Source organism: Canis lupus, chromosome 1 (assembly GCF_003254725.2).
Source record: "Canis lupus dingo isolate Sandy chromosome 1, ASM325472v2, whole genome shotgun sequence".
In the NCBI taxonomy this organism is placed as follows: domain Eukaryota; kingdom Metazoa; phylum Chordata; class Mammalia; order Carnivora; family Canidae; genus Canis; species Canis lupus.
In genome coordinates, this window is record NC_064243.1 from 12,279,280 (window position 1) to 12,423,458 (window position 144,179).

The following is a 144,179-nucleotide window of genomic DNA, read 5'->3' on the forward strand; positions in this document are numbered from 1 at the left end:
CAGAGAAAGTGAAAGAAAATTCTTGCCAACAGAATTGCATCACAAGAAAATTGTCTTTATAAAATGACAATATCCTCCTATGTATATTCAAGCATACATAGAGCAAATGTGCTTAAAACAGCACAAATGGAAGGAAGAGAGTAAATATGGAGTTAAATGTTCTATTGCCCTTTCTTAGTGAAATGAAAAAAGTGGCATTACTTTTCATGCATAGTTATTCAAGTATTTCAATCTACTGAATAAACACTAAGAACTAGCAAAATGTGTAAATTATAATATAAAGAAAACATAGATTATAAGATATCTAATACAAAAGGAACACAAAAAAGAAGTAAACATGAAATAAGTGATCAAAGAACATGAGTAACAGTAATATAAACCTGAATACATCAGGAATTCCATTAAATATAAATAGGCTAAAAAGAATAGCTGTAAGACTGACATTATCAAAGTGAATTAAATGAGCAAATACAAAATCTACATATGACTTTCAAGATAGACAAAAAAAAGATTTTTTAAAAAAGGAAGAAAAAAACTCTATCATGAACACACTAACCAAAAGAATGCTATTATGGCCACATTGTTATCAGTCAACTGATATATTGAAATATTACTCTATGTTTCCAATAACTTAGCTTAAAATATATATAAAGTAAAATTTGAGAACTAAATGAAAGACAATTTCCACAAACATAGTGGGATTTTAACTTTCTTCTAAAAATAATTAAGAGAAACAGCAAACTCACTTATACAAAAAGAGTAAGGACACAGATGCTATAAATGATGCAATCAACACATAGGAACTAATTGGTATATATAGAATAATGAACCCAATAAAGACAGAATATATTTTGTTTTTAACTGCATCTGTAACATTTTTTAGGATTGACTGCTTACTTATTAAGGTATAGATCAAGTCTCAATAAATTTCAAAATACTGATATAATTCATATTATTTTTTCTGTAACCATAAAGTGATAACTAGGAAATATCCAACTAGTTGGAAAGCATGCAATATACCACTACATAACCCACAGGTAAAAGAGAAATAGCTACAGAAATTAGAATGATTGTGTAGATATGACATATCTAAGCTGTGAAATTCTAAATTGGTACTTAGAAATAAAATGCATATAACATACACAAAAATCTGTATATATGAGACATTGAAAATGTCTGGGTTATTTTGAGGTTTTTTTCATGATTTATGATCAAGGCTTTTATCTCAAGAAGCTGGGTTGTTTGGAAAAGTATATACATTTCTTGGAAATTAGGAAGGAGTAACAAATTAAAATAGGAATATATCTTAGTGAAATAGAAAACATGCATATGATAAAGAACATCAACAGAGGCCAATGTTTTTTATTTGAACAGATTAATAAAACTGATAAATCCCTAGCAAGACTGATCACCAAAAGAAGAAAGAAAACACAAATTACTGACAAGAAAAATATTATTACTTAGATGTCCTACTTTGACAATAAACAAAGAAACAAAGAAATAATCAAAGGCAATAAACAAAGAAAATAATCAGACAGTAGACAACAATGGAAATAAACTGTGACTGCATCAAGAAAATAAATGAGTTTCACAGGGATGAGTTAGAATTTAAAAAAATGGACACAAACATGCATACTGTGTGATTCATTTATATCAAGTATAAAAACAGGCAAAACTAATTTATGCTGTCAGAAATGGACTGTCTTCACCCTGGTGGGTTAATTGATAGGAGGCATCTTTGGTTGAAGTAGTAGTGGTGATGGTTTCTGGGGCCTTGGTATTCTGAATTTTGATCTGCAGTCTAGATATATGAATGAGCTCAGTCTGTAAAACATATTTTAGGTGCACGCATACAATTTTGACATTTTTCTGTACATTTGCTAAGCTTTAAGAAAATATTCACATTAAATAACAAAAGCCTTGAGAATGCTATAAATGATGTAATCCTATAGGTACATGTTAGATACCCCCCAAAATATATTGAGGTAAGAAACTTCAGGGTTCTTAATACTTAACTTCTTTTTCTTGAGCCAAAGTACACAGAGATATTTATTTGAAGATTTCATACTCTGAGAGATGCAATGATTTTTTTCTTTTGAGAGATCAGCTCTTCTCATTTCCCATTTCAGGGTGTTTATTGACATAGAATATGTACGTCTGTGTGTGGGAAGCAAGAATGGCAAGACAGTAACTCAAGATGTTTGTGCCGTTGGCTTCCCAAACATATATTCATAACTGCAAGTATGCTAGGTACCTAAAGAAAGAATGAAGCATTTCTCTCAATGATTTAATAAACAGATATGTATTAAATAAATAACTAAAATATAAACCAACAGATGAACAGACCGGAAATAACTAGTCCTTCTCCAAGGATGAATGGAAGGGTAAATGAGAGTAATGTGGTGTTTCCTGATAGGGCCAGCCATGGAGCATCCACAATGGAAAGAGTGAGGCTCCTCCTTTCACATCAGTGAAACTTGTCATTTGTTTGATTCTTCTATTTCTGATGACTATGATATGATCTCAGTGATGGAATTTTCAATTGTGTTTCATATCCTATCAGTTAAATTTTGCTCATTATTACACAGATTGTCATATTTTGGACCAAGTGAAAGCCAAATGATCTGATAGCATATTATCTACAGGTATTGATAGAGAAGTGCTTTGGCAAAATACTGGCATATAGGTAGTATAGGTGCCCATATTTAGAAGAATCATTGTCTCACCTTGGTCATCACTAGCAAAATCATATTGTCAATGGCAGCTGAGTTATTACAGAAAAAAAATCTGTCAAGTTACATTAATGTTATAAACTTTCATTTGATGGTTTTGTATTTTTATTTTGCTTATCCTTCATGTACATATCGGTTTGATAATAAAGTTGAATAAACCTAAAATTATAAGCATAGAGACTTCATTACAATTTTATATTTATACATATATTAATTTAAAATAAACTTCACTTGATTAAAAACAAAACATTTAAGCCTTTCAATAAGGAAGCATATTTTAGTGAAGCTGAAACCCTAGAGTAACACTCTTCTGTTGAATGATGTGTTTGTGTTTGTTTTTAATCTGTAATATCAAAGTAAAAATTGTACTAGATATATTTAAACAGGTAAGGAAGACTTTATTCGAGGCTACTGTGATAGGAGAGAGGGCTCAGCACTCTGAGTTGTCTGAGATCAACTCTACCGAAACAAAGAAATGGAGAGTTTGTGAAGATGAGGTTGAGTAATCTTAGGTTACCTGCATTTGCTAGTTATCTCTGACCAAAAGTAAACTGTCTCATATCTTTATAACAGAAAGTAGTTGCATAACTTGAATCAAGATACCTGCAAAAGTTAGGCTCCCATTCTCCAATGAAAAAAATGGGAGGTAAGGGCATCTTCTTTGATGATTATATTTCTAAGGGATGGATCTCTAGACGTGGAGAAAAACATTCCTGAGGTGTCAAATGAGCGATTCCTTTTAAAAATAGTTGTATTTTGAAGGGGTTGAGAAAGGATTTTCAGTCGCAAATTTTCTACCATAAATGCTCTAAGGAAAAGGACCTCAGGAACCAGAAGTCAGAAAGAAGCTGGTCTAATGTCTGTCAAGTTCAGGAGAAAGTTAAAGCCATCTTGGTCAGTAACATTATATTGACCCTACATTGGCCAGTTCATGAGGACCACAATGTATGCATATGATCTCAGTTTAATCTGGCTTATTTTCATGGCAATATCTCATGTTTGAAGCTCAAAAACCCTGTTTCAGCACATTAAGAAATCTAGTGTAGAATAATCATTCTTTTAATTCTGTGAATGGTATCAAAAATACTTGGTAAATTTATCACTAGAGTATTAATCAGATGAACAAAGACTTGTTTTGTAATATTATAATTTAGGAAACACATTATTGTCATAATAAAGTCCAAGTATATTAAGAGAGAAACTTTTTTTAAGATTTTATTTTTAAGTAATCACTACTCAACTTGGGTCTCAAACTAAAACTCTGAGCTTAAGAGTCGCATGCTCCACCAACTGAGCCAGCATCTCGAGAAAAAAATCTTTAACCTAATTGCCCAATTGCAAGCAGGTGACTCAAATCTGTGTAACTATTTCTTCACATATATTTTTTGAATCCGCTTAAATAAGCAGCTAATTGAATTGCATATGATTTCTAAGATAAAAACTATGTTTGAGATCAGGCAAGATATTTAGTATTATACCAATTCAATATCCTATGATCATGTCTCTTACAAGGCCTTAGAGATTGAAATTTTGGAAACATACACTCTACACTTTGTGTATATGTGTGTATTTTAATTGTTGACCATATGCCAAAACTTCACAAAGATGAATGTGAATAATACACAGCAATTAGTAGTTAAAGGGCATCAAGTAACTGAGTTTGTGTGGGTTGAAACAAGGAGGCCCTACAGGACTATATTTCATTAAGCCAAAGTGGATTTAAATTGTAAGAAGCAAATGTTCAAGGACAACCTTAAAATTTGCCATTCTAGACTTAGCATCTAATTTGAGGAAGCTTAATAAGGTAAAGGTGCACGCTTCAGCAAGATACATCAATAAAGTTAAACAAATTAGCATTAACAATTAATTTCTAGTCCACAAGCATTTGGGGATAACATGCAGTGTGCCAGAGACATAGAGTTGACTAGGTCAAAGCCCGTTCCCTCAAGAAGTTAACTTCTAGCACAAAGACAAACACATTCAGGGGAGCCCGGGTGGCTCAGCAGTTTGGCGCTGCCTTCAGCCCAGGGCCTGATCCTGAAGACCCGGAATCGAGTCCTGCATGGAGCCTGCTTCTCCCTCTGCCTGTGTCTCTGCCTCTCTCTCTCTCTCTCTGTGTCTCTCATGAATAAATAAATAAACAATCTTAAAAAAAAAGACACACACATTTGCTAATAATTTCTTTTTAAGATTCTATCCATTTCTTTAAGAAAGAGGGAGAGCATGAGTGAGTGCACAAATGGAGGGAGGGGCAGAGGGCAAGGGAGAAGCAGACTTCCTGCTGAGTTGGGAGCCCAGACAGCCATGGGACCTGATCCCAGGACCCCAAGATCATGACCTGAGACAAAGGCAGACACTTAACCAACTGAGTCATCCAGGTGCCCCAAACTAATAATTTTGATTAAATATGATAAAACTAAAATTTCTCCCCTCAATTCTTAAATCATTCATAGAAGTATTTAGTTGGCCAATTTAAGCTTACTTGGAAAATACAATTCATGCTTTTTCAGTATCTCTATTTTGGTGTCTGACCCAACTTCACTAAGCAACAAAACAAAGGAGAATTCAGAATATATGACAAATTAATACTATTTTAAGGCTCACCTCTTACCATGTGAATGACATATAAAATGGTATTTATCAAAATAACTTTATCTTCATAATTTACCAAACAGGTAATATCTTTTATCCAATAACTGAATTCTATTCTCAGATGTCACGCTCATAGTTGTCTACAACGCATCAATCATACACATTGATGTTAAGAGTCAAGTAAATTAATCCTCAAAAGGAAGAGAGAAGGAACAATTAGTAGCCCCTGGAAAGCATAGCTGAATCTTAAGATGGCAGTGCCATCTGTAGTCTAACACACACTCAAATATTATTTTAATTTTTGGAAAATACAAAGCTATTTATTTTCATAATATACACTATACAAAAATAATTCAACCAAGTCTTCATGACCAATAGGTATGGACGATAGATTAAGTAAGCCTATATTCTTTAGGATGGTGTAAAATCCTAGTTTTCTAAAAAAAAAAAAAGCACATTGGTATAAAGAAAGAAAGAAAAGTACATGTACTATTAGGATTGTCGAACTGTCAAGCAAGTAATACCCATTCCCATCTCCAGGGAAGGAGTCTGACTTCATGGAGAATAGCAGAGAGCACAAGAACATCTGCCACAAGAGCAACTCTCTCAGGATGTCAACCCACTGCATGTTTCAAGGTGGCCAAGAAAGACATGACTTATACAAGCACTGGATGGAATGAAAGCTTTATTCACAAAGGGAAAAGACAGAGCAAGATCCCCTTTAATAGTGGGCATCTGCATCCCTCTTGTGATGCACGTGAAGGGGATGTGATGCACATCCCTCTTGTGCCCACCCCTTGGAGAAGAGATAAACTAGTCGGATGGCCTGGGTGCCATATTATGCACACACTTAAACAGAGGAGCACACATTGGGTCTGGAACAGTGCGAGGTATTCCTACATAGGCTATATGCCCAGCACAGACTGAAGGCTTTTTATCTCTTAGTAAGAAAGTGTTTCAGGCCCAAGGCCCACTTTTTTTAAAAGATTTTATTTATTTATTTATTTGAGAGTAAAGAGAGAGAGAGATGCAGACTCCCTGCTGCTAGCAAGGCCCATTCTTAAGTAGCCTCACAACCAGGCAGTAACTGCATGCAAGAGATGGCCTTTCCCACAGGATATGAAAAAGGAGTTCGGCTGCCTCCATTTTGACCTCGAATTTTCTGGTTGGGTTCTCTCCAGCTAGCCTCTAGGCTCAGGGGGAAGACCCTGAGGGCAAATCATCTACAGGTGGTAAAATACCCCTTCAAGCAATAGGGACTGCCTGGAGCCTTCAAGTTGACTCCAAGACAGTAGTCCATTTGACCTTCACTGCCCACCTGCATGCATCCCCCACACACTTTTGTCCCACTGTTTCCTTACAGAAACCTGGCAGTATTTTCAGCACTCTGGGGACAGCCCTTGAGAAGCCAGTCCTCTGTCTCTCAGGTGTTGAGGGCACTGAAATAAATTCTTCTTTTGTTTCACCTCCCTCATCTCTCTGCCTTTAGATTTGGTTGTGGTAAGTGGCCAAAATTGTCTGTCTGGGATCCCTGGAGCCAGGTCCTCCTGCACCCTCTGCTCCAGCTACAGATAGACCATTATTTTCTACAGTAATAAATAAAATTACATATTCTTAGAGCCATGTTCAATCATGCTACACGCAAATGAGCTGTTCAAGGACAAACCACATTCAATGTAGCATTGAATGCCAGAGGTTTCTTCTCTGAGACTTTGCATATGCTGTCATGTTGTATTCTGTCTTGTAAATTCATAATTTTTATTTACTCCTTGATTTATTTCCCAAATTTACTTCCTAATGCAGCTCAGAATATGTGCCTTGAAATATGCCTAAAATTGATTTTACTCTTTAAAAAAATCCTCTTAGCTCCACTAAACATTATCTAAAAAATGAAGACATTAAGATGATGAGAAACATCTTCCTTTCTTTTAATGTGAAAGAGAATGCAAACAATGTTACCACATGTGGGCGTTTTACAACGGAGACACACGGAATATTATCAACACTCTCTTCTCTTGCAAAGGAGAAAAATCTCCACAGTGAGCCCAGATCTTGATCTGAGTACATTGTGGTGATATTTACATTCAAATGGAGATAGAATCATAAAGGGTTTAGTTGGAGCTATTTGCTCATCAGGACTATAGGCCCATCAGGACTCATCCTTTTTAAGTATTCCATTTCTTTAGAACAGAATCTAATTGTTTCTTGAATGATCCTTGTGTTTTGCTTCAGCAATTGTGCCTGATAGGCTATTCCATATGTTTATTATGTTCTAAGTAGGGGGAAAAAATCTTGCAAACATCTGTTATGGGTTGTTTTTTAAAAAAATCCTCGTTTACATTCCTTTCAATTGTTACATTTCTGGAAATGGGCATGCAACTGACATCATGTATTAATAAAGTAGTATGTGGTATAACCGCTGCAATGTCTGTACCTTTATTTTTGTTATTTTCATATTAAACCCCATGCTATTAAAAATTAGAATGATCTTGATTTTTTCCTCTACTAGAAAAGTGAAATAATAAAATAAGACGTAGGTAGCAACTGCCTTCCACCGATATAAAGGGATTTTTTCTTTAAATGAAGCTGACTCTTGATCCATAAACCAACCTTTGTGTGTTACAGATTGCATAACTCTAGGGGTGTATAAAATAGAGCTGTGGGATGCCTGGGTGGCTCAGCGGTTTAGCGCCTGCCTTCGGCCCAGGGCATGATCCTGGAGACCTGGCATCAAGTCCTGCATCGGGCTCCCTGCATGGAGCCTGCTTCTCCCTCTGCCTGTGTCTCTCCCTCTCTCTCTTTATTTCTGTGTCTCTCATGGATGAATAAATAAAATCTTTTAAAAAATAAAATAATAAAATGTAAAATAAAATAATAAAATAAAATAGTGCTGTTGCAAAGTAAGGCAAATAAAATGCTTTTGAAATTGAAGAATTCAAATTTCCCCCTTTTTGTTTCTTTTTATGCTTCTGTTAATAGTAGTAATGCAACAATCTTGGCCTTATCCTTCTGACTTTTGTTATTTTTTATTTTGAATGTCTAAATATTGTTTACATTTCTATGCTTTATTACTATATTTTCATAAGTCATTTCAAACTTTTATAGGGAAAGGCAAGATGTAAATAAATAAACATGATATTGACAATAAGGAAACTATCTTAAATGTGTCTATCATTAGCACATTTGCTTATATAGTTTTTTTTTTTTTTGCTTATATAGTTTCATATGACTTGTGCAACACCTTGCAAAAAATAGCATTATTTTTTTTTCAAACTTTTTTAAATTTTTTTTATTTATTTATGATAGTCACAGAGAGAGAGAGAGAGGCAGAGACACAGGCAGAGGGAGAAGCAGGCTCCATGCACCAGGAGCCCGACGTGGGATTCGATCCCGGGTCTCCAGGATCGCGCCCTGGGCCAAAGGCAGGCGCCAAACCGCTGCGCCACCCAGGGATCCCAAAAAAATAGCATTATTATTTTGCTTTTCATATCACATGGAAAAAGAGACTGACACTCAGAGAAATAAAACTGCTTACCCCAAATGGCCAAATTGGGTAAGACCTACCTAAGACTTCTGAGGTACAGTATTATCTCAGTGCATTGATTTTCCATATAACTTTTTTAAAAAAAAATATTTAATTATTCATGAGAGACAGAGAGAGAGTCAGAGACATAGGCAGAGGAAGAAGCAGGCTCCCTATGGGGACCCCACTACAGGACTCAATCCCAGGACCCTAGGATCATGACGTGAGCCAGAGGCAGATCCTCAACCACTGAGCCACCCAGGTGCCCCACCACAGAACTTTTGTCTAGTTTCACATATTTTATTCTGTCAATAATTGACTTATAAGTACCTTCAAATCTGTGGATAGTAGTTATTAAATTTTTAAATGACTTTTAGGGCAGTCCGGGTGGTTTAGCGGTTTAGCACCGCCTTCAGCCCAGAGCCTGATCCTGGAGACCGGGGATTAAGTCCTACATCAGGCTCCCTGCATGGAGCCTGCTTCTCCCTCTGCCTGTGTCTCTGCCTCTCTCTCTCTCTCTGTCTTATGAATAAATAAATAAAATCTTTAAAAAATAACTTTTAGACTGTGTGTGTGTGTGTGTGTGCACTTTCATCCACACCAAGATACCAAGATTATAAAATTTACAAGAACTTGAGGTTTGGTGACTTGGCCTAAGTGACATCCTTTTGGGGCTGCGATTTTAAGAACCCTGCCCTCTTAGGAGTGCCTGAGTGGCTAAGTAGGTTAAGCATCTGACTCTTGGTTTTTACTCAGGTTTTGACATCAGGATCCTGAGATCCAGTCTGGAACTGGGCTCCATATTCAACAGGAAGTGAGATTGAGATTCTTGATCCCTCTCTCTCTGCCCCTCCAGCTCATGCTCTCTCTCTCAAATAAATAATCTAAAAAAAAAAAAAAAAAAGAATTCTCTTTTAATCAACTCTTAGCTTTAACTGAGAGATGTGATCAAAATTAAGGGCGCTGGCACCACTTTCAGTTACCTCTATCTAGTTTTCCCAGAAGGCATTAAGCCTTAAGTGCACATCTTACAGCTAAAAAAGGCTCCAGCTGACAGCTGGTCCTTTACAGATGCTGAAGACCTCTAAATCAAATTGACATGGAAGGGAAGTAGCTGACATGCAGGTAGACTGCTTCTGCCCAAAACACCAGATAAAGACATCACCTTTAACTAGTAAAACTCTTTCTCCTCTCCATGCTGGTATTGGCCTAGAATGAGAACACTGCCATCTGTGTTGCCCAGGCCACCCCTAAGAGTGGTGTTATCCTCTAGAATTTAGATCAACCTTTTTTATTTCAGACTAGGAGAACATCTAACTGCCCTTCATTTTTCACAAGCAAAATAACTCATTGGTCGACCTACCCTTAATTTACGTTATCTAGTTAGAAAGGGCCTACAGGGAGGCTTTCAAGGATTCAGTATTCACTCTTTTTTGGCAAGTCCCTACTTCTCTGGTTAGGGAAATATAAGAGACCATGGTCAGGAACTTCTTAATTCCCAAAATTTCAGAATCTGTTGTTAAGACAATAGCTTCCTAGAAAATCCTTAGACTCTCTGGCCAAAGTTCTTGATAAGAGGATAACCCTTGAGTATCTTTTAGCTGAGCAACGTTTCTGTGCTGTGGCAACACCACCTCCCATACTTGGATTAACACTTGGGGAAGTTAAAGCTCAGTTACATGAAATCAATGAGCAAGGCAATTGACTTTTTTTAAAATTTTGATTCTTTTGTGTCTGGGGATCATGACTTCAAGGTATGCTCCAAATATTGAAAACTATGTTGTTTACAGTCATCATAATAATTTCCCTGGTATGTTGTAGTATCTTGAAAGCTTTAAACATGTGTCTGCAACTGCTAACTACCAAGAAAACAGTCTCTCTCAGGCTAGAACCTTAAGGGAAAAAAAAAATGAAGAAATGACCCACTTAAAGAATCTAAACCTGAAGCCATTACTTGTGAATAGCACAGAGGATAAGCAAAAATGTCATGACCTATGGACGTGCACAAAGGATTGACAAAACTGTAGGAACTTCATGTTTTCTACACAATTTTTTCCTATAACATTCTGCTTATTAAAAATAGCTTCCTAAGGTCACAGCAACCAGTAACTAGGTTTGATGAATACTGGCAGGATTTATATACATGTTCTCATATATGATTTGCAGATAAAAATAAAAGCTCTATTGTTCATTATGTTTTCTAAGGTGAACAGTACTATTTTGGGGGAGGAAGAGTTTTGTTATTGAGTCAAGTTGAAGTACCTGACAAAATATTCTTTTGTGAAGGATCTGCCATAAAATAATGATGTTAAATTTCCTTAAATGTTTTGGAGTTAGACATAATAATTATTAATGGTATCATCTGGCATAGATACAGTTATATGCTATATGCACCAGAATGGTCTAACCCCTGGACTCATCTCTTATTAAAACTCAAAATTTTAAGGCAAGATTTATTATTGCCTCATCGAAATGTACTCCTCTTCTTACATCTCCTACTTTGGTTAGAGTTGCCACAATCCCACTCAAACAATTTTGGAATTTCTTAGTCACTTACCATTTTCTTTTTCCAGTATTATGTGGCATAGCCATTTGGGGTCATAGAAAGATCTCAAGTTACAGCTTTCTATTTGTATGTACTTTTATTCATCCTCTGTTTATCATGTCCACTGCCACTAATCATGTAAATACCTGTTGCTTCAACTAGTGCAGTGGAAAATCAGTGGATTATCCTGTCACCTCCCTTCCCCAAACATGTGTTTGTAGAACTTTCTTAAACTTTCTATTGCATCTTTTCAAAATACATTAAATATTTCTCTTGGTTGCATTTAAAATAAAGATATTAAATTTGGCATTTAAGAGCCTCCATTATCTAGCACAACAGTATTTTCTACTTTGATTTAACTTACTACCTTTAACGTCTCTTATGCATGCTATATTTGCTGTTCAGATCAATTGATTTGCTGTTTTCCTCAAACACCTCCTTCTGTCCGGGCAGGGGTTATTTTCAATGTAACTATAATAATATAAAACTTATTTATTTTTGTTAGAAAATACACACCATGATCTTATATGCATTGTCTCATTTAATCTTTACAAAAAACATCATATAATGCTAAAGAGAATGGGCACTAGAGCCCTACTGTCTCAGTTGGAAACAGAGCTTTGCTACTTCCTAGTCATGTGACCTTGAACAAATTACTTAATCTCCATTTTACAGAAATTCAGAGGGTTTTTAATCTCAGAGATATGTTCAAATACCATAAAATCTTCCAGAATCCAAATCCAATTATATCAAGTGAGGCAGTATTTTCTTTCATTCATTCATCATGAATATTTACGTATTTAATTGTCAACACCAGCAGCAAAATTAAATAAATATCTTAATAAATATTAATATTTTTGCCTTCTCAGTTTAAGGAGTACATACACGCACATAAAGTGATATATATGCACACACAGAAAAATCCGTTTGGCTCTGTTGAATTTCTGGAGTATAAGAGTGATTCATCAAAGGCAGTGACAAAATATTTGACCTTGATATTCTTTAATAACAGGACAAAGGACAGGGAGCTCAAAGAAGAGAATGAAAAGTAATGTTAAAAACACCCCTAGGAATTTACAGATGCAGAAGAGGTTTCATTATGTATGACCTTGTGTTGTTGATGAGTAACTTTTTAAATCTTTCCTCAATAAATCTTATACCCATCATTAAACGGCCTACAGAGTGAAAACAATCTTAAAATATATACTTTTTGATGTTTTTGTAATTATGCTTAGATTCTTCTTGTAAGGATCAAGATCTCTAACTGAGGACATTTCTCCTTATAGTGAAGTGTTTTCCTTCTCACTGCTCTTTTCATCTCCCTTTCTTTTCATGTTTCTGTTAGAAAACGAAAGGTCCCTTTCCGGCTTCATGCCATACCTCTCCTGTGGAATGCTAACGAGGAGATTTAGGGTGTAAACTAAGCTAACCCAGGTACTAAACATCACAGCTTTGGTGGGCTTGGATCTTTGGGGGATAAATGTGTATACTCCCTTCAGTGATATTTAACCTGATTTCTCACTTCTCTAAGTGCAGGGACTCTTTAAAATAAAGTTTATGATCTCTATATATAAAAATACAAACTTGGTGGTAAACGTGAAAAACAGAAAAATAATGCAAAATATATCTGCTTATAGTCACACAATCCAGAAATTAATTCATTAATTGGTTAGCTACACATTCATTCCTTCAGGAAATATGCATAAATAGCCTCTCTCATGTAAAGATCTACACTGGAGGATTAGCAGTTTGGTCTACTGGGCCAACAGAGTGTAGGTTTCATGGCAATATAATATATAAATATATATAAATACAATAATAAAATCATCTCTTCAATACCTAAATGCATTCTACACATTTTAGAATGTGACATAGTACTAAATACATGATAGTGGATGTGTTTGTTTTCAGCTTCTTGTCTAGATTGTTCCTTTCGGAAAGCTTCATGAGCATTAACCCATGTGTCACAACTTAAATGATTTCTGCTACTCTGTATTTTCAGCCTTTTTAAATTTTTTTTGAAAAAAATTAACTAGTTCTTAGAGGTTAGTTTGAAACCCAGCCCATACTCCACATCAAACATTAAATTTAAAAATTAGGATATTAAAGACGGATAGTAAATTCAGTGAAGCAGAATTTTTAGTGAACTTCTGTGATTCGGAATATGGAAGTAAATAAAGGTATCGATTTGTAATGAAAGCATCTGATCAACTACAACTGCAGCAAAAAGCAAGATCTGTAGGAACAAAGTTGGTGTGTACATGTGTATGGAATCAAAAGATAGCATTTGATAAAGCAACATATTTTCATGAGATTTCAAACTCCTTAGAAAGTTAGGTATAGGGGGGATCCCTGGGTGGCTCAGCAGTTTGGCGCCTGCCTTTGGCCCAGGGCACGATCCTGGAGTCCCGGGATCGAATCCCACATCAGGCTACCGGTGCATGGAGCCTGCTTCTCCCTCCTCCTTTGTCTCCGCCTCTCTCTCTTTCTCACTCTCTCTCTCTCTCTCTCTCTCTCTTTCTCTTTGTCTATCATAAATAATAAATAAATCTTTTTTAAAAAAAGAAAGAAAGGTAGCTATAGGGGCAGCCCCGATGGCTCAGTGATTCAGCGTCGCCTTCAGCCCAGGGCCTGATCCTGGAGACCCAGGATGGAGTCCCATGTCGGGCTCCCTTCATGGAGCCTGCTTCTCCCTCTGCTTGTGTCTCTGCCTCCCAATCTCTCTGTGTCTCTCATGAATAAATAAATAAATAAAATAAATAAAAAAAAATTAAGAAGAAAGAAAGAAAGAAAGAGAAAAAGAAGAAAGAAAGAAAGAAAGAAAGAAAGAAAGAAAGAAAGAAAGTTAGCTATACAGGCCTCTGTGGTTTTCTGTTCAAGCACAAGGAAGGCAACTCAGAAATGATTAACAGACGGAGGACCAGCAGTAGTTAACATGGATCTGAAGTTAAGCTTCAAGTTCTGGCTATGTGACCTTGAACAAGTTTCTTAACCTTTAGTTTCTTCTGTATAAAATGCAGTTACTAACATTTCTCATATGGTTGTAGTAAGCAAATATCTATAAACCATGTAGCCCAGTGCCTGGAATTCAGCGAGCATGTCACGTCAGCCTTCCTTAATCAAGTCCTGGCCCTGTTTTTCTATTCCTCTTACAATACTAATGCCATAGGGTTCCTTGAAAGCACCATCTTATCACATTTTCCAATCATTTACAGAATGTGAAAAAGCCAAAATCATGCTCTAGGCTCTCAATAAGAACATCAACAGCCACCACAATAACACAATTTGGCCTATATTGAAAAGTGTGTTTTTACTATTCATTTTTTTTTCATGCACAAAACAGGCTTTTGTAATGGAAAAAGTGTATCATGATTTTTAAAATCCATATGGAATTTGAGTGTGTTGGCCCAGAAATAAAAGTAGAATTATTCTTAGAGAAAATCTTTTGTTCCTTTTTTTTGTTTTGTTTTGTTTTGTTTGTTTGTTTGTTTTTTGTGATAATGCTATACTCAAGGTGTTTGGTAATAGAAATTAAGGTTATCAAGAAAATGTTGAAATGAAAACCAGTAGACACATAAGGAAAGGGAGAAAACAAGGAGAATGATACCATAACCACTTTCTGTGGCTTTCAAAAGAAAGACTGACCCCAGCCGGAGGGAGTATGGGGAGCCCTCGGAGTTATACACATTTAACATGGAGTGTGAAGTATTTACTCCTTGAATCTAGTTAATTGGCAACTTGGAAAACAAATTGCTTGTTTTCAAATTATTTTTCTGTTTGAGAGCAAGGTGTTAAATTTAGTGTATTCACTTATTCAAGGCTTTTTGTTTGTTTTTTACTTTTACATAAGCTTAATATTAATAAAAATGACTAGTATTTACGGAGCTTTTATAACAACTAGACAACCCATAAGCACTCTACATCCATTATCTCATTCAACACTCACAAGCCTGTGTTAGTTTGACATGATTTGTATTTCCACTTTATAGATGTAGATATGGAGGTGTGCCTTGTTAAGGAACTTGTCCAGGAAACCCCAGCTAGTAAATGAGAAAGATGAATTTTAAATCTAGGGTTCCCGAGAGAAGAATGCTCCTACATGCTTAAGAAGATCATGATAAGCCTTTCCCAGCTCTCAGCCAGAAGTCAGGAGGAGGTGCAGAACCCCTAACTACACAACAGGCTTTTAGTGAGCTCCAAAGCCAGCCTCCCACTTTTAATGCATCTCGTCTTTTATTTTTCGTGGGATCATTTTGGGTAGCTATCAAGCGGGAGTGAAAAGGCAAGCTCAGTGATGCATGCTTAAATTAGATTTGCTCTTATTGCTTTATTTACCCTGTCACAATAAATCATAGCATTTCCATCCTCTGGTTAACTGCATATTAAAATGACATGAGATGGCAACACTTTAGTGGGCAGAAAATTAAAGGAATTTTTTTTTTCAGTGAGAAACATTTAACTTTCAACTCTATCTCCTTCTAACAGTATATGCGAGTGGCATAAAAAAAATCCCATTCTCAGGCCTTAATATCAATAGCCATTGTCAGGTAAAGAAGTCAGTGATTGTTATGACAGTCCAGTTAAACAAAATATGAATCAACTCAGAGAAAATGGTATTTTAAACTCTGTTTACTGATGAAATTTCCTTCACTGTGACAGGCCTTCAAATGCATAAAGAATTATTTTAATTCTCAGAAGCCGGGATCTTTCTATCCTTCCAAAGATGTCATGCTTATCCTTATAGACATTCCTCTGTTAGTAATACCCAAGTGTATACACCTCCCCGGCCATTCATCATTTCCAACTCACTTGGTCATAAGATATTTCAGAACACTTACACACTACCTTTTGCTAAAATGTTCAAGTTGTTTTATTTCCCCAAGTTTTCAAGCATGTTTATATGTGCATCTTGTGCAATAAATGTTTCACTGAAAATTTTACCCACCATTCTTTTCTTTCAAAATACAGGGTTTGTTTCCGTTTTTTCCCTAAATGGTAAACTAGATATTAAGTCTAACTCCTCCCTGGATAATAGATGAACACCAGGAGTTTCAAAAATATAGCTAAACTTCTGGAAATTAAAAAAAAAAAAAATAGAGACCAGAAATAACAGAAACATCTGTGACGGCGAACAACAATGTAGTCAGCATCTGCCTGTGTTTATTTATCTGTATCTAGGATTCTAAAAATTGGGTCTTCGTAAACCAGGAAGAAAGTATTGGATGTATGAAATGATGGTAAAAAATGTAAATGTTAAACATAGCATGAATCCAAATGACAAAGAAAACATCTAGGTTTTGTGATCAAAGGAACCAAGGCAGAAAGAACTAAAGTCCAGGATTATGAACTGCTGCATGTTATCAGGAGGTGGAGTGGAGAGCAGAGGGTTCGAGTGAAATATTTTTCAGATCTTTGTATTGTCCAGAAGAAATGGTACAAATATCATTCATGATCGAACATTTTAAGTGAATATGAAAATTGCAAAAGCAACCACAAAGTAATGAAGACATAGCAAGTATAACTTCCATATTAGTTAAGAAAAACTAATGAAATATTGAAGGGAAACAATGCAAATAAATAGCCAAAACAAAGAGACAGAGAGAGAGAGACAGAGAGAAGGAAACAAGAAAACAGACATTACGGTAGAAACAAATCATGTATAACAGTTCTTATAATGCAATTTAAATGAACTGGAATTTTTCGTACACATCAAACAACTAAAATGATTTTGTTGCCAGGTGGACTGGGGGGACCTCAGGCCCCGAGGCTTCAATCCAGCTTGTCCAAAAGATGTCACAGGAGGCTCCTGGTCTGTCGTGTCAGGAGAAAGAGTTCAAGGACAGACACCACTGAGTAAAAGAGCAGTCCAAGCAAGAAAGTTTATTAAAGCAGAAGTACACTCTTAAGATGAGACAGCGAGTGAGCTGAGCTCAAGGGAGAGTTTTGCCCACTGGGTTTTGGGTTTCTATCTTTTATTGACAGTTGTTAATCAAGGGGTGTTAATCTATCAATTATTGACAGTTGTTAATCAAGTTGTTATTCACAACTTAAAGTGAGATTTCTAGGAAGGGGGCAGGTCTCTTCCAGGAATGTGGGTTCTGTGTTTTATCTTCCTTATTTGGTCAGAGATATCCTGTCATGACACCCTTGGGGCAGAGATTTTAGTAGATACTCTAGCATGATGGAGGAATACTATGAACTTTCACCGACTTTGTTGGCCATTTTGGGCCTGTTTGTGACACGGAGGAGCTTGGTTCTTGTCTCATGGAATTGAAGGATGAATCTCACGGACAAAGGAGAGTGAGTAAAGGTATAGAAGTTTATTAAGCAAAGATATAGAGAAAGCTCTCAGAAGTGAGAGTTGTCACTGAGGGCTTGTGGGGTTAGTCTTACTGAAAGCCAACCAGGGAACCTAAATCCTCTCAACATTATCTACTGATATCACCATTGAGTAAGGACTAGTGATAACATCGTTGATGGCTTCCTTCTTCTTTGGGGTCTGGTTATTCTTTGTGGGCCTCAGATGACTATCATAAAAAAGACACTCTCCCCACCCACACCTAGGGCAGGGTGGTCTGGCTTGTTCCCTTATCTCTAGTTTCCTTACACTTTAGCATTTTTAGGAATTTTGTGAGCCTGATTCTGTGGCCCCCTATCCTTGCCCTGCCTAGCCCCATTTGTCCGTAATGCATCTGGTTTGCTCTGGTTCCTTGTGGTTCAGTTTAGGAGTGCTGCCAGGATGGGCCTCTAACCCTCTCATAGGTCTCCATGTCTTCTCTTCCTCTTGGCTGGCCTCCAGGCATCCTGTCAGAACTTAACTGCCTACTCCAACAATTTGAGGAATTTATATATAAATTAATATAAATATATATAAAAGATAGAATGGATACTTCTAGAGTAAAATGGAGGATACTTTTATAACTAGGCTTAAAAGGATGTTTTAATGAAGTTAAAGTGAAAAGGGAGCTAACTAATAAATGTAACAACCTTACATTTAAATACTGTACTTATTAATAATTACCAAAATGACAAAAAACAAAATCCTTTAAAAAAGTAAAATGATTTGCAATCCATTTTGTCTGCAATTTTTTCATATTCAGAATATATAAAAACTTTCTGTGAATTAGGAAAAAAAAAGACAAAGAAACCAGATGAAAAATGAATAAAGTTGTAAATATAATTTCATAGAATGAGAAATACAAGTGACCATTAGTCTCAACTATCTTGGTAAACAAAGAAAAAAAGAAAATGAAAATTTATGCTTATCATATGGCAAAAACTTTAAAATCTGATAATAACAAGTCTTTTCAAGGATGGGTACCCATGGGATCACTAATCTACATTTGATAGGCATATAAAATGATACAGCCACATTAGAAATCAGTGAGGCATTGCCTAGTAAATATGCACATATACTACAATCCAATAATTAAAGGCATATACATATATACTCATCTCCACACTACACATACATGCATTTATATACACATGTATACACATAGGTGTGTATACACACATACCACAGGGTACACACATGTTCAATAGATGACATGTTAAATTCCCAGTTGAAGCATTGCTAGTAATAAAAAAAATGCAGATATACCCAGACACAGCACAAAACACTGAATGTCTATTTTCCGTAGAATTGATCAATATATTTTGGGTTATTCGTACAATAAAATATTATTTACTGGTGAAATTTATGAAACAAGACTGTGTCACTTATAAAATCTTTCAGTGATAACAGCTGTTTTAAGTCTCACACTGCGTGAGTTTTAGAGGGACAGGAAATCTCTTATTTTTCCACTGAATTCATAAATTACAGACATAAAAAGTCATTTTATGGGCAGCCCGGGTGGCTCAGCGGTTTAGCACCACCTTCAGCCCAGGGCGTGATCCTGGGGACCCGGGATTGAGTCCCACGTCAGGCTTCCTGCATGGAGCCCGCTTCTCCTTCTGCCTGTGTCTCTGCCTCTCTCTCTTTGTGTGTCTCTCATGAATAAATAAATAATTTTTTTTAAAAAAGTTATTTTATATGTGTGTGTGTGTGTATGTGAGTGTGCATGTGTGTGTGTGTGTCTACACACATAGAGCAAGCATAATATTTTGGAATCACTCTTAATCAATAGTAAGAAGTTTGGTTGCTCACAAAACCTGCCAGTTAAAGGTGAATGATTCTTGACATTTCAAGTAGAATTTTGAAGAAAAAGGAAATAGTTTTCACTGTCTATTGAATCACAAGGTAAATATCCTCACATTACAGGGACCAAAAGGAGCAGTGGAAGGTAGTGGGTGATTTTTATTCAGAGTCAGATAGAGTTTTCCATTTTATACCTGAACAACATTTTAATTGTTAAATAAAGTAGTATGAAAGAAAGCCAATACACCGGGTATTAAGAGTCATGAACATCATTATTTCCACACACAAAAAACATAATAGAAAACTATTAGCTTATTTTTTACAAGCAAATTTTGGTGCTGGGTGAATTTTCTTCTATTATTACAATAAATGGATTTGAGGACTTCGAAGTGATAATTTAAGCAAGTTTTAAGTAATACTCAGCAGAATCATTTGCTTTGTTATCAGTGGGGTGGAGGTACAATTTTCATTTGCATTCAAAACTTAGGCTCTTTCACTAGTCATGTCGTATCTTTCCCCTCTAATGCTGTCCGGGGATTTTACCAGCATCTTATCTTCCTTAACTTGTCTGTGGCTGACGTCATCTGAAATATTTGAAATATCATAACTTAAACTTTTGCTTTTCCATTCAGTTAAGAGCAAATGTTACTTATGATATTGTGTAGTATACGATCAAGAACAAAACAAAGCTCAGTGTCACACAGGACGATTTTAGGTTCTATTGCATTCTATTCTTACCTTTCGGTTTTTATTTTAATTACCACTGTACATCTTGCAGTAGGATGATACATGCTAAAGCCATTCTGAGCCTTTTGATATCCATGACTGACTAAAAAGTAGAAGTGCTGGATTCTTAAATGACTTTCTTTTGTAACATTATTAGAGTGAAATCTATGTTGCTTGTTGGGGGAAGTAAAAAAGACTCCCCCGTGTTGATGCATAAAATGCCTTCAAAGGCTGGCAGAGGACAGAGAGCGGCCCTAAGTGCCTCATTGGCTCCTGGCCATGTGGTGGGTGGCAGCAGGTTACTCAGCTTCTTGCAGCCGGGCTCTGAGAGACACAACAGAGCGAGCGTCACAGTGGAACTATTGATCAGAGATGATTTTCTCTCCTTACAGAGATGGGCTTTCACTACATTTTGGCCTTGTTAGTGAAACTAGTCAGTAAGAAAAATGAACATTGAGTTTCAGGGTTATAGCAAAGAAGGAAAATATGCCTCATATGGCAACACTGGGTTCTGATATAATGTGCTCAGAACGACTGTTTCAATTTAATTAATGGACCAGTTTGTGGACTCTAATCATTGGTTTAGCTTTCCCCTCCCCCAAATATAGAGGTTCTATAATCAGTCTCAAATTGAAGCACTCACTGAGTTGGTGGTATAATTTTCTCTGCTTGAGACTAAACCTTACAGTGGAAACTTGTGTTCAGGCTGAGCTTTGGGTTGTGATATAAATGTGGACACTGAGCATGATGGTCTTAATCTCTAGGAATCACAGTCAAATCTTGCCCTTTTTGAAATAACCTCGTGATGGTGGGAAAGCCCTGGTCCAGAAAGTGAACACAGCAATGCAACATGCAGGATCTTCCCCAGGGCCCTGCAAAGAGCTCCCTGTACTCCCACCTTCCACGCCCTTTCCAAACAGGGCAGATTTCTAAAGCAAGACCTGGTTGTCTGACTTGCTGATTTCAAAATCCATGAATGGAACCTTGGAATGGAATCTTGGGGCACCACAGACCCAAAGTATTGTTTAAAAAGCTCTTCCCTTGTATCATTCAATCTATTCTGTGAGACTCTGGCTGTCTAAAATGCTCTGTCTTTCCTTGGAGACAGGGAGGAAGGAAGAGCATGAAGCAGGATCTGTGGACAAACACACCCTCATTTCTGTGGGAAATAACATCTAAATGTACAAAACAAAACACAACAAAAAAACTGACTTCTTTCTGTGTTTAGCATTTCTCCTTGCACCAAGTGCATACCACATTACACACACACACACACACACACACACACAGGGAAAGTTAATTAGATTAATTTTAAAATTAACATTCATATTAGTTCTAGGAAAACAACTGGAGGGTATGTTGGAGATTACCTGTCTGATATTACTAATAAGAAAAATAACTTACTGGGATTCTTTTTTAAATATTTTTTATTTATTCATTTGAGAGAGATACACACACATACACAAAGAGAGCATGAGCCCAGTGGAGGGGCAGAAAGCGAGAGAAGGAGACTCCCCACTGAGCTGGGAGCCTGATGTGGGGCTCCCCCAATCCCAGGACCCTGGAGATCACAACCTGAGCTGAAGGCAGATGCTCAACCATCTGAGCCAGCCAGGGGCCCCTGGAATTCTTACTTTTGATATAGTCCCCATATTACACGTTCCACAGTGCCTCACCCTCAGGAAATGTCTTCCCCATTATGATGCAATTGAAACAAGTTAAGATGGTTAGAAGTTACCAGTGACCTTTCTCTACTTATAGTTATTGTCTTGTTTGAATCTTCAGAGTGTACTCAAATTATTTTTCTTTACCATTTTCAGAAATGTTGTTAAGACTGCTATATTTGGAACAGTGGAAGAAGTTATTTCTATTCTATCTATGCTGCTGACCTAATCATTTCAGAAAACACAATTTTCCTTATTAACCTCTCCATATAAGGTCTTACGAAGAAATGACAACAGGGAGATACCGAAGAATTAATTTTAAGTTTTGTGGAAGTAAAATAAATTGAAGTCACATACACGTTCAAGCAAACCCGAGTCACTGCAGTGCTTTTACTCCTACCCATCAATATTCCACCCTACTCTGGAGATATTTCTACTGATCTATAAGGCTAAGAAAAGTACATTAATCTTGAGTTTAGTCTCCAAACAGAATGCTTGACCAAGTGCAAATACTGCCAAACTCCCTCCAAACTAAGGTGAATGCTTCACCTTTCTCATAAAATGTCACACACGTATGGATTGTTAGCAATGATGATCTTATCATTTGTCCACAAAGAAAAACATAATATTAAGAGTTTAAGGGAAGTTATAGTACTTTAAAAAATGTATATTTGCCAATTACAAACAGTGAGTGAAAATGGTGAATATATAAATATTGAATACAGAAAATAAATATAAATATATAAATATTCCACCTACTACTTTATACATATCTGAGACTAATTATTGCACGTATAAATTTTCATTTAAATAATTATATACATATCTACATACGAATACATAAATATTTTATCTACTACTTTACTCCTGAGACCAATTATTGGATCTTTATTTTTATTTATTTATTTTTCAATTATTGGATCTTTAAATTTTCATTGTTAAAGTTGACACAAGTAAAAAAAAACATAAAGTAATACAAAGCAAAAATGTCTGGCTCAAGAAGAAAACAAGAGTAACATGAATTAAGTTTGGTAGCAATTATCATCAAAGACATTTTATTGACTTCTCTGAACATTTTTCCTTGTTTCCTTTTGCCTATTTATTTTTTCTCTATTTCTTTCTGATTTTGTTGCCTCTTCCTCCCTATCCCTTTTCCTCTATGTGTCTGTTCCTCTCTAGAAATTCAATTTTGATCATGGATGTCCTAATAGGGATGCAGTGAGTAAGTAAGACTTCTTTTGAACAGTTTTGAGCAGTTGTATGCAAGACCTAGGGAACTGTTGGTGCTCCAGGAAATATCAAGAAGTAAACATTCTGCCTTTCAGGAGATTTCCATAGCAAATCTAGTGCATAAAATCAAAGTACCTTTCAAAGGGTTTGGATTAGTAATCTATTCAAAGTGACAAATTACCCTAAACATAGCAGTTTAAAACCATAGGGGCTCATTATTTCGCAGGATCAGGGGTCAGAAATTTAAGAGGAGCTAAACTGGATACTACTTCCTCAATGTCTCACAAGATTCACTCAAGCTGTGAGCTTGTCATCTAGGACCTTTATTACGTTGAGGGTGCATTCTCTCTTTACCTATTTCATTGAGAGATTTTATCATAAATGAATGTTGCATTAGGTCAGATGCTTTTTCCTGTATCTATCGAGATAATCTTATGATTTTTATCATTCATTTTTTATTGTGGTGTATCACATTGACTGATTTGTCGATGTTGAACCATCCTCACAGTCCTGGAATAAATCCCATTTGATCATGGTGAATGACACTTTTAAGGCATTGTTTAGTTTGTTTGCTAATATTTTCTGGAGGATTTTTGCATCTATGTTCATCAGGGATAAATGGGCCTGCAATTTTCTTTCTCTTTCTTTCTTTCTTTCTTTCTTTCTTTCTTTCTTTCTTTGTGGCATCCTTGTCTAGTTTTGGTATCAGGGTAATGCTGACATCATAGAATGACTTTAGAAGAGTCCCTTCCTCTTCTACTTTTTGAAAAATAAATGAGAAGGATAAAGATTACTTTTTCTTTGAATATTTGGTAGAATTCATCAGTAGAGTTGTCTGGTCCTCCTGGACTTTTGTTTGTTGGGAGGTTTTGAATTACGGATTCAATCTCCCTACTATTAATTGCTCTGCTCAGATTTCCTATTTCCTTATGATTTTAGGAAATTATACATTTTTTTTCTAGGCTGTTCAATTTGTTGGCCTAACAGTGTTCTCAGCAATCTCTTATTATCTTTTGCATTTCTGTGGTATCAGTTATAATATCTTCTTTTTCATTTCTAATTTTGTTTATTGAGCTATCTCTTTCTTTCTTGGTGAGCCTAGATAAAGACTTGTCAATTCTGTTTATCTCTCCAAAGAACCAGCTCTTAGTTTCATTGATCTTTTCTACTGTTTGTTTTTTAGTATCTATTTCATTTATTTCTGCTTTAATCTTTGCTATTTCCTTCCTTCTACTAACTTTGGGCTTCATTCATTATTTTAGTTCTTTCAGGTGTAAAGCGAAGTTGATTATTTGAGACTCTTTTATCTTGGGGTAGGCATTTATCAGTATGAACTTCCTTCTTAGCGTTTCTTTTACTACGTTCTATAAATTTTGATATATTTCCACTTTAGTCATTTTATATCAATAGAGTTACACCATTATACTCAAAACATTTAATCTTAGGGGATTCCAGGCAATTTGTCTAATGAGGTGTCTCTTATTCTATATATATTTAGTGTTTCTGCATTGTATTTATTGTTTCCACAGTGTCTATATGCTCTGTATTTCTGTAAATTGGAAGTTAAATCTAGAGCTTTGGTTAGCTTTTAATTAAACATTCTTGCAAGAATACTTCATATATTGTGTGTGTTTGTGTGGATAGATAGATAGATAGATAGATAGATAGATAGATAGATAGATCGATCTATATATAAAATAACATCAGAAACACACAATGATTGGTTTCCCTATTATCTTTTTAAGACTATTTGAATATGGAGCCGCAGTAAGTCTCAGCAACTGTTCTAGGTATGAGCAATAGACAGAATAAGGCAGGCAAGGACCCTGCTTTCACAAAACACTCAGTCAAGTGGCAGGAGATAGAAAACACACAAACAAGATAATTTTAAATATTGTTAAATGAATAAAATAGTACACTAAGATGATAACCATGATAGCTTTGTGGCAAGTATGCTGCTATAATGATTATAATTTTAATCATGTATAAGAGCAATATATAAGCTTATCATAAAAGTTCGTTATGCAAACTTTTAATATAAACATTAAATAAGCAATATAATGGCATTTCTAGTCTCACTGTGATAAAAAAAAAACCCTCAGACATTCAAAATAAAATATCTTAAATTTTCACGTATCCTATTAGGAAAGCATGTAAAAAGAACGAGTGGTTATTGTTATGTACTTTATAGTAAATTTTGCAGTAAAGCAGTTTCATAAATATATGATTTATATATAAATTATATTTGCTCTGAAATGTAGGTGCTAAAAGTTTATGATAAAGTCATCTGTATGACATAGTTATTTCCTCCTCCTGTTCTGTTTTAATTTTATTTCCCCTTTGATTTAAGTGCAGTTAATAGTTGATCTTAACTTGGAGAATAATTACTACAGCTCATGAATTACTTGAATTTCTCCATATTTGAAAGATGAGCTTTTAGACTTCTTCTATGTAGAGAAAGTTGGCCTTAGAATTTTTATACTATGAGTAACTGAACGCCTCTGATGATGAGTCACAAGGCAGGAGGGATGGGGATTAAATGAGAAGTCCAGGGTGTCTCACTTTCTTCCACATGTCCAGATGGGCCTCAGAAAAGTAAAAACAAAACTATATGTGAGGCATCATAAAGTAAAGGAATTTCTTTCTTTCTTGAATCTTATGGTCCCTCTTTGCTGCGTACCCTTTTTATTACATCCTCTCACTTTAGATATATTTTTTTCTGTGGGTCAGGTAAAACAAATTTAATGTATTATGAAAATTTTCTCTATTGGCTACCCTAATGCCCAGCTCCTCATATTCTGCTCCAATCCACAAAGACAAATACCTTTGTCCAAACTTGGAACTTACAGAGCTTTCCTTGTGTTTATTGAAATAGGAAAAAAAAAAAGGATTTGATAAAGTTTTGAGAATTAGAGCATTTTACCTATGACTGATGCTGCAGAGGGAAGAATTAATAATGGAGCGACAGCCATGTGGCACAGAATCATCTTGGAAAGTGATGGAGGGAGAGGAAGGATTGATTTGTAGCTATAGACATGATCTGTGTCACTTTGGGGAAAGAGTGTGGAAATGAGGTGATTAGAAAGTCTCTAAATTTTTTATGTAGTAAAATCCTTTCCCCCATCAGGCACCACAAGGACCTACATTAAAGTATTACATTGGTTTTCTTTGCTTTAGGGATTGAATTTGTAATATTTTTATTTTAGAGTGACACTATGCTGAATTTAGTTCCGATTTGGCCTTGTTTTATACAGGAAATATTTGCTTCTCTCTGCAAATGACAAAACAAAACAAAACACCCAGCTATGTCTTCTCCCAGTTTAATTATCCAAAACTTAATAACAAAAGTCATTTTTTTTGTAGTTCCCATTCCTAAGAAACAATACTGTTTGGCCTATTTTTGTTAGTTGACTCTTCTTAGCATATTTACTTGTTATTGGTGTTGGGGAGCTGTGAGTAAGATGCAGAAGAAAGAGGGAGAAAGGTTTATTAGTATGATATTACTAAACTGGCATACTTATTTGGGTGGGTGGGAGGCCCAGTTCTTGAAGAAGACCTTACAACTTACGATTTTTCAACTGTCATATTGTTTGATTAGGTAGTATTTATCATCATTTACTCAGAATGCTTTATTATCTGCAACACAAATGTATAAATCATGAGATTGCAACCTGATAGGTGCTTTACACATAATATTTGATAGCCTTTTTCTACTTTTTCTACTTCTAGTTGTTTCTTATTCAATTACACCACACTGCCCAGATATTAAACTATCATTTTCCTTTTCCTTTGGTCAGTACTCATCTCAAAACCCTTAACGATTCCCTATTATCATAAAATCACCAAGATTCATCAGTGAAGTTGTGGCCTAATTAGACCAGACTAAACCCTCACTCTGGGCTAGATTCATCCTATGCCCCAGACACATTATATTTCATGTTTTATAGTTTCCAGCTCAACCTCACAGTTTTCAAAGATTTCTATATACAAAAAATGAAACTAAAGTTTCTTATTTTGTTTTGTTTTGTTTTGTTTTTGTTTTTGTTTTTGTTTTGTTTTGTTTGTTTTTTTTGTTTTTTTTTTTTTTTTTTTTTTTGCTTTAACTAAAAGAGACCTCTGAGTAATTTAAGCCAACCTCTTTTATTTTTCCTACAAAGAAACATTAGACCACAGTGTTTAATTGGCTATCCTGGGATCCCATGGGATGAAAATATAAGTTTTCTGATTCTCAAGTAACCATATCACAAGCATGCAGCACCAATAACCTCTGCCTCCTCTTTTTGTTCTCAGCTCATGTTAGGCAGCTCATCTATTTATTTCTTTTGGTGGAAAAAAAGAAAACAAGGTAAAATTAACTCAGAACAACTGCACAGATTCTTGATTTCGTATTATGCTTAGGTGACGGATATCAAGAAAAGCAGGTTATGTCTCAAATCACATCTGCCTTCATGGCAGAGAAGAAGATCTCACTGAAAAGTGAGAATTTTAATATCATAGAAGACCAGAATTGAAAAGAATAAGGTAGGGGATCCCTGGATGGCTCAGCGGTTTCGCGCCTGCCTTTGGCTCAGGGCACAATCCTGGAGTCCCGGGATGGAGTCCCACGTCGGGCTCCCAGCGTGGAGCCTGCTTCTTCCTCTGCCTGTGTCTCTGCCTCTCTCTCTCTCTATGTCTATCATAAATAAATAAATTTTTTTAAAAAATAAAAAAAGAAAAGAATGAGGTAAAAGAGTTCATAGGATAAGAACCAAAATGTCCACACCAGCAAAGAAGCAACAAAGTGTTACAAAACATAAAAATATAAGAATATAACATTAATTAATAATTTAAATCATTTTAATGAAAATCACTTAAAAGTTCCAGAAAATGGCAATAAACTTGGATAAAATAGAAGCAAAAATTATGACTTCCACCAATGACATAAACATCCTGCTTATTTAAAGCAGTGTAAAAAGTTTTAAGGAATAAATGATGTAGCCTATATCAACTACATGGGCAAATTAAGCCCAATATTCTGATTATGCCACAGAAAAGGATTTTGGCTGTGTTGTTAAAATTATAGGGCATGCATCACAAGGGAAAACATAACCTACTAGATTCAGTGTCCATTAGAGGCTTTGTAGAAACAGGTACTCATAAGAGGTCTCCCATTCAGAGAACTGTTTTTATTTGTTTCACCAAGATTGGATAACACATATGAGAGGGTGAGAAGAAATGAGACCAAAGAGGAAGTTTGGGTAAAGATTATGAATTACTTGTTGATCAGGTTATTGTATTTTAATTATTAAGTAGACTCTGGCAAGGTACTTAGTTCCTCCAAGCCTGTCCATTCATATACAAATACAAAAATTAAACATAGTTTTCAGATTTTTAAGGATAAGTTTAGGTATAATAAGAAAAGGCTCATATTATATGGCATAAATAATAAGTATTATTTGTGAAAGAATATAGAACCATAAAAACTCTTTTATTGATTTTAGTAGTAAAATTAGTTTTTTTTTTTTTAATTTTTATTTATTTATGATAGTCACAGAGAGAGAGAGGCAGAGACACAGGCAGAGGGAGAAGCAGGCTCCATGCACCGGGAGCCCGATGTGGGATTCGATCCTGGGTCTCAGGATCACGCCCTGGGCCAAAGGCAGGCGCCAAACCGCTGCGCCACCCAGAGATTCCAGTAAAATTAGTTTTAAGAATTCCATTCTTGTTGAATATGGTAGAGAAAAAGTATTCTCTCTCCTATGCCACACAAAATGACCCCCCCAAAATTCAAGGTATCAAGAAGAAAAATATTAGATCATCACCACGCTCGACCAGAAGTCTATGGAGAATAACAGTCAAATATAATATAACTTTGGCCAAACAAAGAAATCCCTGAAAGGCAAGACAATCTTCTTCAAATCTGTAAGAAGATACAAATTAGTCAGCAGAGCTCTAACTGATCAAATTAATAGTTCTTTACTTAAAACAGAGGAGTTCAGAGTCCAAGTTTGGTCATGAGATTTCAACTGAAATTTATTATATACCAAAGAGTGGCAGGCAAGATAGCATTGTAAAAGGTGAGTGGTCATACACTCTTTATAATAAGCCACTAGAGAAATTCCTAGAGAAAAAGAGAAAGATAAAGAAAAAGCCTCAGACAGGCAAAAACTGTCCAAGGTTAGGTTATATAATTAATAATAATAATAACAATTTACTACAACAAAAGACACTAGATAAAAGATTTCACTGTGTGCCTTCTGTGCTCTGTAGATAGAAGTGACACATGGGCTACAGGGGTGACATGCCCCTAAGGAAGAGATCAAAGATTTCCTGGATATGACACCAAAGCACAGGCAACAGAAGTAAAAAATAAACAAGTAGGATTTCATCAAACTAAAAAGCTTCTGCATAGCAAAAGAAGCGATCAACAAAATGAAAAGATAACCTACACAATGAGAAAAAAATATTTGCAAACCACATATCCAATAAAGGGATGACATTCAAAATATATAAGGAACTCCTATAACTCAATGGCAAAAAGCCAAATGACTCATTTTTTAAAAATGGGCAAAAAGACCTGAATAGATATTTTTCCAATATACAAGTGGCCAATTGATGCTCAAACATCACTAATCATCAGGGAAATGCAAGTCAAAACCACAATGAGATATCATCTCAAATCTGGTAGTATGGCTATTAAGAGATAAATGTGGTGAGGGTTTGAAAAAAGGGAACCCTTGTGCACGTTAGTAGAAATGTAAGTTGGTGCAGCCATTACGGAAAACAGTATGGAGTTAACTAAAAAAAAAAAAAAAATAATAAGTAAATAAAAATAGAACTACCACATGACTCAGCAATTCCACCTTTAGATACGTTTTTGGAGAAAATGAAATCAGAATCTCAAAGAGATATCTGCACCCTCATGTTCATTAAAGCATCATTTACAGTAGTCAAGATTCAGAAATCACTTAAATGTCCATAGACAAATGAATGAAGAAAATGCAGTATATACATGTAATTATTCAGCTGTGAGAAAGAAGGAAATTCTGCCATTTATGACAACATGGATGAACCTGGAGGACAATATGCTAAGTGAAATAAAACAGAGAAAGACAAATACTTTGTAATCATCCTTATATATGGAATCTAAAATGTCTAATTCACAGAAACAGAGAATAGAATGATGTTTGCCAGGCACTGGGGGTTGGAGGAAGTGGTGAGATATATGTCAAAAAGTAAAAACTTTCAGTTATGAGATGAATAAGCTCTCAGGATCTAATATACATCGTGGCAATTATAGTTAATGATGCCATATCTCACATTTGAAATTTGTTAAGATAGTAGATCTTAAATGTTCTCACCACACACATACACACACATATTGGCAAGTCTGTGAAGCGATATCTGTCCTAATTTTGCTTGAGATAAACATTTTGTGATGTATATCAAATGATCACCTTGTACATCTTAAATATATACAAATTTTATTTGCCAAAGATATCTCAGGAAGCTGATAAAAACATCCTATCAAGAAATGTAGTGGCCTGACAATGCTTGACAAAGGAGCATCTTGCTTCCTGCACATGCAAGCCCAAGAATAGTGAATTCTAGTATTTGGGTATTATCAGTGTGCTTCTGAGCATGTCACATAATATTTTAACACTTCTGTATTTACCTTTTGATTATAAATTACTATTGGGATGCCTGGGTGGCTCAGCGGGTGAGCACCTGCCCCTGGCTCAGGGCGTGATCCTCCGTCTCAGGATCAAGTCCCACATCAGGCTCCCTGCCTGGAGCCTGCTTCTCCCTCTGCCTACGTCTCTGCCTTTCTCTCTCTGTATCTTTTGTGAATAAATAAATAAAATCTTAAAAAAAATAAAGCAATAAATTACTATCAGCGTATTTCGTGAAACATACATGTGTTAGTTGTGGGTGGTTTAGTTAAAAATTTATGGCAATGTACATTTATATCAACTATACTTATGGACCCAAATGATTTAAACTTTGACATACAAGTTCAATGTAACTCGAATGTGAGTAATCTATCTCTCATTAAAAGATAGACGTGACATATTCATCACGAATGTTTTTTAAATGAAATGTGAAAATGGGGGATCCCTGGGTGGCGCAGCGGTTTAGCGCCTGCCTTTGGCCCAGGGCGCGATCCTGGAGACCCGGGATCGAATCCCACGTCGGGCTCCCGGTGCATGGAGCCTGCTTCTCCCTCTGCCTATGTCTCTGCCTCTCTCTCTCTCTCTGTGTGTGTGACTATCATAAATAAATAAATTAAGAAAATTAAAAAAAAAAAAAAGAAAATGGGTAGAAAGGTGGATGCTTTAATTGCTTGCTTAAGAGAGCCCACAGATCAAAAGAAAAAAGGAAAAGAGATATTTATAAGTATAGACTATGTATCCTATACCTAAAGAGCAACTGATGAAATTGGTCTAGAGTATATAATCAATTCTTCTTGTTCCATTCAGTTTCTGATTCAGTTTACCATTAAAAAAATATAACATGTTAGTATAAAACTCATGGTAAACAGGCACCTTTTTTAAACATTTTTTTACAATACATTTAGAAAGAGGCAGCATCAACTAGATGCAGCACTAAAATCATAGGGCAGAAACAATGTCTACGTATTCTTTTTTTTTTTTTAAGTTCTTATTTAAGTCCAGTCAACATACAGTGTAGTATTAGTCTCAGGAGTACAATGTAGTGATTCAACACTTCCATACAACAGCTGGTGCTCCTCACAACAAGTGCATTCCATAATCCCCATCCCCTATTTCACCCACTTCCCTCTGGTAACCATCATTTTGTTCTCATAGGTAAGAGTCTGTTTCTTGGTTTGCCTCCCTTTCCTTCCCTTTTTTTCCTTTGCTCATTTGTTTTATTTCTTAAATTCTACACATGAGTGAAATCATATGGTATTTGTCTTTCTCTGACTGATTTATTCCACTTAGCATTATACTTTCTAGCTCTATCCATGTCACTGCAAATGGTAAGATTTCATTCCTTTTTATGGCTGAATAATATCCTATTGGGTGTAAATCTTTATCCATTCATCAGTCAATGGACACTTGGGTTCTTTGCATAATTTGGCTATTGTTGATAATGCTGCCATTAAAATTGAGGTGCATGTACTCCTTTGAATTAATTTTTTTCATCTTTGGGCAAATACCTAGGGGTGCAATTGCTGGATCATAGGGTAGTTCTGTTTCTTAACTTTTTCAGGACCCTTGATACTGTTTTCCAGAGTGGCTGTACCAGTTTGCATTCCCACCAGCAGTGCATGAGTGTTCCCCTTTCTCTCCATCCTCACTTGCACTTTTAAAGTCCAACCACAAAAAGGCTCAAACTTGAAGACCATTTCCTCACATACACAGACTCCCTTAATGGAAGCCTGAAAAACATAGGGTGGTGGTGATTTGTCTTCTATTTTTTCATGGTGGTACATAACACAGGCCCCTGCCGACTTCATATTCTGTTAAACCCCTCTTTCGACGTATTTTTGCTTGTGTGTTGCATATATCTTTACTCCTGCTCTCCCCACTTCCATTTTATTTTTTTCCACAACAGAATGGACTTGAATAAAACTGCGCTTTTTCAGAGTGTAGCAAGCTGTTAGAAAATACTACAAAGCAGATTTAAGGCAGAATTTCCTATGAATTACATTATCACTGAAGCAAGAGAAAGAGCTAAATGGAGCACTGCCCAGTCTCATTCATGTTTAAAGAATAGGAAACTCTCACCCACCTGCCAGTGAAGTGGAGGGCAGGGATAATGCATATTAAAATAATATATTTCATGAAGATAGTTATTTAGAAGTACCCATATCCCCAGCCTATTTATTGTAATGTGGAAATAATTTCTGATAGAGGTATAAATGTCCACATATGCCCTATAATGTGCAGTCTATGAATTCAAATCAGGTATTGCCAGAAAGATAGAGCTTTTTTAAACTCAGAGTGAATTGTAAGATTGTTTTCTTCCTGGTTTTTCATAGCAAAATTGCTTGAGGTAATACAAAACAGCATTTTATTTTCTAATTACATTTCTAGGAGAGCAGTCTCCAGCTCGTGACTGTGATCACCCCTCCCAGAGAGGGCTGTGCTGGAGAACCGTGTCCAGGATGGGGCCCTCCTCTCACCAAGGTGTCCACATCCGGCAGCTATATATGGATCTCCCGCAAGCTGCTTTCTTTGAGACCTATTACTTCCATAATGGGATTCATTGCTTTCCTAAGCAGCCCTTGTAATTTTCAGCAAGGTCCTTTAACTCACTTAATGTGAAACATTTGTTCATGCCTAATTTGCCCAAGCCCGGCCATGTTTTTGTTTTCCTTGGGTTGCACAAGGTTGATGGTGGGGGGAGAACTGCCCGCCTCAAGTGACTACATTTCTCACTGAATTACAGTAATTACTGGGGGTTGCATTGGGTTGCTGCTCTCTGTAGTGGCCTTCCACGACAAGGTTAACAAGCAGAAGGTAACTGAACATCAAAAGAGAAGTGCCTCATCACACACAGGCAATTGTTGACAGTGTGATTTTTTTTTTCCTCCTGTAATTATGACAAGGTTCCATAATGGATCCAGCTGTAAAATGCCCTTGGAATTAAAATCCAGAATCCATAATTAAGAGATCATTTTAATACAGTGGTAGTATTTTTCTGTGAGTCCTGATATTAAGATTATCCTCTGTGTCTTTAAAGTCTTAGATAACCCCGTTTTTATGGAACCCTGATGAATCTCAACTTATTGTGATCCCAGTTCAGACTCACATCTTAGTCTCCTTGAATTGGTGGTTTTATTTAAAGTGAAAGGGGAATTGTAGTCTTTGGCTACAATTCAAAATGACAGCTTAATTCTTTTTAAAGTTTTTCTTTTTTTCTCCTAACGTGAGACATCAAAACTGATCTTATTGCTTGTGTATGGTCAATGAGACCATCTATTTTATTTTACTTTGTATTTATGTACGATTCAAATTAGTTCTTCCTGTCTCTCCTCTTGTATCTGTCAAGGCTAGAAGACTTTTTTCAACTCTAGCATTACGATGACCTTAAACTCTTAGCTGTGCAATTAGATTAGAAAACTAACCTTTAAATAATTTTTAGATTGGTGACAAGTGCATAATAAGCATGCAGACATTTGAGTTTTAGCATAATCTTCCTTTGAAGTTTCATTTTAAAACTGTACATATATTTTATCATTACACATATTTTAATGAAGTATCATGTGGAATATATAAAATGTTCTTCCAGGGGAGAAAATTAACATATTTTTAATATGTATGCATCTGGTGCATACATATGGAAGATAGATCACACACTTTATTTATATTACTAACTGTATACAGTCACATTGCATGATATTATTTCTATTTTAGAAACAAAATCTTGAGCTGAGAGGTTTGAGTAAATGCCAACAGTAAATATGTTCCATAACTATTTCCCAAGCTTTAAAAATCAACCTGATAAGTACTTTATTAAGGGACTGTGGTCTTGAAATATAATTTGATTATGAGAGGTCATTCATCCTACAGAAATGACATTTTATAGAAAAACGACATGAGAACTGACAACATGCAACCAGGCTAGGAGGGAAATTATGTTTCACTTTCTAGTTTAGAAATCAGAGAATGCAATTTTATTTTGCTTTTTTTTTTTTTTTTTTGGTGAATGTGTGTGTGATATTCCTTAAGGGAGGATCATCTTAAAATTTGATAAAACAGTATAAAGAAAGGTATTTCATTTCTCATGGGCTTCAAAGGAATTTCAGATGAAATATTTCAATAAAATTATCATGTAAAATGACATAGAACAGATTAATTTCCACAAATGTATCAAATGAGTCATGAACCAACAAGCAATGAGCTAACACAGAGTTATAAGAAAAGAGAAGCAATACAAATAAAAATTAACCAGGAAAATGTCTAATAAGAAAAATAAATTGACATATACCTGAACACAGTAGGGAGAGTCACTTATTTAAAATCTCCAAAAAATAGTCCCTGACTTTTTTTTTTTTATAGTTTAACTAGTGACAAGCTCCCTGTGATGACAACAGATAACCAAGTTGTTTGTTCCTTATAATTGCAATCTATATTTAGAGTCTTTTTGCTCTGATATACTGTGCAGGCATAAACAGCATTAGAGCTGAGGCTTGACCATTTTCAAATTCAGGACCAAATATCAGATTTCCATTTTACAAAAATAAAACCCTGCTACCGTCTATGTCATAATCAACCTATAAAATAGATTTTTTTTCTTTAGCTTAGATAAAAGCAGTTTAACTGTGTGTGTAATTTGAAATAACAATCTCAGTGTAAAGCAGAAACAGCTTTGTGACCTAATATCTCTTTGCTTTTGTTGAAATTTCTATTCTAAGGAATATATCGTCTTCTGTGGAAGAATTGTATCATTAACACAGAAATCTTATAAAATGGGTCAGGATGAAAAAAAATATAAAATATTAAAAATCAGGCAAAATGAGCAGCAAACCAAACATAGCAATGTTGTGTTTTTTTTTTTTTTTTTAAGGGTAACTTCCATTAAACTACCCTTTTACTAAAATTTATTAAGGAACATTAGAGAGGCACTTGAGTGGCTCAGTCCTTTAAACTTCAGACTCTTGGTTTCAGCTCAGGTCATGATCTCAGGGTTGTGGGATCAAGTCCCACAGATGCTCCATACTCAATGCAGAGTCTGCTTGAGATTCTCTCTTTCTCTCTCTCCCACTGTCCCTTCCCTCTCCCTCCACTGGCATGTTTTCTCTCTCTCATAAATAAATAAATAAATAAATAAATAAATAAATAAATAAATAAATAAATAATTTTTAAAATAAAGTATCTTTATAGAAATAGAGCCAAAATAATGATAAAGTTTACATATGCAAAATGGGGGATATTTATTATTAACTTACCTACATGGCAATAGATATTTGAGTGAATATCAGTTAAATCATTGAATTGTGAAGGTACTGGAGTAATTTAATCTCTGCTAAGCCAAATGGAATAAATATCAAGGGCATAGTACATTCTGGAACTTTTTAAATGTATGTCATTTATGCCTAAAAATTATCCTGTTAAGTAGATATTTCTTTCTTAATTATATGCAAGAGCACGTGGCCCAAAAAATTTAAATAACATGCACTGTATCCCAAGTATTATAGTTGGAAACTCGAAGATTTCGCTCAGGGTCTATCTGGACTAACAGCATGTGTTATGTCCACTCTCAAACATTTTGAGGATAAGCATAATTTAGTAACAAATAGGTATTTTCTTGGGAGCAAAGATAAGCCTCGAAAACATTATACTCAGTGAGAGAAACCACACAAAAAATAGTCACATGCTATATGACAGCATTTATGTGAAATATCTAGAATAGATGAATCCATAGAGACAGAAACTCAAGTTGGTGGTTGCTATGGTTGGGGGCATAGGGGAATGAGGAGAAAATACTTAATGGGTATAGAGTCTTACTGGGGAGTGACAGAAATGTTTTGGAACTAGAGAGAGATTGTAGTTGCACAACATTGCAAGTGTACTAAATGCTGTTTAACTGTCACTTTAAAAACGGTTCACATCATGTTGTGTAAATTTTATCCTAATAGATTATTTTTAAAAGGAAAATGTAACATGACAAAGCACATTAGGTTCCAGTTCTACCATTTTAACAGTTAATTCACTCAAGTAAATACAACCCTGGCCTCCTTCTCCATACGCACATTCCCAAAGTTAATATCAACGTTAAGTTTTTTCATAATAGAGTAAATACTAATGGAGGATAAACACAGGCTCCTAGGCTGTCCTGAGGATAGGGACGCACATGAGCCTCATTGTGAGTTCTTTCTGTGGCTTCCTAAGTAGGTAGCACAATACAGGCAAAACACTCCAGCAAAGTCTGGGGAATTCACTTTTGGAACTCAAAAACAACATAAATTATTAACTTTCACAAAGACAACATATACGTTTCACAGTTTTGCTAAATGCTTCAGCTATGATGGTTCAATGGCATATTCCTAAGCTTAACTAAAGATAGAGTCTCCATACTTCAAAGGTAGAAGAAGAGAAGGTAAATTGGATTAAAATTTGAAATATAGCTCTTTGATGAAACTTGAATTCTTTGGCTCCATCCATCACATAATAGGCCATTTTATTACTACACATGGGTTATTTACACTATAGTTTATCTCAGTCAATGATGCCTTTTTATTTTAAATAGGCCTATAAACATCAAACTATTTTGTTACATATAATCAGCTACACTTTGCTGCTTGATTAAAAACGAGATTTCATCTTTCATTGGATGACACTTTAATGAAGAAAAAGAGAACGTTGTTGTCCATTAGAAAATGCAGGTAACAAATAGTTTCTTGCCGATGCCAAGCCTTGGTAAAAAATGAGCAGTCAGGAAAAATTCCAAATGAAGAAGAGTATTGCGCCACTATCTTATGGGATTCAGCAGAACACAATTAGTCGTGTTTATGGCTTTTATTGGCCACAAGCAATAAAAGAATTATAATCCTTCTGACCTCATGTCAGACAGCTCTTATTCTTTGAGCTATTTTGTAATCTCTGGCATCAGAACTCCAAGTATGAACCAAGCATAAAACATAAACCAATCGGTGACTGCATCCTTAAAACCTAAAGATCCCACTGATTTTAACCAAATTCGACATGTTTTATGAAATTAACTAAATGAAAATAGGATGATCATTCAAGGTACAATAAGCAAAGTGGAAAAATAAAATGCCCCTTCTCCAAATATATTCAGAAGTCACTTTCCATCAAACACAACTTATTTACACACAGTGTGCTTCTTGCCTTCCTAAGCCAGTAATGATTTACAGAACAAGTGGTGATGGGGAATAAGCCAAGGTCCCCCTCTCTCAATGCTCCTTGCTCCTTTCTGCCTTCTCTCTTTCTTCATCCTGGTCTCCTTTGCTTTCAGCCTTCCACCAGCCAATCTGTTTTGAACTTTTGGGATTGTCTGATGTTTCAGCAGGGTGGTTTTTACACAGAACTTTCAAATCTTAGCTACATATCAACTTTAAAGGTCAATGTAAAAATAATTTAAAGTATGAAGTTTTAAAAAGGGGTAAAAAAAAATCCCCCAATTCTGCTCAGTCATCTCTGCAATAGTGCAAAAACACCTAATAAATAGCAAAACCTGGGAAAGGTCAAAATGGAAATTATTAATAAATGCTAAATAACCCAGAGCCAGTGCCAGCAATACATAAAATGATGAAATACCAATTTAAAACCACCATGTGAAGCAAAAAATCTTTATATTTAATTGAAAATGTCCATACAAGGAAGAAATAAAACAAATTTTCCAAGCTACAGCTTTGCAAGGCTTGATTACTAGATTGCTGTCAAGAATACCATTTATGCTTAGGATCTTACAAAACTTAAAGGGTTTTTATCTTTCATAGATTGCTGTATGTCCCTCATTAAGATAGATGAACTAATTCATCAGGTGACCCAGAATTTTTGAAAAATTTAGCTAATAAATGAGAAATGAAAGAGTAATTAAAAAAACTTGGAAATCTTTGTCTTTAACTCCAAATTAACAGACACTGGTTGTTTCTGAATCAAGATTATTAACACCATAACACTACATATTCTGGCTGTATTTTATAGGTTTCTTCACAGTCATGCAAAAACTTAAAATTTAATATCTAATCCAATGCTAAGCTTCAGACGGTTTCCAGAGCTTTTTTTATCCATCATGTCTTTAAATTTAATAACCTTAGGAAGTACTTACTTTTCTCCTGAAAATATCTGCTTGTGTACCTACTTATCCTGAGTATTTAGGCATACTAGTACTATCTACTCTCTTTATCATTTCTGTTTGTGTTTGTACTTCAAAATAGCATGTTAAATAAAATCAGAATGTGACTATGGTTTATTATTGTTATTTTAAAAGGTAACTCGAATGTAGATGGCTTATGACAGTATATATACACATACATATAGACAATATATGACTATATATATATATAATATATATATAATTGTTAGAGTTGCTTTACTCAAAGCCCTGTATCCCTATTTTCTGATTTTTCAGACTTGCTTTATTTCTATATTTCATCCTTTGTTCTTCCTGAATATTTAATTTGTTGGGCGAATCATAAAAATCTCACCAAGATAGATAAAGCTCAGATGCCTGGAGAATAAATGAACTTCCCTATATTATAAACAGTAAATTAGATAACTGTAAAATCATAAAAAATGTCCTTGGCTTGCACACACAACGGTAAGTGGCAGACAATGAAAGTGTCTTCATAACTTTTAACTAAAAAATTTTTTTGACCCATTTTATTGTTGTTCTCTTCAAGCATGACTTTTCTGAAATGAGATCTGGAAGGAAAAGTATTTCAGGAAAACCCAGAGTTTTAATGATGAATGCTTTAAATAACAAGGATAAGAAGATTTATTGTGATTACATTTAAACATTTTCCACAGTGGGTGCCCTTGGGGGAAATCTGCATTCTGTGCAGTAATTAAAATGCTGCACTTGTTATAATGAATAAAACAATGTAGAAATATGTCTTGGCTGTATAGTTGTAGCATCTATTTAGTGATACAAAGATCTTCTATGAAAAAATAGGGTTAAATCATTTAAGTGCTGAGTCACAATTAAAAAAGTGGTATATAGGATGAGGAATAAAGTAAAAATAAGATGAATCAGTCATAATAATATAATCAGTAATATTATAATGATGACATCCTACTTTTTCCATCCCTAGAGACTGTGAGAATACTCTAAGAGTGTTTTAAATTATAAAAGGAGTATAGCAGTATTACAAATTTAGAAAATAGTTTTAAAGGAATCTTTTTTAAAAAATCAATACCTAGAACAGTGCCTGGTAGGCACTCAATACATATATTAGTTGTTGACCCAGATGAATGATTTGAACAAAACAATATTTCAAATCAAAAATTTTCAGTATTGAAACCAGGCCATATAAAAGCTCCAACGTAGCATATACTACTTATGGGATGGAAAAGGTGATGTAGTTAAGTTGAAAACAATTCTCAGAGACCAAATGCTATTTGGGTATACATACATAGAGTTTTTAGAACTACTAGTAAATTGTAATACCTTTATGGGAAAACATATAAAGAGTGATTGAGCTCATTTATGTTGAGAATTATTTATGCATGTGTAAATATGATTTTGTTTTTGTGGATCTCTTCAAATAGTGAAGATTATAATCCTTTACCATTTTTATATTTTATGCTTTCACATTTGTTACAATAAATATACATTGTTTTCATTAAAAACCAAACGTGGGAGCATCTGACTGGTTCAGTCACTAGAGCATGTGACTCTTGATCTCCAGATAGTGAGTTCACATTGGGTGTGGAGCCTACTTAAGAAAATAATTAAATAAAAATTAAATCAATTGTGAAAGTTACTATGCTTAGAAATATATTAGAAAAGAGTCATAAATTTATTCATCATGTTTTATAGCATGATATGGTATAGACACACTTGTCTAAAACAAGCATGTAAACACAGAGTTATGGAAGTTATTTGGAATTATCTTTCAAATTACATGTAATGTCTAAGGCAAATAAAAATAAATGAAACCATGAGTGTGTTTATGCCAATTCATAGTTGATGAGAATATATTTGAAGGCTCTAGTAGGAGATGGTAGTTGTCAAGTCCAATGACTGAAGAATAGAGCTTGTTTATTGAGAATGCTTTCCTGTCTCTTGACCTCATGTGTACACATGAAGCAATGAAGGGAAAAGGAGACAGCCACCTTTACACTTGATCAGCCAGCCAAATCAATTTGGAAATCAGTGGAGTGTTAGCCATATTGCCGTTAGTCCAAAGTTAGGGAGATGTTGCAGAAATGCTGTGTTTTGGTCAGGCGGTATTTTATTTAGTTTGTGAGACCAAAAAAGTTGAGTGTGGAAGGTGAGAATTCAGCTTCCTTCAGGTCCCTTTCTTACTGGAAGGGGCACTATATGTAGACGGGTACTGTACACATGGAGGAAACTAGGAATCCAGTAAATGTGATAAAGCTACTTGAAGTAGAAGTGTACTCTTTGTGATTTCTCTACTGGTGGTATTAGTGACAAAGGATAAGAAGTTCTTTTGTAGATACTGGGAAATTTAGAAGCTTGCCATGCCTTTCCTTGGGGTATTTAACAGAGAATTAAAAAGACAATACAGGTAAAGGCAGAATGCAACAAAATCTAGAGGTAAATGAAGGAATGAAAGCATAGTTAAGGAAAAAATGTGAACATACTGCATTTCAAAAATGGCTAATTTTTAAATTGTTGACTGCCCCAATAATACAACTCCATAATGTAATTTCAACTCTATTTGCTTTAATTTAAACAAAATTGCCTAATGAAATCTTCATTTTAATCTCTATATTCTGCACTACAATTCTTGATACTGGCTATGATGGGATGTGATTTGGTGTGTTTGTACACATCTATATCAAAATAATACTTTTGAATTTCATGATAAAGACTATCATTAAAAAACAAAAATATAAAAATTGACTTACATACAGCAAACACTTAAGAAGAAAAATGTAAAGTTTCTCTTAATGGCCAAGAAAACCATGGCGGAAGCCCTTCAGCGTCCCTCTGGGTACTCAGTAGCAGTGAGGTTGGCTGTGACTCTCAGATCTCAGAATTGAAACTGAAGGCATTCATTCTCCATCCTCGGACCTGAGAAGCAGGTGTTCTCCAGGGGCCACTCCTTGTTGTGATGTCCTCCGTGGCAGCCTCCAGGACTCCGATGGCGTTCCTAGTGCGTCAGTTCTGTACCTCCAGAGAAGAACCTGCCTCTGCCTCTCTGCAACCCTTCCCTGATGACTTTTATAAATACAACTCTCTGCATTTGTTCACACCTTGCTTAAAATAGCTAAAATAATTCCATTTAGAATAAATGATTGAGATAAAAGACTTCCATGAAATAACTGGATCCTGAAGCATAGAAAGTGGGAGAAAATTCTACTAAAATGTTTGGAAGCCCAAAGATTGTAGGGAATCATTTCGTATTTAATTTTTAAAATATTTTTCTTAACAAAATAATGTATATTTATTGTAACAAATGTGAAAGCATAAAATATAAAAATGGTAAAGAACAGACTCTTCAGAAAAAAAGTAGAGAGTTAACATTTTGGATGTTTCTCGTGTGTGTGTGTGTGTGTGTGTGTTTTAATTTATATTTTTAAGTACTTTGGATCATACTGAATTCACAGTTTTATAGTTTAATTACTTATATTCACCATTATAACATAATTAAAGTCTAATACTTTTGAAAGTGTATAATAAATGTTATTTTAATTACTGGGTTTTTTTAACTCTATAAATGTATTATAACTTAAACTATTTTATTAGATATAAGTTAAGACTATTCTCTCTTTTAAAATATCTTCTATACTTGGGTAGATAAAAGGAGGAAGTATTTGTTATTTTAATATAAGCATTTATTTGAATTTTAGTAAAGTTGAATCTTTTTTCATATATAATTTATTTTTTATTATTTTTCTAATTTTTTGAGTCACATAAATGAAATCATGGCTTTGGATATGCATATGCATATTTTAATAATCAGGAAGCAATAATATACAGGATAAACTGAAGCTGTGCTTATAATTACAGGAGCTAGCAAATTTTCAGCAATTATTGGATGCCAGGCGCCTTTCAGTGTGGTTCACACATATGAATCATCTCATGTAATGCTCACTGTAGCCCTATGAAACAAGTACAGTTTTGCCAATTTTAGAATGAACAGTGTGGAGTCAGAGAGTTCAGTGCTTTTCCCCAAGCAGTTCCTAGACCACCCAGATAGGAAATACTCAAGTCAGGCCTAGCCAGGGTAATCTGACTCCAGATTAATACTCATAACCACTAAATTATTTAAACTCTCACATATTAATTATAAAGAGGAATCTTTGGGTTTTTGGAATCTGAGTCTGGGGCTTAGAAAAAAAGCTTGAAGCTGGAGATGTGGAATTTAAACTGCCTTTATTAAGCCCAGATCCTTCACGAGTCTTTGGATCCTAACAAGGTTTTCCTGCAATCAAACAGAAGTTCACAGCCATAATCCAAAAACTGAATCCTGGTAAACTGTTTGGGACAGAAAAGGAACTTGTCCCTGCCATGTACTGTATCTCTGAATCTTATTGTTTCTTTCCTTAGAACTTGTTCATACATGATATTCTATGTATCTCCTCTTTTCAGAAAATAAGCATCATGAAGGCAGAGTATCTGTGAGCTGTGTCTTTAGGGTCTTAGAGAGTAGTTGGCATATATAAATGAATGTTTGTTGAATGAATATTTGTTTCTTCTACTGTTTCTCTTGTTTTTCTCTGCCCAGTATTCCCTTGTACTTCAGTTTTTTGTGGTGTTTTTTTTTTTTTTTTTTTTTTTTTTGGCTTATATGCTAAACATGTGGTTCTGAAGGGTGTTGTCAACCAGTAATCTTTCCTGATGCCACACTTGACTAGTTGTAGTATACCACAGTGACTCAGATAGGGCCAACGTACTGATAAATCTTCCATAAAAGCCAAGGGAAGGGATAATTTCACTGGTGCTGAAACTGAACAGTGCTACCGAGATCGTAATTGTGTTGCTCATTATGTGGAAGGAAAGTGGTCTGAGACAGTGAAGCCAACACAGAGAGGTAGAGGGCAGTGATGGATTGATTCAAAATGTGCCCTGGAAGTGTTAGGTGCCCGCTGCATCTCAGATGAAGAGCATCCCAATCCTTTCCATAGTGACCTGGGGGGCTCTGATAAGTTTCTTCTCCCTGAGCTACTGCAATGTGGACTTACTTTGCTTATGCCCAAAAGGGGTTAGGTAGAAGCAAACCTGCATTGTTTCTCTATTGCTACATAACAAATTACTATAAAATTAGTGGCTTAAAGTGATATGCATCTGGGAAAATTGGACAGCCACGTACAGAAGAATGAAACTAGACCATTCTCTTACACTGACACAAAGAAAAACCCAAAATGGATGAAAGATCTAAATGTGAGACAAGAATCCATCAAAATACTAGAAGATTACACAGGCAACACCCTTTTTGAACTTAGCCACGGCAACTTCTTGCAAGGTACATCTATGAAGGCAAGGGAACAAAAGCAAAAATGAACTATTGGGACTTCGTCAAGATAAGAAGCTTCTGCACAGCAAAGGATACCAACAAAACTAAAAGACAACCTACAGAATGGGAGAAGATATTTGCAAATGACCTATCAGATAAAGGGCTAGTTTCCAAGATCTATAAATAACTTATTAAATTCAACAGCAAAGAAACAAACAATCCAATCATGAAATGGGCAAAAGACATGAACAGAAATTTCACCAAAGAGGACATAGACATGGCCAACAAGCACATGAGAAAATGCTCCGCATCACCTGCCATCAGGGAAATACAAATCAAAACCACAATGAGATACCACCTCACACCAGTGAGAGTGGGGAAAATTAACAAGATAGGAAACAACAATGTTGGAGAGGATGTGGAGAAAGGGGAACCCTCTTGCTCTGTTGGTGGGAATGTGAACTGGAAAACTGTGTGGAGGTTCTTCAAAGAGTTAAAAATAGAACTGCCCTACAACCCAGCAATTGCACTGCTGGGATTTACCCCAAAGATACAGATGCAGTGAAACAGCAGGACACCTGCCTCCCTGATGTTTATAGCAGCAATGTCCACAATAGCCAAACCGGGGAAGGAGCCTTGGTGTTCATTGAAAGATGAATAGATAAGGATGATGTGGTTTATGTATACAATGGAATATTCCTCAGCCATTAGAAATGACAAATACCCACCATTTGCTTCAACGTGGATAGAACTGGAGGGTATTATGCTGAATGAAGTAAGTCGATCAGAGAAGGGCAAACATTATATAGTCTCTTTTATTTGGGGAATATAAAAAATACTGAAAAGGATTATAGGGGAAAGGAGAGAAAACGAGTGGGAAAAATCAGAGAGGGAGACAGAACATGAGAGACTCATAACTCTGGGAAACGAACAAGGGGTAGTGGAAAGGGAGGTGGGCGGGGGATGGGGTAACTGGGTGACAGTCACTGAGGGGGGCAATTGACAGGATGAGAACTGGGTGTTACAATATATGTTGGCAAATCGAACTCAAATAAAAATATTAAAAAAATAATATCTATCTATTGTCTCACAGCTCTATCAGAGATCCAGGCATGGCATAACTAGGTTCTCTGCTCAGAACTGTTTCTCAGAAATGCATTCAAGTTGTCAGCTGGGGGTGTAATCTCATCAGTTGTTTCAAGCACAAATAATGGACAGTGTCAGGGGCTACTAGGAGCTTCAGTAGATGCTAGACTGATGGTACAAGGTGAACAGTTATGGGGTCCAATTCAGTTTATAAAAACTACAATATAAAGAAGCCATGATAGATAAAATGGGAATGTGTGGAACATTGACTGGTTTTCTTCAACTCATAAATAAGTACTATTACAAAATAAAGGGATAGTTCAGCATTACAAAGAATATGTTCCTTCTATCTCTCTGTATATAGGTATAGATAGATGATGACAGATGGATAGATGATAGATAGATAGATAGATAGATAGATAGATAGATAGATAGATAGAGATATAATATATGTATGTCTGTGTGTGTTTATACAGATTGCATTTAGAGGTTCAGTGTTTTACACTTGGCAAGATGTAGCCAATCATATTCCACAAATTTCAATCATCTCATCTGCCTCTACACTTGGTATCCATTTATATTACTCTTTGGAGGGAGAACAAGATGGTTAACTAGTTTATTTCTCTTGAGAAAATGTAGGAAATTACATATGTATTCCTCTTTGATCCTAATGCTTTTTTTTTTACTAACTCAATATTTCTATCATTTAAAGCATTTACTTGATACTTGCTAAATTTTAATAAAACAAACCCAAAATTAATCTTGAGAGTACAGAAAAAGGATATGCATTTTCCATAATCTCTTCCCAGAGTTGAACTAGCATGATTACATAAATGAATGAGAAGGTCATATTCACTTTCTCATGCTTCAGCTACAACACCTGGTAAGTGCATTAGATACTGCCTCTCCACATGATGAATAACCTAACATACTATTCAACTTGGTCAATATGCATTAAAAAATATCAGCACACCGCTACTAAATAGTTTTTTTTTTTGAAAGTTTTAGCATTTAGGAAAGCATTTTATGTATTTGTGTGGCTTTTTTCAGAAAAACACACAAAGAGGTTGTGAGAATGATCATCATGCAGAGCAATGCTGTTGGGTTTGGACTGCTAATATCACTGACTAAAGGAACTGGCCTAGAAACCATCTGTCACTTTCATGAGAGTGGATTAATATTCAAACGTATATGTTTTGATATATTGGCCCTTCAAACTACAGGCTTCAGTTCTAGCCCTGTAACTTTTTAGAATATATGATATACATAATCCATTCAGATAATTACATAGAAATACGAAGCTGGCTCCTTACCATGTCCATAGTATGTGACATAGCGCTAATCATGGGATTGAAAATCCTAACCACTGTCTGCCGTATCAAAATTTAAATGTAATTAAATAGAATTTAAAATTCCATCCTTTTATTTAGCCTCATACTCTGAACTAATGGTATTTTATTTTATTTTATTTTATTTTATTTTATTTTTTTTACTAATGGTATTTTAAATATTTAATATATGGTACCATACACAGTTAAAATGACTATCCTGCTGCCAATTTAAGCAACATTAACCTTGATTTTTTTTTCCTCTTAAATACTCTATTATTTTTCTCTAAAACAAAACATTGATTGAATTTATGGTCCTTGTGTAAATGAAAACTCAAGTTGCACTTTTACGTTATTTGCAACAATTCCTTTAGTGCTATGATGCCTCATCTGAGTAACCTGAGTTAGTGTTAGTCTCAGCCTCTGTTGTCTAGAATCTCATATGAAAATAAAATAAAGTAAAATTATACACACACACACAACAGTTCTATTTTTTTTCTTGACTCCTCTACATCTTTCTTTTTTTTTCTCATTAGATCCTAATCAAGTATACAATTAAATTTTAAGGTTAGACTTAATCTCTATAACTTTTCACATGAATATTTGTTGGATTTAATAGTTTTTACAAAGTGTGGTATGTTGCTTAGAGATGGAAAATGGTGATTTGGTATTTTATGAGTTCTCAAATTTCAAAGTTAGATGTCATTGTGTTGGGGATATCCTATCACAAAAAATGAGATATGTTTTATTTTCCTTGGAATTACCCAAATCTGAAATATAGACATATTTTAAAAGAGTCTTGTATTTACCTAAGAGTTTGTCTAATTCTTTAATGTGAATTAGGTAATGATAGCTGAGCTATAGTTGTATGTATAGATAATAATAGGATAAATAGGAATCAAATAACTTTTCAAGATGTCTTAATACATGTTAGTGTATTGGGCCACTTCAGTGGCCTCAGTTTGTTAAGCGTCAACAACTTTTGGTTTTGGCTCAGGTCATGATCTCATGGATCATAGTATTCATTCCTGGGTAGGGCTCTGTGCTCAGCAAGGAGTTGGCTTGAAGATTCTCTCCCTCTGCCTCTCCCCACTCTCATGTGAACTCTCACTTGCTCTCTCTCATATAAATCTTTTTTTAAAAAAAGTGTTAGTGTATTATTCTTGCGATGATTTATTTCAACCAAAAAGTCCTAATTAATCATGATGTTGTATGAAATGTTGGATAAGACCTCTAGGAGATACACATTAAATAGGAAAAGGCTCTTTTTAAAGCCCCACCCCTCATTCACCTATCACCACATCCTCTTCCCATCTGGAACCATCAGATTGTTTTCTGTATCTATGGGTCTAGCTCTGTTTGTTTGTTTGTTTGTTTTATAGATTCCACATACAAGTGAAACCATATAGTATGGGGATTCAGGCTCTAGCACAGGAACATAGTTAATAATATGTAACAACTTTGTATGGCAACAGATGGAAGCTAGATTTATCATGGTGATAATTTTATAATGTATATGAATGTTGAATCACTGTGTTGTACACATCAAACTAATATAATAATGTCAGCCGACTACATTTCAACAAAAAGAAAGAAAGAAGTAGCCCCCTACAGGGGCTAAATAAAGAGTTTGTAAATTTTACAAACATGATTAATATCCTCAAGGGAAACACCAAACACAATGTTTTAAGAGTCCAAAAGAGGAAGAAGTCACTTCTGGATGTGGCTGGCTCTTCAGTGGGTTGGGGAAAAAAGCCAAGTGGAAGTAAATTTTGACCTTGTTCTTAACACATGGGTGAGCTTTTGAAGGAAAATTGGGGGAGTTAGGGGTAGTGTCTCCTGGAGGGTACAGGAGAGAAGTGCAGGAGTTGGAAACATTGACAAGAGCAAGTGACCTTAAAAGCACTTAATCGAAGCAGGAGAAATTTAAAGTAATTCTTTGAATGCATCATAAAAAATACACCCATATTTGATCCTGAAAAACTAATATCTGGGGGAAGGGTCAAAACTCCTTGTGGATCACCCAAATCTCCCCCATGAAATTAAACACATTTTTAATCACAGCCTGAGAGGTTGTTCGACAATATTTCTTTTGCATGAAAGGAAACTGGTGTACAATCAGGGATTTTAAATAATAGTTTCAAATCAATGACACGGAACATGCAGAAAAACTTGAATTACAAAACTGACCTCTGTTTTATTTTTATTTTATTTTTTAAGATTTTACTTATTCATGAGAGACACACAGAGAGAGAGAGGCAGAGACACAGGCAGAGGGAGAAGCAGGCTCCATGCAGGGAGCCCGATGTGGGACTCGATCCTCGGTCTTGAGGATCACACCCTGGGCTGAAGGCAGCGCCAAACCGCTGGGCCACCCAGGCTGCCCTGACCTCTGTTTTATACCAAGAGAATATCTGTTATCACTTTAGAAAATTTTGTTTATCATTCTTTATATTCTTTCACTAAAAATCAGGACATTTTGCAATAATTTTTTAATATCCCTTATTAAAAAAAATCATTCTTGCTTATTTGGAGCTTAAAACTACTAAAATAATAAATAATAAACTACTAAAAAATTAGATGTATAACTTAAATTATATGGCATAGCTAAATATATTATTAAATACAGATAAAGAGTTTTGACTTTTTTGCTGTTGTTTTAGCAGAGGAAACACTGGCAATCATACTGAGAAGCAATATGGAAGCTAAATCTGGGAATAAAAGGGCTAATATATTGTCTCCTAGAACACAGAAATGTTAACTAGGCAATTAAATTATAAAGGTATACTCCAACATAAAAAGAATATATGTTACATTATATACACATATAATATCCTTTACATACATATGTCCATATATATCCTTTAAATATTCTTCTTTGTTCTTGTTAAATTGGACTATAGCTTTAAATATATATATATATATATTTATTTATTTGTTCTCTAGAAGAGATATCTATCTATCTATCTATCTATCTATCTATCTATCTATCTATTCACTAGAAGAGAAAAAGAGATTGACATTTTCCAGGAGTCTTGCATTATCACCTTATAAGAGTTTCTATAAGTTCATGCACCGTTTATTTTTCCATCTTTTTTCCAGATGAGGAAATCAAAGATAAAGGACTTAGTGATTTTCTAAACTCATACTGAGGTGGCATTTGAACCAAGATACGTCTTGTTTTTGAAATTTATTTTATTATTTTGCCATGTTCTTTGTGGATCTTCTGCTGATAGTATGTTAATAGGTGCGCTGATTAAAAATGATAGGCAAGATTATTCAATTGTGCTCACTGTTGAGTACACCAGACAGGATCAATTTAGAATGAATCCATAATGGAATTTTATTTGTTTTTTTTTTTTTTAAGATTTTATTTATTTATTTAATCATGATAGAGAGAGAGAGAAAGAGAGAGAGAGAGGCAGAGACACAGGCAGAGGGAGAAGCAGGTTCCATGACAGAAGCCGGACGCGCAGGACTCCATCCTGGGACTCCAGGATCACGCCCTGGGCCAAAGACAGGTGGTGAACCACTGAGCCACCCAGGGATCCCCATGTTTTTCTTTTTAATTAATAGTTTAGTCTGCTTGTACCTGTCTTAAGACCAAGAGTGTATCCTGCTCTATAAAAACAGTACTAAGATATGATTTTTTTGTATGCTTATAATAGGAGAAAACAAAATAGCATTTTAGGGTAGAACTGATGCATTTATAGGCCTTATTTTTTCCATCACTTTTGAAAATGGAGGAAGGGATCAAGAATCTTAGAGGAAGTGATGGCTATGATTTCTGGTTCTCAGGATGTAGAAGACTTCTGGAAGCAAAATCATTGCTACCTTTGTCCAAGCCATGTGGCCCAGGCATAAAGCTAAGAAAAAAATTAGACAAAAGGAAAATTTTTTCTTAAGTATTAAATTTTGTGATATTTCATCAGACTACTACACCAAAAATGATGAGAGTGTTTAGTTCAACTGTCTTAATCTACTTTTGCAGTGGAGGCAAAATATTATCAGTAAAATAAAGAACTGTTTAAAATTATTAAAATTTAGCACAGATATCAGTTCTAAAAATATTGTTTAATGCCATATCTGACAAATTGGTTAAAATAAAAAACACAGGAAATAACAGGTATTGGCGTGGATGTGGAGAAAAAAGAATGCTCATGCACTGTTGGGAATGCATACTGGTACCGGCTCTATGGAAAAGAGCATGGAGTTTCCTCAAAAAATTAAAAATAGAACTACCATATGATGTAGTAATTGCACTACTGGTTTTTACCCTAAGAATACAAAGACACTGATTTGAAAGGATATATACACCCTTATATTTATTGCAGCATTATTCATAATGGCCAAATTACAGAAGCATCCAAAGTATCCATCAGTAGATGGATAAAGAGGATGTAGTGAATACACACACACACACCACTCAGCCATAGAAAAGAATAAAGTCTTGTCATTTGCAGCAATGTGGGTAGATCTAGAGAGTATTACGCTAAACAAAATAAGTCGATCAGAAAAGACAAATACCAGATGATTTCACTCATATGTGGAATTTAGGAAGCAAAACAAATTAACAAAGGGGGGAAAAAAAGAGACAAACTGAAAAACAGACTTATATAGAGAACAAACAGATAAGGTTACCTGAGGGGAGGCAAATGGGGAATGGGTAAAATAAGTGGTGAGGATTAAGGGCAAACTTCTCTTAATGAACACTGAGTGATATATATAATTGTTTGGTCACTATATTGTAGAAATGAAACTAATGTTCAATTAGTTCAAACTAATGTTCAGTATGTTAACTATACTGGAATTAAAAGGAAAAAAGAGAAATAAATACATAATTACATACATAAAATAAAAATGTCCGTCAATATTAAAATATACATTAGTCTTATAATCAAAATTTCCACTCCCGAAAATCTGCTACTTTTGTTTCAAATGTATTAATTAGCTCATGAAGCTTTATAATCTGCTTCACAATATATTTTGCAAAGATTCTTGGGAATTTCAACTAGTAAATTAAATTTACACAATTTTCTGACTACAACTCTGCTTTAAAGGAGAATATAGAATGTTCCTCAGAGTTGAACAAACTCATTTTTAGTTTTCTCTATTATTTAAAAATTTTTTACACTCTATCTGAGCAGGTGCTTATAAACTGAATCTGTTGTTATACTATGGCTTAGAATCAACTGAGTATTAAAACCATGAAAACACAGAAATCTAATCTTTGAAGTAACATTGGAGTTGTCATTTATATATTTTGAAATTATTTCAACATTCAGTAAATATTTCTACTAATTACATGTTTGAATGGTATTTCAATGATTTCAAAATATTTGGAATTTATCTTCAAATTTACAATTATTTTTAGTGTTGAGTTAGAATCTGATGCTCTTAGAATTAAAAACAAATGCCAACAATGTTTGCCTGGCTATAATCATAGAACATGTCTCCAAAGTAAATCTATATTAGCACAACTCAATGTGGTAATTAAGATAGAAAAAAGCAGTACTAAGCTGCATGTCCTATCAGGTTCCTTGGGGACCAAAATTAACTGACGTGACTTGAAATGTGTCCAAGGGGTTTAGTTAGCCTCCAATTAGTTACGAACTTCTGCTATTAAAATGCATAACAAATACCAGCCTCCATGTCCCTGAACCCTTCATTATTTAAGTCCTAATTTCAGATGGCTCCTTCATTAGAGTCTATATCCCAAAAGCTAGCTTTGACTTTTAATTACACTATACAATCGGTGCTGTCAGGTGATAAGTTGGAAGGACAACAGACTCTAGGGCATATCTCGGTGAATCTCAAGGGTCCAGCTCTTAACCAAAAAGCAAACAACAGAACAAAGGCAAACATTCAAGGAACAATCTACCATGAAATGCAGGACGAATTGTCGCCCCTATTTAACCTTGCTGTTTACATCTGTCATGAAATCCATGTAGTAAATTCAAGAGGCCAGGCAGAGATATGAACAGAGGGGATGTTTTAAGAATGGAAAATTGGGATCTCTCTTTGCTCTGGTTCAGAAAGAACATGCCATGTTCTTAAATCTCTTTTTATCTTTTATGCTACTACCTCCCTTCATAAGCATTTATATTTATAAGAAATGCCTATTTGCACTTTAAATAACACCTTGATAATTAATATTCCAGGATGAATAGCAAAAATGTAGACGTGCTAAATCTTTAATGAATACTTTTGAGATCACAACTAGTTTATTCTTTGGACATACTTATTTCTCTATAAAAAAGTCTACTTGTAAGTCAGTTTTTTTGGAAATCATATTTTCTTTTATAGAAGACGTTTTAAAATGTTCAATTCTTAGGACAGGTGAGAAGTATCCTACTTAACCCACGGTATAATTTGAACTGCCTTTGTAATTTAATTTTACTCATTTGTCACAAATGCAATATATAAACATTTTTCTCTTGACTCCTACCTCATGTCGAAATAATAATCTCGCCTTAGAGTAAGGCTATTTCAGAAAAGAGCTGATGCTTTGGCCATAACAGCACCACTGACAACGTCAGCAGAATCACTAGAGTGAGTGATGGGAGGGATTTCCGACATGGAAGCAACTTTCGAAAGCAATATGATTTCATAAGTAAAGGGATCTTTAAAAATTGTGTTAAGAGAAAAGCTACTGAGAGTCAATAATCTTTCAGTTGCTCTGGACTAGGGAAACATAAAAAAATAAACGATGGAAGCACAGTGTGTGTGCGGGTAGGGAGTGGTAATGTATGAATGGGTGTTAGAGTATGTGAGTGAGTGAGTATATACTCAGGGTTTGTGCCTGAGTGCGCAAGAACATATGTGTGTGTGTTTATGAGCATGTGTGAATAAATGTGTGTGTAATGTGTGGAAGAGGAATGCAATGCTCGTAGACTGAGTTTGACAAGTGAATCACATGGATGCAAGTGGAATAGTTATAACCTAAGAGCAATTCACAGCAATTCAACAACATATGGGAGAATTGCTAGAAAAAGCTGGTGAAGGAAAATGTTGAACTTGATTGTTCAGATAATATTCATTCAAGGCATATAATTTCCATATGATATTCTTATATTAAAGGTAAATCAAAAGCTTCTCAATAACCATATGGAAAGAAAGTGATGAATAGGTTTGCATCGAAATGGTGCCATTAAGAGAGTAAAAAGGAAAGTCACAGGGTGGGAGAAGGTATTTGTAATAACCAACAAAGAGACTATATCCAGACTCAAATCACATATAATTAAATTAGAAAAAAAAGGCATTCTTTTAGAAAAAAAAATGCAAAACTTGAATAGCCACTTCTCAGAATATTCTAAAGGCCAATAAACCTGACATTTTTTTCAGCCTCATCAGCAGCATGCCATACAAAAACCCTTGTATGACACCACAACACACAGGCAAAATGGCTAAACTAACTCTAACAACAGTGGCACCTGCCCTGGGCACCATACAAGACCCGGTTCTGGTATCTTTCACAGGGCAAGAAGCCTGAGGGACAAAGGTATGTACCCACCCAGGGTCTGCAAGCCTCCTACTTCCAGACTATGCATTAGCTACCTGAGCCCCAAATTATCTGCTCAAAGTGCCTGGAACCTGCTTTCAGAATAAGCTTGGGGCTTTCCAGCGGGCTTTTCATCCAAAGTAGAGATGATATCACCTTTGGGTGCAGTGCTAGAACCAAGGGATGGCCAATGTTCCAGAAGTTGTGGACAGAGCTTCAAGGTGGAACTTAGAGTTCCCAAAATGGGGCTTAAAACCCAATCAAATTGCAGTTTCAACCTCTCCCAGAAATGTAGCCTTAAGCTGGTTAGTCAGGAGTTTTTCCATCAGCATGTCCATGGATCTACCATTCCCCAAAGACACATGAGGCCATCTGCATGAAGGTCCCCTGATTTTCCCCCTGTAGGAAAGTTCCTTGCCTGGAACAATCCTTTTGCTAATAACCTTCTTGCCCCATCATCCTTCAATAAAAGCCTTGTACAACTCCTTGGAGCGTACCTCTATTGGCTAGGTGTGATGCTGCCAGATGTAGGAATTGTTTAATAAAGCAAATTGGATGTTTAAAATTCACTTGATTAAATTGTTGTTATTTAACAGTATGTACCTCATTTTTCCTCATGCATTGAGTCCTATCAATTTTATATTTGAATATTTCTGGAATGTTTCTACTTTAGCTACACCTAAAATATCTGGCTGTCTCCATTCTTAAAAGTTCGTCCCCCCCCCCCCAACCTAAAACAGTTCAATGCCTCCATATTGCTCTTGAGATAAAGAAAAAATAAATCTTAAACATTACAAGAGCCTACACATCCTCTGCCCTGAAAATCACCAGCCCCTTCTCAAACAACTCTAAACTTTATTCTCTGTTTCACAATTACTTTAGCCTTCTTGAAATTCCTCAATCTTGCTATTCTCATTTTTGACACAAGACATTGGTCCATCTTGTACCTTTGCGTAGAACTGCCTCCTCTCAACAGGCGCACATTTCACCTGGTTGATGCCTACAAATTATTGGTAGCTCAGTTAAGATATATTTTCCTCAGAGAACTCTTATCGCCACCCTCCCCAAATTATGTCACATCCTCCACTGTAAGCTTCTCATGCCATCTTGCATTGCTTTCCTAGCATTTACTACAATTTTAATGAAATAATTTCATTCTTTGTTGTTAAATAGCTGCCTCCCAAGCAAAAAAGGAAGTTATATGGAATTTCCTGCACAGAAGTTTTCAAGTATAAGTACTCAATAGATAGTTGTTTAATAAATGAATATAAACATTTACCTATGGTAGCTTAGTAAAACCTTCACTTCATGAAGGAGGGTTAAATAAGAAATGTTTTAAATAGACTTTAACATCTTCAGTCATCTGGGGTGCCTGGGTGGCTTAGTCTGTTAAGCATTTGACTCTTGATTTCAGCTCAGGTCATGATCTCAAGGTTATGGGATGGAGCTAGTGTTGGGGTCCCTATTCAGCAGGGAGCCTGTTGAGGATTCTTTCTCCACTCTCCCTCTGCCCCTCCGCAACCCAGCCCACTCTCTTTCTCTGTCTCTCTCTCAAATAAAAAAACAATGTTTAAAATCTTCACTCTTCTGTTTATAGTTATTTTAAAACGGTGCTGTTGTATATAATATATTAACAGAAAGAACCCTGAGATTCTAGCTCCAGGAAGGATTAGAGTATAAGCAAAATAAATGAAGATAAAAATCCATAAACCTAAGTAATCATTATCATTTAGAATACTTATAGGTATATAGGTATCAGTTTACAAATCATCAGTTTTTACATTCAAATCCAATTGTAATGTTTAAGTACACATTGCAGCATAATATGATTGTGATACCTATTAATTAATAGCTATTATTTATTGAGAATTTACCAAGTTCTAGGCATTTTAACTATATTATCTCTACTTCTCATAAAAAAAAAAACCTCAGTAAAGCAGATATTACTTATTCCTACTCACTGTTGAGGAAATGAAGATTAGGGTTGTTACAAAACTTGCCAAGGCTATGTATGTTCTTAGCCTCTGGAGGGCTGCAGCTTGAAATTTTGTCTGACTTACTTAAAAGCCTGCCTTCTTTCCATTTAAGTCACTTCATTTTTGCTAGAATTATATTTTGCACTTTCTAGATTGAACATTTTGATCAGAGCTTAATGTTTCTAAGGAAAACACACTTTATCAAATCTATTAAATAGGTTAGCATCTAACACATATTGGAATGCTGTGCAAAACAGAAGGAAAAAAAAAGGCGGCAGTAAACCAACCAAGCACAAACCAACCAAGTAGCAAACAAATTAACTTGTTAAACAACCATTTAGGAGGCAATTCAAATAAATCCTTTCTTTTTAAAGTGGGAACCTCTAATAGATCAATCTACATTGATTAGGAGAATAGATACAAAATCAAAGTTATAAGCCAGTAAGATGTTAACAATGCAATGCTAATGTACAAGAAAATAACCAATAACACACAAAATGACTGCAATTTACCAATTATTAGGGTGCGTTATGTTAATCTGCACGTACAAATTTTCTTTCCATGATAAGTTAACTAGAAACTCCTGAGGATTAGGTCCAAGATAAAAATCAGTCAATGAACACTGCACTTCATTTATGCTAGAATCTCAGTGTGAAATCTATTTCAGGCCTGGTCCTTCATCTACGGAGGAATGATACACATGTGCATCATAATTTGCCAGATTGTTTCTTACATTTTCTTGGGAACTGCCATATTGAAGAGACAATTAACCACATGATGTTAATTACTGAAGAAATTATCATTTCTAAAATGAGAGTTATCATCTATAGGTATATAGAATTTTGAAATTGCACATAATGTGAGATTATATATATGTGTGTATATATGTGTGTGTGACTGTCACCTTCAAAGGAATTCTACATATATTTCAAACCAGTGAGCTGAGCATTAGCTGTACGTCAGAATCTTCTGGAAAGTTCTTAACAAATCCTAACTTCCAGGCTGCACAGATTATTTAAAGCAGATTCTCTGCACTGGGAGGAGTAAGTTCAAGTACCATTTTCATCCACATTTGCTCATCACAATTATTGACCTATTAATACATATTATCTTATTAGATACTATATTTTGTTCTTCCTCATTACATGAAAATGAAGACATCATATGCTTTTTGAAATGATGTGGAAAAGTACATTACAGAATGTTTGTTGTAAAATGTCAGTGCAGGCTCTGATCGTGCTGAAAACCTTTGACCTATGTTCCTCCCTCCTCCAGTGTGGGAACAATCAAATGCAGCTGAATATCCAAGGTGACCTGAGCATCTATGGCAAAGACTTTCCAGCAGGAACTGAGTTCCTCGGCATTTTTCATTTACCTCTCCCACATTTTTAAGGTATCAGAAGCTATTCTCAATTGAAGAGGAGTCTGTGTCAAGAACTCCCATTCTTTCTTTGTAAATGCCCCAGCCCTCCATTTTGAAGCTAATAAGGTATTTTTGTTTTAGAAACTTAAAAAAAATGTCAGTAAAATTATGTAGTAGTATGAATACTTATTTCCTGGAATATCCTGGATTTTTTTCCTGTAAGAATATTATATTTTTCATAAGGCATAATTAAGAATATGATTAAAAATAAAGGTGCAAAATTAAATTTAGGGAACCTACTTTTAGAGAAAGTCACATTTTTCCCTTCGTTAAATTTAATTTAGCCAATTCTACACAGCTTCTCAACTCAAACATTCAGAAAACTATACTTTGGGAGGAGGGACAGATGCAATCTTTAAATTAATGGGAGAGAGAGAGAAGGCAGGAGGGAGAAGGGCGAGAGGGAGGAGTAAGAGAGGACCTAAGTGTAGTTTAATGCAATGTTTTCTAAAGAGCAGGTGCCATTCTGAATAGAGAGGACTCTAGATACACCTCTGGCACTGAAATTCTTTCTGAATCAGGAGTTGAAGCACTGTACCTCCTCTGGGAAGGAGGGCTATTTGTCTTTGCTGTGCAGATAGCAATTCAAGAGGAGAACACGCATTTACCTCTTTGGAGGAGAGTCAAACAATATCTAGACTGACACAAACTATGATAGTAAATGTGGAATAAATGCACAAAATCTATGTTTTCTTAAAAAATCCATTTTATTTACATTATTGCTATAAATGTGTCCCTTTTATAGATGAATGATTTGCACAGATGTACATCATCTCTCCACTACTTGAAGTTATTATTTTGACAACAGTTACCTAGAAACATCAATAGGCCTAAAAATCTGCTGAGTATGGACACATGTTTCAATGTTTTTAGCCATCTGGGAATGTGGAGCACTTCATGGGAACTCTATTTCCCAAACTCTGCAAGCATCTTAGCTGCTCTTTTCATTTAGCATAAGTGCACCAAGCTCCAGTAATTTATTAACTATTTCATGTCCTGCAGGGGACAATTGACCTCAATCATTTTTAACTAGTATATTAAAGGAGGAAGAAGAGTCCAGATCATATAAGATAAAAAAAAATGCTTTCATGAAGACTGATGGAAACAACAGACACTTTAATAAAATGTTCTATATATCTTTCTCAGCTTTTTGGCACCAAATAGAAACCTAGGTTACAAAAGTAGCATTTATCATCAAAGGATCCCCTTATTCTCTTATTACCATTGTATGAAAGAAAATTATTGTCATTTTTATCATGACTCAAGATTCATAACATCTACCCAGAGGTATGAAAGCATGAATTTGTTTTTCATGCATTTAAATGACAAACTAAAATACATTTAGCTGAAATCATCTGATAAATTCTATAATATGAAAACAAATATCATGTCCCAAATTATACAAATCTATGTTGATTTTTAAGGGGACTGTTGGGGCTATGACTTTCCTGAAAATGAGTAAAACTTAGTATGATTTTTTTTTTGTCTTTAATGGTATGCCAAAAAATACATGTTAAGAATGAGCCCCATGTAGTCTCTTTTTTAGTGTACTTATCTTTGATGGGGCTGCCCCAGGTTGCCTGTTGAGTTGCTAATTGCCCCATACCATTTTAGGGTCTAACCTAGTATACATATCTTAAACACATGTATACACATACCCATATACATATCTAAAACATACACATATACATTCCATATGTACATATGTAAATACACACAACAGACCTTATCCTGGATGGTGTTATGTGGTACCATAGAAGCTTTTATATTTTTAAAAATCTCATAATTATTTATACAAAGTTAAAAGTTTTTTTACAGTATTTGGCTATGTTTTTAAAATATTTTATTTATTATTTGCGAGAGAGAGAATGTGTGGTGGGGAGGGGCAGAGGGAAAAAAAGAGAGAGAGAGAAGCAGACTGCCCACTGAGCTGGGAGCCCAACACTGGGCTCAATCCCAGGACCCTGGGATCATGACGTGAGCTGAAGGCAGACACTTAACTGACTGAGCTATGTAGGCACCCCAGTATTTGACTAATTTTAACTAATTTCAAAGTATAAAATTATTTGAGTTATAGTCCAAAGGAAAGGTGTGGAAGATAAATTATTTACTCTTTGTTCTGAGGTCAAAAATATCACAATAAAGCAGAACAAATTATTTATGAGTGTGTATGCACTGAGAAGAAAGGGAGAAGAAAAATGTATGCTTAATTGGAGGTAAATAAAGTAACGAGAGTGGTGGGATGGACAGAGCTGCCCTGTGTTATGTCTCTGTCTGAGCTTGAGAGCTGTTTCCTTCTTTTCCACTTGTCTTCAAAACCATGCTCAAAGCTTTCTATTCCATAAAAATGTCCTTAAAAATCCAGGTAACTGAAATCACTTGTTATTTTTTATGTATGCTAAAAATTTGCTTACTTAGTACCGGTAAGTGATGGGACTTAGAACACACTACCTTAAAATATGGCACTTTAGCATATTGAATATTTTAAGCTGAAGAAGTTTAATAAAATATCAGAAGTAAGAAGGTCACTCTGACCCTCCTCTCACCTTTTTCTCTTCAATTGGGTCAGAAATACTTCGTGTGGGGTGTGCCTCCCTATACCCTGAGGAAAGGAGTACCATTTTCCCTGAAGACAAAGGGACACTGGGATGAATCTGAACAAACACGCTTTACTGTTTCTCCAAATTTGCTACACTGCCCTCATACCCTCTGACCTACCACATCTCTCCCCAGGTGTCTACTCTTCATTACACCTAGCATAAAAGTACTAAGGCTCAACCATTTCTTCTAGTCTTCATTTCCTTATGATGGCTTCTGTGCCATATAAAACTTAAATAAAATAAATATATATGCTTTTCTCCTGTTCATCTTTGTCAGTTTAATTTTCAGATCCATCCAAAGATGGTTGAGGAAGATTTTTTCCTCCCCTACATATACACCAATATGTATCAATGCTTCATGGATTTTGATCTCTTCTGTTGGACTTTCTCAGATGTTCCTCAGTGATATTAACTCTATGATAGGCAATAGGATGAAAAAACAGAAAATCTAAGTGATGTATCAAAATATGAAAAATGATAGATACTAATGAAAATTGTGAGATAGACAACCCAGAATTTGCACATTACCATAGTGTGGTTATAAATAAACTTGTCAGGACTACATCTGAAAACAAGGCTGTAGAACAATTGAGAGAAAATATTTTTGATGAGGATGTTGTTTTTTTCTTGAGTTTCACGCTGTTGCAAGTTTCCAAATACTCCCCTCTACCCATTTATTTAAATTGTAGACTTAGAAGAATTGTGTGGGTTTTTCTGTGGGGGAGAGTGAGGGTCAAAGTGCACTTATTGGATTTTAACATCCATCCAGGAAATAAAAAAGATGGGTTTATAATTTCATACTAATTACTCAGAATAACTCTTGCATGGACATGTATATAAAGCTACAAATGTTTGGAAATAAGTAAAATGTGTCAGGAAATCAGCATGCCTGGTTAGATGCAAAGTGAAAGTACCTCTAAAGATTAAAAAATCACAGGAATTATCATTTAATAATCTCTAACCCCTCCCAGGCAGTTTCCATATTCTATAGCAGTCCTAATGCTAGATATTTATAAACAGTAATATTTTTAATGAAATGAATAAATTGAAAGGCAGAAAAGATACTATTAAAGGCTTGAAATGATTGTGTGTTCTCATCCCCCAGACTTTCAACCCCTCGCTTATGTCAGCTATGTTCACAGAACATGAAAATTCTATGACTATATACATGTGTTCCCCTCTGCCCTTTGCCAAATAACTGGTATCCTTCCTCAGGGAAAGTAAGCTTCAGGAATTGTTTATTTACAGTATTTTAGACTCCAGTAAATACTTTCCTCTGACATATTCCTTTAACGGCTGAACTTTCTATTGTCCTTTGAAATAGTGACATCATCTGGTGCACTTATATTGATTTTTTTTTAATTATGGCATTTAGTTTGCTGTCTTTAGAGCAGGTATAGTTTATAAATTATGGAGGAAAAGGAAACACAGACATTGTTCATGATTTCTCAGGGTTAAAAAATCATGTATGTCTCATTTTATATTCTAAACATTTTATTTATAAAACAATAACACTGCTAATAAAATAAGCTACAACTTAACATATGCTTAATATATACTGGTACTTCCTTAAATGGGTGTCACTATAAAGCTGAGGTCTCCTTGGGAGGAGAAGATAGAAGTGGAGTATACTCACAGAGAAATAAGAAAACTTCAGCTGTGCTGTTGCCAAGGAATAAGTTGGCATTCATTAAATATCTATTCATTGGTAATGAATGCCAAATAGCATTAAGCAGTTAGTAGAATATTAATCACATGCTTAAGGACTAGTGGTACCATGTTAACCATTAATGACACTATTAAAAAAACAGATATACTATAATACATAACTGGCGTTAATTGAAAGCTCTTCTAGAAGTGTGATTTTCCATTTCCTAATGGGACAGTAGCACAATATGCTCATAATCATGAGTTTTTCTTCCATGAATGTCATGGTTTGTATTTGGGTCCAATTGATATACCCACATATACCTCTATTATCATTAAAAAGCGATTGTTACAAATCCTGTTCTTTCCATTCTTGCCTCCCTCTGGCAAAAGGAAACCTCATTTCAGGACTAAAATTACTTTCTACTTGAAATGGCATGACTATTTAGCTCATAGGAAAACCTTAAAGAAGTAAAGCAGACTGACAGGACATCTTTCCGTCTCTTTGCACCTGTGTACCTCTCAGTGTTCTCTTCCAACAGAGCTGAAGTATGTGGTAAATTACAAGAACGGGATCCAGATTTGGTGAAAAATAGGATGCTTCTCCCTCTTTGGGACCTGGCCCAAACACTTCCCAATTCCATACATACATGTACTGGATGCCTCTAAACTTGCTGCCTTCATACTCTAAAAGGACACTGAAAGAGGGTTTAATATGAAGATAGAAGAAAAGTTAGGCTATGTTTTGCCACAAGGAGCTCTTCTGGGAAACTGAGTGATTGACCAAAAGTATGCATCCTCCTTGCCCTGTACATGTAACTTTGCAGTTCTTCCTACTGACAGAGGAGTGCATTTCCCTGACTCTGGACTTGATCAAGGGGATGTTAGCAGACGTGATACAATGTGATTAAGACAAAATGTGCTCAACAGTTAGGCTTTCCTTCTTGTGTTTGTATCAACTGACATCCGTGACAAAATAAAAATGGCCACGAGTTCTTGGATATTCCTCCTGTCAAGAGAAAGGCCCATCTTCTCTCTTCTGAATCTTGGCTGGTACATCGAAGCTGAGAAGGCTTTGGGAGACTCTATTTGAAAGCTGGACATGCCTTGAGAAGACTCTGGAGACTGAACAAGCCTCAAGATTATTTTAAGAAATATGAGAATAGTGAGGAAAATGTTATTTGAAGCTGGAAAGAAGTTCAACAAGACATAATGAGGAAAATGGAAATAGTAACTCATGATCTCTGAGAACTGGCCAAAGATATTTGCAGACAGAATGATGCAAATTCCAAATATCATCTTCTTGCTATCTATGATGAATTACAAGAAAGTGATGATCTAAGGAAGGAATTTTTCAGTTTTGTGCATAGTTTAGAAAAAACTATAAAGGACACAGAACTTTCTAGGGGCTGCAGACTGAATGTCTGTGCCCCCTGCCTCCAAATTCATATGTTGGCAGCTTTAATGTGATGGTATTTCGAGATGGGTAATTTGGGAAGTAATTAGGCAATGAGGATGAAGCCCTGTAATGGAATTCGTATCTTAATAAGAGGCAGAGAGCTAGCCTTCTTCCTTAGACATTTAAGAATAGAACAAGAAGGCTGCCGTCTATAAACCAGGAAGAGGGCCCTCACCAGCCACCATACCATGTTGGCATCCTGACCTGGCCTTTCAGTCTCCAGAACCATGAGAAATAGGTATTTCTTGTTTAAGCCACCTAGTCTATAGTGGCTTAAATAAGACAGTAGTCTTGCTTATAGTAGTCCAGACTAAGTAGTCCAGACTAAGACAATTGACTATGTTAGATATAAAGAGAATGGGATATAGATGCACTATGTCCTCATTCCTTGATTTTACTTAAAAAAAAAAAAATAGTTGTAGCATTATGCAGACCTGCAAAACACATCTTGCATGCTTTCTATCCATTTAAATTAAGAAATGATATCTGAATAATCTTTGGATTCCCGGCTTTTAACAAAGTGAATGTTGCTTAAGGGATATTTTTTTTCCCTTGAATCATTGCAAAAGACTCTAAGGCAAAGCACTTATAAGCTAAAGCCAGGATGCTTTTGGATGCTTTTGGATGTTGGTGGATCTTTGGGTCACTTCCATATTTTATGTATTGTGCATCATGCCATTATAAACATGAGTATACTAATATCTCTTCAAGATTCTGATTTCAATTATTTTGGGTACTTACTGTTTTTTTTTTTTTTAATAACATCAATATTGTTTTTCACAGTGGTCACACCATTTTATATTTCCCTTAGCAATACACAGGTGTTCCACTTTCTTCACATTGTTGCAAATACCTATTATTTTCTGTTTTATTTATTTTTTAATAGTATCCATATTAACTGGTGTGAAATACTACCTAACTGATTTTTTATTTGTACATTCCTAATGATTACTGATGTTGAGCATCTTTTCATGTGCTTATTGATCATTTATGTACCTTCTTTAGAGAAATGTCAAGTTCTTTGCTCATATCTTTGAATTCAGTTGAGTTTTTTGTCATTGTCATTGAATTTAGAAGTTCTCTATGTATTCTGAATATTAATCTCTGTTGCCTCTGACTTTGCTGTCATATCCAAGAAATCATTGCCAAATCTAATTTCATGTAGCTTTTCCCTTATGTTTTCTTATATTAGTTTTATAGTTTAGCTCTTATCTTTAGGTCTTTGAAGAAGTTTTAGTTAATTTTTCTATGTGGTGTTAGTTAAGGGTCCAGCTTCATTCTTTTGCCTGTGGAGAGCAAGTTTTTCCAGGACCATTTATTGAAAATACTGTTGTTTCCCCATTGCATGGCTTTGGTTCCCTTGCAAAAAATCATTTGAACATATACTCATGGGTTACTTTCTTGGCTTTCCTTCTTTTCTATTGGTCTATATGTATATCTTTCTACTAGTACTACATTATTTTTTTAAATTTTATTTATTTATTCATGAAAGATGAGAGAGAGAGTGAGAGAGAGAGAGAGAGAGTAGGCAGAGGGAGAAGCAGGCTTTATGCAAGAAGCCCAATGTGGGACTTGATCCCAGGACCCTGGGATCATGCCCTGAGCCAAAGGCAGATGCTCAACTGCTGAACCATCCAGGTATCCCAGTACCATATCATTTTGATTACTGAATATTAATTGTAATAAGTTTTGAAATTAGGAAATGTGAGCCTTACAACTTTGTTCTTTTTAGAGCTAGCTTTGGCTATTCAGGGTCACTTCAGATTCTATATGGATTTTAGGATGGATTTTTATTTCTGCATAAAATATTGTTAGGATTTTTGTAAGGATTCCACTGAATCTGTAGTTATATTTGGGTAGTACTAACATTTCATCGATATTAAGTCTACCAATCCTTGAACATGGATTTCTTGCAAGATAGTCTAGTGGTTATGAACTTCCTTAGTTTTTGTTATTCTGAGAATGTCTTGATTTTTCCCTCACTTTTGAAAAATAGTTATCAGTTACATGATTCTTGTTTGATGGTTTTTGTTTGCTTGTTTGTTTTTGCTTTTAGCACTATGAATACATGAGCCCATAACCTTTTGACATCCAAAGTTTATGATGAGAAATCTGCTGTCAAAATTATGCTGCTCCTGTGCTGAAGATATATTCCTCTAGTAAGACGGTGTTTATTTATGTCAGAAAGACAGTGGCACTACTCACCACAGACAATTTTAATTTGTCTGTTAGGAGTTTCTAGCTGCTTAAATTATGCCAGATTATACCCCACCGTAACTAAGATTCTTGGTAGAGACTCATTTTTCAACCTGACCCAAAGTCCGAGATACAAAATAGTTCTTGGAAACTTTCTTTGCCAGAGAATGGGTATTTTGCTTACCTATACTACACTAAGTTTCTGGCCTTGTAATGGTCCTCATTCTACATGGACGATATATCTGTTCAGATTCTCCAACATTACCAGACTTCTCTCTCATCACTCAAATAACAATTAAAATTCTGTGTGTGGGGATCCCTGGATGGCGCAGCGGTTTGGCACCGGCCTTTGGCCCAGGGCACCATCCTGGAGACCCTGGATCGAATCCCACGTCGGGCTCCTGGTGCATAGAGCCTGCTTCTCCCTCTGCTTATGTCTCTGCCTCTCTCTCTCTCTCTGTGACTATCATAAATAAATAAAATAAATAAATAAATAAAATAAAAAATAAAAAAATAAAATTCTGTGTGTGTTATGACATGCTTCCATGGTCACCTGTGGTTTTTGCAATAACTTTCTGGTTTTAGCTTTGTTAATTTTTTCCCTCTAGGGTTCCTTTTGTTTTCATGACCTCATCTTTTACCTGTAAAACAATGATCCCAGCTATTTGTTTCTTAGGATATCTGAGTAGCCAAACTGTTAAAAGCAAAATGCTGATGTTTTCCTTTGTTTTAGCATACAACATATGTCTGTGTGTCTTAAGTTACTCATCCTTAGGTTACTTAAGTTACCTAAGTAACTACCTTTATCCCATTAGTTTAGTCTACACTTCTCAATATGGTTTATGAGATCACATAATCCCTTTCTTATTTTATAGATTCTTCTCTTACAACTTTCATCTTTAACACATATCTTCCAGAAATCTAAAGGTCTTTAATTTTCCTTGACTCCATTTCCACATTCTCCAGGGACCTTTATATATGACTTTCATTGTAATAGTAATATTTTTTCCATGTTACACAATGGCTACATCCTAACCTTTGCTTCAGGCCTCAGTGTAAATGTCCTAGGGGGATCACCTGAAACACAGACTAGGTTAAGCCTAGTCATATTTGTGAAGAAGAATTGGGAATGGAGAGAAAGATTTTGGGTTTTTTTGTATGCTTTTCTATTATGATAAAAATTTTAAATGAGCAAATATTACTTTATACTAAATATCTATAATAAATAAGAAAGGGAAATAAAGAACAAAACATTGAAAATGAAGCAAGAGTTGATGCTCTCAGATGGTCATTAAAATATCCAAAGCCCTAGGGGCACCTGGTGGCTCATCAGTTTAGAGTCTCTTTGTTTCCTCTCAAGTCATGATCTCAGGGTTGTGGAATCAAAACCCACATCGAGCTCCACGTTCAGGGCAGTCTGCTTAAGACTCTCTCTCTCCCTCTGCCTCTGCCGTTCCCCTCCTCTCTCAGATAAATAAATAAATCTTAAAATTAAAAAAAAAATAGGCTCATTACCCACCATCCAGAGTTAAGTTACCTACCATAGTTAAGAAGTATGATATTTAAGATAAAAAAGTATTTACTGAATTTTTTAGAGATAATATTTGTAATGTCTTCCTAGATGCTTAATTCAAAGTTAAACTGGAGTAATTCACTGAGAATGGGCCACTCATCAAACAGGAGGCCCTGTTTTCCAAATCTACTAATGCACATTGAATTACATACAATGCTGCATTATATGTAATACAGCTTTTTAGGAGTTCTAGAAAGAATCTGGGATCCTCTATCACAAATTTTAATATGTAGCACAATTACTTTCTTCTCAGACCTGATCAGTGATTTTGATAACAGTTTGCTGGGCACTTACTTTCTTGTGATAATGCCATAGTCAGAAGTCTTTGAAGTGCGCTGATGATCTTAACTCAAATTTTTACCATGTTTGACATTTTCTTTGATCACCTGGATGGATTTTCTCACTTGAATGAAAGAAATGGAAGAAATGGGAAGGATAATGAGTGTGAGAGCAGCATAAGCAACTGCCAAAGAAGAAAAAATATATATTATTATAATTATGAAAAATTAAAATGATTTCTTTTAAAAATGACCATCACAGAACAAGAATTTAACTACATTATTGAGATTGTAGAAAATTAGAACACAGGAGAGACTTATCTATCTATTGTCATTCTTATCTTTAAAAACAAGCAGTAAGTGGAAGAGTAAATAATAAGTAACATTTCATAGGGGTTTACAATTAAGAGAATATCCATGAGGACATCAGCAATAATTATGAGGGATACTTTCAGTTGAAGTTAGGACAATTGAGGTCTCAGGAGAAGTGAATTCAAGGTCAAATAAAACATAATAATATAACTTAGAAGTAAGCCGAGGTCTTTGACTTCAAAATCCACACAAGTGACGTGTTTGCAAAGTGGTGTCCAAGTCCAAGTTAAGATCTAGAGAGTCCAGTTTGTTCTACTAACCTTTATCCCAAATAATTAACTTATAATTATCTATTGGGATTAAGGTGATTCTCTTAAAATAATTTACATGAAATGACTTCTACTGAAAGAATGTGATGTCAGCGTCAAAGACTAAAAACATCAAAATATAAAACAGTGGAATTCTTACACTCTGACAACAGTGACAAAATGTCCTCTAAATCTTTAGATTGATTAGACTGTTTATTTTGGTTTGGGAATTACGTGTTTTAGCAAAGTGCTCAAAGCTTAAGAATAGTCTAGTATCTTCATATAAGAAAAAAAATTATTTACAGGACTTGCATAATTTTAATTTCTTATTTTTCAAAATCATAAATATTGATAACCAATATTCACTGAGTTTTGCTATGCCCAAGTTATTCTACATGCACTGTTTGACAAATTCTAAGAAGCTGATTTACAGATATTATAGATGTATTAATTTTCAATTGTTGCTTAATAAATTACTACAAACCTAGCAGCTTGATACAAAATACATTTATTATCTCAAAGCTCTGTGGGTCAAACATTAAGACATAGTTTGTTGAGTCCTCTAGGATCTCAAATGGCTGCCATCAAGATGTCAGGTGGAAAAAAAAAAAGATGTCAGGTGGCTGTATTCCTTCCTAGGGCCCAGTTTTCTTCCTAGCTCACATGATTGTTTGCAGAATCATTTCCTTATAGCTCCTGACTGAGATTCTGATTTCTTACTGGCTGGCATGCACAGATCACTCTCAGCTTTTTTTTTTTTTTTTAAGATTTTATTTATTTATTCATGAGAGACAGAGAGAGGGAGAGAGAGAGAGAGAAAGAGGCAGAGACACAGGTAGAGGGAGAAGCTGGCTCCATGCAGGGAGCCCAATGTGGGACTCGATCCCGGGTCTCCAGGATCACGCCCTGGGCAGTCGAAGGCAGGCACTAAACCACTGAGCCACCCAGGGATCCCTCAGGTTTTTGAATTACTCCTCTCTCTCAGGTCTTTGCCATATAAGCCTCCCATAGGCCTTCTTATAATATGGTACCCAATATCTTCAAGCAAGAGAACCCATCTGGTCTGCTGAGATGGGAGTCTTATACAATGTAATGCAATCATGGGTCCCATCTCATCACCTTTGCCATGTTCTACTAATCAGAAGCAAATCACAGATTCCACTCATCCTTCTGTGGTGAGGGGTGGAGTGGGTGGGTATTTTACGAATGTGACTCACTGGGATTCACGTTAGTGCATACCTGTCACAGTACATGAGGAAAGTAGAAAATGGTGACACTCAGATTCACTTACAAATTTTTCAGCTTCAAAATTCTATGTTCTACCTATTAAAACTTACTTTTGATTTAATCTTCTGTTCTCTTTCCCAAGGCTATTTTTGAACGGGTCCATAAAATAAAATGAGCAGACACCTTCACATTTACATTCTTGTAAATAGCTTGACCTTTATTCCAATTCAAGTTACTGTTCCCTGGAGAGTTCTCGGTATTGGTTAGAATTTGGCTTCTACCACTAGGTAATATCCTGTAAATAGAAGAAGATGGGTGTTGGGGGAGCAGATGTGAGAGCAAGAGCTTGTGATATCTCACCTGCTTTCATTTATGTTCTCCCCTGGGCCTGGTAAGGATGGTTCATGATATTGTGGCCTGCAAGATTCCCACTTCCTGGAAATGTCCAGGGACAGACCAGTACAGTACATAACCTTAAATAATAGCTTTCCTTTAAATGAGTATGGCAAGTTATAAAGAGAATATCAGAGGAAAAAATACTTAGCTATGAAAGCTGTACATTGGGATGAACTTCCATTGGGAGCAGCTCCTACTGAGTAATTTATTTATCCTGGACAAGCCATCTTCGAGAAAATGAGGATTTGCCAAAGTTCCATCAATGCCTAATCCAGAGCATGAGTTAGATGATGTATCATTTATTTCCCTTTTCTGATGAATTTAGCAACAGGAAAACAAGTTGATCATATGAAGATACTGAACTTTTCAGAGAGATTTTTTCCTCCAAAGGTCCAGGATAAGGATATTGTTTAATTGTAATATTTTTTTTCTGATTAGACGACACCATTCTTTCTCTTAATACATTTATTTATTGCTAATATATAGGTTTTTGTTGTAAAAAATCATCACAAACTCAATGGCTTAAAACAATAGACATTCATTCTCTTGCAATCTTAGTGGCCAGAATGCTGAAATGAATCTTTGAGGGCTAAAATCAAGGAGGTGGCAGGGCTGGTTCAGTCTGGAGGCTCTAGGGGAATATCCATTCTTTGCTTGTCCCAGTTTTTCGTGGCTGCCATATTGGTTGGCTCTTGGCCATGTCACTGCAATATCTGCTGCTGTGGTTTTATATATTCTGCTGTTCTATGGTCAAATTTCCCTCTGCCTGCCTTGTACAAGGAGTCTTATGATTATATACTGAACCACATGCATAATCCAGAAAGATCTCTCCATCTCAACATCCTTAATTTAATCCCATCTCCACAATTCCTTTTTCCAAATAAGATAGCATTCACAGATTCTGGGGCTTGGGATGTAGATATCCATTTCTTTCTTTCTTTTTTTGTAGGAGGTAGAGGATTGGGGGGCAGACATATTTCAGCCTACTGTATCTATATATCCAGGCAGCTTAGGGATGCAAGATAGACTTAAACCAAAATAAAACTTAAGTAAACCCCATATTTCCCTTCTCTACTTTTCCATCAGGAGATTAGACAGCTTAATGAATGCCAAATATTTGTAATTATATAGACACTTGTTTTTTATCCACTTTTTTATTTCTGTTTAGTCTTTTGAGAATGTTCACCCCTCAAAAAATATGAACCCAAACAAACAACCTCCTTAATTATAACAATACACACAGATAATTGTAATTGTGCTGGGTTCTTTGTGTCTGTCTGTGAAAAAGATTTATGTATACGTTGAACTTCTTTAAAATTAATTTTAATGATGGGCATATATGCAGTAGTTGTTCATCTTACGATCTATGTTTTTGTCCTAATACTATATTGCACATTCAAGCATTACTTGTTTTTCATAACTTCATCTTACATTTATTTTCCTTTTCAAAAGTTTGTATCAGCTTATTTATAAAGTGATATCATTACTGAATATATAGAAAAATGGCACAGAGTACAGTCACTGTTGCTGGCATGTTAGTTAGTTCACAGAGTTTCAGTCCTGTCTCTGCAACTCAGAAGAGGATGCTTATTTACAGCAGGTATTTTTGAAAGGCATCAAATGAGTTTTTTACTCCCTGTTCTGGACCTATCAATATAGGCAAAATACAAAAACGTATTACCACAATAGTTTTATTCTTGCCACCTAAAGAACATGACATGTTTACAGAGCACTGAGTTCTTGTTTGCAAGCATTAGCACAGAACTACATCTGGGGAAAAGAGGGAGAGAGACAAAACAGACAGGGAACTTCACTGATGCAGGACTCAGAAAATGTGGGTGCTCAACCTGTTTCAGCATTAATCAGTTTTGTGACCTTGTGAGCCATTTAATTTTTCTCGATCTCATATCTGTGATCTGCAAATTAAAAGGACATAAATAAATTATCTCCAACATCTTTGTGATATTGAAATATGTGACTTTAGACACTGTGTTCTGTGGCAATTGCCTTTTCTTGTGACTTTGCTAGATACAGCAAAACTCTGAAATGTTTAGTGACACAGGGTAAGGGCTTAAAGATGTGGTAAATCATTGAGAATTGGGGAAGTGTAAAACCATCCAAAATCAAACAATTCCTTTTTTTCCCTTGCTTTTGTTTAGAATCAACTAAAAGTGAACAAAAGAAATAAAACCAGGCTGGCTTTAATTTGTCATGTGTGAGGCAGGTCAAGAGGTTCTTATTTTTCCCAAATTAAACCCCCGTTCCCAACTATTCTCTGAAAGAAGAAACACTGGAGCAACTGGACTCATTTCAGAGTTTAATTCAATAGGGAACCACTACTGTTTAAATTTAGGTTTCACTGATGATATTATAGAAATATTTTCAAAATGCCAATCAAGAATCAAAACACTTTGCATCTGTAATTAGGGACTTAGACGCTAAGATTACTTTCTCTTCTTTTATTTTATAAGCATTCTCTGGCCGTACTGTCACTATCCACTGCGATGGACACACAGATGCACACTCTCCTTGGAATCTGGATGTGTAGCTGTGAAAAAGATTCCATATATATAAAGCTTTGCCATCCTCAGGGTCTCTTACAGAGAGAATGCAGTGGAATTAATTGCCACAAAAAGCAGAGGTAGATTTTTGACCTGTCCCCTTCAGAGAATGCGAGGACAGACAGCCCTCCTTGTGCCTCTTCCTTAACTAAGCAGTGATTAAACTCCTCTCAAGAAGCCAGGCTCAGACATTATTATATCAAGACTTCCATTCTGGGCCGCAGTGTCTTTTTGCCTTTTCTTCTTGTTCCTTTTTCTTTTCTTTTTTCTTTTTTCTCCCCAGAGAAAGTGATCAAGAGACAGCTTTATCTTGAACTGTACTCTGTAGTTCCCTGATCTATAGTCGGGTTTCAGACCTGTATGTGCAGTTTCTTGTGCTCTGCTTTGACTTTACAGACTCCAGGGATGAGCTCTTCAGTTACCACTGAATACAAAGGTGAGACTCACCTTAGAATCTCTCTTAAAAGACAAAAGACACAGTTTCAGTAAAGAAGTCCCACTGTACATGGTAGAGTGCTTTATGATAATGATTATAACAAAAACGATGATTTAAAGGGAGCTATAAATTTCATAAAGCTATTTCATGGATATTATCCAGCCTGATCTTCCCAAAGCCTCAGAGAAGTAGGCAAGGTAGTTTTTATCTTTATTTTACACATGTGAAAACCAAACTCAAGAAAATTAAGTGAATTCCCCAGGGCCTCTCTGCTAGGAAGTATTAGAATTGAGAAGGAAACCAGAAGATCTTGTTCCTGATCCAATTATTTATCCATTCCACTCATTGCTTTATCCTCTCTATGCTGCCTCAACTAGCATGCTTTTTCAGACCACTTACCAATTTTCATTCCTAAGCAGAGGACGAGAGTGTTTCCAGCAATGTCATCTCCTTCACTCTACTTCAGACAAACACTTACCTATTCTTCTTTTCTGCCAGTCTACATGACTTGACCTAAGTGTTAATTGGATATTTTGGTCACTAAGTAAGTCACCATGTATTGGAGAGATGCTACAGGTAAAGGCAAGACCGTCGCTCATGGGATTCTACAAATGTGGTTCAATTAGGGAAGAACACGAAGAGAGAGTACCTGAGTTAGAAGATGTCCCGGGTCTTTCTCTACCACCAATCAATTAATAGGGTTCAGTTATATTCCACGTTTATTTCCCATGAATCTGGCATCATTTGTTTGGCTTTTTTTTTCTTAGCATCCGCTCCACAATGCTTCAATTAGATCATCACCTTCTCTTTATCCTTCTACATAATGATCTTTCATCTTAAATGCCTACTGTTGACTGATGTTTTTTTTCTGCAAATTTTGGCAAAGATTCTCAAAAGAGAATCTGACAGAACATATTCCAGTACCACTCATTCACTGGAGACCCTTAACAGGGAAAAGTTGCCATGTTAGGCAGGGTTTCAGGGGTTAGAGCTAGAGCAGGAGACAGACAAACACGTTCTGTGCACTCCCAGTCTTGGGTTTATATATTTCCCTAATATAAGTTGTTTTCCAACTCAAGCCTGATGAGAAGGTTTAGACAAACAAATAAATAAATGCTAGACTATCATGATATAGAAGCTAAGGGAATGAGTCTATTTCTTTTTTTAGCTCCCAACACTTTTCAAGCTGTTAGGTTTGGAATTGGCAAGAACATATGGAAGAAAATATGTGGAGATCATAGGTGGTATTCCTTCTATTAGAATAAGGTATATATAAAGGACAAGCTCTGGAAATTAATGATCCACTATGGGTCATGCATACTCTGGTAGTTATGAAATATTATTTTATTTTTTCTTTGATCATTTTAAGTTTGGCATAACTTCAGTCCTTTATTTAATGTATGTATTCATGGTGTCCTTTGAGAAGTGGGTGCAAATCTATCTATCCTAATGAAATTTATCCAGTAGATGGAAAAAAATATTTACACAAACTTGAAGAAACATGCTAGATTTATTAGGGGAGTGACAAGATCAGAATTCATGATTACATTTAAAAAATGTTTATTTGGCTGTTTTTTTTTTTCTTTTTTTTTCTTTTTTTGTGGGTTAGATTGATGGGTGGGCAATGCTTAAATCAGGAATGTACTAAGAATGCTGGCACAGAAATGCAAGCAATTAATTTTTGCCTGGACAGTTTTCTGGCAAGAAAATTGGAGGGACACAGGCAAATTAGAGCTTATTTAGGAAGTAGATTCCACAGGGTTTGGCATTTTATAGGATGGGAATACATGGACTGGACAAATTTAGCATAATTCCCCAGTCCACAGCTTGGGCAAAGGGGTATAAATAGTTATTCACTGAAAGAGGGAAAGCTAGAAGGAGATGTTCTGGTAGGACAATATTTAGATTAGGGCATATTGAATTCGAGATGGCGTGAGGCACTCCTGAAGAGATATTAATTATGGAGTTGTGCATGTGGGCCTGGAGCTTCAGAAAGTAGTCTTAACTTGAAATATATATATATATGGCTTGTGGATAATAACCAGAGGCTTGTAAAAGCAATGGGTTACCCAAGGGGAATTCTGAAAACAGGCATAAGTGAAAGTCTTGATTAATATCAAAACTTGAGGAACAGTACACCCTACAGAGGGATGCAGAGACAATGCAGTCAGAAAAATAAGACAAATGCAAGGGCATAATGTCAGAAAAGCTAAGGGGAAAGGGTGGATTTATTTAGCATTCTTGACTTAAAGCTTCGAATTTTTTTAAAGTGTGAGATATAACATACATAGACAAATGATAAAACACAAATGTTCCACTTGATAAAGTATTTTAAAGTGAACTAATGTAACAAAAACCTAGGTCAAAAAATAAAACATTTCTGGTACCCCTGAAAAAGACCCACAGGCCCGTTTACCAACTTCAAGCCTTCTCACACTCACAAAATAATGATTCTCTTGAGTTCCTAAGCATCTTATAATTTGGTCTGCACTTTGAGTTTTAAATGACTGGAAATATATTTTGTTTATGGCTTTTTTCAATTAACATTAATGCTTGTGAGACTTGTCATGTCAGTGCCTATAGATAGCTACAGTTCATTCCTTTTCATTACTGTATATAATCCGTTGACTAAAACTACCACAAAAAAATAAAAGTAAACAAAAAAACACCACAATTTATCCTTTATATTTTTTAAAAAGATTTGTTGATCCATTTATAGAGAAAGAGAGAGAGCATGAATGCATATGGGGGGCGGAGGGGCAGAGGGGAAGGAAGAGACAGAGGGAATCCTATAGCAGACTTGCACTGAGCATGGAGTCCAATATGGGGCTCAATCCCACAACCCTGAGATCATGACCTGAGTGAGCTAAAGCCAAGAGTCAGACACTTAACTGACTGTGCCATCCAGGCACTCTTATCCTTTATAATTTTGATAAATACTTGAATTGATTCCAATTTGAGGCTATTTTGAAAATATTGTCCATAAACATTCTTGTGCAGATGTGAAAGCATATGAAAAGATTCTTTGGAGAAGGCAGTCAATGGTCAACATAATCAAAGGTCACTGAAAATATAGTAAGTACTGTAGACTATTGATTTATTCAAGGGGATCACTGATTACTTTGGCTAGAGCAAGCTCGGTGGGGTGCACTGAATTCACAGAAAATTACAGTGTGGTGAGGAGTAAAACTCATGAATGGAAAACAATTCAGGGAATAGAGATAACTCCAAGGAAAGGAGAAAAATAAGGAAAACCTTTCCAGTAGTTATAAGGGAACAGAAGGTAAGTGCCAATGCCATCTCTACAAGAGATAGTCTCTTGTCAATGACCTTTTCTTTATTCTTCAACTTTTCTCTGTCAGTATTTAAACATGCTTAATCTCTGTCATTTCAAAAGATTTCTTTCTCAAACCTTGACTCCTTGCCCAGGCTGATAAATACCTTTCTGATAGAAGCTGACCTGGCATCCACCATTACTTACATGGTCAAGGATTGAATGCTTCTCAGTGTCTCAAATATGCTGTGTTTTCTATCTCACCTCTATGTCTATGCACATGGACTAATTCCAATTATTGTTATTGAAGCTCTATTTTCTTAAGACATTTCTATCTTTTTTCCTAGAAAATGTCTATTCATTCTTTAGGTTCCTGTCTAGATATTACTTCCTTTTAAAAGTCTTCCAAAAAAAAACAAAACAAAACAAAACAAAACAACAACAAAAATAATAAAATAAATAAATAAAATAAAATAATAAAATAAAATAATAAAATAAAATAAAGTCTTCCAAAGTCTAATTATATTCTCCATAAACACTTCTCTGGATCTCTACATTTTTGGCCTGGTCCCAATGCTTCAGACCGACACTACAATCTGAGATGCTGGCTACTTATGCCTCATTCTTTCTTTCTCTCCCCATACAGATATCAGAGCTACTTTTTAAACATATATTACAGAGATTCTTAGGCAAGTGGCTCATGCACCCTATTTGGAAAATATGAACATAGTATGATAAAGGGCTAAGGCATGGCCTGAAAGTTTCCAATATTTCTTTACTTTCTTCTTCCTTTTTTTGGCTTGACATTTGGCATGTCCCTCATAGATTTACCTAAGTGAAATCCATCTGTTACCATGTATATCTACAAGATAATAGGACCCAACAGGTGACACTCTTTTATTCTCAACCCAAAACTAAGTATGTAATTCTGGACTTGGTTTATTTTCTAGATACAGACTTGTAAATTTAGGGTGAATCCTAATAGCATAAATACGTTCAACCTCAAATGTAAGTTTAAAAAATATTGTAAAAATATTGGAGAAATGTTATACTTGACAACTAAGACATATGTTTCTCATATATAGTTGCTGGAAAGATGCATATGTTGGCATGAAAATAAATGTGAATATATACAGATAGCTATATAGCTTCATACACACACATTCTCACACTACAGTCGCTACTGAATAAACTACCTCACAGAGACAACTTTAAAAATAACTAGTTTATCCCGGCAACTAAAATTTTATTAATTTTAAATCTTTATTTATAACTTTAGGTAGTGGATGAAACTCATATTGCTTCAGTTTTTCATCTGTAAAATGAGAAATTATAATCTCAGATAATCTCTCACATTCTCTTCTGGTTTAATTTCCCACAGTTTTATGACATCCTTTAAAAATGGATTATAAATTTTATGCAATCAGAGGAGATCCAGGATAGTTACATTTTTTTTCTTGTTGTTGGAGATCCAGGGTCAACAATTGTAAAACTCATCATACTGCTTTGATTTTTTTTATGACTTTTCTATCTTATTCTTTGATACCTGACAGTCAATTTGACATTTCTGCTTTCCCTGAGCTGAGCTTTCCATGTGTCATCATTCTCAAACCCTTCGTGCTCAACTATTTCTTACTTGCTGTGGATTGTGAGAAAAATAGCCCAGACTGCAAACAATAATATGTTAAATTATCTATAGTCAATAAGATTGTGAGTGAAGACGAAAACAATAGCAGAGTTCTTTAAGTGGCCTTGACAATAGCTATCGGAGGTGTTTGGCCTCTTTTCTCATGTTTGACTCTGTTCTGGAGAAAGTTTCTGGAAAACAAGCCACTGAATAAGTGGCATAGCATTGGACATTGACCTTTTCAGAGAATGTATACAATATAAATTAGTGCCTTGACATTTTATTCATGTTGTAGCATCCAGTAGAAAAGATGGACAGAACTTAAATCAGCTTAGTTTCATACTTCATGCCAGTATGCACTAGACTCTTATCTTTCCGTTAATTGTGCTTACCACATTTATGTTTTTTACTAATAGCACTATTTCTTCCCTTTAGGCAGTACTTCTGCCTTTGAAGGGCCTCCATGAATATCTAGAACCTATGTGAAATAGAAAAATATCTTACTTTTTTACAAATTATAGAGGCAAAATGAAAGCAGTGCATTTCCCAAGGTCAAAGAGATCATGGACAAGAACTTACAACCCAGGGGCCTTTGATTCTCAGCTTCTGCTTCCTATGTTGACCACCATTAGTTTCCTGTTGTCAGTCTGAGTTTATGAACCTTAGGATATATGCATTGCCACTATTTGTCTCATTTATCTAGATTCCAAGAAGTGTTTGAAAAATGTACTCTCAAAAAAGTCCAGTTGCATGATTTGAGAACATTAAATAGAGTTTTCCCATCATGGTATGTTAGACTTCAACAAGTTATATAAAACCATACTCAGAATGAATTTAAGTCTGGCCTGTTTGCTATACATTTTTTGTGTCTGTCTATTTAAGGGGAAAAAAAAAAGGAGTACTTTATTAAATGCTTATTTATTAAGGTAGTACCACATTTGAGGCTTACAAGAACTATGTGGAAATAATGGAAGAAGTTTTATGAAACATAATGTTAGTTTTTAAAATGTGTCTTTTTTTGCATAAATGGAAACAATATCACTTTTTCTCTCTTCCTGTTCAAAAAACTACAAAAACTCAGAATATCTTTACAAAAAACAGATAATAATCATATTGTGCACAGGTAGTTCATAAGACAAGGTGTGAAACTTAACTTTTATGTAGTATTTCAGTCCTAATCTCTATCAATCACTAATCAATACCTACGTGTGTTAATTCTACTCTGCACTCATTATGCACAGAAATTAAACAACTTTTCAAGTCTAAATGGGAATCTATTTTCATAGAATCACAGTATCTACTCATTTAAACCATGTGTAAGTCAAAAGTGGTCATTAACACATTTACATTTTTATATCATTGCTTCAACTGTCAATGTAACAAAATGTATACAGCTACTCTCAATATCTGCTGATGCTCTGGAAAATCAACATCTGGAAATCACTGTCACTTTCCAAAGCCAGTGGTTTTTACCTTGATTTGACAATGGCAGGTTGTACATAAAGGTGGGATAGATGAGGAGGGCATTTCAGTAAGTAAAGGCATACACATGTTAGCATGCACAAAATTCTTTGTCCCTGTAAGCCATAGATGATGCATCTAAGGCACGTTAAATGAGTATTTTCCTGTTAGCCTACTGTTACAGAATTTTTTTAAACTCATTTTTAAACTCTCATGGGAGATTCATCATCAGTGAACAGTTACAACCTTTCGTTTCTCTTGGGTTCTTTCATATATCACCAAGTACGCAAAGTGCTGCATATGAGAAAATCAATAAATGCAATGCTTAGATGATGAATGTTTACAATTTACTCTTTCATTGCTACTGTGTGCTAATAAAAACAACACCTAAAAAAGAAAAGTGAGGTTACAAATACAGAAGAGATACCTGCCCCCAACTAAATATTTTCCTTGTAGTTAAATCAAAACACTTCTGTTGCTAACATTTTACCTCATTGCACATAAATTGCGGATTTTATATAACCCATCCACCCCATTCCAAAGGAGGAGGAGAGTTTAGGGAAAACTTGGAATAAACTTCATTACACAGTTGGGCAGATCATTTATGCATTCAACAAAAGCAAACAGTAAATATGAATGAATGCAGTTGGGTTATCTGTAACTTTGTCTCAAAAAACTTTTTTTTATGGATGAAATATTTCAAAACTTAAATTACCCAATGTCACAATACTTTATGTGAAACAGCTGCAGAAAGTTTCACATCTTTTTGAAAGGTAGGACAATATCATACGCTTTTGCAATGTGACAAGGAGTTTTCATTACATATGAGTGCTTTTTTAAGCCTCCAAAGTCAATTCTTTTCTGCATTGGGAAAACTGTCATACAATTAAAATAATGAAAGCAATCTTATTTCTCTCCTGCTGAAAATATAGTTTCCTATAGTAACAAGACAGTCAGAAATCATTTCCCTTGTTTATACTTAAAAGAGAGAGAGAGACAAGAACATTTTCTTTTTGAACAAGCCTAAGGGATGTCCCAATAGAAACAATTTTTCCATTTTGAAAACAATGCTATATATAATGATTCTCTTCTCTATGCATTTTTAGTGCAAAAAAAAGTCAAATGTGTACTTCACAATGTAAAGCTGGATTTCTTTCCTTTGATGTTGTGTTTACTATTTGTTTAATCAGACATGAATGGAAGTGTCTTAAAGAGTAGCCAAGCAGAGTCTAAGAGCTCATAAATTCTTACTGTTTTAAGGTCACAAAATGCTTGTGAGAGCTTTACATAAAGACCATTGCCCCAGGCTCAGGTCACTTATTTTGATTTAATGCTGTTACTCCCCTATCCCCACTTATGTTATAATATTTAAAAATGTCATTTACCCACTCTAAAGACCAAACAAAATGTTTGGAGGACCAGACCCTTAAAAAAACAGAGCTTAGAACTGATATAAGTCATTGTGTACCATGCAATCCAGAATTAAGTCAGATAAATTCACATAAGGAAATGATCCATATTTATTTTTATGAATTGCACTTGGCCATGCTCTCTAGTATTCAGGTCATATCTTCAATGAAGGAATAAATGATACAGAATCCTTCACTGAATAATAGGTCACATATTAGAGAAGATTAAGTATGTTACCAATCTCAATATATGTGTTTTATTTTCAGAAAAATACATTAAGTTCATAGATATTCTAGAAAATCCTATGTCATTCTTAATGTTTAATGTTAGTACCTAAATTCGTAATTATGCCTATTTATATGCAAAATTACTATTGCTATCAAACAATCTTCATGAATTTCTTATACTTTTATTGCCATTTCCTTTTCATTCTTAGGTTTTCAATGAAGAGTAAATGTTTTATCTATCTGCCTGTCTATCTATCTATGCTTAAATCTGTGAACTTGAAACTCTTTATGTCTTCATTTATGTCTGACTTGATTATTTTTTCTAATTCTTTCAATAAATAAACATATTGGTTCAATTGAAAAATTTACATATGTATCGCATTGAGCTCCATCAGATAATGATACTGAATGTTCACTGTTTGACAAAGCAGTTGGCTTTTGGAGCCAGGTGTACATCTGTTTTTAGATGTTGGAGCAGCACCTGAGCTCAGCTGTCTACATAGATGGGGGCAGTACTACTCCACAGCTGCCAAGTCCTCTTCAGATAATCCGTGAATATCTGGCACCCCCAATCCTGCCTTTACTAATCATAGGATGTCAGCAGTTCCAGCAGGGGTCTGACATTGTGTGAGAGGACTTTCCACAATTTATGTAATCCCTGTGGCAGCTGAGAGCTGAATCTGATACCTCTCCCTACAACTCCTTTCTTGAAAGCTAGTCTCAGTGGTACCTGAAACCACCCATCACAAGAGAGCTGAAACTTCTCATCCCCCTTATGCTGGCCTTGTAAGATTCCTTTTACTCAACAGAGCCTCTTTTTTATACCTTGCATGTAATATTGTGGGATTTGTCTGCAATCATGGCATATGGTCAGGATCCAACAGAAAGAATCCCACCTGACTTGACATCCTGATTGGATAGTTTTTCTAATTTGGCTAGTCTAGTTTTCAAAATGGTTAAGTTACATATGATACAAAGTGTCTCTGAGCTCATAAGGAAACATAGGAACCTATGATAATTGTCTTGACTTTAGCATGGAAAGATTTTAAAGGAACATCCTTTGTAACGTGAAAATTAATGTTTGTGAGCACTAATAGTTTTTCCTTGATTATAAAGCCTACAACTATTATACTAAAAATAGCCAGGTTATGCTTTGGTCTGTACATAGCAATTATCATGAAAGCATTTGATTATATTCATTCATATTAATGGTGCAGTCTTCATTTATAGGTTTGTAAACATTTCAGACTCTATTACCTAGTAGCATTATTTCATTCTGTTGACAGAATACATTATCTTTTATTTTATGACTGAAGTAGAGTGCAGCAAGTAAAGAAGCAAAAAAATGTACATAGTCAAAATACTTGGACTGCTGGCTGTAAAATTATATTAAACATTGGCTGCCTGATAGCAAGACTTGCTTTCTTCTTTGTGTGTTATTTGTATCATTTTGTGAAGACAGGTCAATATGAGAGTCTCTAAATAAACTAATAATCCCTTTTGCTTAGAATGTCAGCAAATAGGATAATAACAGTGTAGAGGATTGTCTATGAAGCTAAAGTTAATTATCTGCTTAGATAATTTAAGCATCAATGATGCTTTCAAAGTGTTTTTAACATGTATTAACATATAAATAGTTTTACTTTGAGTTATTTGTATATTTATAACTACTTTGCTTGTTCTCATACATCAATTCTTATTTTTTCTCACTTAAAATATTTTTAAAGATTTTAAAATTGTCTTCCATCAACAAAACTCTGTGCCTTGCAGAATAGGAGGGAAATATTAACAAAGTAAAAGCTATTAAAATTTTGGATATTGCAAACTTTTTTTCTCATTATTATTTTTTTAGCAGAGTTCGATTTGCTAACATATAGTTATTGCAAACTTTTAAATGATACTTCTGCAATCATTTAATGTAAAATAGTGTTAAACTATGAATCGTTTTTCTTGGAACATGGCTGACTGCAATTTAGAATATTACCATTAGATAGCAAGTCTTTAAATTCTGCAAGCAAATTTTACATTCTTGCATCTACAGCATACAGATTTGTGATCTATCCATAAGCATGTTTAAATTTAAACACAATACTGGAGCTAACTTTTTTCTGTTCAGCTTGTTGCCCTCTAGCCCCAGTTATTTGACCCATCAAATTTTCAAGTTTTAACTCTTTAAAATTTCCATGCAGAAACAGTTACCTGAGAAGAAAACATACCAACCATTATGTCTCATGCAGCAGTTACAGTCTGGCCAAAGTTCACAGGGAATCAAAAATGCATTTTAATTCTTAATCATAGTAGAAAAGGCTATTAAAGCTAAAACAGAGACTTCCAAGTATCTAGACTAAGATCTAAGATTGATCTACAAGAGATATTAATCTGCCCTCTTCTAAAACTCCCTTGAAAATAATCTGCCCTTGCTCTCAACCCTGAAGACCCTATTTATACCATGTGAATCTCCCTCTTGTACATGTAACTGAACAAGGCATAGACGACTGAACTAAGGTGGATGGATCCATTTCTCAGACTAAGTCGATATAGTTTATTTTGTTTTGTTTTTCCCTTGAAAATAAGAGTGAGTAAATAAGTGGGACTGCCTTCAACTAAAGAGCTTCTGCACAGCTAAGGAAACACTCAAGAAGTTGAAAAGGTAACCTACAAAATGGTAGAAAATATTTACAAACTATATATGATTAGGGCTTAATATCCAAAATACATAAAGAACTCATGCAACTTCATAACAAAAAACAAATAACTAAAAAATGGGCAAAGAATCAAAATAGACATTTTCCCAAAGAAGATAAACAAACGGCCAATAGGTAGATACTGGGTAAAGAAGCCAAATCCTCCCTCCAGAATCAAGACTCATATTATCCGAGCTGTAGGGCAAGAGGATTGCTCATGAGTCATAGCTAAGTCCTTTCCTACGAATTTTCCCTGAATAAAGAGCTACTTCCTCCAATTGTACATGCTCTATCTAGAACTAGAAGCAATCCAAAGTCTAGATGGCATGGAGGCATAAAGGCCTGACCTACTTGTCTCAAACAAGGACAATTATGAAAAGCTACTTCATGTTCAGAGCTCACTAAGCAGACCTGTGTTGTCAATGTACTCAGTTCACCTCCTTCTGTACCATACTGCGTCCCTTACCCCTTCACTAGTGTTTTTTCTATATTCACTCAAAAACAAACTTCTTATAAAAAAATCTTAGTCTAGAATCTGCTTCCTGGGGAACACAGCTATGGAGACTATGTTAAGATCTGTACTATGATTTAATATTTGAGATCATGTCCCCTTGAATAAATTTCGAATTCAAGGCCTTCATCAACCATTCTTTTAGCTGTATAACTTCAGAGATATATTTAATTAACTCCTTTACATTCACCTGGGTAAAAGTTATCATTATAATACCTTACCCAAGTGTTGTTTATAAGATTAAATGAGTAAATGCATATAAAGCACTTAGCATTAAAGCCCTAAGATAAGGAACAAATAAAGGGTAGCCATTATTTAATTGATTAATTATATAATCATAATCCTAATAATGTAACTGATAAGATTAGGAGTACCTCTGCTTACCAGCATGTCCAGTGATTCCTTTAGGTACATACACACATACACATATGCACTTACACATATAAAATCAAATGTTGCCAATTAGTCAAACATACGTCAATCATACCAATCATTATTTTTTATGACACAAGAAAGACTGTATTATGGATTATGGACTTGTGCAAGTCCCAAGTCGATTGCACTCTCAGTCTTATCTTCCTGAAAGCCAAGGTAGAAGGGATAAAAGGATGATGTTGGACTTTCTTGGAACTGATAAACACCCAGTAAATACTGTGTAACTAAAAATAGTAATGAATTTCATGCAACTGCAGTGTTATGATAGTAATGGTCAATGTCAGTCTTTGTTTCTGTCCATAGCATTTACTTAGCACAATGGTGAGGATTGAGGACCATACTGTTTCTGATTAAACCAAAACCACCACTGCTAATGATGAGGTCAACAGTTGACACAATCTCAGTATGGGCTGTTACTTAGACAAAAATTTTACCATTGAGTATGGTTTGGGTAATACACTTTTCTTATGTAGTGTATTTCTAATATTAATGTTTATGATTTGCCTGAGTAGCTTATTAAACTGAAGGTTCTAGTTCCTGAAATTATCCCTTTCTACTGAGCCTTGTAGAGATGCTAATGTTGCTGCTGACCCATAGACTATAATGTGACTAGAAAGGCTTCAGGCAGAATCTTGATTTGTATTTAAAAAAATAGGTAAACTCAAAATGTTTTGTTGAGCTTCCTAACATTATATTTTAAAGCCAAATACTCCTATTTATATCATCCTCTTCACATGTATACACTCCATTCTTAGTATGTTAGGATGGAATTTGAGAGCCCTTGACATTTACATTTACATTGACTTGTCCTAATACCAAATAATAAGATATGATTAATATACTAATGTAATTCATGTCAATAAACCCATCTCTCCTCTCTCTCTCTCTCTCTCTCTCTCACACACACACACACACAGACACACACACACACACACACACACACACACAATCATTCAAGGTAATGTCAATTGTGCCCCAAATGTCAGAGTTGCTGTTTTCCAGAGCAAGATGTCATTCTACATTCAGAATAAAGGAAATGGGATGATTAAAAACTCATTAAAAGGGGAGACCAAGCCTTTCCAGGTCATAGCATTAGTGAGATCATGCCATATCAGGTCTTGGGTCTTTGGCCAGGGTAAAATTAAAAACCATTTCCATTAGCTTAACATTCCTGTTAAGGAGAACAAGAGAAAATATCCAGTGTTCAAAACTTTGTAAATTAAACCCCCCTCCTAACAGATTGGTGCCTCATTGGAGTGATATTGTAAACCTCCTTCAGTTCTTTTCCACTGAGAGGATCCACACCTGGGAGCCTCATGTGGTACCAGCTCAGGACTTCTGTACCCTTGTTTCTTCATTGTCAAAGGGGAAAAGGAATTTGTTCAGGACCATTGTAACAATATTCCACTAGGAATCATAGGCATAAAATAGTTCTTGCTCCAGTAACTCAAGAGTTAGTTTTAAGCCACATTTGGGATTATAGATTGTCACTTTGGGTGATGAGTGTATCCTTGTGTATTTTTTTTTAATTTCATAGAAAAGTTATTTATATTTAATTTATTAGTGCTTAAAATTCAGTCAGAAGGTAACTAGAGTGTAGCTCTCAATGATAATTTTAGAGAACATAGGCAGGTGTCTGGCTTAGTTTGAAAGGTGAGTTTACAATCCTGAGGAATAAGAGAACACATCCATTCACATATCCCTGCTGGCAATTTCTTGACAGATTGTGCACAGATATGGCCTGCTTTATATGATTTTCACATGTACCTCAAAGGAAGCTACATAGTAGTCTCTGAGACATTGCAATTGTCAGGCATTGCTCTTTTTAATGTTTTCCTCTCCAAAAGGAGCATTTTTATTCCTTTATATTTAACTATTAGGTTGTTGATGGTCTTAGGAGAAATTATGATTAGAAACTTTATTAGTTAATTTGTACAATTTTTTTAAAAAGCTAGGTATGTGACCTGTATTATTTAAATTAATTTTATGTCTGTCTGAACTTAATGATAATTTAAAAAATATTTCCCTTGGAAACAAAAGATCCATCCTTTGTCTCCAACTGAATTATAAGTTATTAGTTGCTGTCTTTCATAAATAGTTTAGCTTATGGTCTAATTTATCTCAATTAATCTGTTGGTTACTTTAATAGATGAATGCATTAATTCTAATTGGGCAATGAGTAATTGAATAGATATCAACCTACAAATTGTTTTATTTATTATAAAAAACTCATAAGTAATTCTAGACCTAAATGACACCAGAATAACCTAATCCACTTAAAAATATAAATCTGATTATATTTTCTTTCCAAAAAATGCCAAAATCCAAATACTAAAAAGTCATAGTTAAACAAAACAATTTTCAGAGGAGGAAATTTGTATCAAAACTTTATTGTTAAAAAAAACTTTATTGTTTCAGTAATAATGAGTGGCTATGTGTTCAGACTCTAGACTCACTTGGGCCTGAGTTGGAATCCTGATTCTGTTTAGTGCTTACTCTGAGACAATCAACAAATCAATGAAATACTTTACAAATGAGATTTTATCTGTAAAACGAGAAACTGAACTGTACCTATATTTTGAAGTTTTTTTCAAGGGTTAACTGAGATGGCATGAATATAGAACTTAGCACTTGCCTGACAGAGAGGTTATTAGCAAGAAGGAACTGTGTCATCAGAAAACTAGATGTTTTATACTATTTTTCTTTGGAAATATTTTTGAGAGTCTATGATGTTTATGTTCTGCCTTCTTGAGAACCAGGGACACAGAGACCTGAAATAGTAGGAGAAAATACTAATACTATTTCATGTTCATCCAGAAGGCATCATATATGTCTCCAGTTCATTTTTTAAATTTAGTAATTAAAATGAGATGTGAATTTATGAAAAATTAACATAACTTAATGATCCAAAGAATTTTTCCTGTAATGCAATCAGAATTTGACTCAAATTAGTAATAAATGTAAAACAAGCTGTAAAAAACAAATGCGCAACATAATTTTCATAATATAAATTTAAACGTACAGTGATGTCAAATTTGAAGTTATTTCATATCTTTTTGTATGTGTGTCTGTGTTTATGATTTTACCTTAATTTTAAATTATGCTAACTATAACTAGGCATTTATATATTTTTTACTTCCTGAAATTAATTTCTTACCAGTCTCATATATCTCAAAAACTTATGATGCATTACACTCGCATATCTCATTTTTAAATTATTTGCCTCCAATTGCCCCGTTAGAATAATGCCTATTACCTAAATTTGAGGGACTCCACAATATTTCAATGAATCCCAAGGGCTTTATTAATTTAAAACATGATACAATCCAAATGCTGGGGAAAATGAGAGGCAAGAATATAATCACTCCTGCTTCTCTCTGTCAACACAGCCTTGCCAATAAAGAGCTCTAAGTACATATAAACACTTTTCCACTATTTGTTGATGGTCTTGCCAGTTCCATATGATTATCAATACCGTTCTTCCCAAACCTACCTTTACACGTAGCAGTGGACTGGGGAAATTCTCGGGCATGAATTTCTTTCTTTCTTTTCTTTCTTTCTTTCTTTCTTTCTTTCTTTCTTTCTTTCTTTCTTTCTTCTTTCTTTATTTCTTTCTTTCTTTTCTTTCTTTCTTTCTTTCTTTCTTTCTTTCTTTCTTTCTTTCTTTCTTTTTTTTTTTTTTTTTTTTTTCGGGCATGTATTTTCTGACTGAGTTTCCCCCATATAGGCCCATGCATCAAATCTGAGTCACCAGTCCAGCCTACCACATTCTGGAAGACAGACCAACACAGCAGACCATTTATGCTTGAATCTTAAAAACTAGTCTTGGTTTTGCTGCTTAACTTACAAAAGACCTCTGTCAACCCAGTTTTCTCTAGTAACCAGTCATGCATAAAGAGTTCAAAACAGGATTCATGGACTTTTTGTTTGATCTGCAACATCAAAAGCACTTGAAAGTCATCACCCCTATTCTCACAATAAGAAAAAGTTAAAGAATCTGAAAAATAATGTCTTTTCTTAGACATATAAGAGAACTGAGGTCACAGGGCAAACCACTATTGTTAAAAAGACAGACAAATCTGGAGTCACAGCCAAGATCTGTTTATCAGTAAATGACAAATGACTGGAGGCTGTGTGAAGAGTAGCCTAAAACTGAGAACGCTGGGCCTTTGGACCTACAGACTCCCACACTTTCATGGAGTTTTCCCACCTGTAGCCATACCAGGTTCACAGTGAAGAAACAAAAAGATCCACTCATGACTCTGAAAGTATAATGGAAGAGCAATCATGGAGAAATGTGTCCATAGAATTCTCCACAGTGAAAAATCTATTCTGCAAGGAAAAAAGACTCTACCACATTTTTTACCTCCTGGAGTATGGGCATTACTCCTGCTTTCCCCCTGTTTGTAGCCTTCCTGTAACACCAAGGGATAGAAAGAAGAAGGAGGAGGAGGAGGAGGAGAAGAAAGTGGAAAGAGGGGAAAGAGGCAGAGGAGGAGGAAGGAAGAAGATAAATAATGCTGATGGAGAAATACATGTGAAGTTCACAGCCCAGGAAATAGACTCACTAAAAGTCTAATATAACCATAAAACTATAGAATGGTTCTCTTCACCCATACTTTGCTATCATACCAACAAGACCCCAGTTTAGTGACAGCATACAGCTGAAAGACTTGCATGACACAGAATCTATCTGAGAAGGAGTCCTGAGGGAAACTCAAAGTCAGGAATAGAGACAGAAAAAGGCAAAGAGAGAGAGAGAGAGAGAGAGAGGATACTGAAGGAGTTTAAAGCCTCTAGCACCTACACTACAAAGAAAAAAAACAAAACAAAACAAAACACAACTTCCTAGCCAGGTTACTATAAATTCTCACAGAAAAAACAAAAACAAAACAAAAAAACAACAACAACAACATAGTTATCACAGCTCCTATTTTATAATTCCAAAAGAAAACAAAAACAAAACTCAGTCCAGCATGAAGAGACAAAATAAGAATAAAAGCCAGAATCATTTCTAATATAGATGTTGGAATTATCAAGTAGAAAAATGGTCTGAAGGGACACCTCACCAAAGAAAATATACAGATGGAAAATTAACATATAGAAATGTGTTCATCATTTTAAATTATGTATTAGCAAAATAAAACTAAAAGGTACCACTACACAGCTAAAATTAAAACAAACAACTGACTATATACCAGTTTAGAAGCTGGAAAACACCAGAAAAGAGTGCGGTCTTTGACAAGAGAATCTAACCATATTAAAATGTATTCAACTCAGTTAAGGAGGCATGGGCAGGGAAATGCTAACCAAGAAACTTTGAAAACTGAAGACTGTAAGATTAAAAGGAAAAAGAATGAATGCTGTGTAAGTGCTGAATTCTAGGTGATAAACTTGTTTCTCATGGGGTACCAGTTAACAATTTTGATAACACTATACATCATATATGTTAAAATTAATTGATTTATTCTAAGGGTGGTGGATAATGAAAGCCAGGTTTTTCTCTCTTGAAATGGGAGTATACAGATAAGCCAGGGAAGGTCTGAGAATAATCCATGTAGTTATGGATTACATTTGGACACATTAGTATGAACTCATGTTTTGCTTAATATGGGCATAGATAATTATAAAAAATATTTATAGATAGGAAAATATGTAGGGATTAGTACACACACACATATGTATGTATGTATGTATTCACATTCTGATCACTAGGAAGGCTAGAAGGATTGACACTCCAGTAGCACAACTAGTACCCAGAACTTGGTTTCTAATATCAGTCCACAATAGCATAAATGAAATGCTCCATGAAGAAATGACTGAATCTAGGACTGAGGCAAGGGATGTACAAGCTGAGCCTGGAGCATCTTACCATAAAATAGAAAAGGTTTAACATTCTCCCCAGTCCGTAATACGGCCCACATTGATGGGGGTGTGTTGAAGGGACACAGGATCTAATTGTGCTAATGCTCCCAGTGGTAAAACTAGAAGATATGAGCACCAAAATTAATGAAATGTCATTGGATTAAACCTCAAAGTACCAAAGGAATAAGAGAAATGAGACAAATCTCTCATTCGAAAAAAAATTCCAAAGAATTTATATAGATACTCTGCCTTCAAAGAAGTGGAACATCCCTACTCTTCAAGTGTGGCCTGTGCATAGCAACTTCTTTCCAAAGAGTGCAGTTTGGGAAAGGGGGATACAAGAATAGTTTTAAAGGGGAGAGACCTGATAAAAGTACCTCAGTCAAGTGATCACAATCAAAAGCAAGAGTTATAAGTCTGGGTGATATTATGTACCTATAATATGATGAAAATGGCACTTTGCCTCTGTGGTCTTCCTCAGAAGAACCCATAATGCCAGTCTAATCATGTGGGAAAATATCAAACAAATTCCAGTTAAGAGACAATCTATAAATTACCTGATCAAAAGTACAGAAACTGATAAAAAACAAGGACAGTCTGAGAAATTGTTACAGCCAAAAGGGGTCTAATGAGACATGATGACTGGATGTAATATGGTATCCTGGATGGGATTCTAGTTGGAAAACATATAGTAGGTAAAAACTAAGTATATGTGAAGACAGTATGAATTTAAAGGAATCATAACATATCAATATTGATTCATAGTTGGAGCAAAAATACTATGCTAATTTAAAATGTTAGTAATAATATTATATATTGGATATGGAGTATTGTATGGAGTAATTTAAAATGTTAGTAATAATATTATATATTGGATATGGAGTATTCTTTGTGCTATATTCACATTTTCTTCAGTAAATCTGCAGATGTTCTAAATTTTTGAATAGCTACATTGTATACCCAAAATTAATACAACATTGTGTGTCAACAATACTAAACTTAAAAAATAATAATTAAAAAATTAAAACAATACAATTTTAAAGGATTATGTAAAAAATAAATTTATATAAAGACAAAAAATTTTTTAAAAACAGGCAGGTGATTTTTTTTGCAGCCCAAAACTTTTCTTTTCTACAACTAGTGGAGTCCTTCATAAAGCTGGCAGTCAGCTTCTTTCAAACAATAAACAAACAAGTATCTGTCATCCTGCTACATTTGCACATGGGAAATCATGTAAAATAGCTACACTTGACAGGAACAACCTGGAGACAACAGGGGCTGACCTCCCACATAGTGTAAAATTCACATATGATTTTTGATTCCTCCAAAACTTGACTACTAATAAGTAGCCTTACCATTGACAGTAAGCCTTATCAATAAACAGTGGATTAACACATACTTTGTATATGTATTATATATTATATTATTAGAATAAAGCAAGCTAGAGAAAAAATATAAGAAAATCATATGAGAAAATACATTTATAATAACGTATTTATTGCAAAATATCTGTGTATAACTGGATCCATGCATTGTTCAAGGGTCATCTGTAGAAGCAAAGCAAGAAATCAGTTTGGGTTTATGTTTGCATGTACACATTACATGGAAATTAGAAATGTTCTGTAGAAACAAAAAACAAAAAAAAATTTGTTTGTTGGACACAATTAACTGAGTGTCCAGAATATTTGGAAGGTCTGGAAGCATTTATTCAATACTGAGGACTTACCTGTTTTTACTTTAAATAAATCTGGCATTAAATATACACCTGTTGTGTTTCTTGTCATTTTGTTGTGTATATTCTCATCAGCAAAATTTCATTAGTTCTAAGATAAAAGCTTCATAAATTAAAGATTTTGTTTTCCTAACTACATACATTGCTTAGAAATTAGTACTCACAATTAGAGACTTCATAGATGTGTTCTTAAAATGGTGTAAATAAATGCCAGAATACTTATATTGTGATGTTTTAATTCAGAAGTCTAAGTATGTGCAATTCATTAATACCTATTCTGCATAGTGAAAGCATATTGCTTAGGTGTGCATATCTTTTTTCATTACTGATAATATAGTTAGTTCAGTATAATTAAAAGTCATACCAACTATAATATTGGAAAAGAAATATTCCTTCATTACCAATATTTGGCCTCAATTAATTGATTACTGGGATATTAAATTGAATATATGCCTCAATTTCCTTGTACGTAGAGTAGGGTTTTGATAACTACATAGTAGTCCTGCTAGATTAGTTGTTCATATTAAATGAGATAAAGTTCATCAAAGTAGATAGCTTGGTGATAGCACTCAACAGTAGGATAGTTGGTGAATTGACTGACTACTGTGAGCTCTCAAGCCAATGTGCATACTAAGTGAACTCTACACCAAAAGAGGTCTCCTAAGTATCACCTTTAAAAATGTATTCTCAGCATCACTGTCTCTTTTGGATTTCTACCTCATTTGAATAAAGTATAAAGTATAAAATAATAAATGCTATATTTTTCTGCCAATATGAATCTATGCCAGTCCTAAAGGAAACACATTCAAAATGACACATGGTGACAGATTACAATAAAATCTGAAGGAGGCACAAAGTTATGCAAAGTCCAAACTTTGGCAGGTCTTCTGGTTTTACTGCCAGTTCCTTGACAAAATCCTGTTTGATAGATGAGAACAATTTGTCTTTTTGGACATTCATGAATTAGACACTGCAGACATTCAATTATACATACAGAGGTGAAATTCACTTTTCATATTTGAATTTGGTAGATGAATATGCAAGTAGAATTAAATGTCCCAGATGTCTTGCCAATTTAAACTACAATAAATCTAAATGTTCAGACTAGTTCAACTAAATCACAGCATCTTGTTCACAGAAGCATTCCATATATGTTTCTCATTGATACTGATGATACTAATAGCTTCTTTAAAAATACATATATAGAACATTTTATTAATTATTGAATACTTTTACTCCGAGAGATAGAGCTTATATTCCCCAACCTAAGCAAGCTTATCTGATCTGCAAATTCTGAGGTGTCTTTGGGATATTAAGCATTGGCAAATACAGGTTGAAATCTCAGGGGAGATTATAAGTGACATAATTATTTCCAATTCTGTATAAATGATAATGGAAGCAATAACAATTCTAAGATATTGTTAATGAGGTAAGACCATGAAGGATTAGGAAGACCATTGTATCGATGGGAGAAAAAAACATTTAAATAAATATTCACAGTACAAGACGTAAGCGTTTAACAGAAGTTATGTGTACAAATCGATGAAATCCTTCTAAGAGAAAATTATATTTGCGGTGCTTTTAAAAAGGAAGCTTCCAGGTGGATAAGTAAGTGACTGATCATTCTAAGTGAAGGAGACACATAGTGACGTCGACTAAAGCTATTGTGACTTGTATATGAAAAGTGTCTGTGAAGTGAAATATAGAACATTATTTTGTAAAAACAGAACAAAATGCCTTAAGTATACGACTTTGGGTTTGAATTTTGTTATGTCTGCCATAAAGATTATTCAAAGGATTTTAATTAGAATAATGACAAGATTGGATTTGTGTTTCAGGGAAATATAACTCTAGTCACAATATTGTGAACCAACTAAGAGTAAAGAAGAGAGACTTGAAATTCTTGAAGTGGAAATTATAACATATTGAACTAACCTAATAACAATGAAATGACTCAAGGAAATAATTTGAGATATATTTGAAAAGTAAAAGTGACAGGATTTTGTGAATTATTAAATGTGGGGGATACATGAAAAATGTGGAGAGATATTTGTTATAGGCACTTTCAATAAACATTTATAGAACTGTTTTTAATATTTTGAGCTTAGGCACCTACATAGCAGCATTCAAGATAGAGAGCATATAGGATAATTGTAGATTTAACAGAACAAGGAAAAGTTGAATTTCTTACATGTGATTACTTATGTACTAACACGACCTCTAGATGTTTTCCACTACATGTTGCAAATTAAGACTTAAAACTTGGAAATCACAAAATAGATATATATACTTTAAGTTTAATAAAAGTGAAGTTGAAGATATGGGCATTTATAAAATGTTGTGCATGGAGCACAGCCATGCAGAAATAAGGTGAGAGGAATTTTAGGGGGAGTTTTCAAGTTCTTACAGAAAAATGCTATACAGGATTATCTGAGTGTATCAGTTTCTAGATGGAGTTACAAAATGAAATAGCGAAAAAATGAAAGATGAGCTAGAGAAGTTATCTTTAATAAAGTTAGGCTTCATAGTCTCCTAGGGCTTTTTTTCTTCTTCTTAGATTGGAGTCTGATAGAGAGGCTTACAATATTTGGAGGGTTTAAACAATGATTAGCTCAGATAAAAAATGGCCTTTCTCCCTCTACTTTCCCTCAAAATCTGAATTTAGCAAAATGTAGCTTAAATGTCATTCTATAGCTTTTCCTTTTGTAAAAGCTTTTATACAGTGATAATCTCAGTATTTCTAGATGAGTGAATTTAAACAACTGAAAAGTATTTTGTAATTTTCTAACTAGTGAAAAATATGTGTTCTTCAAATAACACTTTAAAATAAAATTTGCAATCATTTAAAGTGATTTATTGAGGGACTGTATGAATACAAAAACTGGTACAATAAACATTTTTTAGTCTCTAGGGTAGCAAATAACATAGTGAAACACAAGCATGGCATTTCAACAACTTTATGATATCTAAAGTGTGATTCTTCTAATAATCCAAGAAAATAAAAATTTTCTGTCAATATTTTAATACCACAAACATACACACATTAGATGGTATGGAAGCCTTGCATATATACAAAATATGCAAAATTTCCATAGGAATAATCATGCATATATGTAAAAAATATATACACACATTGAGCTATAGTTATCTACAAGACGTGAAAAATACAAAAATACAAATAAATATGTAGGGATAATATCTTATATTTTTAAAGATAAAACCAAATTTTGACAAAGTTTTCAGAAATAGCATAATGCAATATACATGTATACCAATTGTCTTGCAAAATATTGACTTAAGAGACAAAACTTATTCTCATTTTGCTCCAATGGTTCAAAATCTCATGGGAGTTCCTCTTTGGGAAACACTTTCAGAGACATTTTACTGGTGAATTAAGAAAATCAATCTCAATTACTTTAAATTTATACCTAATTTTGAACTCCAAATGGATTTTCTCAATGTGATTACTCACTTTATTTACCAGATTTAGATCCAAAATGCTATTAAAATCAATTAAATTTACCCCCAAAATATAAAATATTGCCTTAAAGGCAGATATTTATGAGCATGCCTTTAAAATATCTGAAGGTAGTTCTAGAAGAGTTCTAGTGTTTCCAAGATTAGTATGTATGTATTAGCCTTATGCATTCAGATAACAACAAATTCTGGACTTTCTAATGTATTTATTAAAATGCTAGCTTATTGCTATTAAACTCCAGTCTGTAGTATTCCACCATAATATAAATAGCAATGCCTAACTATAACAGGTCATTGCTTAGATGCCAAGCTGTCAATTTAATGTTAAAAACATTCTCGCCATATCACTGAATAACACATTATGCTGCCTTAATACTAAAGTAGATTAACAAAACAATAAAAATATAAGCATAATAAAAGGTAGCATGGTGTGTGTGTGTGTGTGTGTGTGTGTGTGTTGCCTTTGAGGTAGTCTTTAAATTTTGGATATTAACTCCTTATCAGATATAGGACTTGAAAATATTTTCTCCAGTTCCATGCAGTACTTTTTAACTATCTGATTCTTTTTTTCTGTGTAGAAGCTTTCTGGTTTAATGTGCTCTCATTTGCCCATGTTTGGTACTGTAGCCTGTGATTTTGAAGTCATCGCCAAGAAATAATTGCCAAGACCAATGTCCAGAAGATTTTTCTTCTATCATTTCTTCCAGGAATTTTAGAGTTTCAGGTCTTACATTTCATTATATTTCAGTCTTTACCTTTTTTTTTTAAAGTTAATGCCTGTATATAGTGTAAGAAAGTGGTCCAGTTTCCCTTTTCTGCCTGTTGCTGTCCAGTTTTCCCAACACCATTGTTGAATCACTATTTTTGCTCCATTGGATATTCCCAACACATTTGTTGAAGATCAGTTGATTACATATATGTATGAATTTATTTTGAGCTCTCTATTCTGCTGCATTGGTGACTATGTCTGTCTTTATGTCAGTACCATATTGTCTCTTTGCAATATACTTTGAAATCAGAAATGTGATGCTCCCAGCTTCTCAAGATTGTTAATGCTATTTGGGGTCCTTTTTGGTTCAAAATGAATTAAAAGATTATTTTTTATATTTCTGTAAAAAATTCCATTGAGATTTTGATGAGAATATAATTAAATTTACAGATTGCTTTGGACAGTATGGACATTTTAATAATAGCAACCCTTTCTAATCCAAGAACATTGGATATCTTTCCACATATTTATATCTTCTTTAATTTCTCTCACCAGTGTTTTATAGTTCTCAGTGTACAAGTGTTTCACCTTTTTGGTTAAGTTTATTTATAAATATTTTGTTATTTTTGATACTATTATAAATGGGATGACTTTCTTAATCTTTTTTGGATAATTCACTGGTAGTGTACACAGACACAACTCATTTTTAATGCTTATTTTGTATACTGCAACTTTTCTGAATTTGCTTAAAAGTGGACAAAAGACTTAAATAGATATTGCTCCAAAGAAGACATCAAAATGGCCAACAGGTATATGAAAAAGTACTCAATACCTCTACTCATCAGGCAAATGCAGATCAAAACCACAATGAAATATCATCTTACACTTGTTAGGGTAGCCATTAAAAAAACAACAAAACAAAATGGAAAGAAATCAGGAAGGAAGGAAAGAAAGGAAAAAAAGAAGGAAGAAAGGAAAGAGGGAGGAAAGAAGGAAGGAACAAATATAGGCAGCAAGTGTTGAAGACTGTATGGAGAATTGGAACCCTATACATTGTTGGTGGTAATGTAAACCAGGCAGCCATTAGGGAAAACAATATTGAGATTCCTCAAAAATTTAAAAATGTAACTACTCTATGGACCAACAATCCCCTTTCTGGAACTTGAAGAGGTATCTATGCTCCCATGTTCACTGCACCATTGTTCACAAATGCCAAGACAGAAACAACCTAAATGTCCATTGGTGGATGAATTGATAAAGAAAATACTATTTCTACATACAATACAATATTATGTGGCCTTAAAAATGAAATATATGCTGCCATACACAGCAACACAGATGAACCTGAAAGATATTATACTAAGTGAAATAAGCCAGTTCACAGAAGGACAAATACTGCATAAATCCACTTACATAAAGTATCTAAAATAATCAAACTTATAGAAGCAGAGATACTATGAGAGTAGTTGCCAAGGATTCTGTGAAGGGAAATAATAAGTTGTTTAATAAGTGTAATGTTTCAGTTATACAAGATGAATAAGTTCTAGAGATCTGCTGTACAACATGATGACTATTATTAACAATACACCATTGCACACTTAAGGATGTGTTGAGAGTAAATGTCATACTGAAAGTCTTACCAAAATTTTGTAAATGTTGAATTAACAATAAGTAAATATGAGTATGGTATAGAAAAGCAAACTGAAAAATATTTTCCATAAGTTAGGTTTAAATCCATTTATTTGAATCATAGGTTTTATGCCAATATCTCTCAAATATCATATACAAGTGTACAAATAAATGGCAAAAAATATACATGTAGGAGCATTGGAAAACAGAAAAAAAGTGTTATCATTAAAGGAAAACAATTTTTGCCAGATACACATAGGGCTAGGCAGAGAATAATGCCAACTGTTGTATCAAAGTGATGAGTCTAAACCCCCAGGGAAGCAAGGGGATGGGGAACACAAGAAGGCAGTAGATAACTTCAACTGCATCAGCAGGTTGTAGGTGTGAAAATTGGGCATCAAAGTGTTTGCAAAAATAAATCAAGTGACCTAGAATAGCATCTGTGCTCCATACATGCCCATAGTGGCTTGGTATAGCATTCACTGTCAACTTTAGTTCAATGTTTTGAACAATTTAAGAAATCAGTCTTTTTAAAAGAAAACATCAATTACTATAACTGGTTCAAAAATACCTCAGAAGTCTAAATAGGATGAGAGGAAAGCATTGAGATAAAAGGTCAAAGAGTTATGCCTACAAAGGCACTGGATCAGACAATTCCATTACTGGTCATCATGGACTAACAGAGACTGAGTTTATCCTCCCACTTTAAATAAATCAAAAACTGCACAAAATATTTAAAACAAGTTGTGCCAGACATTGAACAGCAGGCACTGGAGGACAATGATCCTTAAGCAAAGGGAAAATAATCAGATGATCTCTACAATTGCACAGTTTACTCCTAAAAGAGATTTTCCTGGCTACAGTGCAGGGGTCAGAACCCAAACAGAGACACTGGTTTTCTTGAATTGAGACATAAAATTCAGGAATTTGAGGTAACTAGAATTTGTACAGCAGTGTCAGAGTCAACAGACAGAGCTCCAGGGATCCACAGAAGGTTCATTTGAAGCCTTCAGTTGAGTAATAACATCTGTTTGAGAAGACTACCGAGAAAAGTGAAGGTACTCTTGGAAAGAAGCCAGTAGAATAGCCCCTCAGTATCACACAGCACCAGAATAGTTTTCACACTAACCAGAGTTGAAAAAAACATTTAAAATGTGCATAAATCATTACGCACATAGGTCCTCTGTGAATCCTGGATTAAAGGCTGCTTTTGTCCTACTTTAGTCAAAAGTAAACCTTCATGAGCGCAGAACTATTTCAAGTAAAATAACTGCATCTCAGAACATAGCTTACCCACAATTCAATTTTAAAATATATCCAACACTCAACAAACGGTTCACAGGATCTAGCTTCCAATTAAAAAATTATCAGCCATGCAAATAAACAGAAAGATATGACCCATAATGATGAGAAAAATAATGCAATAAAATCTATATTTGATGGAAGCTATAAAATGGAGGTGAAAGAAAACCAACTGTCTTAAGTGGAAGGACATATCATGCTAATGGATTGGAAAGCATAACATACTAAAAATGTCAATTCTCCTCGAATTACTCAATAATTTAATACAGCTACAAACTTGTTTAAGCAGGAATCTAGCAAATTTCAAAGAGATCTACCCCAGGTGCCAGAGCAAGAAGGATGAGAGAAACAGAGTTGCCATCTATCAGAGCCCTACTAAAGAGCAGAGGAGTCATTCAGCTACCAAATTTTAAAATCATGCAGAAGGGGAATTGATACAAAAGAAAAACCTCATTAGTGATTACCAGTGGCAAGAGAAAGACTACATTCTTTGGATACCAGAAAACATGAATGCATGCATGCACACATGTGGGCGCGCGCACCCACACGCACACACACACACACAACAGCAAAATACATATACTTTATAACTGAACTGATAAAATCTAATAGCAGAGGTAGGCGAAATGGATGCCAAACAGATGAGCTGATGCTAAAATAGAGATTAAATTTTAGAAAAAGTACAGAATTGAATGATAAAGGAAGCCATGGAGGACTGGGAGCAGATGTCCTATTAGTCTCAAATTGGCATTCAAAACATTCCTACACTTGCTAGGTACTGGTGGTTGGATGTTATTTTGTTTCTTTGTAACTGGACTGTAGTAGCTGTTTATTTCTCAGAGTATACAGTTGATACATATGTTCTGGATACAAAAATATATTGGCAGGCTGATTTATAAGTTCATTGCCATTACTGGTCTCAGCTTCTAACAGAATCAGCTAAGTAAAGTGCATCTTTACTATAAAACTTGCCAAAAGGGGGCCATGGGGAAGAAAGGTTATGTGCTACTCTAGTAGCTATTGCTATATAACAAATTATCACAAAAGGAGTGGCGGCTCAAAGCAACACATATTTCTTATATTTTCTGTGGGTCAGAAGTCGGTATGGCTTCGATTCGTAGCTAATTTAGAATCTCCATAGGCTGCAATCCAGGTGTTAGTTAGGACTATAGTCTCATGCCAAGGTTCTAGTAGAGAATGATCTATTTCCAAGCTCACATGGCTTTTGGTAGAGTTAGTTTTTCATGATGTTGGACTTAGTTGCCTTGCTTTTTCTCAACCATCAGCTGCCCTCAGTTACTCATGATGTGGTTCTGTCCAGAGGAACAGTTCCCAGTTACAGAAGCTTATTTCATCAAAGTCAGCAAGGGAGAATTTACAAGATAGAGGTGATCTTCTTATGTATTCTACTGTAGAAACAAGTCACAGGTCCCGCCTACTGTGACCTTGAGCAATCCCCTTACTTAAAGGTTTTTCCGAGATAGACAGTGGTAAATCACATTATGTGATCGTTCTATATTGTATAGTGAAATGTGTCAGCATCTGAGAGATCTTCATAACTCAGCGAACGAATATTTTCCAAATGACCAATGCAGACACAGCAGACTTCTGCTTATGTATCATCCATCACCCTAGCAGCTAGAGATTCGGAGACTTCACATTTTTTAGCTGGTACCAGCTCAGTACCTCACAGAACAAAATTGGAATTCAGTCATTAATGAAGGCTAGTAAGTAGGAATATCTAGCAAGACACTTTATTGTGCTTCTTAGAGTCTTACTTAGGAGAGTATCATGCAGTTGTGATAAATTGTCATAATGATCTCAAATCTGTGAGTCAAGGGCTGGATGACATGGTCAACCACTTATATGATACAGCAACATTAATTTAGGCACAAGAAATCAATGGATTCAAAACCTTACCTCTATCTCAACTTTCAAAAGGAGAGATATTTTTAATGCTATAATAGCTATAATTGTCTGAATGCCCATTAATCAGACACTATGCACAAGCACATTGATTTAATTCTCACACTAACCAGTGAGATGAATGTTAATTCTTTTAAACATATGATTACGCTGATAATTCAGGAAAATATATATGTCTGTGCCATTGGGATGCAAGATGAATATTTGTTCTTTTTAACAGATGATGATTAACCTAATAATTCAGGAAAATATATCTGTCCATACCATTGTAACTACATATTAATGAATTAACCTCTGAATTTCTGATGTAACATGGTTAAGTAAGCTAAGTTTTTTTCCTAGCCTTTATTTAAACTTGTAGAAATTTGTAAATGTTGCCAATGTCAAACAACATTTTTTGAATGACTCTGAATATAAAATCCATAACAAATTTTAAGAGGCCTATCTTCAGTGAATATGAATTTAAGTTTTTATGTAAGCCCTGTGTTAGATATATACCATGTTCATGTGTGTGTTATGTGTGCATATTTCTGGGTTGTCTAAAAACGAAAGAGTGAAACAATTCTATGATTGTTCTCTGTGAGCTATAGGACCTGATGTGTGCTAATTCATCTCTCAATCTTTTACTAGTTGAAATATTTTTTTTTCAAAATGGGTAATTAGTAGCATATACAATATTGACTATAATATCTTCATAAATAAAAATATTAATAAATTTTAACCTTGATAACTCTTAATAAATGAAATTTTTTAGAGTTCCTGGTATTGTATTGAAACTAAAATTCACTTTAAAAGATCATGAAATGAGCACTTTTAATACCTATGATATCTTCTTTAATTTTTATTAACTTCCATTGAAAAGTTAATACTAAGAGTTTCCATGGATGTTGACCAAAGTGAGACCCAAAACCTTCTGGAGGCAAAAAATCCTTTTATTTCTTTCTATAGAAAATACACTGTGGAGACTGTTCTGGAAGTAATTTCCAGGTACCATATACAGAAATCATTTTTTTTTTGGGAGGGGGGAAGTTGTAGTCTATAATGAAATACCTTTAAATGTAAAAACCCTGGCGGGGAAGGAGTTATGTAGCCTTTTAAATAGAATATGATTCTAAAGATTGGGAGATACTTTTTAATATCAAACTATGAGCAATTTCACTGGATTGCTTTGTGAAGGGTTTAGTACTGAATTTAGCAAATAAAAAGCCGGGGGAAAATTCAGAATTAAATATCTCAAATCTCCATGCAAATGTAGGAATTAACTCACCATTTATGAAGCCACAGTAGTAACTGGCTGAAAAGATGTTCCTTTGTTCTGAAATACAATAAAAGACAGTTTTTTTTTCTTTTTTTAATCAATTTGAGTAAATGACTAACAATATTATTATTCCAAAAGCATAGTTCGTTTGAGAGAAACACCAGATTGTCTCTAAATTATATCCTCCACCAATGCTTAAATTGTCACTACTGTATTCATTTGATATTTCCATGCCATGTTGGGAGAATATGGGAGTAGTATAAGATGGTTGCAAGAATCACCCTAGAAAACATAAAAGATATCTTGATCACAGCAGTGGTCTCTACTGCAAGTGTTAGACTTGGCAGGCATTCAAGGTCTTTGTGGAAGCTAGAATTACTTCTCACATGTGTTCCTACTTTATACATAAAAAAGAAAAATTGTGCTTATATTTGTCTACATTTATGCAATTTTTAGGAACTTTTCTGTGACCCATCTGGTGACTAAGAATAGTACTATAGATTCATTTCATTAATACTTAGGGGTCGGTTCAAATTTTGCTTAAAGTATTAATACTATTTTGAGATGCAGCACAAGGTAAAAACCTTAGGCTCCAGTAGGGCAGAAAAGAAATGTTTATTTTTTTAATCTCATATTTGCTATAAATTCTTACATTAGTTAAGCATTCTGAATTTAAGTTTCCTTATCTTCACAATGGGCACTACTGACCAGTTTCATAAGGTTATTGTTGACCAGTTGTCATGAGGTTATGAGAATCATTTGGCAAAAATAGATCATCAATGATGCTAATGGTTTGTGACATTTTCAAAATATTAGTAAAGAAAAATCTTTTAAGTTTGCATGTGTGCTGTTTTATCAATTAGTCCATAGAGATTATTTTGTATAGCCACTCAACAATTCAGTAGTACTTAGGAAGCATTTTTAAAAATGCACTTTAATATTTGGAATGAAGAACATAAGGTAACATATTAATATTATTAGCACCATGATTTATTTTAGAATTCACTACACAATTTTTCTTTGTGGAATTCTACAAACTGGGTTAAAAAGTTTGTAGAAACTTTTTAAGAAAACCACCTATTTGGAGAAAGCAAAGCAAGCAAGAAAGAATTATCACCTTGGAATCAGACAACCAATGTCTTCATTCTGGTTATAGTAGAAATAAATTTTTGTGTACTTGGGAAGATTGCTTCATTTTTTAAACTTTAAGTTAGTTTGGCCATCTATAAAAAGAAACCATTGGCAACTTAGCATTCTTGTTAGGACTATCATAAAATTTAAGAAAACACCCAACACAATAAACTTAGTTCCTAACAGATACTAAACAAATATTATTTTCCACTCTTCAATCTAATGGAAACAAGATAAATTTATATATTCTCCTGTCTTTATATAATTTTCATGCCTGAAGCTTTTTGTCCTTATTTTGATTAATATTGTTGGAAGGATTCTTGAAGAATAATATAAATCACATACCCATAACATTTATCAGACCAATGAAGCCCAAAATTCTTGTTTAATGAAGGTACACAATGATTATATTAGGTAGTAGTTTTCCAATTTTATTTCTAAGTATCTTTCAAGTACTAGATTATTATATAACAGATTTCTAAATACTAAAAAATTTCAAAAGAATGATATACAAATAAACACAATTACAATATGATCATAACTAAAATCTTGCTTTGTCTGTAAAAACCATTCATGATTATTATTAATTACTCACTTTTTGTATTTGAGTAGATCTATTTACTCCCTTGGTTACACTCTCATAGGTTGACAAAGCACAATTCATCTATATTCTGGTGATGATGTTCTTAGAGTTATCTTAATACTATTTATTCACAAAAGGCAGTATATTATTATAGGTTACAACTGTGCTGTTTTCTTTGTAAGATCCTGCCTTAATACTTATACACTATTGTTACAGAGCTAGATTTTACATTGGTGAAAGTTCGGCAAAAACATTTGGGGACAGTGCATGGCACTCTGTGTGCAGAAATTGAAAACTGCAAATTAAAAAAAAGATTTTGTTTTTTTATCATATGTTATTTATAATTATGACAATATGGTAACACATTTTAAGTTTTATTCAATAAATATCTAAGGAGTAATTACTATGTAGAGTTCTTTATGTTTTTTATTTTAGATTTTATTTACTCATTCATGAGAGACACAGAGAGAGAGAGGTAGAGACAAAGGGAGAGGGAGAAGCAGGCTCCCTGCAAGGATCAAGGATCAAGACCTGAGCCAAAGGCAGCCGCTCAACCACTGGAGCCACCCAGGCATCCCCACCATGTATGTTTCTTGTTTGCTTGTTTATAGTAAAAAAACAAACAAACAAAAAAAAACAATGGGTATGATCCTTTTCATAATGATGAAAAAAGTTAATGGAGGACCAGATATTATAAATATATAAATCATCAGTGCAAGTTATAGCAAGTTCTATAAAGAATAGACTATTTCGAGAGAAGAGAAGAAAATAATTGAATTAGTGGGCTTTAGGAGAATCTCTCTGAGACAGTGACACTGAGCTTTGAACATACCTGAACACACAAGAAGACCAAAGTAGCCAGAGCAGAATGACCAGTGAGTGTGCAGTGTGATGATGATGGTGGGAAAGGATTGTAGGTGAGATTAGACCATGTGAGCACTGTTCAGGAATTAAACTTTTATTCTAAGAGTAAAGGGAAAATTAAAGTTTCTAAGCAGGTGAGGGACATTTATCAATTTAAAATGTATTCATGGGATGTCTGGGTGGCTCAGCGGTTAAGCGTCTGCCTTCCGGCTCAGGTGTGATGCTGGAGTCCTGGGGATTGAGTCCCACATGGGGTTCCCCGTGTGGAGTCTGCTTCTCCTTCTGCCTATGTCTCTGTTTCTCTCTCTGTGTGTGTCTGTCATGAATAAATAAATAAAATATTTTAAAAAATAAAATAAAGTAAAATTTATTCATAACAAATGTATCTCTCACATAATAAGATATATTTTATACAATTTGAAATAAAGAGGCTTTCTGAAAGTCAATATTCATTTTTCAGTGATAATTCTTTGTAAAACCAGACATTTTCCTAAGAAGAGTTAATATAGTGACTAGGTCTACTTGGCACCAGGCATTTTAATACAGGCTTGATTCCATTGCAAATCATTTTTCTTCTCCATTATATTCAAAATTTTGAAATAAGGGCAGCCCCGGTGGCGCAGCGGTTTAGTGCCGCCTGCAGTCCCGGGCGTGATCCTGGAGACCCTGGATTGATTCTCACGTCGGGCTCTCTGCATGGAGCCTGCTTCTCCCTCTGCCTGTGTCTCTGCCTCTCATTCTCTCTCTGTGTCTCTATGAATAAATGAATAAAATCTTTTAAAAATAAATTTTTTTGAAATAATTTGATGCTTCACTTTTGGTCTTTCTACAATTAAATATTGTATCGATACTCCATAACTCAAAATTTGCAAGATATAAAGTATATTTTGTTTTTCATCTCACAATACATAACATGTATCTACTTGCAAATACTCCAGAAAGTGACCTCCTCCAACAAAAATTCCTCCCATCTCAAATTAAAGGCAGCGATGTCTCATTTGAAATTATACTGAAAATTATACTGAAAAACTATATAACTAAAATTATATGTATTAAATTTACTCAAAAGGAAGAATAAATATTTGAATACACTTCATAAGTATCTGATTATATCAAAAAGTACAAATGGGGCAGATATTTTTTGCACTATAAATGATATATATTTTGCTTAATTCAGAATTGCATTAGCCAATTTAATTCACAGAGTACATAAAAATGTCTATATATTTTTACTCTGTTGATACCCCCAAATAAGTGAATATATAGATTGCCATGTATGAATAAAATGTGATCACCTCTTGAGGAATAATCAAGAAGTAGTGGTGAATTTCTAAATAATGCAAACATTTCTGGAATCTGGTGTATCTATGTTCAAGTCAATTGCCTTCCTGAGAAGAGACCAGCCCTTACTGTTACAATTTCCCTACACAAAGATGAGTCACTACCCAAACCAAAAATTAATTTGCACTTCAAGGAATGTACGTGAAGAAAGTTACCTACCTGCCAGGTAAGAAATTGCTTTAAAATAGAATAAAAGTGTTAGCTTTCCTTAAAATTGAATTTACACCTTGCTTCAGTGGGATGGAGGATAGGTAATGAGTTCACTCTATTATGTGATTTATGGTGTCTGCACAATTTTTCTATATTTTCCCAGAAGATTCCATCTCCTAGTTTTATGGAAATATAGACAGACACCTATAGGTAGAGTCAAATCTAGTACAAAAATAGCTATTCAGGAGGCCAAAAGGCAATTCAGTCACTTTATCTGGTCTGTGCTGGATGTTTCTCAACCGATTGCCAATAAATGAAACAATTAGAAAGCAATCTCTAAATACTACCTTACAGGTGCTACCGAAAGGTCACAATTTATTGCTCTTATAATCTGCTGCTGAGTTTGAACTGGCATGTTAGATCAAAAACAGTCTACTGTTACTTTTCTGTAATTATTATTTTTTCTTACGATTCTGAAATGGGGCTTAATTATGCGCTGGATTAAAGTAAAAAATGTTCATCTAATTCAGTAGTTTGCATGCAGATCACCAGCTATATAGCACAGAATATACTGGATTGTTCTAAAAACAGTGAGTATGAATTTTGGAGGCATTTGGTTCATCAGGGTGCTGAGCAGAGTAAGTAATGGAATTACTGGAAAAGGCATTGGGGGGTAATTAGAATACTTAGACACACAGACTACTTAGTCTACAAACCAGGAATATTCTCTGCATTGAGAGCTAACACTGTCTGTATCTATTTCATTCCCTCATCCAGAAATTTCTAAGGTTATACATGCCTCTATGTATCTGAGAGTGTACCCACTCATTTAATCAAGATATATTTGCACGTCCTTTTTTTTTTACACTGATCAAAGTGACAGAGAAATAGTGAAAATTTTATTTTTTTAATTTATTTTGTCTTTTTGACAATTTTATTTTTAATTTCAAGTTAGAGTTTAAAGCAACAGAAGAGATAAAAGTAAGTATCTAAATATTATCACATTTTGGACAGCCCGGGTGGCTCAGTGGTTTAGCGCCACCTTCAGCCCAGGGCGTGATCTTGGAGACTGGGTATCGAGCCCCACATCAGGCTCGCTGCATGGAGCCTGCTTCTCCCCCTCTCTCTCTCTGTGTCTCTCATGAATAAATAAATGAAATATTTAAAAATAAATAAATAAATAAATAAATAAATAAATAAATAAATAAATAAAAATATTGTTACTTTTTTAAAAAGCGAATAAATATTGTTACTTCTTTATTATGTCATACTGGGGCTTTGGAAGGAAGGAAGGAAGGAAGGTAGGAAGGAAGGAAGGAAAAAAACTGCACTCATCATCATCATCATCACCACCATTTTATAAAGTAAAGAACATTTTAAAACAACAACAAAAATATTTAGGAGGACTCAGGATAAGAATGAAGGATATAAAGTACATCTTCAATGTGGCTTTACAGAAACCACAAGTTGCCTTTATTTTTGCATTTATCTTTAGAAGAATAATAGCTTCAACATAGTGTCTTACCAGCACATAGACCACTGGTTGCAAAACACTGGTCAAGAGCAGATTCAGAAAGTGGTGACAAACAATATATGTGAGAGGGTGTTTTGGGACCACACTGGACAAATGATAATATGGTCCAGAAAGTGAAAGATTTTCAGCAGAAAGTGATAGAAGCTTTAACTTGCAGTCTGAGTATGAATCAAAATAAGATGATAGCTTGTGTCTTTAAACAGAATATAAGAAATAATGTGCACACAAAGAGGCACACACAGCCAGGATGTATTGGGGGAACTGTAAATAGTTCTATATAAGTAAGCTACAAGTTGCTGGTCTGGGACAGTTGAAAGAAATGAGTAATTTGGTGATAAATAATGATGGCAACTCATTGTGCTGAAGGCCTAGGATGAAATGGAGATTTTATACTAAAAGTTCCAGGGAGTCAGTGAAGGATCTTAAATAAGGGAAAATTATATCAGGGGGTATGTGATCAAGAAGACAAGAATATAAAAATGTAAGGGAGACTTTATCATTCTGTTGTGCTAAGAGATTAGGACATTTAACAGACCAGAAACACAGGAGATTGTGTAAGCACACTATAGGATAATTCCTAAAGCATGGAAAATGATGTAGAAATACAAGAGTTGCAATGACAGATTATGAGCCATAAAGTTAAAGCCTGAGAGAAGTGGGCATGTTAAAGCAAATATAGAATATAAGGCCAAAGAACACCAAATATTCACCAAAGACATAAGGCATGTGCTGCAGAAAGGATAAGTCTGCTCTGTTAGCTAGGACTGATGATAGGGAATGTTGTTTACAGCTGATAGCAATGAGGATGCCAGGCTCCCCCACACAGAAGAGGTCAGGTGTGACACTTGAACATAAGACGGCCCTAGGATACAATTAGGTAATGTAGGGCAACATAAGGAGTTGCCAGGGGTTTCTGACCCATAGACTATTGTGGAGATGACATAGGACATAGTGTCTTTTGGAGCAATACAGATGGGCAGCCAAAAGCGTACTATTCAACCCTTACGCTCAGAAGAAATTGAGGATGGATTGTCAGAGAGATGAGAGCAGCTGGCCCATAGAGCAATTGCAGTCCCCTCTTCTGTTTCCAGACCTGATCCAGTTTTCAAAATAAGAAGTGCTGACTGAAGAATAAACTAGGTTCGGGAAGAGAGAACCTGTAACACTATATCAATTGTATATGGTAATGATTTCCCCGGATCTTCTTCAAACAGATCTTTGGACATTTTCTTAATTAACTGTACACTGGAGAAATAAAGATAGTCAACGGGTCTGAGGACTCTTGAAAATGATCAAAGTTAAAAAAAAAAAAAAAAAAGAAAATGATCAAAGTTGACCTTGGAACTGGGAAGCAAGGATAGAAGCCGGAGAAGCCTAGTTTGCCATCACTTCCAGTGAGGTGTGTAGAGAATGTGGGCTTCCTCTCACCCCAACTCTGTGCTCTGTGAGAAAATGTGGTCATTTCTAAAAAGGAAATGCTTCTATTATGAAACACATCAGGACTCCCACTGAAATGTAAGCTGAAACTGCTCCCTAAGCACTTCAGGATCTTGGTGGCTAGGGATTTGCAGGTAAGAAGAGAGGCCACTATACTGGCAGAAGTAATTGACCCCAGTTTTCATTCAGAGGAAGTAGAGGTACCATTAAAATTATGGAGAAAAGAATAATATATTTTGCAAAAAAGGAATTCACCTGATACCCACTGGCTACCAGTTCTTTGCCCAATTTTGATAATAACTGGAAAGCTTCTCTGACCTGAGAGAGACATGGTGGCTAAGGACCCAGAACTCTCAAAAATGAGAATATGGGTCACATCCCCAGGTGAGCAAATGAAATCAGCAGAAGTGGCACTTATGGATGGAAAGTATCTAGAATTGATAGAAAAAGGAGCAAGATGACAAATATCAATTATGTGCCCCAGACTAGGGTAGCTGTAAGAGCATTAGTTAGTCCCACTAACTTTTCAAAGTCTCCTCCAGAAAGAAAGGCTCACCAGATCCCAAGAAGTTGCTCTCAGAAATTATACAAAATGTGGCCTGGGCAGCACGAGGGATGAGCTGTGAGGGATACTGAAATGTGCTGTCCAATGTCTTCTAGGGAATGAAAACAAACTTGCTGGCCATGATGTAGGCAAAAAGCTCTCAGCTTTCAACCCTTTATGGGATTTATTGAGCTGAGAAGATTCTTCCAAACTATGTCACACACACTGATGCAGGTATAAAAGCCTGGACCTCTCACCTGAAATGAGGTGATCTTTGAAGTGTTAACTCATCTTCAAATCTCCCCACTGAATGGGCTGAGGCTTCTTTTAAGATTTCATCACAGCTTAGCATATACTCTCTGCCCAGTCCTTCTTTACCTCTTCCCTTCCCATTCACCCAAATCTTCACTTAAGCCTTTGCTTTCTGGGGAATTTAACCAGCAACAGTACAAGGAAGTAAAAAAACTGTATGGGGAGAGGGCCACACTGTACAGGGTGTTCAAGGAAAGACACAACCTGGTTGTGGTGAATGCAAAATTTAAACATGTTTAATTCAAACATAAAATAACTGAACTACAAAAGTACTAGAGGAGATCTGGGGACCTTTTAAAATAGATTTTATTGCCTTTGGATAGAAAAGGCTAAGTATTATAGAAAATCCAAAAGCCATAAAAGATTGATAAAATCAATTGCATAAAAAATGTACAAGAAATAGTCATAGGAAAAGAACTCTGTGAATTGAATAAAATTCAGATAAAAAGAAATATTAAAATTCAAATAAAAATAAAGCTCAAATAAAAACATTCCTCTATATCAAAGAGAAATGCTTTCAGTGTATCTGGATATATTTCTGACAATCTAATAAAGATGACTGATTTGAGAAGTTCTTAGGAGTTTATCTTAGTATTCTTGTTAGAAGAGAGAAAAATGGAAAGGCTAACAATGAGTCTATGACTCTTTTGCACTAATTAACAACTAAGGAAGGACAAAATTTAGTTGGCATTTTTTGGTAGGGAGAAGCGGTAATATGTATTGACATGTCCTTTGGATAGACACTGGAAAGTAGATTTTCTAATAAACAATTAAACACACAGATTTGGAGCTCAGGAAAGAAGTATGGCTTTGAGGGGAAGTTCAGTTCTATGACAAAGATTATGAATTTAGTTCCTGAGGCTATATCCTGGCACCAACAATCCATCATGCAATTTAGGTAACCTCTGTGGTTCAGAATCATCACACTTCGTATGGAGATAATAATAATGATCACCTCATAGTGTTAGGACAATTAAATGATTTAAGAGATGTAAAGTACTTAAAACAGAGCCCAGCACATAATAAGTTAGGTATATACATTAACTGTTACTAGTATTAGTGATACAGAGATACTTGAATTATCAGAACACAGAGAGTCATTTGATCATTGAAGATACTAGTAAGAATAAGGTACAATGGAAAGAGAATAACCCTAGGTATGGAGACTTTAAGGAATTTATGAAATGCTTGGCACTTTCAAGAAAAACTGAGGAAGAATATGGCAAAGAACATGTTTAAAGAAGGGACAAATATTCAAGTATCAAAAGTCTCAGATCCTGATGAAAGGTAAGTACTGAAATGCATTTATTGGATTGAGCAGCTATATTAATTCTCAGTTGTAGAACTATACATAATCTTTTATAGGAATGTGGATCACTTTTAATAACACCACAGAGCAGGGTATCCTTCAGATAGTTGAGTCTCTGAATTGTGCTTCATATCCAATTCATACTCATATTCACATTCCTCAAAACAGTGTATGAAGATTAGTAGAAAATGGCAAATCTAAGTATAAAGTATATCTCCTAGAGATATTGAGGAATTATGTTAACCACTTTTCAATTTTGAAAGAAAAGACTTCACCTCCGAAGATAAGTGAACTATTTTTCCCTAATCCAATTGCAAGATATTAAAAATCATTTACTAGCTGTCTTTGTGAAAGGTCAGTACTTAAGACTCCAGAAACAGTACCTACACTCATTTCAGATAATAAAGTATAGTGATTATATTGCATTAGTGAAATGCACATACATATCTACTGCTTTATTCTCTCCAAAAGTCTACTTTAAAGTAAGAACGCTGCTATGAAAATTATAAATATAATTACATGAAAATTTCCAGTAAAAGGACTGATTATCTTCTGTGAATAAACTGTGTAAAATCTCTTTAAAGATATCCTCATTAACTGGGCATTTCTAATTTAAGATAAAAAGAACATTTTTTGAAATTTTGTTAAAGTTTTTGTTTAAATTCCAGTTAGTTAACACACAGTGTATTATTAGTTTCAGATGTACAATACGGTGATTCGACACTTCCCTATAATACTTGGTGCTCATCACAAATGCTTCATTAATCCTCATCACCTATTTAATCCATTCTCCCACCCACCTCCCCTCTGGTGACCATCAGTTCTCTGTATTTAATAGTCTGTTTCTTGGTTTGCCTATCTGGAGTTGTTTTTTCCCCTTTGCTCATCTGTTTTCCATCTTAAATTCCACATATGAGTGAAATTTTATAGCATTTGTCTTTCTTTGACTTTTCTCATTTAGCATAATACTTTCTAGTTCCATCCATGTCATTGCAATGTTTCCAAAATTTGGCTATTGTAGATAATGCAGCTATAAATATCAGGGTGCATGTGTCCCTTTGCAGTAGTATTTTTGTATTCTTTAGGTGAATATCTAGTAGTGAAATTGCTGGATCATAGGGTAGTTCTATTTGTAATTTTTTGAGGGAATTCCATACTGTCTTCCAGAGTGGCTGCACCAGTTTGCATCCCAACTAGCAATATAAAAGTGTTCCTCTTTCTCCACACTCTTGACAATACCTGTTGTTTCTTGTGTTCTTGAGTTTAGCCATTCTGATAGGTGTGAGGTGATATCTCATTATAGTTTTGACTTGTATGTCCTTGATGAACAGTGATGTTAAGCATCTTTTTATATGTGAAAACTCCACCGTTAATACCATCCTCAGTGGGGAAAAACAGAGCTTTTCCTCCGTGGTAAGACAAAATCGGGATGTTCACTCTCACCACTGTTATTTAACACAGTACTGGAAGCCCTAGCCACCATGATCAGACAAAAAAAAAAAAAAAAAAAAAGAATGAAAAAGAAAAGAAATAAAAGGCATCCAAATCAGCAAGGAAGAAGAAAAATGTTCATTATTTACAGATGTCAAATATTCTGTATAGAAGACCTTAAGGATGCCACTAAAAAATTGCTAGAACTGATACACAAATTCAGTAGAGTCCCAGGATACAAAATCAGTATACAGAAATTGATTGCATTTCTATATACCAATAATGAAGCAGCAGAAAAAGAAATTAAGGGCACCTGAGTGGCTCAGTGGTTGACCATCTACCTATAGCTGAGGTCAGTGATCCTGGGATCCTGGGATCGAGTTCCACAACGGGCTTCCCACAGGAAGCCTGCTTCTCCCTCTGCCTATGTCTCTGCCTCTCTCTCTCTCTCTCTGTGTCTCTCTTGAATAAATAAATAAAATCTTTTTAAAAGAGAAGAAAGTAAGAAAACAATCCCATTAACAATTGCACCCAAACCAGTAAGATATCTAGGAATGAACCTGTTCCAAAGAACTAGAACAAACAATCTTAAAACTTGTTTGGAACCACAAAATATCCCAAATAGCCTAAGCAACCTTGAAAAAGAAAAACAGAGCTGAAGGCATCACAATTTTGTACTTCAAGTTATATTACAAAGCTGTAATGATCAAAACAGTATGGTACTGGCACAAAAATAGACACATTTATCGACAGAACAAAATTGAAAACCCAAAAATAATCCCACAATTACATGGCCAATTAATCTTCAACACAGAAGGTTAGCATATCCAATGGGAAGAAGACAGTCTCTTCAACAAATGATGTTGGGAAGACTGGACTGGATTTTTATCAGAGATTTCCTCTTCTCCCCAGGATGCTGCTAGATTACATGTCCCTATCTCTCGTGCAGTTAAAAGTCACTGGAGTTTAGCCAACAGAATGTGAAGAATGGTGATGTGTGCCTCTTGTAGATGTAGTCCATAAAAAATCAGTGTATAGTTTCCTAGGATGGACATAACAAAGTAGCGTAAACGGGCTGGCTTAAACAAAGAGACTATATTCTTTCCCACTTTTGGAGGCTAGAAATGCAAAATCCAGACATCGGTAGGTTGGTTCCTCTCTTCTAGTTTCTGGTGATTGCTGGAAATCCTTGGCTTGTAGAAGCATTACTCCAGTCTCTGACTCCACCACCACATGGCATTGCCCTTCCTGCACATCTGTGCCTCTTCTCCTCTACTTATTACCATCATACTGGATCAGGCTGGTCTCTAATACAATATGACTTCATCTTAAATAGATTATATCTGTAAAGATACCATTTCCAAATAATGTCACAATCGCATGAACTGGGGTTTAGGGTTTGAGCATATCTTCTGAGAGAGGGACACAATTTACCTGCAACACTCAGTTTGCCATATTCTGACCATTCCATGATTTGATGCTGGAGGATATAACAAATGTGAATGTGCAAGGCGCATGTTGAAAGAGATGGAGCAAGAAAGTTATGTTATGGTATGCTATGTTATATCATGTTATATCAAGCTACATTATACGTAGTACTATATTAGAATATGTTACATCACACTATATTTAAATTTTCCCCACTATTTCCCGTGAAGCAGCTGGCTTGACAGGACAATAGAATGGACTTTTGAAGACTCAATTACAGTGCTAATTAGGTGACAATACCTTGCAGGGCTGAAGCATTATTCTCCATCAGGCTATGTATGCTTTGAACGGCAGCCAATATATAATGCTATATCTCCAACAGCCAAAATGCACAGGTCCAAGAATCAAGACGTTGAAATAGAAGCAGTAACATTCAATTTTATTACTAGCAAAATTTTTGTTCCCAATACTTACTGCTCTGCTGGTCTAGATGTCTTTGTTCCAGGGGGAATAATTTTTCTATCAGGAGGCACAACAATGATTCCACTGAACTAAAATATTAGATTGCCACCTAGCCACTTTGGGCTCCTTATGCCTCTGGATCAACAGGGTAACAAGGGAGTTCTTTGGGCTGGGTGATGGATTCTGACTACTGAGGAGCAATGGACTCTGGTTCCACAATGGAGGTAAGGAAAAATCTATCTGGAATATAGGAGAGTCCTTAGGGTGCCTCTGAGTATTACTGTGACCTGGGATTACCATGATACCCAATCCAAGCTGGGGTTCTTGCTGAAAGCTAAGGGTATTGTAATGAGAAGTGGAAAAGGTCATTATAAATACCAGCTCTGACCATGTGACCAGTTACAGAAACTAAAATTGTCATTGTCATGAGTATTTCCTCCTTATTTTGCAATGAATACATCTGTGTGTATGTTTATCTATCTATAGATTTGTTTCCTTTCTTCTCTTACTTCCTCATCATGTAACATAAGATGTATTACTTTTATATTCTAGTATTACAGTGTTATTTTTACATCAGAGCATTTAAGTAATGTGGTATTGAGGAGAATAATAAACATCACTCCAAAACTTTATCCTCTCTCTCTTTTTTAAAAGGATTTTATTTATTTATTCATGAGAGACACACAGAGAGAGAGGCAGAGACATATGCAGAGAGAGAAGCAGGCTCTATGCAGGGAGCCTGATGTGGGACTCAATCCTGAGACTCCAGAATCACGCCCTGGCCAAAGCCAGACACTCCTGCTGAGCCACCCAGGCATCCCAGGAACTTTATCTCTTCTTCTGGGGAAAGGACTAGTGCACTTTTGGTTGTACACAGGATAGCTATATCACATTTGGTGGAATTATGGCTTTGTTTTAATTGAAGACTCAGTGTGGTTTACAGAGAGGCATATGGATTCCATGTTGACAAAGAGTGGACTTGTAATAATTAATTTTATGTGTCAACTTGACTGGCCATGGGGTGTCCAGGTGAAGCATTATTTCTTGTTGTGTAAGTGAAAGTGTTTCTGCATGAGATTAGCTTTCGAATTGGTGAATTCAGTAAAATAGACTGTCCTCCCCTATGTGGGTGGGCATCATCTAATCTGTTGACAGCATGAATAAAAAAAAAATAGGTGGAGAGCTAGAACATCTCATTTCATCTTATTTCATCTCATCATCTCCTTTCCTTGGACTGGGATTTACACTATTGGCTCCTCTGGTCCTCAGGACTTTGGATTCAGACTGAACACTACTGACTTTCTTGGGTTTCCAACTTTCAGATGGCAGACTGTGGGGCTTCTCAGCATTCATAATTGTGTGGGTCAATTCCTTGTCTCGGGATGTGTTTCCAGGGAATACAAATTAAAATAGAATACAATAAAGGAGATGGTCAACTCTATCTTTGGAGAATTAGGATAGGCTTAAAGTTCAGGAATCACATATCTTAAAGCAAAGATAAGTCACAGCTCCTGCTGGGCATTCTAGTGAGTATCTCACTGTTCATATTTCAAAGGTCACTCAGAAAGAGATCACTGTAGAGGGTTTGGATCACTAGTGAATAAACTTTGAAAGACATATTGGTGTCCTTGGATGGCATAATAGGATGGAAAAGACAAGGCATAGCAGCTAGTTGAATAGTCATAACTCTAAAATATAAATATAAAATAGAGAAATATAAGAAAATGTGAATAACAAAGTCAACTAACAAGTAGAAAATCCAATCTAATTTTCCAACTAGCACTATGAAAGTAAGATATTTAAATTAAAGGATGAATAATACACAATAACACCCTAATATGAGTCAAATTGACTGGTTATTTTTCTTATTCTTGTTTTGGCATATTTAAGCGCTGCCTAAATTTCCCTAGCCAGTCATTATGAAGGGGGTTAAAAAATACATAAGTAATCAATACCATTCTTAATAAAGTTCAAATCCCTGATAGTTTTTTTAAGAACTATATTTTAGAGGCATTCTGATTTGAACAAAACTACCTACACCATATTTTGAAACATTCATAAGACATTTGTATTAAATTCCATCATGGTATCCATACTTTATGCTGATCTAGATACTGTATACTGAAATTGTATAGAGATGTAATGACACAGGAGAGGGAAAATGAACATTTTAGTAAAATAAGTGAAATCAAAGAAGTTTGAGGTGGAAAAGACTATAGACCAAGGTCACAGAACCAACTATGAAATTTCAAAAGTTTATGTCATGTAAATAATTATGAAAAACAACTTTCTGGTAGAGCTTAAGAGAAAAGAAAACTCAGAACATGATTTAAGTAAAGTGTAATATTTGCATTTAGAGCTTCTATTGGCATGACATTCCCAGACACCAATTTAGAGTCTAATGAGGTTGTCTAAGGCAAGTTGTGTGCAATTTATTAGCATACATTGCAAATTCTTCTACATAGATAATTTCAATAAAATGTTTTATTCTCCAAATGCTATTTTTCACATGGAGAACATTTTTATCTCCAAGAAGCTTAAAAACTTCATTGTTGTTAGAAAGATGTAGGAGTAAGAATATTATAATAGGATTAACATGCTTTCCATCTTGTATTTCACTGTTTAAATCATATTAAAATATTATTTATCAACTAATAGGGGATTAAGGGGGCATCAGTGTAAGTATAATAATATTTTAGAAACAGGATGTAGAAAAAAAAGAGTTACATAAACGTCTCAGTGGACATAATAAATGTAAGAATTCATTCCTTAGTTTTGAAAGGTTAAATAAGATATAAACAGTAATCAACTATAATAACATTAGGGTTGTCTTTTGTTTTTGGTTTGGGCTTTGTTTTGTTTGTGAATGGAAGTTATCAAACATTTTGTTCGAGGAGTATAATATGTAATGTTCTCAGAAACAGCAGTAGAAAATAAACACTGTGTGCTCACTTTCTGTGCCCTAATCTAAACATCAGGGAAACAACCTTTCCTTGAAACAAAGGCTGTTTCTGATAGAGTCACAAAGACATTGTCTCTGTGTTAAAGAAAAGAAACATATGCCCAGGTACATGAAAAGAATACAGAGCTGGAGACTTAGCATCAAAGAGTAATGATAAACAGCATTACATCAAGTTGAAGGGACATGCAGAGCAGAGCAGCAGGTTTGGATTTGAGTCAACAGACAACAGATTATAGGAACACATTAGAGGCAGCCTTAGACTTCAAAACGAGGTTACCCACAGACAACAACAAAGTATTTTGGAGACAAAGGTCTTCAAAAATACAAAATGTGTACAAAGCTTAAATTGCTTAAAAGTATGATTGTAAACCAAAGATTCTGAACATTCCAATAGCTTCCCAAGTACTATACTGAATAAATCAGAAATACGTGGGGGGTTTTGAGATGATTATAGTTATTCAAACACAGGAGGAAAAAAATAACAGGGAGTGTTAATACTTCTACCTCTGCTTCTATGATTTAGTGAGCTCTCTTTCACTAGGATTCTATGACTCAAAAAAAAAATCATAAACATTATGACCTTGAAGTTAAGTTAACTTATTTGATTTTTTACCAAGTTATAGAACTTGGGAAGATCAAAGTTTTAATTAAATATTCCGTTTTTGTGAGCAAGGAGTCAGGAAAATCTTCTTCAGATGGTCTTATAGTTTGACCTTTGCTCTGGGCAAAGGGAGATGAATTACACATAGAGATGAATAGGATCTACAGCTAGGATATTTCAAAAGTGATGTAAGTGATGCTATGAGGGTCTCTTTGCAGATAGAGGACTCTCTAAATGGATATAGCTGCTTATGGTCCCGAACAAGCTATTATTGAGAGGAAAAACTCTGGACATACCGTGAAGTACTAATGGGAATTCAGTCTCTTTTATTTAGCACCTTATTGTACTATAGAATTGCCTGGAACCTTCAACAAGGACTTATTATTGCTTTTGCTGTTCAATGAAAGACATCACATGTGCATGAAAAAGTTCATCCATTCAATGGAAAAACATTTAGCGTGTTTTTATTTTGAATTAGATTCCTTGGTAGCTCCAAAAATATACTAAATCTCTACATGAAACAATATAATTGTGTGGTATTCAAGTTTTGATAAATTCTAATTACCACTGCTGCTTTTCAGCTAAATGCATTTTGAAATACTTTAGTTAAAAGTGTCTTGAATATGCCAAAGAGTACATTTTGATAAGACAAAATGTTAAGTAACAATATCTCCACTTGATTTAGATAACACATAGCAACTCTGTAAGATACAGAGGCACAATTTAAATCAGGCATGGCATCATCAGAAAAGTGAGAGTTGTTTTGAGTCCTCCTCTCCCCTCACAAGCATGGAGTTCCTTGACATTGTGCTCTCATGCACATTAGAATAAAAATTGAAATGACATGTAGAAAAGAGTGGCCAAATCACAGATGTAGTTCTAGCTAACCAGTAATTACATTTATGGGAAATGGACAAATATTCCAATAAGAAGATACTGAAGAAATTGATAAAATAATATGATACAACTTTGTGCAAACAATAAGAAATACATATTGGATTCAAACACACCAACAAGTTGAAAGTGCAAGAGTGGAAAATAAAATATGCAAATGTAAACAGAAGAGAATTGTATTGACTATCCTAATATCAGAAGAAAAGATATTTAAGACAAAAATCTGTTACAAAAGACCAAGAAGGACACTTTATTATAAAGAGTCAAAATTAAAAATAATAAATAAATAAACAAATAAAAAAATAGTCAAAATATCAAGAAGACATAGCAAAAATAAATAATTCATAAACAAAAGGTAGAGACTTCAATACCTCACTTCTGATAAGGGATAGAACAACTAGACAGAAAATCAACAAGAGAATAGAAGGTTTGAACAACAGTATTGACCAACAGGACATAGCAGATACACATGTAACACTACAATGAACAGCAGAATACACATTTCCTCAGGCATCCAAAATAACCACTCTCCATGATAGACTATATATTAACCCATAAGACAAGCCTCAATATATATAAAAATATTGAAATCAAATATGTTCTTTGGTCATAATAAAATGAAATTACAAAACAATTACAGAATGAAATTTGAGAAATTCATAAATATGAAGTAGAAACTAAACAACACACTGCTGAATAATTAATGAGCCAAAGAAGAAATCATAAAAAAGTTAGAAGACATGAACACAGACAAAACAAAAACACAATATACCAAAAACTTTGAAACGTAGATGAAGCAGTACTTATAGGAAAATTTACACACACACACACACACACACACACACACACATATATATATAAAACTTTATATCTTAGGAGTCTAGAAATTCAAGAGCAAATTAAGCCCAAAGTAAAGAGTTGGTTCAAAAATTAGAATTAGTTGAAACAAAAATTGGAGGAGGGAGTACTTGGGTGGCTCAGTCAGGTAAGCATCCAATTCTTGATTTCAGCTCAGGTCATTATCTCAGGGTTGTGAGATGGAGCCCTGCATCAGGATCAGTGCTGCACATGGAGCCTGCTTAAAATTCTCTCTGTCTCCCCTTGCCCCTCCCCTGCTCATGCACACAGGTACCCTCTTAAAAAAAATTAAAGCCAAAAAATATAACAGAAAATAAAGAAAATTAATGAAAACAATAATTGGTTTTTTGATAAGCTAAAAAAATTTACAGAAATTAAGCTAGACTAATGAGATAAAGAAAATGACTCAAGTTTCCAAAATAACTTGAGAAATAGAATAAGGGTTTTTGCTTCAAACCTTACAGAAAAAGATTATAAGGTAAAACTGTATGTTGATAATTTATATAACCCAATGAAACGGATAAATTTCTAGGAAGACACAAATTACTGAAACCAATATCAAATAAATAGAAAATCTGAATATATAACAAGAGATTGAATTAGTAATCAAAATACTCCTGACTTGCAGACCTAAAACTACTCTATAAAGTCTACTAACTTAAAATGAAGTTTTTAAATACTGTATTATGGATATAAAAGTTGTTAAGAGAGTAAGTGTTAAAAGTTGTCATCATAAGGAGCAAAATTTGAAATTATGTGAGGTGATGGATATTAATTAAACTTAGTGTGGTGATCATTTCATAATATCTACATATACCAAATCATAATGTTGTACATCTTAAACTTATACCATGTTATATGTCAACCTGTATCTCAATAAAACTGAAGGGAAGGCCTACTAATTTGAAAGTAATTAATGAATTAAAGTAGGGGGAGGGAAACTGCACAAAGAAAAGTCCAGAACCAGATAGCTTCACTGGTAAATACTACCAAACATTTAAGTAAAATATAATATAAATCTTTCATAAACTCTTTCAAACAGTAGAAGAGGTAATATTTTCTAACTCATTATATGAGGCTACTATTACCCTAATACCAAGATGAGATGAACATATCAGAAGAAAAGAATGCTACAGACCAAAATCCTCTATAAATATATACACAAGGATCATCAATACCAAAAGACAGAATCCTGCAACATATAAAAAAGGTTATATATCATGACCAAGCAGTATTTATTCCAGGAATGCAAGGCTGATTCCATGGACAAAAATCAAGTAATATAATACGTTCTACCCACATAATAAAAAACAAACTATATGAACACTATATACTCAAGAAACACTTGCCAAAATCTAAATTTTTCATGATAAAACCACTCAACAAGTCAAGAATAGAATAGAATAGGGCATGGTGCAGAACCCTCCTACCCTTCTGTATTTCACTGTGATAGACAAGAGAAATATCCTGCAATGTCCTAAGTAACTGAGGTATTGAGATTTGGGGGTTTTACCAAAGTCAATCCAGTGGAGTGGTCTGGCTCCATCCCTTCTGTTTCCTTCCTCCATCACATGATTCTTCTCAGCCTCTTCTTGATTATTGATCTGTTTGACTTGTCCTTCCTCTACACCATTCACTGGTGCTTAGGGGAAAATGTGAAATTCTTGGAGAGATATTTTCACACAAGGAGGCTGAGAATGAATGGCTGTGTTGTTACTGGCTCTAGATCTTTGTGTTAGAATCGACTTCCATCAAGACTAAATACCTGTAGGAATTACAAATGTAAAAACTAAGGAAGAAAGTGTGCTTATAGTTTTTTGGGCAAGATGATAGTAGTAGGAAAGGGAACACACAGGCATCTGGAAGAAAATGTCATACTTCGGATCACTTTGCTTTCAAGTTGACAGGAACGGAGAGAGGCTTTGAGCCAGGCAAGGGCACACAAATGTACCTTTCAGTCCACACTGCCAGGGGAGGAGATTAGGAATGACTGTGTTAACTTGTTGTGCCACCTGGGGAAATCCTGGCTGTTCCATGTCCTCTCAGGATTCTGAGAACACTTCTGTTTTTCCCTTGGAAATGATAGGTGATTTGTGGACAGAAGGGGTCCACCCCTCACAGTATCTCTGTCGGGTTCCCTGGCCGAGTGGTCGAGCCCACCATGGAATCCCCACCACTATGGGAGGGGGAGTCCATTTCTGAGAAACTCCCATCCTTTTCATGGGATCCTTAACTCTGCTTCACCCCATGGCATTTTTATGGATTATTATAAGCCTCTGATCCACAAAATCTTTAGAAGAAAAGATTACTGAGAACCATCTGTGTATCAGGAACTTTCCTACATGCTGGGGATGCAATAGTAAACAAAAGAAAAAAAATCATGCCCTCCTAGTACTTAAATGTAGTGGGCAAGATCTGCTATTACTTGCCCAAGGAATTGGACCCTGGACCTTTAGATTAAATGTATTAACATTCATTTCAACATAGCATTCTGCATATAATTGAACACACACTTTAGTTATCTCCTGAAGGAAAAAAAAAAAGGCTTAATTGGAGAAAAAATGTACTGACTTATTGTTGACATAGGAGAATATATATAAATATATATATATTTAATGAGGCCCATAAATCATTCAAAACAGGGAGAAAATAATTATGCCTAGAACTCGGATTTACAAGTGAAAAGTGACAATGGACAATTTGGACCTATGCTAGAGCAATATAAAGGAAAATGATTATATTGGTGAAAGAATAAATTGAGGAGAAATAATGCATAATTTTCTAAGAGAAAGCAGATTTCAAAAATAGTCATATCTGCTCAACTTGACATTTTTATATAATCCATCTATGGAAGCTGCTGTGTGTTGTCATATCCAAGGGCGATTTCTCAGCAAGGGGAGCTGGTTAGTGCTCAGGAATACAGACAGATGAGTCAATGGAGCCCCTCAACTTCTTATCCACTTCTTTGGATATATCCAGCTTGATACAAGCCCTTTCTCAATGACGGGAGACTCCCCCCCCACCCCCCACCCCCACCTTCACTACCCTAGACTTTGCCTCTACTTCCTCTCACAGCAGGCTTCCTCCCTGACTACTTGATTACCATTTCACTGTTGCTTGAATGACCTTACTCACTCCTCTGAGCGCATGTTCAGTTACTCTTCACGTTGAGCTTAACTTATGCCTGAAGTGCAAAAGCAATGGGAGGGATTCAAAACACTTTTCAGATACTTGCATATGTTATTTTCAAGTGGTATTTTGCATCATATTATTAACTATAAAAGCCATTGATTGAAATCACCCAGAATGAAATGACAATTTTTATTTGTTTAAGAATTTTAATAGGTATTTTAATTTAGAGAATAGGAGAATACAAATGAGGCAAAATCCATACAGAAAAAAATGTATACGTGAAAGTAGGTGGAACGTATTGGTTGTTTCCAATTTGGCACTGTTATGAATAAAGCTAAAAGCTGTTGTGAATACTATTGCCTTTTTTTTTTTTTAATGTGTACAGGCACCCATTTCAGCTGGAATAGAAAGGATGATGGGATGTTTGCATGTTAAATTAAGTTTAGTAATGGGATGTGTCATGGGATGTTTCTATGTTAAATTAAACTTAGAAATTCTACTAAAAGTTTTTCCAAAGTGGACATACACCATTACCATTACTGATAGTCTCTTATCAGTTGAAATCTGGTTCCCTTCAGACAAGATGGAGCATGGGCAGGGTAATATGGAAGTAGACTGGTTCCCCTCAGATGACAGCACTCCCCCGTGTGGGCCTCTTGACTACAATTTGAAATCACAACTTTCTGCTCCTTAAAGATGAGAAAAAGAGAAGGCCATATAATTTTTCCTTTCTATGGAAGAATGCTTCAAGATCAGGAAATATGCTTTCTTCTCATCTCTCTCTTGTCTAGCACTATGGCCATCACACTGGGGAGTCATCAAGAAATGTTTGAATGGCTGAGTTTTTGAGTTTCTAATTTTACCTCTAGATTCAATAACTCCTCTTCCTTCCAGCAGACAGTCTTGAGGCTTTAACACCACACCTAAGATTGAAGTACTAAGCTCATGGATTGACTACTTACACCCAATGTGATTGGCACATATAACTTGATCACTGCTCCATGATAAAATATGCCACTAACAGATACAAATGGCTTTCATGCGTAGTCCATATATGTCATCTATGTCTCGGACCTTGCCATCATTAAAAACGTTGTCATATATAAGATTTAAAATTAAGATAGTCTTCTCTTGTTACATGTCCTCCTGATCTTCCACTCCTTTAAGCTGCCTTAATCTATTCTTTGCAGCGGCAGCCCGGGGGGCTCAGCAGTTTAGCGCTGCCATCGGCCCAGGGCCATGGTCTTGGAGACCCTGGACCGAGTCCCACATCAGGCTCCCTGCAGGGAGCCTGTTACTCCCTCTGCCTGTATCTCTGCCTCTCTCTCATCCTCTCTCTCTCTGTCTCTCTCTCTCTGTGTGTGTGTGTCTCTCATGAATAAATAAATAAAATCTTAAAAAAAAATCTATTCTTTGCAAACATCTTGACCTCTGGCTGGTCTATTTCAAGCTCTTAGTCCTTCAGCCTCTCTTGATCTTTTGCTCCTGCCCCCTCTTTTAAATCCCCAATCATTAATCCATGAAGCCTTAACTTTGCATCTCAGTGATCTGATTTTTACTCTCCACACTCTCTGCTTCCACTCCTGGATGGTGGAACACTTTGGAAAAAGACACAAAACCATATGCTCTGTGTTAAAAAATTCATATCAACCTAAACTTGACCATCATTCAGAATCTGTAATTGTCATGTTCCTTTCTTACTGTGTCCCTGTGACATTCAGCACAGGTGACCCTATCTGCATTCCTAATGCTCCATATCCAAAATACTGGCTCCTTGAGTCTCTGAGCATTGTTTTTTTGACAAGATTCCTCACAAAGTGACCTGTGTGTATCAGTACACAGAAACTGTCAGCACACTGATCTTTGGGTTCCCAAACCCAAAACTTTTTCATTTTTCCTTCTGCCATTTATGAAATATTTATTGACCACCTATGACACGTTAGGAATCATGAGGGTTACTGAAGAAGATGTATAAATGGACCAGATCAAAATTCTCCCTCAATGAATTTAGGATCTAACCTCCTTTGGAGCTTCTAATTACCCTTTACTATCATTTTTCTCAAAAGTCACTCCTGCTTCAAATTCAGTTAGACTTTGCTATCCAGATATTCTCCATGTCTTTATGATTTTTTTCTCATTCGTTTGTTCCTTTCATTAACATGTTATTTTTGTTTGTTTGATAAGCATATATCAGATGCTTATTATGCTAGTCTATGTGTTTTTTTTTCCTCCATGTCCCTAAACAAAAATAATAGCAATGAAAATACTTTACAGTTAAAGTGTTACTTTACTATATACGTCAGGCACTCTTTTAAGCTTTTTGATTATATTAACCCATTTCTTCTTTTATCTTCTCAAGTGTTTTGTAAGGTAGAAAAATGTCCACTTTACAGAAATAAAAACTGAGATTTAAAGTAAATGAATAGTCCAACATTTGAGAGCTAAGTGATAGAGGGCAATTTGAAACCAGCCAGTTTGGCTTTGAAATCCCACGTTTTCCTCAAACTCCCATGCTTGTCTTTATATCCTTTGGGGTTCTTATCCACTGGAATATTTAAGTAATAACTGCATATTAGTTTTCTCTCGTTGGTAAACAGATTACTACAAAGTTAGCAGCTTCACACAATACAATACAGTATCTGTAGGTCAGGAGCACATATGGCTTGGCTGAGTCTCTCAGAAGCAGGAATGGAGGTAGCAGGCAGCCTGGGCTATTAGCAGAAAGCACCAGGGAAAGACTTTGCTCCCAAGCTGATTCGTCTGTTGGCAGAATTGTGGTTGTAGGGCTGACACCACCTTCCTTCTCCAGCTGCCATTTGGAAGCTTCTCCTCAGCTAAAGTCTACCTGGGGTTCTTAGGATCCTGCATCTCTACCTTCTACCCAGTAACCAAACCATCAAGCCCTTCCCATGCTTCAAATCTAACTTTTCCTGCTCCTGCATCTCTTCTGTTTCCAGCTGGAGAGAGTTCTCTGCTTTTGGGGGCCCCGTTGATTAGATTGAGCCTAGATGACACTATAGTGCATACTCTTTGTTCTAAGGTCTGAAATCTTAAAGACTTCTACAAAACCCCTTCAGAGTCCCCTTTCCAGGTAACATACCACAGTCACAGGTCATAGGAAGTCAGATGTGACCCTACCAATCGTACTGATCATTCCTGAAGCACCTTTTGTTCTCTCATCCGTTCTACAAACCTTTATTGTCCACTTACTCAACACTGGCATTGCTGTTTGCTCAGGATTCAAAAGTGAAAAGGCTTCATCCTCAGTGGCCCCAGTACAATGAAAAAAAGGAAGATAGTCACGGTTTGATAAGTAAGTTCCAGGACATAAAAATGGACCAGGTGCCATTTAGAACACAAAGAAGATGTTCCCACAAAAGGGCGATTGATTCAACTGTTACATCTCACTGGAGTAAAAAACATTAAGATTTCTAAAAGTGAACTTAGAGCATAGGCCATATCTTGAAGTAGCCTAGTTCCCTCGGCTAACCTTATTGCTTCCATTGAAGTTTGCTACTATTTACCCTTTACCTCAGTTTTTAAATTTTGGAGGCTTCCCCAGCGGCTACCATAACAAAATACCAGAAACCAGATGACTAAAAACAGCAGAAATGTATTGTCTCATGGTTTGGGAGGCCAGGAGTCCAAAATCAAAGTGTTGGCATGTTTGGCTCTTTATTGAGTAGTCAGGGGGGAAAATGTGTTTCATGCCTCTTCCCTGGCCTCTGGTGGGTTACCGGCAATGTTCCCTATTTGTTGGCTGACAGCTGTCTAACTCCAGATGCCGCTCCCAAGTCGCACACTGCACCGTTCCTCTGAGTGTGTTTGTTTCTGTGTCTCTTCTCCTTTTCCTACAAGGATGTCAATCCTATTGGATTAAAGGGCCACCTAACTCAAGCATGACCTCATTTTAACTTGGTTGTATCTGTAAAGACCCTATTTCAGAATAAGGTCACAGGTTCTAGGGGTTAAGACTTGAACTTGTCTTTTTAGGGGATGCAGTTCAACCTGTAACAGTTCCCATGTTCCACTTCTTTATAAACATCAAATTTTTTGAAAAATCCTAATTTATTTCTTTCCCACCATTCCCACTACCAGTACTTGAGTTCAGCTTTGGGGATCCACTTCCTATTGCAACATGATCACTGATATTTCTGTCACTCAGTATATTACAAACTGCTTTTAGAAAGGAGCAGTAAATCATGTGTGTATATTCGTTTAATAATCAGTCATTTCTGTAGAATCACGTTCATGAGGACCAAACATGTAAATCAATGCATGTATGAGGTAAGAGGCATTTAAAATACTAAGACAATCTTTCTGATTTTTATGTATCAATACTTAGACATAGAAAATAACTTCATTTAAAACTGTATGTTTTCCACATATTCCTACTATAGAACTTAGCACCAAGTGTATCATTTGAGGACTGTATACACCAGATTTAATAATATGGATTAAACCTTTTTGTTTCATCACATGAGAGAGAGAGGTTAAAAAAAAATTAGATTTATGCTTCAAATTACTAAAAACTTATATTCTTATTTGTATTCATAGACCATAATCTCTCATCCTTGAATTTCCCAAAGACATACTGCAGATAAAAAAGCATATAATAAAACCTTCACTGTTTGTCAAAGATCACAATTCTAAAATAAAAACCTAGAATTACAATTCCTGCTACACTTCCTTTTTCTGCTTTGCCCTATCTAATACTTGCACTGCATACCCATTTTCCAAATAAATGACTTTTTTTCTATGTCCAGACACTATATTAACATTGATGTATTTAACTACCGATAGACAATACCAACATGGAATGCAGGCACTAATCTGTGTGCAGGTGACATTTTACATCAGGCTGATACACCAAAGTCCTGACTTGGCATTTTATGGATATAGCACAAGAGAACACAGAGTACCTCTGCAGATTTTCTGACTCTACTGTGCTAATTGTGGGCCTGATTCAAGTTATTTAGCGATATATAGGAACTTAGAATATGTATGAAAACATAAAATTCTTTCTGTAAATCTCATATAACAGAAGGAGCAAATATGTAAAAAAGTTATGAGTCAGTGTTTTAATTACTATCTTTGAAACCTTTAACAAAGTTCTTAGAGGTTTTCAAAAGTGATGCGTATATTTTTCAATTTTTTAATTAATTAATTAATTAATTAATTTATTTATTTATTTATTTATTTTTAGAGAGAGAGAGCAGGGTTTGGAGGCCGGGGCAGAAGGAGAGGGAGAATCTTAAGCAGACTCGACGCATGGAGCCCAACACAGGGCTCAGTCTTACAACCCTGAGATCACGACCTGAGCCAATATCAAGAGTCTGATGCTTAACAGACTGAGTCACCCAGGCCCCCCAAAATTCTTAAAACAGTTCTATTTAAATTCATTTGTAGAAGGAAATATTTCAAGAGACGAAATGAAGACAATTATGTTTTTCAATTTGTACTTCTATCTCAAGGAATAGGTTTTCAGGGTATGTGAAAAGTCTTATTGTTTCTGTCGCACTGTGAGTTGGAAACATTGTCATATTGATGTATTTCATTGTGTCAGCCACTGAATCAAGACTCTGTTGACACATCAAGGGTTACTGCCAATGAAGTTAAAGACGGCCATGCTTCCTTGAACTTCTACCCTTTCTTTTATCATATACTCCATACTGCTGTGTTCGATAGAAAATATTCATTTCTTTAGCTGTATACAAATACCTTTTTAAAATTCTTACCCAGTAACTAGATTTTCCATTCAAGTCCCACAATAGAATTTTAGAAATAATTTATCCATCCTGGGTGGCTAATACCAAATTCTTTGTTCAATAGGACAGAAGCATGGCATTGTTTTCAAGTGCTGGCCATTTTCCTATATCAACCGAAATGCCACAGATGGGTTCCGGATTCTGCCCTCTAAAATTTAGTAGCCTGTGCTGAAATGCATCTGACTCTTACTGAATCTGGTCATATTTTCCCACCATTAGTATCCCATTCATCATCAGCCCCTGCTGCGTCCACACCACCTGTTTGCTCCATCTGTGCTCTCTCCAGATCGGTTGCGGGCACCCTTTCTCTGCTTACTTTTACATCTACTTACTCATTAGCTGCAAATGAAGCTTGTTGCTTCCCGTCTGCCAAAAGTGTATGGGGAAATCCCACTTCATTTTTCTTTTCATAATCTTGCTTTACCTAAAAGTGAATGAAATCTTTAGTCTTTTTATACAGTTGTAATGCCTACTGACAGCTTCATAATGTTAATATTTAAAAGAATGCAGTTGGTTCAAAGTGAGCTCAGATCAGGACATACTATTGTGCCTTGAGCAAGAGATGGATATTTTGAAATTCCTGCAATGGATAATTAAGAGCCCTCCATTGGCAGAAATACTTTAATAAATTATTGAAAGCATTATTGAGATAAAGTGGACTTTTATATTAATTAGCTATCTCTCAAAAAAACCACAACTTATCTTGAGGCCCAATCAATGCTCTTTTTCTGGAGAAAAGTTGGAAAAAGAAAGAGAGAGAGTGACCATAGTTTAAATAATTTTTCCAATATAGTTTAAAACACTTCACTAAATCTATTTTACTGAATCATCTGAAAAGAAACAATTGCTCCACTATATAATTTATTTATACATTTGTTTGTTCACTTAATTATTTAATAATTTTTATGAAGTTTCCCCAATATGGAATGCATTGCATTGGATGCCTGCTGTCACAGAACTCACAGTTGAATGGTAGACAGCACAGCCTAGGAGGTACGAGAGAATATAGGATCTGTTCTGATGGAACCATCACCAGGGAGCAGTGGGTCCTCACAAGCAGCTGGCTCTGACCTTAACCTGCAGGAAGGCCGAGTGTGGGTTGTGTAATGAGGGAAACTTTGTGCAAGAGATTCCAGAATGTGAGAGTAATTGTTTAGTGAGGCACTGCACACCATTGAAGTATGGGGGGTGGGGGGGTGGGGGATCTGTATCTCCTTTAATGTACTCTTTATAATTACCTTTTCCCCTCCAGGTGAGTTTCACCTATTGGCAACTTGGCCAGGTTTCAAAATTTTTCAGTCACCTACAATTATTATCATAATCTCGTTTCAGTGTTTAATCCTTAGTCTTATTTATTTTCCTTTTATTTCATTCTACTTAATATTCTTGTATTAAACTCTTTGGATATTTAATAAATGTACACAAAGAATACATGCGAAAGTGTGAAAATCATACATATCCTCTTGTAATCTCCAGGCAATTTAAATACATAAAACTATGTCAGTCTCTGAGGCTCTTCCACCCCTCCCCCTTACATCCTAGTCCTCAGAAGAAAGTCAATTTGTATGTAGCTGCCCCTCATTCATTTCTCTGGATTTACCACACATGCATGCACCCCAAAACCGTATATTTACCTTTGCAGGCTTTAGGATTTTATATAAATGGTACCACAATTTTTTTCAATTTTCTTTTTTTTCACTTGATGTCGTATTTGTGAGGTTACCCAGTATGTGTAACCGTAGCTTATTCATTGTCACAATTGTGTCATATTTCATCCTTTCTCCTGGGTTGCAACTTTCAAACTTTCTGACCTCTACATTGGGTAGAGCAATACTTTCTACATTTTCCTTCAAAATTTTAAGTGGTCTGTAGGGTGATGTTTTGAGATCATGTGAATTTTCTGTTAACCCTGGTAATGCTTTAATTTTAAATGTTAATATTTTTGTTCTTATTTCTTAGTTTACTATCACTAAAACATACATAGCTGAATTCTTTTTTAAATCCATCAAAACTTTTTCTTTTTAATGAGATACTTATTCAGAGGTTTATAATATATTTAGATTTATTTTTGCCACCTTTGAAGCATCATTTGTGCAGTTTCCTTCTTTTACAATGATTCATGTTTTTTATAGTTTTCCTTTATATTTTTAAAGTTACACTTTTTCTGTCTTCAGATGTTTTTCCAGCTATTTTAATATTCACACTTAAAGTCTACAGGTAGTAGGTTTTATCCTTCTTAACATACTAATACAAGGACCATAAAATGCTTAACAATGATTAACTTTCCCATTTTACATCATATTTTGTCCGAAGTTTTTATTCTAAACCCACAAGTTATACACTATTTTTGTTGTTCTTTGTTGAAAGAATGTTTATTTAGATTTACTCATGTATTTTTCAGGATCTTTATCATTCTGTGTTACAACTCATATATTCTTAGGATCATTTTGCTTCTTTGCAAAGGCATTCTTTTACATATTTTGATTGTGCATTGTGTGATAAATCTCTAAGGATTTGTTTGTGTGAAAATTTCAAACATTTTCTTGAAATGTAAGTTTTCAAGGTACAAAATTCTAGGCTATTATTTTTTCTGAAGGTATTACCCTACCAACCAATAGCTTTCAGTTTAATTTTTTTAAATATTTTATTTATTTATTCATGAGAGACACAGAGAGAGAGGCAGAGACACAGGCAGAGGGAGAAGCAGCCTCCCGGCGGGGAGCCTGATGTGGGACATGATCCCAGGAACCCCAGGATCATGACCTGAGCCAAAGGCAGATGCCCAACCACAGAGCCACCCAGGCGTCCCTAAGGCACCACCATAATGGTTCTTATGCAGTAGGTAAATACTCCCTTCTTTCTAGATGCCTTTTTTAAATATCTAACCTCTTTTAAAATATTTATTTATTTATTATTAAGAATACAAAAGGATCCTGATAAAAAGAGCTGAAGAACTGGTGATTTAGAAGCTGAGTGAAACATGATGAAAGCATTTTCTTTTCTTTTCTTTTGTTTTCTTTCTTTTCTTTTCTTCTTTTTTTTCTCTCCTTTTCTTTTCTTCCTTTCATTTCTTTCTTTCTTTTTTTTTTTTGAGAGAGAAAGAGAGAGCATGAAGGAACAAAAAGAGAGAAGAGAGAGAGAGAGAGAATCTTAAGTAGGCTCCATGTCCAAAACAAAACCCAACGTTATGTTCGATCTCAGGACCCTAAGATTATGACCTGAGCCAACATCAAGAGTTAGATGTTTAACCGACAGAGCCACCCAAGTGCCCTTCAACCTTCTTATTTTAGAATAATTTTAGGTTAACATGTAGTTGTAAGAAATAAAACATAGGGCACCTGAGTGGCTCAGTGGTTGAGCATCTGCCTTTGATTCAAGTTGTGATCCTAGGTTCCTGGGATGGAGTCCTGCATCAGGCTCCTTGGAGGGAGCCTGCTTCTCCCTCTCCCTATGACTCTGCCTCTCTCCGTGTGTCTCTCATGAATAAATAAATAAAATTTTTAAAAAAGAGAAATAAATCAGAGGTCTTGTGTACCTTTTACCTAGTTTCCCAGTGGTAACTTACTTGGAAATGTAGAGTACACACCACAACCACAATAAAGTACATGCCTCAATTATGTCAATGCCACAGGAAAGTGGCATTGACAAAGTTGACCATCTTGTTCTGATTTTTTCAGTTTTACATGTACTCATTCATGTATGTGTGTGTGTGTGTGTGTCTATGCATTTTTATCAGAGATATAGATTGGTGTATCCAACATCACTGCTGGCCACCATGAAGACCTTTGTGTTATCCTTTTGTAAACACAACCATATCCTTCTTACCTCCTCCCCATTTTGACGTCCCCATTTTGATTCACTGACTACCACCAATTTATTCTCGAATTTTATCATTCTTCAATTAAAGAAACAAATGAATCATATATAAGGAATCAGTCCTTGAGCGATAAGGAAAGTCCTTGGGTTTTCATCACTCAGCAGAGTTCTCCTCAGATTCATGGAAGTTGTGTCATTTGATTATCTGTATCTATTTATCTTTTAGTAAGCTTTGGTATGGATGTAGCAGGATGTTTTTTTTTTTGTTTTGTTTTGTTTCTACTAGTCAACCATTGAAGGATACTGGAATGTTATTAGTATATGCCATTAATAATTAAGTTGTCATGAATATTTGTGTACAGGTAAACATATGATTCCATTTCTCTGGGGTAAATGCCCAGTAGTGGAATTCCTGAGGAGTATTGTAATAGCATGTTTAGTGAAATGAGTCAATCAGAGAAAGACAAACATTATATGTTCTCATTCATTTGGGAAATATAAATAGTAGTGAAAGGGAATAGAAGGGAAGAGAGAAGAAATGGGTAGGAAGTATCAGAAAGGGAGACAGAACATAAAGACTACTAACTCTGGGAAACGAACTAGGGGTGGTGGAAGGTGGAACTAGGGTGGGGGGGGTGGGAGTGACTGGGTGACAGGCACTGAGGGGGGCACTTGACAGGATGAGCACTGGGTGTTATTCTGTATGTTGGCAAATTGAACACCAATTAAAAAATAAATTTATAAATATATATACATATGCATATATATGTATATATATATATATATATATACACATTTATATATAAAACAAACAAAAAACCTGTTTTGAGTGGCTGCATTGTTTTGTTTTTCTATGGTAACAAATGAGTGATCCAGCTACTCTGAACCCTTGCCAGCTTTAATGTTGTCACTGTTATTTTTTATTTCATTTTAGCCATCTAAATAGGTATGTAGCTATACCACATTGCCCTTGTAATTTACATTTCCCTAAAAGCTAATGATGTTGAATATATTTTCATGTATCTGTTTTCCATCTGTATATCCTCTTCATTGAAATGTTCTTTATGCTTTTTGCCCATTTTCTAATTTGATCATTTTTGAGGGTTTATTTATTTTAGATATATAGAGAACAAGGTAGGAGAGGGCAGAGGGACAGGGAGAAAATCCCAAGCAGACTCTGTGCTGAGCATGAAGCCTGTCTTGGGGCCTGATCCCAAGACCTTGTGATCATGACCTGAGCCAAAATCAAGAGCTGGCCACTTAACTGACTTGAGGCACCCAAATGCTCCAATCCTTTGTTTTTTAATTACCAACTTTTGAGAGGACTTTACATATACTAGATATTAGTCCTTTGTAAGATATGTGGTTAGCAATTATTTTCTTGTAGGCTGTAGTTTGACTTTCCTGCTCTTAACAGAGTTTTTGGCAGAGCAGAATTTTTAATTTTGATGAGAACTGATTTATCATTTTTTCCATTTATAAGTTGCACTTCTATTGTCAAGTCTAAGACCTCTTCACTAAGCTCTAGGTTCTGAATACTTTTCCTAAAATTTTTATAGCTGTATATTTTACACGTAAACTTATGATCCATTTTGAATTAATCAGTGTGTAAAATATGAGGATTAGTTTGAAGTTTGTATTTTTTGCCTGTGGATGTCCATTTGCTCTAGCACTATTTGGGAATAATGAATTGCTTATACACATATTTGTCAAAATTCAGTCTAACATATTTGTGTGGGTCTGTTTCTAGGTTTTGTGCCATATTCTATTGATCTGTGTTCCCATCTCTCTTCCAATACTGTACTTAGAAAGAGAACTCAGCCCATTCCCACTGCTAACTTCCCTAAAAGCTAATGATGTCTCTCTAACTCTCTATACTCATTCCTAGGGACCCATGGACACCAGAGTCATCTGTCTCAGCAGACAGAGCTGCAAAGTGGTGCAGTGATGTAGGAGTTTCCTTAACTTCTATAGCAACACACCATGCTAGAGTCTCTTGACATCTTATTGGTCCTCAGTACTCCAGTGTTTTCTGTTTCTAAAAATCCCCAGACCAGAAATACACACACATAGGTGTGTTTCCAAAAGTTTAAAAAAATAGTCACACTATGTATAATACTGGAGGGATTAAATATTGAAAATCTGTAACACTTGCATAAGAATATGTTCATTTTACTCTTTTGCAGAAGCTGCATTGTGGTAGAACCGTTTTCTCAAGCATGGCAAGGTACCAATCAGGCTAGAGATGCCTCTGTCCTTAGAAACATCACCAATTTAAAAGTCATCTTCAAGTAGTTTTCCTTCCTATATTCTTGATTTGTGGGAAAATAAAGCATATTTTTGCAAATACAGAAATTCTCAAATCACAATTAAGCCAGGCTCCTGGGGCAGAGATTGAGCATGAGCCTAGCAGTTATTGGTGATTTCCTGCTCTAAACTGGTTTCTATGTGTGGGGAGATGCCGGTCTACAAATGCTAGAGGAGATCTTTAGTTTGTGGAGACATATAACCTTTTGTTTTCAGACCATACTGGAAAAAATGAAAGAACTCAAAAAAATTAATCAATTTACTGTTCAAATTTAAGAGTAAATATAAATCACTTGCAGGGGATGCACATTTGCTTAATTTTTAAAAACTGGTAATGTGAATTTTTTCAGGCAAATATCCAAGTAAATAGTCAACATGTCTTATATTTAAATAATTATTTAGACAGAAATACAAATTATATATATATATGTATATGTATAAAATTTAGTAACTACAAGGTACATGCCTACTTTGATCCTTTGTCTTTTTTTTTCTCTTATCAAATAGGATTCAGTGGAAAATAAAGGACTAAAATAGTTTTATCTTAAAGAGTCTTTCCAATAAATCTCATAAGCCATCATATGTTAAGATTTCTGAGAAAAGCATTCATTGTAAATTTTCACTATATCATGAAAAATGTAACCCCTACAAGAGAAGATTATCAGATGATGAAATATTGTTCTGGCCAGAATCAAACAGGAGTAATCCTGAGGCAAAGCTCTTGACAAATATCAGTGATTCCTTCTCAAACATGTGTATTTGGCAGATCTATGTGTAGCATACCTTGTGGAAATAATCAATCTTGCAGACAAGAGTATCTATCAGAAGGTTAAGAGACATACCGAAGTACCGAGTATCATTTTGAATCATCTACCAGGAACTGAAAAGTCACTGTTATATGAAAGTATGTCCACAAATAAGGAATGATTTTTAAACAAATACTACAATGAACACATCATAGATAATCATGAAGCCTTTACTTAAATGACCTTTCTTTTCTTTTTTTAAGATTTTATTTATTTATTCATGAGAGACACAGAGAGAGAGGCAGAGACACAGGCAGAGGGAGAAGTATGATCCATGCAGGGAGCCTGATGTGAGACTCGATCCCAGGACTCCAGGATCATGCCCTGGGCTGAAGGCAGGCGCTAAACTGCTGAGCCACCCAGGGATCCCCACTTAAATGACTTTTCAATGGTAATATGAAAAGTCTTGAAAGAACTGTTATTAAATTATAAAATAAAGGTGAAGAACATTGTGAAATGTGATCCTTCTTTGCTTAAAATGACTTTTGTGTGAAAGAAAAAAGAGATAGATATATAAACACAGTTAATACATACCACTGTGCATGTAAGGAAATATAAAAAAACTGAAAAAGTAGCATATATCAACTTTGAGAATGACTAGGGTGGGAAAGGAGGCTTTAACTTTTTTAGATTATAGTTTTCTTTACTCTGGTTTTTAACCACATGCATATATATATAAAATTTAATGTGAATAAGTGGTAGGAATATTGGTCATTTTCATTTTCCTCTTTAGGCAGTAGATAAATAAGCTTATGCATTGAAGACATAAAGGAATAAAACACCTATAAGTCTTCCTGAAAAAACTCCTTAACAATGAAATTGAGCCAAACAAGACTAAATACTTTTTTAAATCAGTGAGTAGAAATAGACAAATAATGAATTATCTACTTGAATACAGAATTCCTACCAAATAATCATTAGAAATATGCCTAAGTGTAGTTGTTACAGAAACCTAGGTAAATATTACAAACCTCGACCAAGTAAACATAGTGCTTGGGAAGAGCAAAATTGAAAAGTGAGAGCAGGCAAGTAGGAAAAAGTGTGGGAGCAAAACTTTTACCTTTTTTATACCTGGAAGTTCACAAGATCTAAAATCAAAACACTAATTTTAAAAACGATAAGTTCTGGATTGCTTAGAAAACTTTTTTTTTTTTTAACCAGGAAGAATTTAGAGGGATTAATACCTTTATTTTGTGAAGAACTATTTATTGTAACTTTTAGCAATTTGTACTGTTCCATTTTCCTTTCTTTCTGCTCAATTAATAGAAAATTGAATAATAACTGTTAAATTTATTCAATTCTTATTCATGCATGTATCTATAATCCATACTCATCTCTTATTTTTTTCATTACATATTCATAGAAACATATCTATAATATTATCTTAATATTAACTTGATTCTCATTTCTGAATAACTGGGATTTAGATGTTTTAAAGGCTCTACTAATTATTTTTATGTATTCTAATTTCTTTTGGTGAGTAGGTAAAATTTATATAAAACTGTAATTTTATTGTTTTAAAGAATATCCATCTTCTACAATAAAGCATTATATTATGACTGTCAAATTTATGCCAAGATATTGTTCAGAAGGCAAGACTTTCATCTACAGCCATACCACTTTGACCATACCCGATCTAGTCTGATCTCAGAAGCTAAGCAGCATCAGGCCTAGTTAGTATTTGGATGGGAGATGGCAAGACTTTCCTTCCACTGGGAACGTCAGAATGAGGCTCATTGAAGAGGAAAGGAGAAATACTCCAGATCTTAAAGGGTATATAAAATTCAGGGAGAAAAAATGTGTGGGAAATATCAGAAAGGGAGACAGAACATAAAGACTGCTAACTCTGGGAAACGAACTAGGGGTGGTAGAAGGGGAGGAGGGCGGGGGGTGGGAGTGAATGGGTGACGGGCACTGGGTGTTATTCTGTATGTTAGTAAATTGAACACCAATAAAAAAAAAATAATAAAAAAAAAAAAATAAAAAAAAATAAAATTCAGTGATAGAAAATAAAGTATTGTAGGCAAACAGTCAACTACACACACACACACACACACACACACACACACGCAGACATAAAATGTATGTTGCAGAATGTATAGCAAATAAAATATTGAACTCATCAGCAGCTTCATATAAAGAATTCCTCATTGATTAGGTAGAAAATGTGGATTGGGACAAGTTTGGCCATGACTTTCATAGGCAAAACAAAAAAAAAAAACAAAAACAAAAAACAAACTGAGGCATCAAGAATTCAAGTCCTTTCCCTAAGCCTGCACTTTTAATAACCAGTGGAGACACTAGCAATCAATTCATTATGTACCAATCAAGGGAACCATGCGGTATTCTTCAGGAGATAAGAGATTGAATAACTTTAAATGGGAAAACCAACCAGCCACAGAGGCCCCTTGGTAGGTACCCTTGTGGCAAAGTAGGGCACAGAGAAAAAGAAAGAGCCTGGGGATCACGTGGGGGGCATAGTCAAAACTAATGTGCATAGAAGAGATAAGGCAGGAGGAAACTAAACCTTTGGCTGATTCTGAATCTGACCTATTCGCAGATTTTACCTGATATATTCCCTCTGACAAATTTAAGTCAATTTCAGTTTCTGACACATCATTAAATCCTTAAATGGACTAAGACCTGAGTCTCTAATAGCCATCTTATATTCTACTTAGAGGTGGCATGCAGTTTTTTATATATCCCAGGACTTAATATGCAAAGTGGCTGAAGGGCAGAAGAAAAAGTTTGAGTTTGAAATTTAAATGCAAAGTTTAACTTGTTCTGAACACCAAGGTATTCCAGCTAAAGAAAGCCTGTCAGTCCTCCCAACAATAGCAACAATAGCAACATTTCTTAGTATGTACTATGTGTGTGTGTATGTGTGTGTGTGTAATTGTATTAATTATCCATTTTCCAGCTCCATTTTGCTGCTGGAGAAACCGATATAAAGAAGTCACAAGAGATTTTTACCAATTAGACCGTTATGCCCTAGTGTCTTTGTTCCTAGCTTGGAAGCCATACCCCCTTGCCCCTTACTTCTGATCTAGATGAGAAAAAAAGAAGTGAGATACAATGGGGAGAAGGAGAGAGGGATAGGGGTAGGTTAGGAGTAGGAATAAGGATAGAGAATGTGTGTGTGTGTGTGTGTGTGTGTGTGTGAGAGAGAGAGAGAGAGAGAGAGAGAGAAATAGAGAGTGAGAGAGAGGCAGGGGTAGACTTTCTAATTACTTCTGAGTTTAGTGCATTTAAAATCATACTCAAGCCTCTTTTCTGACTCACTTGCCTTCTAATAATAAGACTACTTGGAAATGAGATGCACCAAAAGATTTAAACACGTGTCTGAAAAGGATGCACAGCACCTGCAGGAAATGGTAATGAATCAAACCTTAATGCCTCACCCAAATTCCATATAATCCAAATGTAAATGGTGTGAAATGAAGATAGACATTATGCCACTTTGGGTATTTTGTTAAATGGAAGAAAAACTCACTGAGTCTGAAATAAGTATCTCCATGTTTTATCTTACGACTTTAAAGTAAAAATGATGATTGGCATGGCTGTTGAAGCTAGTCTGAGAGTTAGATAACCTTATAAATCACAATTATTTAAGGACCAAAAGTAGGTATCTCCTAAATTAATGTTATTGAAGGAGCCTTTCCTACACCTAGCATGTTTTATTCCCATATCTACAGGTTGGTAATCAACCTTTAATTTGTTTTTCTAAAAAAAAGTTTGACATGTCTTTTCAGAAATCGTAGTTTAGTCGTCCCAAACCCTGAGGATTTCTCTTCATATATCTATATAAACCCTAGAACGATTATTTTAGACATTGATGGCCACAAAAAAAAAAATCCAGAAGGGGCACCATGGGATGGAGCAGGAAACATCGCAGAACAAAACCTCAGGAGACTATTCACATGGAGACTGCAGCCCCTGACCCACCCTGCCAGCAACCCCCACCCCAACCTTCCACCTTCCACCCTCTTGGGCCTGTGCTGGTAACATCTGCAAGCGGGAGACTGTAAACAGAGCAGCTGCTTACCACCCACTCATCTAATGAATGTGTGGTGAGTCTTATAGATTTTGTTTTCAGAATTCTCAGTATCAAATATTCACACATGACAAGTATTTCTAACTATAGCCTCCATTGCTGGCAGACAGTCTAAAACTGAGACAAGCCCAGTTAAAACATTAGCATGTGTTAAAGGGATATATTAAAGACATATTAGTGTCTAAGTGAGATTTTTAGCCTCATTTAGGCACCACTGCAGAAACAAGCTCATTGTAGAAAATGTTAGCCAGCAGTCAGAAGCATTGCAAATGTCTTTACCTGAGGAGGTATGTGGGACTTCCAACGAGTAGTCAGGTGTTTTACTTAAAGGGCTGAAGGTGACTGGTTGGTCACCATGCACTGAATACCCTTTTCTGCATATGCCCTTGATTCTGTTCTCTCCTCTGCACCCCTCACCCACCATCGCTTTAGTTTATGAAAAGCATTCTATCTTGGACAACTGCAAGATTTCCAGTATTACTATGTTACTATATAGTGCCCATATCCTTGTCACACATACTGTGCTTCCTGGACCAGCACCAGAGTTATCTCCTGGTGGCTTGTTAGAAATGCAAATTCTTAGTATCCACCCCAGAACTCCTGAATGAACATCTTCATTTTAACAGGATGCCCCGTTGATTCAAAGTTTGAAAAACACTTCTCATTACCACAGTGCTAACCTTTCTAAAACATAAACCTCTAACTGATTAAAATTTGAAAATACCCAACAACCCCATTCCACATCACACCCAGCAGGAAACACCAATAAAAGACAGTCTGCACTGAATAGAAAGGGTCTCAGACCTTTAGAGTCTATCTCCTCTTCTAATCTCCACCCTAACCTACAACCTGCACCTACAACTAAATCACTCTCATTCTACTCCCTCAGCACATCTTGCTTCTACTTCCAACATTGTTCTGTCAGTTTAAGAGCTCACCTCCAGGTCAATACAAAACGATACAATAGCCAAACCATACATCAGAAACATGTTGAAAACCAGAAATTAATACTTATTAATTATCCCAACCCAAGTGTGAGTCTATTAAGCCTACAACATATTCATTCTCTCTTTGTTCCATGGCCCCTTGCTTCATCTCTCTACCTTCTCCCCAGTTCACAAAGTCTTGGCCTGACTTTTCTGAATCAGGGCTTCCAGTTCCTGATTTTTTACTCAATAGTCATTCCTTAACACGGCCATAACTATCCACCTGAGTATTTTCTTGCCTTGGGATCTTGATTCCTTCCCTCTGGTCCAATGGGCAGGGCTAGCAGGCCAAAGCCATTATGCTGTGCTCTGCTCCTTGTATTCTCAAGCATTAGATCTCAGACATAATAGCATATGCCTGGCTCATAAATAAGAAAGATAGAAGAGTTTACAATGGCATGGACATATCTCCGCTTTATAACTGAAGCCTCACAAGGGTTATCACCTGTGAAGGAGGTGTAAGTGAGCACATAGGTGTAGAGGCCTGTGCTCATTATCTAAAAAAATATTATCTTTGCTACTATAAACCCAGCTCTGCCATTTTATGGGAGATTCAAATACTCATATAGGTTTTTTCCTACAATGCTTTAATTGTAAGACAGTGTAGGCATCTTTATAGATGCCCAGGCATCTCAATTATGAGGCAAAGTAGACTGTATTCTTTGTGCAAGAAAAGGAGTAGTTTTCTACCAAGCACCACTGGATTTATTGAAGTTTGAATTGAAAAAGGATGCAAACCAAGATATTTGCTAATGAGATAGATATATTTCATTAGGCACTGCATGGATGATTCTTGGGATACATTTCAGGATTTAGCTAGTAATGATAGTTTTCTACATTTAGCCGAGCTGCTGCTAGACCATACAGCACCACAGAGCAAATTAGGAAAAAAGATGCACTTAATTACTCAAGATACTGTATTTCCATGTGTTGGCAAATTGACATAAATCACTGTATTAGTCTTCCATTACTTCTTTAAAAAAATACCACACACTTAGCAGTTTAAATACATAAGTTAACAATTTCACATTCTGCTGTTCACAAGTCTATGTGCAGAGGAGCTTGGCAAGTTTCTCTGTTCCATGTTTCACAGGGCTAACAACAAGGAGCTGGCCAGCAGAGCTCTTCTCTGGAGGCTCTGGAAAGAATCTAATCCGAAGCTGATTCAAATTGTTGCCAATGAAGTTTCTTACACTTGTAGAACTGAGGTCCACATCTGCATGATGGCTATCAGCTGGGAGGACCCTTATCTCTTAGGGGTATCACTTTGCTCCTTGCATACGGACCAGTCCATCTCAGAGCCAGGAACAACACATCAAATCCTTCTCATGTTTGGAATCTGACTTACTCTGCTGCTGTATCTCTTGCCTGTGTCTTCTGATGCATTTCTCTGTTGTAAGGGGTCCTGTGACTAGACTGGAACCACCTAGATAATCTGAGAAATTTCTCTATCTTAAGGTCTATAATCTTGGTTACATCTATAAAGTCCCTTTGCCATGTAACATATTTGCAGTTTCCAGCAACTAGGGCATGGACATCTTTGGAGGGTCATTCTCCCTCCCACATATTACTTGTCATCTTAAACAAGAAAGTGTGAGGGCACCTCACAGAAAATTTTGGAATGAAGAAAACATAATTACATGCTATTTATAATGTAGAAGATGCCTTTTTAGACATGGTGCCCTGATACACTTCTCAGCCATAGACAGCAGCTCTTACCTATAGGCAATACAACAATGTCTTGGATACATATTTGAAGCTAGAGGTTTTGGGTGTCTGATCAAGGCCAGGTTTATAAAATTATCATCCACACCGGTGCCATTTCCCAACATTTATTGCCAAATTACACAACTGAAATGGTAGAGCCAATATTCGTACCCAGATACCTCTCTTTCCACTACATCAAACCGTCTTATTCTTCTTCTGACATTGATACTGTTTCTCCCTTTCTTTTCAATGAAATACTGGTGAATACTGGAGTAATGAGTTTGACTTTCCAAGTGCTCTTTGTACAAAAATTTAGTATTTACAGATATAGAATATATAAAATGATACTTTGTGAAATTTCCATCGGGAAATTAAGGCAGTAAGATCATTTGTCCAGAGCTTATCAGTTGATGATTTTAGTCTTCATAGAATAACATGTTTGGGTTCCACAATGAAGCATTTAATGTAGAATACTAAACCATTAGGTAAGCAACTACAACAAAATGAGATAATCATAAAATTGGAATGCATAGATACATTCAGGATGGCACAAACTCATTAGCACAGATACATTCATGCCAACCCACAAATTTATTTATTTCACGCTTTCACAATATACAAATTATAGGCCATTTATTCTTCACTACAATCAAGTTGTCCTTACAATCTGTGTAAGTTCTGATTGCTGGGTAAGAGGAATTCTAATTTCCTTTTATGCATATTCAGAACCGCACTTCCAAGGAAGCCATCAATTTTTCCTTTTTATGTAGACGAAGTCTCAACAAATGAAAGAATATGAGAACGGATGTTGTCTATTTCTCCACTTATAACTGGAATATGTTCTTCCCTCAAGGTGAGAAGAAAATGAAATAAAAACATAACATAGTAAACTATAATCACCAGTGAGGAATTAATAATTTGTATGTTTCCCTTTTCCACATAGCTACAACAAACTGCTCATTTGTGCCAGGTAGTAACCCCCAATTGAGCTCTTTAGAATATTCTACTATTAATTGTGCCATATTAATTCAAAATATGAGGGAAATAATTTAACAAACTACTGATCCATCATTGCTTCTTTCATTGGGAAATTATTCTTTTGAGAATGCCTATGGTACATTTACATTTTAGGAGACCTACATTAATATAATAGATGTGTATTAACCTCTTAAAATCCAGATAAAATGCCACAATCTCCATAGGGTCTTCTTTGAACACCTGCCTTCTCCCAGTCCTATATTACCCCAGACATAAAATAACTCTTATACTTCTGAATGCCATAATCTTATATATATTGTTCTGAAGTCATGTTAAATGAAATAGATGGAGAGAGAATACTTGAGATATAGGAAGAAGGAAGAAAGAGAGAGGGAGGAAAAGAGGAGAAAATCTATCTGTGTATCCTCTCCCATTAGATTGGAAATCATTTTTTCCTGAGACCCTATTTCACATCTTGACTACTTAGTACATCTTGACTACTTAGTACAAAGCCTAACACACAGCAGGAGGTAACAAGGCTCAATAAGGACATGAGTGAATATTGAAGTGCTTTCGCCTATTTTTATAGTGAGAAGCAAAATGTCTTGACTGTAGTAACTCTTAAGAAAATGTTTCAAGTGGATCAACATCATCCTCTTCCACCCTTTAGACTCATGGCTGACTATAGTGGATAAAGAATCAGTGTTCTTCGAAATTATAGATGAACATATTGA